Genomic DNA, 137,144 nt, shown 5'->3' with positions numbered 1-137,144 from the left:
GTACATACATACATACAGACAGGCAGGCAGGCAGGCAGGCAGACAGAAATTACGGAAAAGTAAAAAATGCATTTTCTTGTTACTGTGGACATAACCGATACAGAAATACCATTCTTTTCAAATTCTGAGCAATGTACAAGCAAAACTCTTATTTTATAGATCTCCATAGTAACAAGAAAATGCACTTTTCACATTTCCGTAATTTCTGTCTGTCTGTCTGTATGTATGTACACGCATCACGAGAAAACGATTGAAGAGAATTTAATGAAAATCGGTATGTGAAGTCGGGGGATGAGCCTCTACAATCTAGGCTATAAATCATTTTACTCACGCTGAGTGAAATGGTAGTTTAGGGGAAGGCCTAAAATTTAATTCTCAAATATTGTTGTTATTAGTAGTCCTATCTTGATGAAACTCGGTATGCGAAGTCAGGAAATAAGTCGCTATAGTCTAGGCTGTAACTTATTTTATTCACGCTGAGTGAAATGGTAGTTTAGGGGAAGGCCTAAAATGTAATTCTCAAATATTTCTTAATAGAGGTGTAATCGATGAATGCTACATAACTAAGGTTATATAGTATTAAATTTCCTATTATTCATGTCTTATACATTGTTACCGTACTGGCTATGATCACAAAGATATTCATGAATTTGGATTTTTGTTACTAAGTCAATATCAGCGCCGAGTAACGAGAAAATGGGTAAACAGTATTTAATGAAAATCGGTATGTAAAGTCGGAGAATAAGAAACTACAGTTTACGGTATAAAATATTTTACAAATCACAGAGTCGAAAGAAAACTAAATGTGTAGGCCTACAATATAGAAAGCTCATAACATTGATCAACAATAACATTACATTGACCATTGTTTGTCGTGATGTGCTTTGTGTCTTCTGTTGCCCCTCATCTCCAGTAGATAGGATTACTGCTGCGTACAGAATATTTTTTATTTGATTTACGTCGCACCGACATAGATAGGTTTTATGGCGACGATGGGATAGGAAAGGGCTAGGAGTGCCTTAGGCCTTAATTAAGGTACAGGCCCAGCATTTGACTGGTGTGAAAGTGGGAAAGCACGGAATACCACATTCAGCGTTGCCGACAATGGGGTTCGAATCCACTATCTCTCGGATGCAAGCTCACATCTGCGCACCGCTAACCACACGGTCAACTCGCCCAGTCGTACAGAGTGTAACAGCCTGCCTGAATATTGATGGAAAGTAGCTGGGGAGTTAGATAACTTCCTTCTTTAGCATGCCATTCCCCTGGTTCATAAATTTTCTGATACTACTGGTACGTAACACACTGGATCATCATAGCATTGGGGCTATTCAATCCCTACTCTGAGGCACTGATTGGAATGAACAGTGTGCATATTTAGCGAAATAATGGCAGATGAGTGTTCATGGCAATCTGCGGCCTGGTCATCCCAGCTCTGGAACTTTGGACTATTCGATTGGCACCGCAATCTAACCGCAGCACTGTTCGTTAAAAGTGATAAAACGTGCGGCTTTCCATTTGATCGAGTATTTTATATGATAGCATTGCTTTTAATCGCTACATTCATACTTACGATTTTGTAATGATCTATGTTTATTTCAGTTAGGAAAACCACAAAGTCAGTCTTTCTGAGAATCCCGTAGCGAAGCACGGGTACATCAGCTAGTATAGATATATAGATTACATTTCAGGCCTTCCCCTAAACTACGATTTCACTCAGTGCGAATAAGATTATTGATAGCCTAGATCAGTGGTTCCCAACCTTTACCAGCTGACGCCCCCCTTTTCAGATACGGGTGGTCATTGCGCCCCCCTCGCCTGTCGCTTCTATAACCTCTCCGATAAACTGACGTGGAGGATATTAGACCTAACCTAAAGACACGATATAATGAATTATTCCATTACTCAATTATTCATGAAAAAATAATATGAAGTACGCGCTTTATATATATGACGTACTAACTTACTTTTAGCACAATACAAAGACACACTTTTACAATAAATCCTTAAATTAGTCAACAAATGTCAGTGAGAGGGTTGGCACAGTTTTCTCTTGGTAAGATTCGGTACGTTTGGTTTGATATTTGACAGAGCACAGCGGAGATCACTGGCAACATCAAGCCGACAGCGCTGCTTTGTTTTTATGATGCTCAGCGTTGAAAATCCTAACTCGCATAAATATGTCGTTTAAAATAGGACAATGACACGCAATGCTACTTTGGCTATTTCAGGATACACTGCAAGACAGTTTACCCAAATGTTGCCCAATTCTAATATTTTGTAATCATCTTTTAGCTTTGAATCACACTTCAAATCTATGACTTCTTCTTGAAGTTGTGGTGTGGTGGCAGTGCTTCAATGTCAATGGCAAACGGATTTCTTGTTAACCTCTAGGACCATTCATCTGACGAGATAACAGAAAAGTAGAAACTGAATTCTTGTGCCAGGGAATCCAAATGTGACTGAATTTGCACCTTAAGTTTATTACGATCACGTTCATTTTCCGGCAAAATTTCATTAAGGTGGTGAAAGGATGAGAAGTTGTTCAACTGAAGCCGGCGTTTCCATAACTGTATCTTTTGCCAGGAAAGCTCTGATGGCATCATAAGCAAGCATAATATTGGAGTTTTTGCCTTGGAGCTTTAAGTTCAAACTGTTCAAAGCTTCAAAAAATCGCAAAAATATGCCAATGAGATGGTAAAATTCACATCAATAAACACTTCATACAGATAGTTCTTACCTTCACCAAGAAAAAAAATTCAACTTCAGACTTTAATTCAAACAGCTGAGCCAACATGTTCCCTTTTGATAGCCAGCGAACCTCTGTGTGGAAAAGGAGAGTTTTATGATCGGCATGAAGGTCAACTCAAAGGGCTTCAAACAATCTTGTCTGTAAATAACTTGTCTTCACAGAGTTCATAAAACTTATAGCGACTTCTAAAGTGTTATTAAAGTCTCGGGGCAAGGTTTTGGCCGCCAAAGCCTACCTGTGAATTATACAGTGGGTTCCCATGATGTTTGGATATTTATCTTTGGCCAATTTGAGAAACCCAGAACGTGACCCAATCATAGCAGGTGCACCATCCGTACATACACCCACTACATTTTCCCAGGAAAGTCCATGTTCTTGGAAGAAACTATCGATGGCAGAAAACACATCACACGCTTTCGTAGTTGTTTTCAAACATTGGGAGAATAACATTTCTTCTCTTAAAATTCCACTGTCGACAAATCGACAATGTACAATCAGTTGACAACAATGGGCCATATTGGTTATTTCATCACACTGAACTGAAAACACTGGAGATGATTTCACCTTCTCCAGAATTTGTATTTTAATGCCTTCCTACAGTTCTTGAAGTCTGCGCTTCACTGTATTATCAGAAAGAGAAATTTTAGACAATTTCTGCTGACTCCCTTCACCCAAAACTAGGCTATATTTGCTGATAATAACATACATGGCTTTACTAATGTCTCCCCAATTGTGTGTGCTTTTTTGTCTTTGGCAAACAGAAGAGCTAGTTCATGTGATGCTTCCACTGTTTTCTCATTTTCTTGGTTAAAAGTACCCGATGAATCTAATTTCATACGTTTTAGTGAGTTGAGTTTAGTTGCGAAAAATTCTGTGGGTTTGTCTTTTAAGCCTGAATGATTCATGTTTAAATGTCTCTCCAAACGCACAGGCCTCATCGCATCGTTACTCAGAATACAGTGGCAGGTTACGCATTGAGGCTGTTGTATTCCGTTTCGTTCAACGACTGTGAAGCCATAATATTTAATGTAGTCATCATTGTACAGTCTCTTCTTGGACATCGTTATCATTTTTTTTTTAAGTCACAATATTAAATAACACAATTCACACAGTTGCACTGTTACACCAAAGCATACACAACACTCACAATAAACAACTTGACAGAGACGCCCACTGCGAAAGTATACGAGACACGGAATTAACGGTCGAAGGGCCTGGCCACTGATGGTCTATCGGCGATGTGTTGTCATGGCCATTACTGCGCCATCTCTGACAGGACAGGTGTACTATGTTGCTCTCGCCAATTTGACTGCAAGGGAAGAATAAGAATGTGTAGGGGTGGGAACAGAGCATTCAAGGACGAGCTACCCACAAAACGAGCCTATATGCCGCAGAGTGAGAGGGAAGAAGGAACTTCCACTTCATTTGTTGCTTCTGAAACTCCAATATTCTTTGTTCTTCAAAGTTAATGTCGACTCCTGACTGCAGTAACTTATTGCCAGTTAAGATCTTTGGTGAGAAAATGTCACTGTTTCATTCATTGCTGTGGTTAAACATTAATTAGTTATAGATCAAAACATCAGTAGGCCTACATAGAATTTCACGCTAGCCTTGAAAGCCTAACATGTTATATTAAATAAATTTATTATAATTTAGCCTACTATTATTGCCTTATCTCCTGTTGTTCTCGCTACTAGATCAATTTGATATAATACATCGACACGTATACGAGTACCTCCTTCATGTAATATATTTTATGAGAAAAACCTTGTACAGTATGTAACAATAATACTCAAAATGAAAGCAACTACTACATCGTTGATGAGTTGAAACATGTCGCGTATGGTCATAGTTTGCTTTCACGCAAGTATGTCCACAAAGTGTGCAATTAAACGTGCGTTGAGTGGTCTTGTTCCTGCATCTGCTCTCAGGCTTCATTTTGCTCCTCACAACACAGCAAATTCCTTATTTCACCTCCAACCTCGCGACTCTGCAGAGGTTTGTGCCGACAGTTGGCAATTACCAGTACTTTGAATGATTGACTTGGCACGACAATCACTTGGAGAGATTCGAAAAATGTTTATTACATAAAATTGTAATATTCGAGTTAAAAAAATTAATTCGGAAATCACTCACGCCCCCCATGATAAAGCCCCACGCCCCCCAGGTTGGGAACCCCTGGCCTAGATTATAGCGACCTATTCCCCGACTTTGCATACCAATTTTCGTGAAGATACGTCCACTAATAAAATAAATATTTGACAATTAAATTTTAGGCCTTCCCCTAAACTACGATTTTTCTCAGCGTGTATAGCCTATATTGTACCAAATTATTTCCCATCTTTGTCTAGCGATTTTCATTAAGACACCACCACTAATAACATAAATATTTGAGAATTAAATTTCAGGCCTTTCCCTAAACTACCACTTCACTCAGCGTGATTACAATAATTTGTAGCCTAGATTGTAGCGGTTCATCACCCGACTTTACATTCCAATTTTCATTAAATTCTCTTAAGCCGTTTTCTCGTGATGCGTGTACATACATACATACAGACAGAAATTACAGAAAAATTAAAAAAATGCATTTTCTTGTTACTGTGGACATGACCGATACAGAAATACCATTCTTTTCAAATTCTGAGCAATGTACAGACAAAACTGTTATTTTATATATATAGATATGAATTAGAAGGGTAAGCTGTATAGAAAGAGACTGATGCAAAGGAAGCATAAGGACACTTGAGGATGGCTATTGTCAGGTTTTGTGCCAAGGTGTAAATAACTTTAGGAGGTAGAATTGTCTTCACGGGGGTGCCAAAGGAGAGAGGGGGGGGGGAAATAGAAAGGTACAGTGGGCTCAGTTACTGGACAGATTTTGCTGTATGCTTGTTTGATCGTGAATACTCTCAATTCATTATGCCAAAAACGAACAGTTTTATAAGTGAAAAATTGCTAGTATTTGTGCAGGAGTTAGGGGATAATCATTTCAGGACAGATGGCACTATTCTGTTCTGTAAGCTATGCAAAATTAAAATAGAAGCTAAAAAGCGGTTTAGTGTTGAACAACACTGCAGTATAGCAAACCAAAAAACAATTATGCTCGAAATGTTACATCACAGAACTGTCAACAGGTCCTGTTCCAGAGAATTTCGTCACAATCTATGACAAGCAAAACTTCAGATTTTAACAAGGATTTATGTATGATGATGATGTCTGCTGATATACCACTGGAGAAAGTTAATAATCAGCACTTCAGCATTATTTTGAAGAAATACACTAATCAGTACATTCCGAATGCAACAACACTTCGCAAGAACTACGTGACTACCTGTTACGAAGATGTTTTAAATAGAATACAATCCTGCGTCGCTGATAAGATCTGGATTTCTATGGATGAAACCACCGACGCTGAAGGGAGATACGTGGCAAACGTTGTTGTTCTATGGGGAGACCGAGCAAGAGATAAATTTCTCATTTCCTGTGAAGCACTGGACAGAACTAACCACTCAACAATTGCTGTAACCTTCGATAATGCAATGAATCCGTTGTGACTTGAAGGAGTGAAGAGAGAAAATGTTCTACTTCTAGTCACTGATGCAGCTCCCTATATGGTGAAAGCTGGCAAAGGTCTGCAGCTTCTCTACCCTGAAATGTTACATGAAACATGCATTGCACCTGCACTCAATAGAGTTGCGGAAGAAATTCGCGGAAATTTTCCTGATGTGGATAAGTTAATTCCAGTAATGAAGAAAATCTACATCAAAGCTCCACTATGAGTGCAGATATTCAAGGAAATGGTTCCTTCTGTGCCATTGCCTCCCCAACTCATCCTCACACGTTGAGGAATGTGGCTTAACGCTGCAGACTACTACTGTACCAATTACAATTCTGTCGAAGATTTTGTAAACGCACTGAACGAAGGCAAAGCTTCCTCCATCAAAACTGCCAAGACACTGTTTCAAGTACCACACTGATCGGAGATCTCGCTAATATCGAGTGTAACACCATAATATCCACAACAATCATACAGTTAGAAGAAACTGGTGTTCAACTCTGTGATGCCCTTCAACTGGTGAAAATAGTTGAAAGTGAGTTAAAAGCTGTGCGTGGTGAAGTTGAATGTGTAAATGTAAAACTACATTGTGTGCTGGGTCGGAATGAAGGGTATTCTACTCTCTCCTAGATTAGTGTCGGGCCGATGAACTTAGATGTTAGACCCCTTTAAACAACGAGCATCATCATCATCATCATCATCAGATTAGCAACATTCTGAGTGACAAGCCGGCAACATTCCATAAAGGTAAGCTTCAGTTGAACTCTATAATGATTTGACTTATTTCAAATATTCCCCAATAACACCCTGCAATGTTGAGTGGTCTTTTCCCATTACAAGTCAGTTTAGTGTGAAAACACAAGATCGTTCCTATTTAAAAAGTTTAAAATATTGGTCATTTGCTATTGTAATTCTTCGCCCATCAAAATGTGACATTTATTTCATTCGGTGCAGAGTCGAGAGTTACCTCTGGATTGAGTAATTAAATAAATTCAAAATATAACAATAAAAATTAATATTATCACTTATTTATTATTACTATTGAATGTGTTAGATTTTAAGAGTTGTATATTTTCAATATAATTTTAATTTAAGCAGCAGCAAGATTTTGAAGAATTTGAAAATGTGACCAAAATATTTTAAAGTCATACTGCATGTATTGTCATATTTTAATACATTTTTAGGTCATAAATGCTTGCATATTTCTAACAATTTTAGGTAATAAACTTCCAGGTCCTAGTTGTATCTATAGTATTCTCAGTATTTATCTACGGGGCAGAAATATCATGGACTCTTCATGCTACACGTTTGAAGAAAATCAAACTCCTTTGTAATATGGCATTGGACAAGAATGCTCTGTATACCTTGGACAGCATTCCATGCAAATGATTTCATTTTACAGGAGATTAACATCAATAACATGCAAACCAAGGATTCCCCATTTCTTTGGTCATCTCTAGTCCTTACATGGGGAAGACAGCCTAGAGCAGCTCACCATTGCAAGAAACAATTGTGGACATGCTGCTATATGTTCATCAAACACCATATAACAAGGCTTTAGGTCTCGCTCAGAACTGGAAACGATGGGGAAATATGCACAGCAATGTCATGGAGACGAGTATTCAAGAAATGATTACAGAGATGGCAATTCATAAAATTCCAACATAGGACCACACTCAAATATGGAAGGAAAGATTTATATTTACTGCTATACACAACAATAATCAAGGTTAATTTTAATGTTTCTTTAAATTATTTTATATGTATTTTACTTTTTATATATGGTTCATGGTGTGGGTTACTGTAGTCACGTCCTAGTTCGTGAACCATGGGCAACGGCTGAGTGACCTAGTAAGTGGTCCTGAGAGTTGGGATACCAGTTGCTATGGAATGGGAGTGGGCATCTCGGACATATTCTGAGACATGGCCCTCCTTGTGCTCAGGCGGCTAGGACTATACAACCGTTAGAGGAGAGATCCTCACTTGGACAATGTGTAAGTAGGGTAGCATCGTGCTCCATGAATTTACCAAGCTCAGAACATTTTAAGCAAGCCTCAGACCTATGGGAGTAACAGAGTCCCACTCCCATTTGACAGACGAGGGACTCCTTAGAAAGGTCTTGGCGAACGAAATGGAATTCGATGGGGAGCTATCAATATTAATGGGGCTTATGGAAGAAAGAAAGTAGAACTGGCTGAGTCAGCAAAGAGGATGCATCTGGATGTGCTAGGAGTAAGTGATATTCGGATAACTGGAGATAACGTGGAAGAGATAGGAGATTATAAAGTGTACTTGACGGGTGTTAGAAAAGGAAGGGCAGAGTATAGGGTAGGGCTGTTTATCAGGAATATCATTGCACGCAACATAGTTTCCATTAGGCACGTAAATGAGTGAATGATGCGGGTAGATTTGGCAGTTGGAGGAATTGGGATGAGAATAGTCTCAGTGTATTCACCATCTGAGGGTGCAGATGAGGATGAAGTTGACAAGTTTTATGAAGCATTGAGTGACATCGTAGTCAGGGTCAACAGCAAGAATAGAATAGTGCCAATGGGTGATTTCAATGCGAGAGTTGGAAATAAAACTGAAGGATATGAAAGGGTGATTGGTAAATGTGGGGAAGATATGGAAGCTAATTGGAATGTGAAGCGTTTGCTGGACTTCTGTGCCAGTATGTGTTTATCAGTTACGAATACATTCTTCAAGCATAAGGCTATTCACCACTACACATGGGAGGCTTGGGGTACCAGATCCATAAGACTAAATCTTAACCGACTTCAAATTCAGGAAATCTGTTAGGAATGTACGAGTTTTCTGGGGATTTTTCGATGATACAGACCACTATCTGATCTATAGTGAACTAAGTATCTCTAGGCCTAGGGTAGAGAAAGTGAAATCTGTCTGCAAACGAATAAGGGTAGAAAATCTCTGGGACAAGAAAATTAGACAGAAGTACATGATATGATTAGTGAGAAGTTTCGAACAGCAAACATTAAGCAGGATCAGGATATAGAAAGGGAATGGGTGGCATACAGGGATGCTGTAGTAGAAACAGCAAGGGAATGCCTAGGAACAACTGTGTGTAAAGAAGGAAAAAGTAAACATCTTGGTAGAATGATGAAGTGAGAGCAGCTTATAAATGTAAAAAGAAGGCTTATCAGAAATGGCTCCAAACAAGGTCCGAGGCAGACCAGGATTTGTACGTAGATGAAACAGAGTGAAACAAATAGTTGTTGAATCCAAAAAGAAGTCGTGGGAAGATTTTGGCAATTACCTGGAAAGGCTAGGTCAAGCAGCAGGGAAACCTTTCTGGACAGTAATAAAGAATCTTAGGAAGGGAAGGAAAAATGAAATGTTCAGTGTTTTGAGTAATTCAGGTGAACTCACAATAGATCCCAGGGAATCACTGGAGAGATGGAGGGAATATTTTGAACATCTTCTCAACATGAAACGAAATCTTCCTGGTGGTGTTGCAAACAGCCAAGCTCATGGGGAGGAGGACAATGATGTTGGTGAAATTATGCTTGAGGAAGTGGAAAGGATGGTAAATAAACTCCATTGTCATAAAGCAGCAGGAATAGATGAAATTAGACCTGAAATGGTGAAGTATAGTGGAAAGGCAGGGATGAACTAGCTTCATAGAGTAGTAAGATTAGCATGGAGTGTTGGTAAGGTACATTCAGATTGGACAAAAGCAGAAATTGCACCTATCTATAAGCAAGGGAACAGGAAGGATTGCAACAACTATCGAGGTATCTCATTAATTAGTATACCAGGCAAAGTATTCACTGGCATCATGGAAGGGAGGGTGTGATCAGTAGTTGAAAGGAAGTTGGATGAAAACCAGTGTAGTTTCAGACCACAGAGGGGCTGTCAGGATCAGATTTTTAGTATGCGCCAGGTAATTGAAAAATGCTAGTGTTTATGTTTCGTAGATCTAGAGAAAGCACATGACAGGGTGCCGAGGGAAAAGATGTTTGCTATACTGGGGGACTATGGAATTAAAGGTAGATTATTAAAATCAATCAAAAGCATTTATGTTGACAATTGGGCTTCAGTGAGAATTGATAGAATGAGTTCTTGGTTCAGGGTACTTACAAGGCTGTAATCTTTCACCCTTGCTGTTCGTAGTTTACATGGATCATCTGCTGAAAGGTATGAATTGGCAGGGAGGGATTCAGTTAGGTGGAAATGTAGTAAGCAGTCTGGCCTATGCTGACGACTTGGTCTTAATGGCAGATTGTGCCGAAAGCCTTCCGTTTAATGTCTTGGAACTTGAAAATAGGTGCAATGAGTATGGTATGAAAATTAGCCTTTCAAAGACTAAATTGATGTCAGTAGGTAAGAAATTCAACAGAATTGAATGTCAGCTTGGTGATACAAAGCTAGAACAGGTAGATAATTTCAAGTATTTAGGTTGTGTGTTCTCCCAGGATGGTAATATAGTAAGTGAGATTGAATCAAGGTATAGTAAAGCTAATACAGTGAGCTCACAGTTGCAATCAACAGTATTCTGTAAGAAGGAAGTCAGCTCCCTGATGAAACTATCTTTATATCGGTCTGTTTTGAGACCAACTTTGCTTTACGGGAGCGAAAGCTGGGTGGACTCAGGATATCTTATTCCTAAGTTAGAAGTAACAGACATGAAAGTAGCAATAACGATTGCTGGTACAAACAGGTGGGAACAATAGCAGGAGGGTACTTGGAATGAGGAAATAAAGGCTAATTTAGGAATGAACACTATGGATGAAGCTGAACACATAAACCGGCTTCGGTGATGGGGTCATGTGAGGTGAATGGAGGAGGATAGGTTACCTAGGAGAATAATGGACTCTGCAATGGAGGGTAAGAGAAGTAGAGGGAGACCAAGGCCATGATGGTTAGACTCAATTTCTAAGGATTTAAAGATAAGAGGTATAGAACTAAATGAGGCCACAGCACTAGTTGCAAATAGAGGATTGTGGTGACGTTTAGTAAATTCACAGAGGCTTGCAGACTGAATGCTGAAAGGCATAACAGTCTTTAATGATAATGTATGTATTTTATGCAGGTGCTTTTTTTATTTTATGTAATTACAGGCCGCATCAAAAATCTTTATGTGCAACTTTACAACCCGTTTCCCATTTTTGCACCAGACAATTGCTGTGAGTGAATCTTAACTAAGACCAAGGTCTCTTCCTTCCCATTCCTAGGCCTTTCTTATCCCATCATCGCCAAAATAGTAGTGTTGAGTGAAAGAAATGGTCATGATTTATCCCACTCTGTCTATAGAAAACCTGTACACGCAGATCGGTAGTACACCAATCATCATCCCTTATAGAAGCGAGCAATAATTAAGACCCTGTTTGATGCCCAACCTGACCTCCCTCCAGTGGAAAGCATATCTTGGGCTCTTCAAACAAAAAGCTGCAGCAAGGAATACACCTTACACTGCCAAAGAAACATGATCCTCAAGAAAATGCTGTCTTTGTACCTTTCATGGTCTTTATCTCTACACAAGTCTCTCTCTCTCCTGATTCAATGTTTACTGCATTTGTTGTTCCTGCGTGAAGGTGAGTATTGGAAATATCAAGCATAGTATTAACACCAGAATAAAAGAACAAGAGTGTCACTGTAATCTCAAACAAACAGAGAAATCTGCCATAGCCAAGCATGCACCTATGAAATTTTATGTTAGTCCAAACATACCTCTCATCCCATTATCTGATCCTGTAAATGATTGAGAGGGGGGTGGGGAGATCTGCAAGGCAGTATTGTTGGACCTTTCTTTTCTTACATATCGACGGCTCCATGTGTTAACATCATAAGTCCAAAGAGTTACAATCATCACCAAAGCCATTACTTCAGCATTTCCCCCTATATAAAAATCTTACCTCCTGCGTACATTTGCAGATGATGTATCGATCTGGAGTGACTCAGAAGAGGAATTGGGAGAGAAAATGCAAAGCCGGAATGAGGAGTTTAAGAAATATGGTTTAAACATCAGCAAGACCAAAACGGTGGTGATGAAAGTGTATGGGGAAGGAGCAGAACCAATAGTCATGTTAAATGAAGCCCAATTGGACAGCGTTCCAGTTTTCAAATACTTGGGTAGCGTTATATCAAATGACAACCTAGCAAAACATGAGGTGAACAATCGAATCAATAAGGCAACACAATTTTACCACCAGGTAAGACACCTGCTGTGGGATGAGCAAATACCCATGAAAACAAAAATGACTGTACAAGTCCTATTATACACCAATTCTTATATACAGTCTCAAAACCACAACACTGACCAATAGAGATAATTCCAAACTTCAGGCAGCTGAAACGAAATTCCTATGCACTATGATCCAGAAAACCAGGAAAGACAAGATTAGAAATGAGAAAATTAGAGAAGAAGTAGGAATAGATGATTCTCTCCTCAATAAGATTCAGATATCAAGACTGAAGTGGTTTGGTCACATGAAGAGGATGCCAGTAAACAGAACTGCAAGGAAGGAATTTGACAGAAAAGTGGAAGGAAGATGACCCATGGGAAGGTCACGAAGGAAATGGTTAGATTTAGATAGGAATGATTTACTGCTGATAGGTCATGATTGGAACAAGTTGGTGGAGGAAGAATGGTACAAGGACAGGATGAGATGGAGGAGGTTCATATGCCACACCCGGGAAACTGTAGATGGTTTAGGATGATGATGATGAATGGATCTTAATGTATTCCCCTAGGTGTAAGATGGCCCATATTAAAGTGTAACTGTAGTTTCGATATTTGAACAGGGGAAAAGTTACTATGTTAATACTTGGAGCTGTTGATATATAAGTGATGCGAGTAAAGAACTGGAATCACAGATAAGCCTTTCTGTGAATGATGTTATACTGTACAGAGTAACAGGTAAGTTATATAATTGTGAACGACTACAAAAAGACCTAGACAAAATTGTGAGATGGACAGCAGACTATGGTATGACAGTAAACAGTAAAGTCAGGTTGTAAGTTTCACCTAAAAGAAAAATCCTCTCTGTTTTCATTATCGTGTTAATATAAGGAAAGGTCTGCATTGGGGTAATCAGATGAGGTTGTAAATAAAGATTGCAGATATTTTCATATGCTTATGAGGGAAGTTTTGTAGTAAGGATGTGAAGGAGAGAGCGTAGAAGCCTTTAGTTAGACCCAATTACAGTCTGGTTCCAGTGTATGAGACCCTTACCAGGATTATTTTATTCGAGAACTGGAAAAGATCCAAAAGAACGCAGTACGATTCGTTCTGGATGTTTTCCAACATAAGAGCAATGTTACATAAATGTTGCAAATCTTGGGGTGGGAAGACTTGGGAATAAGAAGGATTTCAAGAGGGACAAATTGAGGCAAATATCTATTTATAGGAAGAAGAATTAAGGATTGGAGTAATTTACCAAAGGAGATGTTCAATAAATTTAAAAATTTAAAATCATTTAAGAAAAGACCAGTTAACCTTTTCACTGCTGCGATCAAGTATACTCGAGCAGGACTTTGCGCCGCCATTGCTGCGATTGAATGTACTTAATCCGACTTTTAACTGTGTTATATGCTTTTGCCATCTATTAGCCTTACTTTAAACCAATTAGTTTATATTATTAGTTCTGTAGGAGTACGGTGTTCTTTTTTCACACAGTTGTAAACATCGTGTTGGAATAAATGCTGCTGCGTATGAAAGTAAGATGCATCCGGAGGAAATCTTACACTTTTAGAGGAGATTGAATCCGATGTTGATTTTGATAGTGATATTGAGAATATTAATGAAGTTATGTGGAATGATAATGTTGATAGTGGTAATCATTTGCTGCCAGAGAGAGGAAGAAATGACACTGACCTAGGCCGACCCCCGTGGTCGGATGACGAATTTGTGCCAAGGCGCATGCATTCATGCAGTGAATGATGTAAAACAATCATTTGACTCTTGAGTGCCCCAAAATTGATTATTACGAGGTATTTGTGAATGAAGAGGTGTTGGCAAAGGTAATGGATGAAACAAACAGATTTTATAGACAGACAGTTGATGCTAAAGTTCATGACAAGTTCTGCTCTACTTTTATCAATATTGTGTGTTTAATTTAATCTTTCTGCTGTTAATCGTGTGTATGGATTGATGTTGTGCGTACTGGTGCTTAATTGTTTATCTTATTGCTCGACTAAACCATTGTATTCCCATGTTGATACTACATTTCAACATATGTGGCCAAGTTTAATCAACTCCTGCTGCTTTACAACACTGCAGTCTATTTTCTAATTTCATCACTTCAAGGATAATTCTATACAATCATTGTTCCCATCCCCATTATTTAAAAGGAAAAGAAGCTTCTTTTATAATGAGTTGTTTTTCAAAATACTGTAAAACAGCAATTATATCTGCAATGAATTTATCTGATTTACCCAAACCATTGTTCACTTTCTTGTCAGTGGTTTATTACAGTGGAATCTCCTTTAAAAATAAAGAAACACATTTTGTTTTGTTTTTGGAAAATCCAAATAATGGGGAGTGAACAGGAGTGACAAGGGGGGTGAATTTTTAAAGACTATATCTACATTATATCTCAGAAATGTAACACATTACAGACGTGAAAATTGGTATTTGGAATCTCCTGTAAAAGTAAAGAAACAGATCATTTGTTTTAGGAAAATCCAATTAAGAGGATCTGAAAAAGGGGTGAAATTTGAGAAAGAGCATATCTTCAGAACATCTTAAAAACTTAAAGTTACAGATGTGAAATTTGGTATTTTTAATCTTTTGAAAATAAAGAAATGGGTACTTTTTTCCTTTTTGGAAAACAACTTTGTGTGTGGTGGGGGGGAAGGACTGAACAGGGGGTTGAATAAGTTTTATTAGGATAGTGATATCTTATGTTACCAACATGAAAATTGGTATTTAGAGTTTTCTTTAAAAATAAAGGAATACAAATTTTTTTGTTTTCAGAAAATCCACTTAAAAGAGGGGGTAAAAGAATTGAAAAACATAGTTGAAATATTTTTGTTGTTATTACTAATCTGTTTCCTAGGAGTACCCAATGAGTCGGAAGATCTCAAATCAATACACTGGTGGTGGAAAAATCTCCTCCAAGCCAGAGGAGAAACCCCCTCTTCACTGCTAATTTGGAATAAAATAAATGTAGAATTTAATAAAAGTGAAGATGAAGAAGCTCTTTTCAGGATTGAATTTAGAGTTATTTAGTGAATTGTGGTGCTATAATTTGGAATAGGCCTAAATTGTAATTCTAGCCCAGGTCATACTACTACTACTACTACTACTACTACTACTACTACTACTGAGTCTCTGCCTTAAGTGTGCACACTGCTCATTCAAAGCGCGTCAGAGTGGGGATCGAATAGCTGGAATACTATGATGAACCAGTGTGTTACGTACCAGCAGTTTCAGAAAATGTATGAACCAGAGGAATGGCATGCTAAAGAAGGAAGTTTTCTAATTTCCCGCCAATATTCAGTCAGGCTGTTATACTCGGTACACAGCAGTAATCCCATCTATTGGAGTTGAGCGGCAGCATAAGAGACAAAGAACATCACAACAAACAATGGTCAATGTAATGTTATTGTTGATCAATCTTATGCTTTCGATATTGTAGGCCTTCACATTTATTTTTCTTCCGACCCTGAAATACAACTCTTATCATATTCGGTAGGTAAAAGTCAATAAAACATAAATGATCGGAAATTTTATTCCCTATAACTTTTGTAATGTAGTACTTTTCGTTAGGACCAATAACATAGGTATTTAAAAATTACATTTTAGATGCCTTCCCCTAAACTACAATTTTATCCAGGGTGAATAGAATTTTTTATAACTTAGACCGTAGTTTCTTATTTTATCCAGGGTGAATAGAATTTTTTATAACTTAGACCGTAGTTTCTTATTCCTCAACTGTATATTGTACCGGGAACAGCGGTACGGAACTAAGTCCCTGCAGTTAAAATTTAAAACTTCGCTCTACGCGCTGGCCCAGCAGCAGAAGTCAGCCAGGAACAGTGAGCAACCTGTGTGTGTGACATAGAGTGGGTTGACATCACAGCCTGCCTCCCCATGACACAGAGAGAGCCTACGTCAATATGGAATGTTCCAAGAGTTTCTTCGGCTAATAACTTTCCTCACAGTAATAGCTGGATAAAATCAACTGCATCATTATGTAGATCCATATTTTATCTCTATTCCTACAAGGTTTGGTAAAATTCCGGCAAGAGACTACGAAGTTGTTAAGCGAAATGTGAAGACATATTTTGGCTTGGATCGTGTATAAATTGAAAGCTGGTTCCCTCAGCAGAACAAAGGACGAGCTGACAGTTGTAGCGGAAGGACGTACGTGCCTCTCGCTGCGCTTTCTCTCTCCTTGTCAGGCGCTCTGTACTCTTCAAGTATCAGCCAGGCATTTGTACTTATTGGTACATCTTCGAAGGAGCACTGTCTGAGCTGTAGCACTTCTCAGTGCTCGCTCTTTCTTTTCCTCTGTTTCAGGATTTCTTTCAGGAGGACCAGGATGGAGCAAATAATCAAGAGATACCGGACAACTACGACTACAAGGTAACTGTAGAGGCACACAAGCGGCGCTCCGAACAGTGACTGCCCCCAACGTCAGACTTTCGGCGCTGGTGGTGTTCAACTGGTGGGGGAAGCTCACCTACCAGGAGACGGCTTACGTGGCCCTTACCATCGAGCGCATCGCTTTGTCCATCGAAGAGGAATACTACGAGACCATCAGCGATATAATACCTGGCTGGGCGGTCATCCTCCGCCCCAAGGACGCAGCCTGCTTCCGGATCTACGAGGAGCAGGCGTCCCAGCGTTCCAGGTTACCCGGCTACCAGGACTCAGGGAGCACCTGGACGTCTCAGGCTACCAGGAGGCAGCCACGCAGATGGAGCCGGGGACCGAGGCTGAGGACGACAGTCAAGTCAGAAATCTACTCTGAGCGCCGCGACAGCACGACCCCAGTTGGAAAGCTGTATTTTACGAAGTACACGCAGACCAACAAGGCCGCCAACCTGGATCGTCGACCACCTACCAAGGCGAAGTGGTCGCAGACGCAGGCCTACCAGGAAGAGCCTGTTACCCGGGCGCAAACCAGGAAATTGCCCGTGATGGTGGATGGCAGCACGGCAGTGGGGAAGGATGCCCCCGTGGCATTCTGAGGCCGCTGTTCAGGTCCAGCCTGCCAGCACATCTGTTGAGCTACAGACCTCAATGTGCGCCCCCCAGGACCGGGAACGCAGTCAAGTGCTAGCACCGACCGATGACGACGACGCCAGCCAGGAGAAAGAAGAAGACGGCGACGCAACGGAGCCACCAGCTACCCTGGGGTCATCAGGCCAGGAGGAGGGCCACCAGGACGAGGCCTCTTCGCCAGCCGAGAAGCAACCCCCGGGAAGAAGAAGAAGACGACGCCAGACCAGGAAGCAGAAGGCGACGCTGGCCCATCAGGAGAGGGCTGCCCAGCCGCAACCCAGGACTGCGCCCAGGACAGCAGCTGACCGAGGAGCCAACCAGGAGAGGGCCTCACTGGATAGCGGCAGTCAGGTGAGATTGAAACGTCCCCCTCAGCAGCTCTTGCAGTGTTTCCGCTGTCTGAGGTGGGGCCACTGGCTGGTCAGCTGTGGGCTCCAAGTGAGGTGCAACCTCCCATCGCAGTTGCCCAATCTATCGGGCCATGGCGCGGGCAGCCCTGAAGATGGTTTTCCGTGGTTTCTCATTTTCACACCAGGCAAATGCTGGGGCTGTACCTTAATTAAAGCCACGACCGCTTCCTTCCCAGTCCTAGCCCTTTCCTCTCCCATCGTCACTGTAAGACCTATCTGTGTCGGTGCGACGTATAGCCAATAGCAAAAAATAATTTTTTTTTAAAAAGGATGGTATTTCTCTATCAGTAACAAAGAAATGCACTTTTTAACTTTTCCGTAATTTCTGTCTGTCTGTATTGTTGTATGTATGTATGTATGTATGTATGTATGTATGTATGTATGTATGTATGTATGTATGTATGTGTGTATGTACATGCATCACGAGAAAACGCCTAAAAAGAATGTAATGAAATTCGGTATGCAAAGTCGGGGAATAAGTCGCTGCAATCTAGGCTATAAATAATTTTATTCATGCTGAGTGAAATGGTTCTTTAGGAGAAGGCCTAAAGTATAATTCTCAGATATTTATGTTATTAGTGGTTGTATCTTTATTAAAATTGGTAGACAAAGTTGGAGAATAAGTTGCTACAATCTAGGCTGTAAATAATTGTATTCACACTGGGAAAAATGGCAGTTTAGGGGAAGGCCTAAAATTTTATTGTGAATATTTATGTTACTAGTGCCCTATCATCATGAAAATCGGTATGCAAAGTTGGGAAATAAGTCCCTATAACCTAGGCCATAAATAATGTTATTCACGCTGAGTGAAATGGTAGTTTAGGGGAAGGCCTACAATTTTATTGTCAAATATTTTTTATTAGTGGTCCTATCGATAAATACTACACAACTGAAGTTATATAGTATTAAATTTCTGATCATTTATGTTTTATACATTGTTACCGTACCAGCTATCATAACAGATATTCATGAATTTGGATTTTTGTTACTAAGTACATATCAGCGCCGAATCACGAGAAAATAGGTAAACAGAATTTAATGAAAATCGGTATGTAAAGTCGGAGAATAAGGAACTGCAGTATACGCTATAAATAATTTTATAAGACGCCCTAATATAGCAGATTCCAAAGTAAATTAAATGTGAAGAGCTACAATATAGAAAGCTCATAAAATTGATCAACAATAACATTACATTGACCATTGTTTGTTGTGATGTGCTTTGTCTTTTCTGTTGCCTCTCATCTCTGATAGATAGGATTACTGCTGCGTGCCGAGTATTTTTTTAAATTTGCTTAACGTCGCACCGAAACAGATAGGTCTTATGGTGATGATGGGACAGGAAAGGGCTAGGAGTGTTAAGGAAGCAGCCTTGGCCTTAATTAAGGTACAGCCCCAGCATTTGCTGGTGTGAAAATGGGAAAGCACGGAAAACCATCTTCAGGGCTGGCGACAGTGGGTTGGTTATTATTTTACAAGTTGCTTTACATCGCACCAACACAGATAGGTTTTATGGCAACAATGGGACAGGAAAGGGCTAGGAGTGGGAAGGAAGCAGCCATGGCCTTAATTAAGGTACAGCCCCAGCATTTGCCTGGTGTGAAAATGGGAAAGCACAGGAAACCATCTTCAGGGCTGCCGACGGTGGGATTTGAACCCACTATGTCCCAAATACTGAATACTGGCTGCACTTCCGTGACTGTAGCTATCAAGCTCGGTGACAGTGGGGTTCAAACCCACTATCTCCTGGATGCAAGCTCACAGCTGCGCGCTCTTAACCACACGGTCAACTCGCTATAAATTGCACATAACTACAGATCATTCAGTACAAGCCACATTAGTGCAAATAATGTTCATACTGGAGCACTGAATCTGATATGAAATGAAATAAACATGAAGACCATTGAGATCATCAATCAATCAATCAATCAATCAATCAATCAATCAATCAATCAATCAATCACCACTGATCTGCATTTAGGGCTGTTGTCCAGGTGGCTTTTAAAGAAGTTGACAAATTATTCCTAACCCTAATTCCTCTTCCTTTAAATAAATACAGTATGTACCTATTCTATTCGTACAGGCTGTTAGCTTTAGTATCTCAATGCACTGCCAGAAGATAATTAACTGAAAAGGATTTTATTCACTGAACATGTATTCAACAAAGCCTTCAGGAAATATATATTTACTATATCTGGTTACAACCGTGTTAACAAAACGTACAGCTTCTAATAAAGAAGATGGCAACTACTGTGTGTGAGTCTGTGATATCCGTGGTGGATAATGGTGTAAGATGCAGTGAAAAATGTGGCAAATGCAGAAGAGTAGTTAAAAATGGGATTCTGTGTCGTAAGTGTGATGAATGGTACCATTTTCGTTGTGCAAATATTGTAAATAGGTCTGATATTGAAGAAAGTGTGTGGCTGTGTCCCGAGTGTAAACAAACTGATAGTGAGGTAGAACAACAAGAAAGAGAGACTTACGAATCTATGCTTAAGATTTTAGGAGTGCTACAAGAAGACTTATGTGCTCTGAAACTTGAAAATGAAAGCTTAAAGGACAGAATAAAGAAACTGGAAGATAAAGAAGACAGTGGAGAAGAAAGATCGCCGTGGACGGAAGTGACGCGCAGCCATTTTAGGCCTAATGTTAAACATATGGGAGAAACTACGTACAACTTAAAACCGGGAAAAAACTCTTTGCAGTGCCAAAATAGATTTCAGTCATTGCAACACGTTCCAGAAGAAGACACATCATGTTTTCCGAATAATTTTAAATCCAGTGGAGGTAACCTACAGAAGAAGAAAACCAACCGGAAGTCAAGATCGCCAAAAATTCATCTCTACGCAGACAGTCAAGGGTGGGGTATGGCAGAAGGCATCAAGGATGAGCTACATAATCCAGAAACTGAGGTTTTAGGACTAATAAAACCAGGTGCCAAAACTGAAGACGTCCTTTCAAGTTGTGATCCTGTGTTAGAGAAGGACAACTACGTGGTGATTGTGAGTGGTACAAATGACATTGCTGCAAATGAAGGTGAGGAACTAATTACGACCCTCAGAGGTAAGATTTCGAAACTAACTGGCTCAAAAGTAATTGTAGTTAATGTGCCACCCAGGTATGACCTTATAGAAGACTCGTGTGTGAACAAAGCTGTACATGATGTAAATATAAAAATCAAGAGATTAAGTAAGAGTTTTAGAAATGTCTATGTAGTAGATACTTTAGGTCTTGGCAGGCAAATGTTCACTAGGCATGGGTTACATCTGAATGGTAATGGAAAAGCAACTCTCTATAGACAAATTGCTACAATTATCAACAGGGATTTGCAGACTAATATGCACTTAAGAAAACCCATACCACTAAATTGGCATATACAGGGAAACTTGCCAGAAAACCCAGATCCTTAAATCAAGATCTATGTACAAAGATCTGGGTTCCAGGGACGTTCTCAACTCATGAGTCAAATGTTACCCAATTACAACAGTCAAGTTTTAGGGAGGAAGTGGGTCTGAGATTGCTCTTGGTAAACTGTCAGAGTGTAGTAAATAAACAAATAAAATTCAGTACATTGATGGAATCTTATGAGACTGATGTGGTGGTAGGAGTAGAATCATAGTTGAGAGAAGGGGTGGGTAATAGAGAAGTATTTCCAGAAGGGTATACAGTCTATCGTAGAGACCGAGGAGATAAAAAGGGTGGGTGGGGGGTGTTTATTCTGGTCAAGGAAACTTATTGTTCACATGAATGGTTTACTGATGAAAGGGATGAAATATTAGGGATAAAATTAGTTTGTGATAATATGAAGGAGGTGGGAATTACAGGAACATATAGGCCTGGAAGAGAGGAAAGAGACATGAAAATATTTGAGAAAATAATAGATTATACTCATAAAAACAATAATAATGATGTGGTAATAATTGGGGGAGATCTAAACTTGCCTGAAGTTGAATGGAATGGAGCTGCAAGTGAAGCCCATAAACAGAAACTGACAAATAAGTTAATTTGGGAGGGAGGATTTACACAAGTAGTACAAGAACTGAAGAGCCTCCGTGGCTCAGACGGCAGCCCGTCGGCCTCTCACCGCTGGATACCGTGGTTCAAATCCCGGTCACTCCATGTGAGATTTGTGGTGGACAAAGCGGAGGCGGGACAGGTTTTTCTCCGGGTACTCCGGTTTTCCCTGTCATCTTTCATTCCAGCAACACTCTCCATTCTCATTTCATTGCATCTATCATTCATTAATAAATCACTTTGGGAGTGGTGACCCCATCGTACTAACAGCCTTTATCTGCTTCATTCATTACATCCCTGACCCGGTAAATGACTGGAAAACAGGTTGTAGGTTTTCATTTTCAGTACAAGAACTGACTCGTCTCAACAACTTGCTAGATGTATTCTTGGTTAAACCATGGGAAATTGTTGATAAAACTGAGGTAATTGAAGGAATAGGTGACCATAAGGCTGTAATAATGGATGTAGGACTTGTTCCAAAAATGCTTAATAAGAGGGTCACACAAGACAAGAAATTATACAAAAAAACTAAAGTTGCTGAATTTGGGACTTACCTTAAATCACAATTCAGTTGTTGGATAAGTGAAGGGAGTAATGTGGATACACTTTGGGCTAAATTCAAAGGAATCATTTGGGAAGTAGAGAAGAGATTTGTACCTGTTAAGAAGGGTAAAATGACCTCAGACCCTGTTTATTATACAAGGGAAATAAAGAAATTAAAAAGAAAATGTAGAATAGTAAACAGGAAAATCAAAGAGGGTAGGGAGAATAGAGAAACTAGAAAACAGCTAATGAGGGAACTGAACAGAGTGAAAAAGGAAGCAAAAGAGAAATATATGAATGGCATACTTCACGAGGGTAATGACCACAAAGGGAAATGGAAAAAGATGTATTCATATATTAGGAATCAAAAAGGAAAAGGAATCCAAATTCCTACAATGGTGGGAGAAGGGGGTGAACACTATTCAACAGATACTGAGAAAGCAAATCTATTTAGTAGGGAATTCAGAGATTCAGTAGAAGATTGTCAGGAGTTGGAAACAATAACAGAAGATAGAGAGGGAGAAACACAGAGGGAAACAAGAAGCTTCTCATTCACAAATGAAGATATTTTCAGAGAAATCCAATTGCTTCAGCAAGGAAAAGCAGCAGGAAGTGATCAAATTAATGGGGAGGTATTAAAGACAATGGGGTGGTACATAGTGCTTTATTTAAAATTTCTCTTTGACTATGTCATAAATAATAGTGTATTACCAAAAGAATGGAAGGAATCTATAATAATACCAATTTATAAAGGAAAGGGTGATAAAAGGAAACCAGAGAACTACAGACCAATCAGCCTGACCAGTATAGTTTGTAAAATACTGGAGAGTTTAATAGCAAAGTACATCAGAGGGATATGTGATAATTAAAATTGGTTCATGAGGAGCGAGTATGGATTTAGAAAGAAATTTTCTTGTGAGGCACAACTGGTGGGATTTCAGCAGGACATATCAGATCAGTTGGATTCAGGAGGTCAGTTAGATTGCATAGCCATAGATCTTTCCAAAGCCTTTGATAGAGTGGAACATGGAATATTATTAAAGAAATTGGAGGGAATAGGATTGGACGTAAGGGTTATATGTTGGATAAGAACATTTCTAAATTCAAGGGTTCAGAAAGTCAAAGTAGGAAATAATATATCACAGGAAGAGAAAGTTTGGATGGGAATCGCACAGGGTAGTATAATCGGTCCGTTACTTTTCTTAATATACACAAATGATTTAGGGAACAATATAACATCCAAAATAAGATTGTATGCAGTTGATATAATTGTTTATAGGGAAATAAATAACATTGAGGATTGTTCAGAATTACAAAGGTACCTTGAAAGTATCCAACAGTGGGTTGAAGAAAATAATATGAAGGTTAATGGAGGCAAATCGACTGTTACAAGCAGGAGCTTTAAAACTGAATTTGAATATACTTTGGATGAGGTAGTTATCCCAAAAATGGCAAGTGCAAATACTTAGGTGTGAGATTTGAAAGTAATTTGCACTGGAAGGGTCATGTTGATGACATTGTTGGGAAAGCATACAGATCGTTACATGTCATAATGAGGCTACTTAAAGGATGCAACAAATAATTTTTAAAAAAAAGTTACTTAAGTATGGTTCGTCCATTATTGGAATATGCAAACAGTGTTTGGGATCCTCACCAAGAATACCTAATAAAAGAAATAGATAGTGTGCAGAGGAAAGCAGCAAGATTTGTAACAGGGGATTTCAGGAGAAACAGTAGTGTATCAGAAATGTTAGAGGAACTTGGGTGGGAAACTTTAAGTAAGAGAAGGGAGAAAACTAGACTTATAGGATTATATAGAGCCTATACAGGAGAAGAAGCATGGGGAGAAATACGTGAGAGGCTTCAGTTGGAAAATAATTATATTGGCAGAACTGACCACAAGTATAAAATTAGAAGGAATTTTAGCAGAAGTGACTGGGGTAAATTTTCATTCATTGGGAAGGGCGTGAAAGAGTGGAACAGTTTACCAGGGGTAGTGTTTGATCCTTCCAAAATCTGTACAGGTATTCAAGAAGAGAATAAACAGCAACAGGGGAAATAAATGAAATGTTAGAGGGCATTCAACCAGTGCAGGCTATTGTAAATAAAAAATGTGTGTTAAAAAAAAAAAAAAACATTAATTCCATCCCCTGGTCCATGGAGTTTGGACAGCCAAAGTAGGGGACTGCCTGTAGGGGTGAAGTACAGTGGGGACTTTGAGGGCCCTGGGACCACTACGGTAGCTGTGAAGGCCCTTTAGGAACTCTGAAAAGTGGTGGCAAAAGGAGGCTCTGGTTAAGACGCAGCAGGTCGTTATGCTACTTAGGTTCCAAAATGGGTTAAAAAAAAAAGAAAAAAAGTAAATAAATGCAATGTAAATTTTAATCTTATACCATTTGCATAGTATTATTTGAAGTTATTCCACATACTGTATATGAGTTGACTATGCTTGTAAGTACAGAAGATATTATAAGTAGAATTTTGTAAACAATATAAATTTGTTATGGATGATCTGTTTGTTTAATAGAAAACATTTGTTAGCATAAATTGTATATTATTGTATTCTAGAAACATTTTTTTTTTCTTCTCTTGTTAATTTAAAATTTAGTGCTTGACAATAATGTATTTTAGTGTACCATTTGCCACCGATGTAGACACCTCATTTGCAAATAAAGAGATTTTGATTTGAAGAAAAGTCGAACAACAAACAATTCTTTCCTTGCAGTTAAACACTTTCTCGTGGGTTTCCTTCGCATGTTCTTAGTAGTGCCATTGTATTTAAATTGATCAACCCCCATTAACAATGGCTTGAGGTCGAAAGAGGACTGAAAAACATGCGAAACCGGAGTCCTCGGGCTTTAATGATCTCACCTCAGATATTATAAAGGAAGCTGGAATGATCTGGAAAGAAAATAAAATCCCAGAAAATCAGAGAAAAATAATCATCCCACTGTTTAAACAGAGCAACAGACAGAAATGTGGAAACTATAGGGGCATAACATTGTTGTCACACACCCTGAAGCTGTTGGAAAAGATCACTGAAATGAGACTTAGGAGGAACAACAAAGATTGAAGAAAGATCGAAGTACAATTTTTTTTTTGCTGGTTGTTTTACGTTGCACCGACACAGATAGGTCTTACGGCGACAATGGGACAGGAAAGAGCTAGGAGTGGAAAGGAAGCGGCCATGGCCTTAATTAAGGTACAGTCCCAGCATTTGCCTGGTGTGAAAATGGGAAACCACGGAAAACCATTTTCAGGGCTGCCGACAGTGGGATTCGAACCTACTATCTCCCGAATACTGGATACTGATGATCAAAGTACTATGGATCTCATTTTTGCCTTAAGAATGCTTACAGAAAATATTGGGAACATGGAAAGAATCTTGTGATTACATTTATGGACACTGAAAAGGCCTATGACAGTGTCCCTCAGAGCAAGATCTGGAAATGCCTGGAAGACCTCAAGGTGCCAAAGTACCTGATCAGCAAAGTGAAGATGCTATACCGAAATAGCTACAGCTGTGTTCATATAGGCAATAGAACATCAAAATTGTTAAAGACAAAGAGAGGTGTCCAACCAATCTTGTTCAGAGTAGTAATGGAAAAGATCATAAAGTCTAACAAGAAAATGGTCAGCAGACCAAATGGCCTGGTATTTGCTGCTGATGTGCTGGTATGAGGAGAAACAGAAGCTGAAGTACAGAAAAAAGTTGGCCAAGTGGAACATATTGTTCAAAAAATTTGAGATGAAGATAACCACACCAAAGACTATAGAAATGACCATCAACAAGAAAGGAACAAACTCAAACCTCTGTTTTGGAAGGAGCAAAACTAGAATCAATTTCTCACTTCAAGTACCTCGGAAGCACAATCTCCAAAGATAACACCGTCAAGCAGGAAATACTCAGCAGGACACAGAAAGCATCAAACTTTTACAGTCAAGTCAGAAATCTACTCTGGGACTGCAAAATACCACAAAAAGCAAAAACAACCCTGTATCACACCTACTTCATACTGATTCTCACATGTGGTTTAGAGACATGTACTCTACTAAAGAGTGACTACAGCAGAATTCAGGCAACAGAAATGAGATTCATTAGAACTATGAATCAAACTACTTGAAGGTAGTTGGCATTGAGATCCCTGTTATTACCAATATAATAAAGAAGCATAGACTTCAGTGGTATGGGCACATTATGAGAAAGAAGAGCAAGAGACCTGCCAGAAAATACTTTGACCTTAACAGTCCAAGGAAAAGACCAAGGGGAAGACCAAGGAAATGCTGGATGGACACAGTGAAATCAGCTATGGAGGAGAGAGGTCTCAAATGGGAAGATGACCTGGAACTGAAGATGTATGCAGACTGGAAGAGATGGCAAGCGCTTGTACACTACATCCGTGAAATTGGAGTTGGAAAATAATGATTTGGTAGAGAGTTTTAGAAACTCTCAACAAAGGTAACAGAAGTAAAAACCATGAAACTCAACAAGCAGTTTATTGTCTGCGTTATATATTTACATTACAAGTAATATACAACATTTACGCATCAATTGCGGTAAAGGCGTAGTTGTGTCTCCAACTCCTCCATTGTGCTCACCTGGAACTTTTCTTCCTGCTGCCTCAGGAGCTCGAAGATGGCTGACAGCTGCGCCTTCTCTATCCTGAAACAAAATAAAACCTATTCATTCATACCTGGATGAGCAACAGAGTCACAGATCTGTAAGACTTGGGTATAAGTCAGCTGAAGTTCAGCTAAATCATTTGAACAGTGTTTGTGTTATATTTCTTTGATATTAACATTTCTAGTAGGCATATGATAGCATCCCTAGAGAAATGGTTTGGAACAGAAAGAAAAATACATACTGAATACATGCAAGTAATGTACAACAATTTTTGCAGCAGTGTCCAGACCCATGTGAGTAAAAATGTAACTGGACTATGACAGGGAAGTGTGCTGGCACCACTGCTGTTGATAATAATAATAATAATAATAATAATAATAATAATAATAATAATAATAATAATGAATAAATGAAGTTGTGAAGGAGAAACAGGGAATATTTTGGGGACAAGGAGCTAAAGGTGAGGGTGTTGTGATCAAATGGAGATGAAGTTCAAAGTTAAATAGACCTGCTGATTGAGTAGATTGCTAATTGAAAATGAAAATGAAAATAAGTTTGCAAAAAAGGTAAGACAACGATTGATTACACAAAAAACAGAAGAGAAAGGTACTGTATAAATTGGAGGTAAAAGACCTTGAAATTGTGGAAAGCTTCAAGAGGAAGCAAACTGGTGCAGGATTGGACATGGAAATAAATAAATGGATACAACAGGGAAATTCATTTTATCACAGTGTGAGGAGCTTGATCAGGAAGGGTAAGAAAGTAATGTATAAGATGTATTATTGCCCCATTTACAATCAATCTTAAATGGGTTTGATGTAGGCTATTGTTATACCATCTCTTACATATGGGTGTGAAGCATGGACTACCTTTTGTACAGAAGGCAAAGAGATGATTCTTGGAAGAATATCACATTTGTGGCAGTGTTGGATTTCGGCATCAATATTTGCATTTGCTGAGAGATGGCTACCAAGGTATGGGCAGTGTTCAATGTTCTTCAGAACTTCTCAATGATGATGATGCTTGATGTTTAATGGGGGTCTAACATCAGGGGAGTTCTCAACTCATGAGTCAAACATTACCCAATTGCAACAGTCAAGTTTTAGGGAGGAAGGGGGTCTGAAATTGCTCTTGGTAAACTGTCAGAGTGTAGTAAATAAACAATTAAAATTCGGTACATTGATGGAATCTTATGAGACCGATGTGGTGATAGGAGTGGAATCGTGGTTGAGAGAAGGGGTGGGTAACAGAGAAGTATTTCCAGAAGGGTACACAGTGTATCGTAGAGACCGAGAAGATAAAAAGGGAGGGGGGGGGGGTGTTTATTCTGGTGAAGGAAACTTATTGTTCACATGAATGGTTTACCGATGAAAGGGATGAAATATTAGGGATAAAATGAATTTGTGATAATATGAAGAAGGTAGGAATTATAGGAACATACAGGCCTGGAAGAGAGGAAAGAGACGTGGAAATATTTGAGAAAATAATAGATTATACTCATAAAAACAATAATAATGATGTAATAATTGGGGAGATCTAAACTTGCCTGAAGTTGAATGGAATGGAGCTGCAAGTGAAGCCCATGAACAGAAACTGGCAAATAAGTTAATTTGGGAGGGAGGATTTACACAAGTAGTACAAGAACTGACTCGTCTCAATAATTTACTAGATGTATTCTTGGTTAAGCCATGGGAAATTGTTGATAAAACTGAGGTAATTGAAGGAATAGGTGACCATAAGGCTGTAATAATGGATGTAGGACTGGTACCAAAAAGGCTTAATAAGAGGGTCACACAAGATAAGAAATTGTAAAAACTAAAGTTGATGAATTTGGGACTTACCTTAAATCACAATTCAGTTGTTGGATAAGTGAAGGGAGTAATGTGGATACACTTTGGGCTAAATTTAAAGGAATCATTTGGGAAGGAGAGAAGAGATTTGTACCTGTTAAGAAGGGTAAAATGACCTCAGACCCTGTTTATTATACAAGGGAAATAAGAATATTAAAAAGAAAATGTAGAATAGTAAACAGAAAAATCAAAAGGGTAGGGAGAATAGAGAAACTAGAAAACAGCTAATGAGGGAACTGAATAGAGTGAAAAAAGAAGCAAAAGAGAATTATATGAATGGCTTACTTCAAGAGGGTAATGACCACAAGGGGAAATGGAAAAAGATGTATTCATATATTAGGAATCAAAAAGGGAAAGGAATCCAAATTCCCACAATGGTGGGAGAAGGGGGTGAACACTATTTAACAGATACTGAGAAAGCAAATCTATTTAGTAGGGAATTCAGAGATTCAGTAGAAGATTGTCAGGAGTTGGAAACCATAACAGAAGATAGAGAGGGAGAGACACATAGGGAAACAAGAAGCTTCTCATTCACAAATGAAGATATTTTCAGAGAAATCCAACTGCTTCAGCAAGGAAAAGCAGCAGGAAGTGATCAAATTACTGGGGAGGTATTAAAGACAATGGAGTGGTACATAGTGCTTTATTTAAAATTTCTCTTTGACTATGTCATAAATAATAGTGTAATACCAAAGGAATGGAAGGAATCTATAATAATACCAATTTATAAAGGAAAGGGTGATAAAAGGAAACAAGAGAACTACAGACCAATCAGCCTGACCAGTATAGTTTGTAAAATACTGGAGAGTTTAATAGCAAAGTACATCAGAGGGATATGTGATGATAAAAATTGGTTCATAAGGAGCCAGTATGGATTTAGAAAGAAATTTTCTTGTGAGGCACAACTGGTAGGATTTCAACAGGACTTATCAGAGCAGTTGGATTCAGGAGGCCAGTTAGATTTCATAGCCATAGATCTTTCCAAAGCCTTTGATAGAGTGGAACATGGAATATTATTATAGAAATTGGAGGGAATAGGATTGGACATAAGGGTTATACGTTGGATAAGAACATTTCTAAATTCAAGGGTTCAGAAAGTCAAAGTAGGAAATAATATATTACAGGAAGAGAAAGTTTGGACGGGAATTGCACAGGGTAGTATAATCGGTCCGTTACTTTTCTTAATATACGTAAATGATTTAGAGAACAATATAACATTGAAAATAAGATTGTATGCAGATGACATAATTGTTTATAGGGAAATAAATAACATTGAGGATTGTTCAGAATTACAAAGGGACCTCGAGAGTATCCAGGAATGGGTTGGAGAAAATAATATGAAGGTTAATGGAGGCAAATCAACTGTTACAACATTTACAAACAGGAGCTTTAAAACTGAATTTGAATATACTTTGGATGAGGTAGTTATCCCAAAAGATGGCAAGTGCAAATACTTAGGTGTGAGATTTGAAAGTAATTTGCACTGGAAGGGTCATGTTAATGACATTGTTGGGAATGCACACAGATCGTTACATGTCATAATAAGGATGCAACAAAGAATTGAAAGAAAAAAGTTACTTAAGAATGATTCGTCCATTATTGGAATATGCAAACAGTGTTTGGGATCCTCACCAAGAATACCTAATAAAAGAAATAGATGGTGTGCAGAGGAAAGTAGCAAGATTTGTAACAGGGGATTTCAGGAGAAACAGTAGTGTATCTGAAATGTTAGAGGAACTTGTGTGGGAAACTTTAAGTAAGAGAAGGGAGAAAACTAGACTTATAGGAGCATAGAGAGAAATCCGTGAGAGGCTTCAGTTGGAAAATAATTATATTGGCAGAACTGACCACAAGTACAAAATTAGAAGGAATTTTAGCAGAAGCGATTGGGGTATTCATTCATTGGGAAGGGCGTGAAGGAGTGGAACAGTTTACCAGGGGTAGTGTTTGATCCTTTTCCAAAATCTGTACAGATATTCAAGAGAATAAACAGCAACAGAGAAAATAAATGAAATGTTAGAGGGCATCTGACCAGTGCAGGATATTGTAAATAAAAATGTGTGTGATTAAATTAATTCCATCCCCTGGTCCATGGAGTTTGGACAGCCCAAGTAGGGGACTGCCTGTACGGGTGAAGTACAGTGGGGACTTTGAGGGCCCTGGGACCACTACGGTAGCTGTGAAGGCCCTTCAGGAACTCTGAAAAGTGGTGGCAAAAGGGGCTTTGGTTAAGACGCAGCAGGTCGTTATGCTACTTAGGTTCCAAAATGGGTAAAATATAAATAGTAAATAAATACAATGTTAATTTTAATCTTATACCAATTGTATAGTATTATTTGAGGTAATTTCACGTACTGTATATGAGTTGACTATGTTTGTAAGTACAGGAGATATTATAAGTAGAATTTTGTAAACAATATAAATTTATTAAGGATGATGTGTGTGTTTAATAGAAAAAATTATTAGCATAAATTGTATAATATTGTATTCTAGGAAATTTTTTTTCGTCTCTTGTTAATTTAAAATTTAGTGCTTGACAATAATGTATTTTAGTGTACCATTTGCCACCGAGGTAGACACCTCATTTGCAAATAAAGAGATTTTGATTTGATTTGATCTTGGTCATTGGCCCCTAATGGAACAAATTGAGACAAAATGTAATGACAATTTAAAAGTCCAAAATCATCCACTGACCAGAATTCAAAACGTGAGGATGAAGAATGCATGGATGAATATGAATTTAAGACAATCGGTAGATCCGACCCAATGCCCCACCTTCCCAGAAACTATCTGAAAACAATAGTATTACTGACCAAGAGACTGCTTCTAAAGCACACTCTTGAAACGATTCTTGATATCTAAAGGGGTCCAAAATCCAGGTCATTGGCCCCTTATAATAGCTAGTAAAGTAGAACCATAGTATTTATCATGTTGCGGTACTAATCAAAAGTAGCGTAGACTCACGGTGTTCCACACATTATGGTGCTATTTACAAGTATCGTACGTCGCACAGGTAATGCAGACCTATGGTGTTTCTCACATAATGGCACCACTCATAGGCAACATAAACCAATGGTGTTCCTCACATAGGTGTACTAATCACAGGCGCCGGTATTCCCATGGTGTTCCTCACATAGTGGGTACTAATCACAGGCAATGCAGACCTACGGTGTCGCTCAAATACTGGCACTGATCACAGGTACTGTAAACTGAGAGTGAAGCCACTCTCTTCTGCTACTAATCACAAACCTGTTTTGTACCTAACATAGTTGTACTACTTGCAAGTAAAGGTGACCCATGGTGTTCCTGCATGATGGTACTAATCACAAGTAGTTTCATGGTTCTCATACAATCATCCCTTGGTCATCCCTTTTAGTCACCTCTTACAGCAGGTAGGGGATACCGTGGCTATATTCTCTGTCTGCGTCCCCCACCCACAGGGGGTAGAGAGAAAGAGAGAGAGAGAGAGAAAAAGAAGGGACCCGTCACTTCGAAAAATGAAGTAACGGACGAAGAAAGGCAAGGGCCACGAAGCGCGTGAAAATGAAAGACCTCCTAGGCCTCGAATGCTCTAATACCGTTGGGCTTGGAAAAGAACAAGAGCTGACCAAGGAAGGTCGGACAGGATAGATGAAAGTGAAGAGCCTGGCACAAGTAAGTGGAAGCAGTGCCAAGACTCAGCTAAGTGCCCCACGGGTGCCAACCCACATTCCCAAGTTGAGAGCCCCTGGGCCCCTTTTAGTTACATCTTACGACAGACAGCAGATACCGTGGGTGTATTCTTCATCTGCGTCCCCGAACCATAGGGAGTGCAGAACTTCTCCTCGGACTGTGATTGTACGGCACATGTTGATGGATTTGGGTGCAGGTTGGTGAAGAATCCTGAGAGTGATCGGCGAACTAACATTAGTGTTCTGGAAGAAGCAAACTCCACTAGTATTGAAGCTATGATTATCAGGCACGAACTCTGGTGTACAGGCCATATTGTTAGTATGCCTGAATTCTGTCTGACAAAATGAATTCTGTATTCCCAGCTAAAGGATGGTCAGAGATGACCCGGAGGACCACAGAAGTGGCACAGAGATACACTTGCACCGATCCTCGGGGAATTATTTTTCTGCATCATATCGGGCGATCAGTCAAATGCTCTGGCCATTTCCCCTATTATGTTTGTCATGTCTTCGGATCGAATGAACAGATCAATGCAATAAATATATGATGCTAAAATGTTGGCAGCTATCCAAGTTTGCATACGTCGTGTAGAGTTTAATTTATTATGTCAAAATCATTTCAACCGACGTAGTAATTCCATCTCTTCGACTCATTGCAATCGTCAAATTATTCTCTAAGTTGCTACACGACACCTCTCAGAAATTTTTATTACGCATCACCAACAAAAAGAGTATATATATTTTACGTAGGGTTCAACCGGGAACCCATTTCTTCATACTTAAGATTCACCCACAAATTATTCGTCCGGCAATGTCAATTCTCAATTACTATCTAAAAATCAGTCTTTCAATAGCACGTTAATCATGCAAGTTCAACCTAAACTTATCTGCTAAATCAAATAATTTATCCTCAATAATATCCTTTTTTTTATAAATTTGAATTTTATTCATGATCATGAATTAATAGAAGAAAAGAGAAAAAGAAAAAATATATATATATAACTTTCTATAACAAATATTCATCATGCTTTCCTTGAAATATTATATCGCCTCTTTCAAAATAATTCGATCATTCTTCCTTCAGAATAAATATCTTAATCGCCTCATGAAAAACAAAGAAAAGTTTGCCTACTTCCATAAATTGTAGCTGTTAAATGAATTAAATTACTTAATCAAATCAGATGATTGAATAAATGAAAGCAGTTACATGCATTGAATAAATTAGATAAATCAAACAAAATAAACTTGATTTCAATTCTGAATACACTTATTTTCAGTTCCGATATCAATTTCATCTTCATGTATCTTGTAAAAAAAATATTTATAATATCGGCAATGTCAGCCAAGTTCCAAGAAATTTATATATCAATCATTTTATCATGTCATTAATATGTAAATGTAACCATCTAGTATTCTAATATCTCTGGTAGGTACTATATAATAGCAATGATATACTATCAATCGATGTCACTGACGTGCCTCAAATTCGCATCCGGGTCCGAATAATATTTCATAACATCCCAAGGAATACAGCTGGTGACGTATTTCATTTGCTTATGGCCGAGAATAAAACTTAAGAAGACATTTCTCCCTTTAAATTATGGCTCCATCCATAAATATCAAATAACATTCATTACCCCGTTTGAAATTTTCCAAGAAGACATCAAGTTTTATCCTTACTTATACTTCATTTATAGATTGTATTTTGAAGACAGTTTCGGTTAGCCCACCACTACACTATGTTACGTAACATCATATAATCACATATATCTAACCCAAAAATATCACATTTCATTCTTACAGTCGTGCTGCACATATCAAATAATGTTAATGGTTAGTAACAAGTCATAATTACTACCAACAACTTTCAAATATACATACACCCTTCCATATATCATTTTGAAATATCATAATATCACGCCATACTCAAATTCACATATATCTCAACGAATACTCATATGTATATTCTCCACAACATATATCTCATAACCTTATCTACCAATCACTTTCCCCGCGGCATAACATTTCAACATACCACACTGAAAATACGACGTTGCATAATTGGGTTAGTTTTCAGTCATATCACCAAATATTTGCGTTACTATAAAAAAATAAATACATATTTGAATAACATGAGCTCATATTTACTCACATGTAATTGTGGTAAATCGGCAACCAAGTCTTAATAACACGTAAATTATTATCTTCTTTCTGTTTTACGGTTAAAGTTTACCGTATTAAATACGTCGTTTCATTTTAGCACGAGAAGAAAATCGCCTTAAATCTCTGCATATATGATTGTAAACATTCCTACGTATTGGCATTGATTATACATTATTGAAGAATACCTACGTCCACACGTATCAACGAACCACATTAAACTCTTTGCGAAGATATTGCCGATTGGAATTTTCTCTCGAAGACATGAATAACAACTTTCGCACTACAAATTCACAGCTTAATTTATATATCATTTCTAACATTTCTAACTACTACCAATAAAAAAAAAAAAATCGGAACTTAGCTGTCATTTGCCGATGTTACTAGACTGGGCTAGGTTTCCATGTGATCATCCATGGCCTGCGGGCTGGCACTGGACATCTACTGCGTCATGATTATGCACTGGAATGCATGTTTGGGATAGCAGGCTCGGGGTAGCAGCATCGGCAGGGCGGCTTCTGTCAGGTTGTCAGATCCATCTCTAGTTTAGCTCCTCATGATGACGGCGATGAGTACATGCGACAAAATATTGAACATTGTCATTAGGATCAGGAACATAGTCTTCTGCAATATATTATTCAGGATCTAATTTGTAACTTTTTCTACAAGTAATCCAAATCAGAACTTCAACGATAGAATCTAGTGACAAGACTTTAAGAATATAATCTAGTCAGCTCTCAATTTCACTGTCGTTAATATCTTCAGTGTATATATATATTATTATCTCGTTTAATGCAATACGCGAAGTTTGAATTGGAGTTACGGCTACCGACGAAGTGTTTAAACTTCTTCTCTCTTGATTTTAATTATTTAATCTGTTCGGTAAAACGCTAGATTTTGGTGTGATCCTTTAAGATTCGCTTGAAGTACTAATTCTTTAGCTTAATCTTCCTCCTTCTGTATACGACGGTTTCTTCTGCGTAGAAAATCTCGTCCCGTTGCAGTGAAAATTTTTACTGTCCAACTCGATTTTTTTTAACTCATTGGGCCCGAGCCACGGAACCGTTCCGTGCTTCGTCTCGGTGGACCAAACGCTGGACCACGGAACTGTTCCGTTGTCTCATTTTACTACGTAATTCCACTTTTCCTCAAGAGATGGCAGAGTGAGTTGCATTTGTGATTTGTGTAGGGACTCTTTCTTTGCAATGTTATATGCTCTTTGGTAATATATATCGATAGTGTGCTTGGTAATATTAGTTTGAAGTGGGCTATCTCTACCTTTGAGATTCGCTTGTAAACAAGATGGCTGCCAGTATAGAACTGATATTTACAGATATATAACCAACGACATTAAAGATATGTCGTTGTATATAACCCCTTTTAGGAAGTAATGATGATTAGGAATGTAATTTTTTCAGTGAAATTAGTAGTAATATTAGTACTAGTGTGAGCAATGCTCCTGAATAACAAATAGATGTGGAAATCGAAGAGAAAGTGCAAAGAGAAAACTGGGTTACAGCTCAGCATGCGGACTGAGTAGGCCTACGGTCCCGTGATGCTAATAAAATAAAGTGTTTTACTGTATTCCTTGTTCCGCAGTTTGTGGTATGGAAGCCTTTTGTGTTCATGTATATTTAAATCTTTAATGGTCTTGTAACTAAGAAATTTCTCATGATATGAAGCGACACTATATTTCCTCCAAAATAATCCCAGCGCCAATGCAGTTTCAATCCAACAAATATGCAGGGCTCAATGGGTTAACAATCCCCAAAAAAACATTCTATTTTTTTTTATCACGGCCGCATGGATTCTTCCGGTCCGCACGTCTAACTCCTGAAACCATGGCCTGTCTGCATCGCCAAATTAGTATTTTTCTCAGACATGTTACGGCTTCTTTGACTTTCTGCACCCGTACTTTATTATTTTGATAACCACGGCCCCTTTGATTCATTGTGTCCGTATATATATATATATATATATATTATTATTATTTTTTTTTTATTGTATAGCCCAACCAAGTGAATCTTCTCACGTGCAGGGCAAATTCTAACACCGTATGACCACGTTTATCTCGTTATCAGGACGATGAAAACGGTACACACTAAAGACCTAAAGACCTACATGAAGAAATGTCAAATTAAAACTGACAAGGGAAGCTACTGTACTCGATCGTTCAGTATGGCGAAGTAATGTCTTTGAAGGAACTCAGCGCTTTGAGCAACAACACCGGAAAACAGAAACTGACAAGCGCAAACATTAGGAAACAACAGGAAATTTTGAAGAAAAAACAACACTACACAGCCAGCCCCCACCAGATCAAATATATGCCAACAATGCAGCTCCAAGATTGGTCTTTTATTAGCAAGTGATAGACCATCATTATTGCCCCATTCTGACAAGTCATGCAGCAGAGACCTGAACAGTGACAGAGAGACACAAGAGTAACCTCCAGACTAGCGAGATGAAATTTTAAAGTAGTATGATAGTTTAATCTATACTCTGAGCAGATCTTCTGAGCTGTTCTTCAAGAAATGGAAGATGGAGTAAAAGTTAATGGTAGGCTAATCAACAATCTGAGGTCTGCAGATGACACAGTCATTTTGGCTGAGAATACTGAAGCTCTTCAGCATCTGCTAGACGGAATCGTAGCAGAAGGGAATAAACTTGGTCTCAAAATTAACACTGACAAGATGAACGTGATGGCCATTTCCAGAACTCGTAACACACATTCCCATTTCCCATTTATGGGAAACCAGTTGAACGAGTGCAAAAGTTTAAGTACCTTGGCAGCTGGATTACAGAGGACTTAGACCCAGATTTAGAGATCCGTGTACGAATTGAAATGGCCTCGTACTAGCTTTCTGAAAATCAGGAATCTAGTGTGCGACAGATGCCTCAGCATGGAGACATGTAACAACTTCGTCAGATGCTATGTATATTCAGTGCTTCTGTACAGCGCTGAAACATGAACTCGGAAATGTAACACCATTAAGAGAATAAATACCTTTGATATGTGGGTGTTCTGAAGGATGTCACGGATCTCATGGACTGACCATGTCTCCAATGCTGCCGTACTCAAATGCATGAGGAGGGAACGAATGTTGATGTGTATAATCAAGAAAAGAAAGTCAGCCTACCTTGGGCATATTATGAGGAATGAAAAGTACAACCTACTTAAATTGATCGTGCAGGGTAAAATTAATGAACGTAGGGGTCGTGGTCGAAGGAAACACTCTTGGCTGAGGAACTTATGGGTTTGGACAGGACTAGCTTCTAGGAGACTGATGAGGACAGCCGAACATCGTATAGACTTTGCTGTGATTGTGGCCAACCTTTTGTAATGGAGAAAGCAGTGCAAGGAGGTAGTAAAGACAGACAGGCTAGAGTAAGAAATAAGGAAGGAAGGAAATCAATTGGAGGAGAAAAGCTTTGAGACAGAGTAGAGAGAAATAAACTGAGATGGTCTGGACATGTTCAGAGGATGGATGAGGAAAGGATACTGAAGCAGATAATGGAGGGTAAGATTGAAGAAAGGAGAGTAAGAGATAGACCCACACTGATATGGGTGGTTGGCCATGATCAAGAACAGCATAATAAGTAGGAACCTGGGTTAGAACACAGTGTAGGAGTAGAGCAATGGTGGTTAGACAGCAGAGGATGGAAAGGTGCCATCAACAATCCGACACAGCTGGAGCTGAAAAAGGGAAACTGATGATGATTAAAATTTTTAGTATATTTAGGAGACAGTTTTTACAATTTGCTTTATCTTGCACCAACACAGAGATAGGTCTTATGACAACAATGGGATAGGAAAGGGCTTGGAGTGCAAAGGAAGCAGCCGTGGCCTTAATGGGAAACATAGAAAATCATCTTTAGGGCTGCCGACTGTGGGGTTAGAACCCAATATCTCCAGAATGCAAGCTGACAGCTATGCGAGAAGAAATTAGTTTGTAGCGTTATTTTGTTCTTGAGTAAACCAAAATCATCAGCTTCCTCACTGTTTCTTTGTTCTCTAGGAACCAGCAAGTAAATTGGCATGCCTTGTGACATATCCAATTGAAGCCACTTAATGAGTATGTGCCCTCCTTGTGCTACACAGTGCAATCATTTATTAGGCAGTGTAAATTAGAATTGGTACTGTTTACTGTCCTGGAAGATCTCTGTAGTACGCCTCATTTCTTGCACAGGCTTGGTAAGGTAATTTACTTGGCTTCCTACTTTATTCATGTAAGTTTCAAATTGAACAGTTATTTACTTAGTGTAAAAGAAAAAAAAGAAAAAAAATTTATGCAGGTGTAAGATTATTTCTTTTGAACATTATTAATTAGATATGTAGCAGGCTCAATTTGGACATTAAATACAATTTAGATTCATTAAAACTGTATCAGAAAATCAAAATTAAACAAGGTAAAATACACAGAAACTAACAGCAGGATGTGGACAGTGGAAGGAACCCTACGAGGTAGCGGAAGGAACCCTACGAGGTTGTGGGTCGAAGAACTTTTGTGGCCAAAACTTCGACCAAAGAATAATTTAGTAACATCTACTTATAGTAAATATTTATTATAAAACATCTAAAAAGGAAAATGAACACTACCGTTAACATTAAACACGAAATTAAAAAAAAAACCCTGAAGTTGCAGTTTTACAATCTTAGTGATGCTAGTCTTCATGGAAAATACTTGTAATGTGAAGCGACCGCCTTCACTAAAAAAAAAAACAGGTCGAAGGTTAATAATTCCAAAAGAAGCAGATTTACTGAGGTCAAGCTTAATGAAAAATTAATTTAAGTCATTAAAATATTATAAAAGGCTTGCCTCATGGCAACATGAAGAGGGATGTAAGACCTCTTTACACCATCGTAAATCACAATTGATTTCCTGGTGGAAAAATCGACCGGCAAACTCCTGTGACAAACTAAAACATGAAATAAAATAAAGTTACATTAGGAAATTTAAGATTTGCTTACTCCAAGAGAAGCCAGAGCTCCCATAGAACACAGAGTTCCCGGACAACACATCTGCTCTACATGATGCTGAAGACAGAATTAAGACAACCTGCGACACGCTTCCTAAAGGTAGCTCATGCTAGATGGTGCAAACGGAAGCGGCCCTGCAAAATTTATGACCAATGAGCGCAGTTACCTTTTGATTAATTTAAACCAGTGAAATTTAATTTTTTCTATTAGACACTTGTCTTATCGTTGAAAATTTCTCAAAACTTGTATCTTGTATAAGTCCCCAAAAAAAAAAAAAAAAAAAAAAAAGGACACATGTAATACGGGGTGTACCACAATTTTTGACGATAAAATTTAATAAAATTTTTACTTGAAGAAGGCCAAATATATAAACATATATCTACTCTTGCAGCACGTCACAAGATAAACAAAATAAGATGTAGAGACTGTCCTTGTTTCTTGTTGGTACTGCTCCCTGTTTCCACACAGACCTGTCATTTTGTTAATCTCATTATGTGCTCCTCTCTCTCTCTCTCTCTTCATCCACCTTATACGAAGTCTGTCTCCTCGCATTTTGCCCAATCTTCGGCATCAGTAGAATGAAGACATCTCCTCCCTCTGTCAGTCCATCCACTGCTTTTTAGGTCAGAAAAATAGGAACTTAAAGAGGAACACTTAAAAGGAAAGACACAGTGACAGGGCAGTGCAGGAAGGGGGAGAAAAAGAAAGAAAACTTTAAAGGACAAGGGCAATCTCGACACCTTCATACAGACTGGCAATGCTGATGATGATTTTCCCTGCACCTGTTCAATACCCGGTCAGGCTGTACGCTAGAAATTCCTGTGCATCGAACCGCAACCTACAACAGATCGTTCACGATCACCGCCATGAGCTGGTGAAATGAACTCCCCAATGACATCAGGGAAGCTAAATCTAAGACAAAATTTAAAATCCTTTGCCAGCGTCATCTTTTAAGCACTTCCAGTCTTTCTTGAGTGTGAATGGGATGCATGAATGAGAGTGAATATGGTTGTTTATTGCAATGTGTTCCTGTATATAATTTAGTTATACTTCACTCACCTTAGTTTAGTTAGTGATACTTTAGTTGCTTTAGTTATACTTTAGGTTGTAAGGATTTCATATGTTTAAATTTTATGTAAAATATACATTGTATATACTTGAAGTGGTTAAGTGTAAGAAAGGGCCGGGAGCCCTAACTTCGCCACAATAAAGACGCTTTAATAATAATAATAATAATGTTTGTTGTTTAAAGAGGCCTAACAGCTGGGTCATTGTCACCTAATGATACGAGGTATAACGAAATGAAGCAATAATTAAAACTTTAAAATGTATTCCACTGACTTAAATCTAAAACGAATGATGATGAAACAATTACCATGGATACAAAACAATCAGTTTTGTTCTCAATTTGCTTACCGTCGCACCAACACAGATATAACTTATGGCGACGATGGGATAGGAAAGGGCTAGAAGTGGGATGGAAGCGGCCATGGCCTTAATTAAGGTGCAACCCCAGTATTTGCCTTGTGAGAAAATGGTAAACCATGGAAAACCATCTTCAGGGCTGCCGACAGTGGGGTTCGAACCTACTATCTTCCGAATGCAAGCTCACAGCTGTGCGACTAACTGCACGGCCACTTGCTTGGTCAAAACAATCAGTGGACCCAATTCACTGTCCCTTATTTTCAGAGATGATGCTTGTTGTCTAAAGGGGTCCAAACACTGGCCCCGCCCCTCATAATAGTACCAATTACTGATAAAGCAGATCCATGATGTTTTTCTATAGTAATAATAATCGCAGGTATGAAAACTCATGGTGTTCCTTGCATAGTGGTACTAATCATAGGTAATGTACACAGGGTATGTCATACATAATGGCGCTACTCAAGGCAACTCAGTGTTCCTCACGTAAGGGTACTACTCACAAGCAATGTAGACTCATGGTGTTGCTCACATAGTGGCACATAGTGGTATTAATCACAGGCAATGTAGACCCACAGTGTATCACACATTATGTAATACCTTTTTTTTTTTTTTTTTTTTTGCTAGTGGCTTTACGTCGCACCGACATGACGATGGGATAGGAAAGGCGTAGGAGTTGAGGGAAGCGACCATGGCCTTAATTAAGGTACAGCCCCAGCATTTGCCTGGAATGAAAATGGAAAACCATCTTCAGGACTGCCGACAGTGAGATTCGAACCCACTATCTCCCAGATGCGAGCTCATGGTGTTCCTCATGTTCCTCACATAATGGTACTACCCACAGGGAACACAGAACCTACGGTGTTCATCATATAATGGTACTACTCCCATAAGGATCTTCCCCTGATGATACTAATGACAGACCCAGCTGGAAGCAGTAGCGGTATGAGTTCAAGTAGTAGTGATTATTGCTCTCAGAGGGAGCACAACCAGGCACATGTACAGAGGGGTCCAGAAAAATGTAGACAGTTTTAGATAGCAAATATCGTTGCAATTCTTGTACTGTAGCGTAGTCCATTGTTTTCGTAACAATTTAAGAGAGGTAACTTAGAGGGTCCACCTTTTCAATACAAATAAATGTTATAATGGTTAACAGTTTAATGGTGTGACAATCTTTTTCAGCATATGGCAGTGCAGCAATAAACGAAGTAAGATTGTCATTTGAGCAACGCAAGGCCGTACTGAAGTGGTACAGAAAGTACGAAAACAGTGGCAATGGGGTAATGTGTACGGAACTCAACTACCAACACGTACAACAATTTATTGTATTCAGGATAAATTTGAAGCTGATGAAACTGTTCAAGATGTGCATAAGAAAAGGTCTGGCCAACCATAAACATCAACAAGTCCTGTTTCCAGCGCTGCTGTTTTGCAACATTTTACTAGGTCACCTCAAAAATCTGTGATTCAGGGTGCATGTGAAAGCGGGGTAAGCCGATCAACTCGAAAGCATGCTTTGCGAGGATGAACGGTTTGCAAGGATGGTTATCTGGTCTAACGAAGCACAATTCAAATTGAATGGTACTGTAAACCTCCATAACTGCATGTACTGGACTCCTGAAAATACTCACGTTCACATGGACAAACATGTTAATCTACCCAGTTTTGACGTGTGGTATGGTATGTCATCGCGCGGTTTGATCGGCCCATTCTTCTTCAAAGGTACCGTCCATCCGAGACATGTTTAGAAATGAAGGATTTCACCTACAACAAGATGGTGCTCTGCTCCACTATCACAGAGTTGTCAGAGCCTACTTGGATGAAAATGTACCTGGACGATGGATAAGGTCGAAGAGGAGCTGTTGAGTACCCACCGCGGTGTCCAGACTTTACAACTCTTGACTTCTACCTATGGAGGACCGTGAAAAATGAAGTTTATCGACAGAAGCCAGCTACACTGAACGAGCTACAAAAAACCAACAAGGCGTCCTGTGCGGCTATCACGCCGGCAACACTCACAGCCGTATTTCGGTCAGCAGTTCAGCAGCATCGACGTTGTTTGCATGCTAATGAGGATCGCTTTGAACACACAAAAATAACCTCCCACCGTGCAAGAATTGTAACGGTATGTCATTTTGTTCCACTAATATTGACTATCAGAGAGTGTCTACATTTTTCTGGACCCCTCTGTAGTAGTACTAATCACGAGATGTTCGACCTATGGTGTTCATCGCGTAATGGTACTAATCACGGATGGTCTCATTTCGTCGCCTCTTACGACAGGCAGGGGATACCGTCTCCCACCCACGGGGGGTATACAGATTGGCTCTCTCATCAATCCCAGTTCTACATCCATCTCTTCTCAGCCCCAACAAGTTCGCTTCTGCTTTTAACCTTCATCAGGAGACAGGTTTCAGTCTTAACTGATCTTCAGTCTTGATTTGGTAAGTGTAGGATAAAAAGAAAGCCAAATAAAGACAGGAAAATGGAAGAAATAAAAAGATAAATACATGTGCTATTACTTACACTGACCTGATGGATTCCTTTTCTCATTTTGTGTTTGTCCTAGCTAATTCAGTCTTAGTCTTGAATATTCATTTGCACAGTACAGTTGTCCAAGGTCATTATAGGAGTACATATACGAGTTTGGCCTAGTCTTTTTTTGAGATGGCGCTTTGCATAAAGATCTCGAAGACGCATCTGTTTTTCTTTTCTTTTTTTTTTTTTGCTAGTGGCTTTATGTCGCACCGACATAGACAGGTCTTATGGTGACGATGGAATAGGAAAGGGCTAGAAGTGCGATGGAAGCGGCCATGGCCTCAATTAAGGCGCCTGGTGAGAAAATGGTAAACCACGGAAAACCATTTTCAGGGCTGCCGACAATGGGATCCGAACCCACTATCTCCTGGATGCAAGCTTACAGCTGCGCACCCCTAGCCGCACGGCCAACTCGCCTGATGACGCATCTGTTAATGGTAATGATGTTTGTTCTTTAAAGGGGTCTAATAGCTAGGTCATCAGCCCCTAATGGTACGAGGTGCAAGAAAATGACACTCCCTTACCCTTGGATGGTAATGTGCACCAAATGCTAAAGGAATCTTCGCGGAGTCCTTTTCGGATGAGCTTGGGAAGAGGGTTTTCGAGATGTTCAACTTCTTCCTTGCTAAGCAGCAAGTGTTCGAAGGAATGGCGATTTCAGTACGGTGCTTTCTAGTGGCTTTGATGTATGGGCTTCTCAAATGCATCAGTCTTTTGCAAATATTTATATGTGGAATGAAAGCCTCTCATTGAGCTTCAAAAATTCCAAGTCATTGTTAGATTTTTCAGAGGTGCATACTGGAATGGGTGGATAAACTGTGGCCACACATATTGGTCAAGTATATTTAGAAGGGGTGAACTAACCAACTGGTTCAAATTTCTTGAGAGCTGATTGATTACTGCAGAAGGATTTAGTCTTGATATGTTACCCCAAGGTACCATATTGTTTCATTCGATGAAATGCACTCTATTGTATTCCCATCCACTGTTGTGAGAGCAGAGGTGATCAGCTGACTTTTATGCATAAATATGACCTTACTCTTTGTAGTACTGGGCCGATGACCTTCAATGTTAGGCCCCTTTAAACAACAATCATCATCATCATCATCAAAAATAAGCGCCGTCATATTTGCCATACCCGGGATTAAGTTGTACCCACATTGCTCGGCTATTTCTCTTTCACTTAGTTCTCTCAGAACATGATCGACTGCTAAATTGAATAGTATATGACAGAGGGGAGCACCCTGAGCAATGCGTTTTTTGATCGGGATATGACTTGTTCTAATTGTTCCATTAATTTGTATGCTGGTTGAATTTTCCTTAAGGAGATTAATAATTAGTGTTCTAAGTTTTTGTGAAACAGGAATGGTGCTTAAAGTTACATTATCAAATGCTTTAGAGATGTGTAGGAATACAATGCAGCAATCCCTCCTTTTAAGTTTTGAGTCTTTCATGCACCTCTCTACAATAGATGAATTAATAAAAGTTCCCATCAAGATACAGAACCATTCTGATTAGGACTGAGTAGGACATTTTTCTGAGCATTTTATCTATTGCTCTTTCAACACTTCTCCATAATATGGAGTAGATTGTTATAGGGTGCCAGTTCTGGACATTTTCTCGATCTCCACCTTTATAAAGTAATGTTGTTCTAACTTGGCCTTAAGATGTATTTGGTCTTTAGATGTATACCATATGATTTCCAAACTTGTTGATTGGGCTTACCAATGGCAGTAGAAGCAACAGCTTTGGAGATATGTGCAGCAATCTCTGTTTCCAGCAAGTTATCGCTGCAAATCATACTTCCAAAGTATCAAAAGTATCTTCAATTTGCTTTCCAGTTAATTGTAAAGGAGTGTTGTTTACAGATGCACCTCTAGCAGGTTGTTTCAGTACGTGGGTCTTGGACACACTGATTATCAAGTTAAATTTATGACATGAAATTTCTAGTTCATCAGAGATATTACACTAAATTTTCCATTATATCAGCCATGAAGCATACACTGTCAGCACACAGAATCTTGAGATATGTGCTCAGCGGACTTCAGACGTAACAACACGAGAAATAATAAGGGACATGTCATTATTTAGAAACTTTTAAATATCTCCAGAAAAGTTAATTCTATCTCAAACGTGTATATCTATACTATTAATAAAAATGAGGTTGTGTTTGTTCCGGATAGGCTCAGAAACTACTGGATCAATACGCTGAAATTAGGTAAGGATATACTCGTAGCTTGGAATAGTGAGTCACACAAGGGACATTTTTTAAAATTTTGATATATTTCACTGTTTCAAACTAATTGTTCTTTTTTACAGGGGCATGTCCCAAATTTAGGCAATTAATGGGCAAATGGTAGGCCCTATTGAAAAATGTTCACTAGGCGGCCTTGAAATTAAAATTTTCTACAGGAAACGTTGCATGCATTTTCTTCGTAATTCTGATAGTTTAATATACATAAAAACCGCACGGAGGAAGCTGATTCAATACTGAATTACTAATCACAATTACTTTTAACTCTGATGGTTTTCGAGAAAATTCAGCTTTCTTGTGTTTGCTGTGGTCGCCTATACTAATGAATACGCTACCAGAACTCATTTTGTGTTTGTCATCATTCTTGTAAAGTACTTGTTCATTTGTTAACAGGCCAGCTGAAGAATGAGCTGCGGAAAGCATTTGGAGGCTACAGTTGTATTGTTGAGAGTGTTATGTCATTTTCATTTCCCCTTGTCCAGCTCCTGCCAGGTCGGGGTGTTATGGCACTTCTCTCCACTGTTACCTCTCCTTCCACCACTCTTCTTCAGTAATTGTATTCCAGTCCAGTCTTCTTATTCTTATATTACTGATGATGATGCTTGTTGTTTAAAGGGGCCTAACATTTAGGTCATCGGCCCGTAATGTTAAGAAATGTGATGAAATGTAATGACAATTTAAAAGTTCAAAATCATCCACTGACCAGAATAAAAATTGTGATGATGAAGGATGGATGGATATTAATTTAAAACTATCAGTGGATCCGACCCAGAAACTATCGTAAAACAATAGTATTACTGACCAAGGGACTGCTTCTGAAGCACAAACCTGAATCGATAATGCTTGTTGTCTAAAGGGGTCCAAAATCCAGGTTAACGGCCCCTCATAATTGTACTTATCGGTAGTAAAGTAGAACCATGATATTTGTTATGTTGCAGTACTAATCAAAAGTAGCACAGACTCACGGTGTTCCACACATTATGGTACTACTCACAAGTATTGCACATCGCACTGGTAACGCAGACCTATGGTGTTTCACATAATGGCGCAACTCATAGGCAACACAAACCCATGATGTTACTCACCTAGGTTTACTAATCACGGGCGCCGGTATTCCCGTGGTGTTTCTCACGATGGTACTAACCTCAGGTACTGGAAAACCCATACAGGCTCACCTTCTGTTGCTACTAATCACAAACCTATTGTGTACCTAACATAGTGGTACTACTCGCAAGTAAAGGTGACTCATGGCGTTCCCGGCGTGATGGTACTAATCACAAGTACTTTCATGGTTCTAATACAATCATCCCCTGGTCGCTTCTTACAACAGTCAGGCGATACCGTGGGTGAATTCTTCATCTGTGTCCCCCATCCACAAGGGTTTCTTATACTGTTCTTGACAGAGTCCATCCATCTTGCTCTGGGCCTCGCCGTAGTGTTTTATTCTCCGAGTAAATTAACCGTAAAATGTGACGAAAAGTGCGGAAAATGTCGAAAATTAGTGAAAAATGGAATGTTGTGTGATTCATGTGATCGATGGTGGCATTATAAGTGCGGAAATTGCCCTAGAGACGTAAAAACTAATGAAAATGTTGACTGGATTTGTGAGCAGTGTGTTCGGAATGTTGTTGTTGGGGACGGCGTTGACGAAGCACCGAAAACAGTCGATGAGGAATATAAAAGTGCATTAGAAATTATAAACATTCTAAAAAAGGACAATGAGACTCTTAAAGTTGAAAATCAAGAATTAAAAGAAAGACTGCGATCGCTAGAATTTGGGACTGACCATTCTTTGAGTGATATACCGGTACAAGTAACAAACTCGAGCACGTGGTGTCAAGTAGTTCGTGGATGGCCGGCTAAGAAGAAATCTACAACTGAATTGCCGGAAATAAACATCAGAAATAGGTTTTCTGCCCTAAATAATTTAATTCTGGAAGAAAGTGATCGCGCGTGTGAAACCAAATCATCGCGATCCGTTGCCGTGCCGAGTTTAAAATTTAGGCCTAGAATTCAGATTCAAGACCCAGGTAGGCCTAAATCAGCGAAGGTAGCTGTGTTTGGTGATAGCCAAGGAAGGGGAATTGCGGGAGTGATAAACGACGAGAATATAGCAGCAACTGGAGAAATATATCCAGGAGCTTCTATCAGCAGTGTTGTGGAAAACGTAGAAGCAGCAACTAGGAACTTCGGGAGCGGCGATGCAGTGCTTATCATCGGTGGGACGAACGACGTAGCTCGCGACGACGCCAAGAATGTAAGATCACAACTTAAACATACACTAGGGAAGCTGACCCACACTAACGTTTTTCTAGTGAACGTGCCCCACAGGCATGATTTGAGTAGAGACTCGTGTGTGAACATTGAAGTGGACAAGGTCAATACAGATATTGTTAAAATTTGTAAACATTTTCGGAATACTCAGGTTATTGAATGCAGCAGTTTTGAGAGATACTGTTATACAAAACATGGCCTCCATCTAAACAATTCAGGTAAATGAAAGATAGCAAATATTGTTCTAGATTTTATTAATCTTAAGATATGTACTGTAAAACAGACAACTCCCTTGAGTTATAATACTGACCAGGAAAACTAGTAGAAAGAGCCAGCTGTACTTCAAGCTGGCTCAGTCAACTAGAAAAAGAAACTCAGGATAGTAAGGAATTTCAAGTTACCCAATTGCAACAGTCAAGTTTTAGGGAGGAAGGGAGTCTGAGATTGCTCTTGGTAAACTGTCAAAGTGTAGTAAATAAACAATTAAAATTCAGTACTTGATGGAATCTTATGAGACTGATGTGGTGATAGGAGTGGAATCGTGGTTGAAAGAAGGGGTGGGTAATAGAGAAGTATTTCCAGAAGGGTACACAGTCTATCGTAGAGACCGAGGAGATAAAAAGGGAGGGGGGGTGTTTATTCTGGTGAAGGAAACTTACTGTTCACATGAATGGTTTACCGATGAAAGGGATGAAATATTAGGGATAAAATTAGTTTGTGATAATATGAAGGAGGTGGGAATTATAGGAACATACAGGCCTGGAAGAGAGGAAAGAGACATGGAAATCTTTGAAAAAATAATAGATTATACTCGTAAAAACAATAATAATTATATGGTAATAATTGGGGGAGATCTAAATTTGCCTGAAGTTGAATGGAAAGGAGCTGCAAGTGAAGCCCATGAACAGAAACTGGCAAATAAGTTAATTTGGGAGGGAGGATTTACACAAGTAGTACAAGAACCGACTCGTCTCAATAACTTACTAGATGTATTCTTGGTTAAACCATGGGAAATTGTTGATAAAACTGAGGTAATTGAAGGAATAGGAGACCATAAGGCTGTAATAAAGGATGTAGGACTCGTACCAAAAAGGCTTAATAAGAGGGTTACACAAGACAAGAAATTGTACAAAAAAACTAAAGTTGATGAATTTGAGACTTACCTTAAATCACAATTCAGTTGTTGGATAAGTGAAGGGAGTAACGTGGATACACTTTGGGCTAAATTTAAAGGAATTATCTGGGAAGGAGAGAAGAGATTTGTACCTGTTAAGAACGGTAAAATGACCTCAGACCCTGTTTATTATACAAGGGAAATAAGAAAATTAAAAAGAAAATGTAGAATAGTAAACAGGAAAATCAAAGAGGGTAGGGAGAGTAGAGAAACTAGAAAACAGCTAATGAGGGAACTGAATAGAGTGAAAAAGGAAGCAAAAGAGAATTATATGAATGGCATACTTCAAGAAGGTAATGACCACAAAGGGAAATGGAAAAAGCTGTATTCATATATCAGGAATCAAAAAGGAAAAGGAATCCAAATTCCTACAATGGTGGGAGAAGGGGGTGAACACTATTTAACAGATACTGAGAAAACAAACCTATTTAGTAGGGAATTTAGAGATTCAGTAGATGATTGTCAAGAGTTGGAAACCGAAACAGAAGATGGAGAGAGACAGAGGGAAGGAAGAAGCTTCTCATTCACAAACGAAGATATTTTCAGAGAAATCCAACTGCTTCAGCAAGGAAAAGCAGCAGGAAGTCATCAAATTACTGGGGAGGTATTAAAGACAATGGGGTGGTACATAGCGCCTTATTTAAAATTTCTCTTTGACTATGTCATAAATAATAGTGTAATACCAAAGGAATGGAAGGAATCTATAATAATACCAATTTATAAAGGAAAGGGTGATAAAAGGAAACCAGAGAACTACAGACCAATCAGCCTGACCAGTATAGTTTGTAAAATTCTGGAGAGTTTAATATCGAAGTACATCAGAGGGATATGTGATGATAAAAATTGGTTCATGAGGAGCCAGTATGGATTTAGAAAGAAATTTTCTTGTGAGGCACAACTGGTGGGATTTCAGCAGGACATATCAGATCAGTTGGATTCAGGAGGTCAGTTAGATTTCATAGCCATAGATCTTTCCAAAGCCTTTGATAGAGTGGAACATGGAATATTATTATAGAAATTGGAGGGAATAGGATTGGACGTAAGGGTTATACGTTGGATAAGAACATTTCTAAATTCAAGGGTTCAGAAAATCAAAGTAGGAAATAATGTATCTCAGGAAGAGAAAGTTTGGAAGGGAATTGCACAGGTTACTTTGAGAAAGCCAGGCCACTAGAGAGGACAACCACCTACTGCACACCATTAGAACTTCATTGACGGTTTCCACTAGATTACTACAATTTACTATGCATCTGTCTTCTACCTAACACAGCTTCTCATATTTTTATATGCGGCCCTTCCGACCCCTCTATAATAAGGCAAAACACCAGCCAACATTATGAAACAATAATGAAGAAAGGGACCGCTAGATTGAGAAGATATTAAGAATGCTGCTATTTCTGAAGCCTTAAATTTAAGGTGTTCTTTCTCCTTATCACAGGCTTTTCACCTGCAGGTTAATTCAGGCTTGGTTTCTCTCAAAATGTTTGCTCCCGCTCTCCTCCTGACCAATTTTATGTGATGGGTTTCCACTAGGATTTTGACAGCGATTTCAAACTGTTTTGTCGTTTTTATAAACTAATAATTTGTAAACTATGAGGTCCACAACCTCACCATGTGCTACTATTATTCATTTCCATCTGCATCATTTGTTTTTCTCATTCCCTTGTTTCTTAGGTTAACGCAGTTTTTAGTATCAATTATTATTTCAAATTAACACCTGTTTCACTGAATTTTGTCGCAATAAGTTGTTTTTTGCTCTGCATATTGATGTAAATATTGTATATTTGTGCTATTTTGTTTCCGTCTAGGCTCTCTTTTGTTTGTTTTTTCATTTGCGCTTTCATTATGTTTTTTAGCATTTTTTCAACTGATAGTATGTAAATTATTCCAACCCCCCTAATTTTTTCACTGAAGATGGCTCAAACGAGCCGAAACATGTCTGAACTTGTCTCCGTCTAATGACGGAATATATGATGTATTGAATAGGAGGATACTTTCATTTTTCGCCATTGTAAAGCAGGGTAGTATAATCGGTCCGTTACTTTTCTTAATATACGCAAATGATTTAGGGAACAATATAACATCAAAAATAAGATTGTATGCAGATGACGTAATTGTTTATAGGGAAATAAACAACATTGAGGATTGTTCAGAATTACAAAGGGACCTTGAAAGTATCCAACAATGGGTTGAAGAAAATAATATGAAGGTTAATGGAGGCAAATCAACTGTTACAACTTTTACAAACAGGAGCTTTAAAACTGAATTTGAATATACTTTGGATGAGGTAGTTATCCCAAAAGATGGCAAGTGCAAATACTTAGGTGTGAGATTTGAAAGTAATTTGCACTGGAAGGGTCATATTGATGACACTGTTGGGAAAGCATACAGATCATTACATGTTATAATGAGGCTACTTAAAGAATGCAACAAAGAATTAAAAGAAAAAAGTTACTTGAGTATGGTTCGTCCATTATTGGAATATGCAAACAGTGTTTGGGATCCTCACCAAGAATACCTAATAAAAGAAATAGATACTGTGCAGAGGAAAGCAGCAAGATTTGTAACAGGGGATTTCAGGAGAAAGAGTAGTGTATCAGAAATGTTAAAGGAACTTGGGTGGGAAACTTTAAGTAAGAGAAGGGAGAAAACTAGACTTATAGGATTATATAGAGTCTATACAGGAGAAGAAGCATGGGGAGATATACGTGAGAGGCTTCAGTTGGAAAGTAATTATATCGGCAGGACTGACCACAAATATAAAATTAGAAGGTATTTTAGCAGAAGCGACTGGGGTAAATTTTCATTCATTGGGAAGGGTGTGAAGGAGTGGAACAGTTTACCAGGGGTAGTGTTTGATCCTTTTCCAAAATCTGTACAGATATTCAAGAAGAGAATAAACAGCAACAGAGAAAATAAATTAAGTGTTAGAGGGCATTCGACCAGTGCAGGTTATTGTAAATAAAAAAATGTGTGTGAATAAATTAATTCCATCCCCTGGTCTAAGGAGTTTGGACAGCCAAAGTAGGGGACTGCCTGTAGGGGTGAAGTACAGTGGGGACTTCGAGGGCCCTGGGACCGCTACGGTAGCTGTGAAGGCCCTTCAGGAACTCTGAAAAGTGGTGGCAAAAGGGGCTTTGGTTAAGACGCAGCAGGTCGTTATGCTACTTAGGATCCAGAACGGGTAAAAAAAAAAAAAAAAAAATAGTAAATAAATAAATGCAATGTAAATATTAATGTTATACCAGTTGTGTAGTATCATTTGAAGTAATTCCACATACTGTATATCAGTTGACTATATTTGTAAGTAGTACAGGAGATATTATAAGTAGAATTTTGTAAACAATATAAATTTATTAAGGACGAGCTGTGTGTTTAATAGAAAACATTGTTAGCGTAAATTGTATAATATTGTATTATAGGAAAAATTTTCTTCTCTTGTTAATTTAATATTTAGTGCTTGACAATAATGTATTTTAGTGTACCATTTGCCACCGAGGTAGACACCTCATTTGCAAATAAAGAGATTTTGATTTGATTTGATTTGATTTTGCCCTCTTTCCTTCTATCAGCCTCCAACACTTCTTTTGGTTTCCTTCCCTCCTCTGTGTTCATAACATGTCCAAACAATCTCAATTTATTCTTCTTCATCCTATCACTCAGTTTTTCTAACCCTATCTCTATTCTGACCTCAACATTTCTTACTCTGTCTTTCCTCGTCTTCCATACCATACTCCTCAGGAACTTCATCTCACTGGCCTGAATTTTACTCTCATTTCTGTTGTCAAAGTCCAAGTCTCTGATGCATATGTTAGGGGTATAGGACATTTTGTACATTATCTCTTTACATTTCATAGGAACTTCTCTGTTCCACACCACGTTCCTTATATTCTGGTAGAACATATTTCCTGCTTGTACCCTTCTGCTGATCTCCTTATCCAACCTTGTATTATTTCATTTCCCAAAGATCTGAAGTATTCAACAACCTCAAGGTTTTGTCTGCTCATACTAACCATTCCTTTTCTTTCACCTCTTGTCATCACCACTGTTTTGCTCTTCCTCACACTGATTTTCATACCATATTTCTCAATATTGTCATTTAAAGCCTCTATTTGGATTTACACTTCTGTATGATGACTCCCATGATCACTATGTCATCTGCAAACAACAATATTTTCATATCCCTTCTATACTGTGATAGACTATCACACCCTCACACTACATGTAGAAGTGAGAGATATTATTGTCAGTATTCGATTTATTATTATATTTATTATTATTATTATTATTATTGTCAGTATTTCAGTTGTATATTTTGTCATTAATATTTGTAAGCTGGGGGGTCTCCATATATGTAGTATGTAATTTGTTTTGTACAATGGCTGGGAAACATTGCTATATTGAACTTGGAAACTTTGCATGAGTCCTATATATCCTAGTCTGATGAGATGAGTTTGTTGTTGTACTCGGAAAGTTATATGACTCATGTGAAACACCCCAGAGTTTGTTATTTTCTTGGGAGCAAGTAGTAGTCCAGGGTGTGCTTGACTGGCTGGCCAGGATCAATCTCGGCGTATCATGTGAGAGCTGAGGTCTTTATATACAGTAGAAGTCCGCTATAGCGAGTACGGCATATAAGGAGAACCCCATTATACCGACAATATTTTGCTGTCCCTTCAAAATTCCTATATTAAACTATGTATTATCCTTCAGTTACAGCGAGAGCCCTATCACTGACGCATCCGTTATTACGAGCGATTAAGCGCGCGCGATTTTTTCCGTTATCGATATACTATATACACCCCAGCGATTATGTTGCATGCAATCAATTATCTTCAGTACCATTTCCTCGCTATGTCCCTAGCAAATTCTCTTGTGGACATTCGAAGGCAATAATAATACCAATATGAATGGTCTGTTTTTGGACATTATAAATTTTCCAGCTAACTCATTCTTGTTGCCAGCGTTTCGCCCCCATGTGCTAGGCTGGGCTCATCAGTTGGTACCTAGCACACCTATATTGGTATTATAAATTTACTCATTCGGAACAAATGTTTCAGATTCCCTATGGGAATCCACATCTATATCAATCGAAGGCAATGTCGGAGTCTATTAGTAATACCCATCGACTGCTGTTCCGTAAAGAAAATTCAAAATGAAAGAGAACATATTTTCCTAAAAATGCATAAATAACATGTCCGATAACAGCTCTTAACGACCATTTATATTGGTATTATAACAGCTCTTAACTCGTTAAAAATAAAGGCTGACTAAACGATCGCTTAATTTTAATGCTAAATACTGCAATTAAGTAAAAATGGGATACACCTCGAGATATGGCAGAATGCATACCGGTAATTGATTTCACAGGTTAGTTAATATTTTCTTGCGCCTGGTTAAATTACGGAAAGGCTATTATTTAAATTTATAGCGAGTAGGTTATCATTTCTCTAGTGGCACTTGAAGTATGTTTTTATCATATTTATAGTTGGTTAAGTTAGGATAGGTGATGCTGTTTGAATAAGGAAACTGAAACATTTGCCACAAACTGCGATCGATCATCTTTGGTACGGTATAGTTTTCTCACTATGTGCATGTGTGAGCTCTCTCGTCAACATTCGAAGGCGATGTTGGAGTCGATTATTAATATCCAATGACTGCTATTCTCTAAAGAAAATTCGAAATAAAAGAGGATAACAAGTTTTCGTAATAAATGCGTAAATAACGTGGGATAGCAGTTGTTAACTCGTTAAAAATAACGGCTGAAGTAAACGATCTCTTAATTTTAATGTTATTTACTTTAAGTCAGAATGTGATACACCTCAAGATATGGCAGAGTACATCATTGATTTCAGAGGATAGTTCATAGTTTCTTGCGTCTAGTTATATTTCGGAAAGGCTAGTCACATGTAAATTTTTAGTGAGGATAACTCATTTCTCTGCATACGTTTCATGACATATATACGATTAGGTTAGGTGTCGCCATTTGAAGAAGAATAGCTCTGGAGTGATACTACCATATTTTTCCGAATCAAAGACGGTTTTTTTCCCCTCAGAATCTCATGCGAAAAATCAAGGATCGTCTTGCATTCGCGGCCTAACAGTAATGAATACCATGGCAACTCTCGCGGTAACCACACTGCTTCTTTTCACCCCCGCACGCGCACGCACACACAAAATTCGTTGACAAACGACCGCCTCTTTATTATACATCGCTAGCCATGACAACCAGTTGTACAGTGCCTGTGTGTAATGTCACCAGATCTCGGGAAATAGTGAAGAGAGAATAACATTCTATTAGCCTCTACAAAAACATTTCTCTAATCTGCAGAATAGAATCAAAACATGCGAGCCTTCAAATTCTTAGAAACGCCAAGGTTACTCAGTGCCAGAATTATAACGCGTCTACTGTACCTGACTCTTAGTAAAATTAAGTTTTATAGACAGCAAGAATATTTTCGTGATGGATAGTCATAAAGATACGTGGAACAGGTATTGCCGGCAAATTTTCAACGAGTTCTCGTCGATATTATGATGCCAATTTTAAGTTAGTGGTTATTAAACACTCGGAAATGTAGAATAATTATGCACCCGCAAGAAAATATGGCATAGGCCTAACTAAAGCCAATATCTGGCATCAGCGTGAAGACAAAGATACAAAAAATGCATTCAGTAGTCCGCAACAAGGACGCTTTACAGAAGTCGAAAATGAAATTGTGAGGTATGTGCACATAAAACGCAAGGGCGTAGAGGCCATACCGTGGCACAATAAACTCGTTCGTTGACTTTCAACGTCTGCGATTAGGCCTATACATCACTAGCCGCTGAAGTTGGCCGAACCCGGCAAGCGAGACGTGCGTGTAGCAGTAGCTGGTTATACAGGGTTATTCACCTAACATGTTACACGGAAATAACTTCTAAACCGTTATCGATATTAGCATTCTGTTTTCATATTCATAAAAGGTACCCATAGTCTTGTAAAACAACGTGCCACTTAGTCTCATGGGGTAATTAATAACCGAGATATTGATACTAATGGAAAGGCACAAATTCATACAGCTGGACTAAAAGTTCACCTGCGTGCAAGTTCAAATATGTAAGTATTTTCAATATCGGACAAGTACTTTTTGAGATATAAATAAGAACAGCATGCGCGGTTTTGTATGCCGCATCAGATGGCGTGAAGTCAGGCAAGCCCTCATACTGACGCACAAGCAGTTTCCTGGGAGTGAGTTCAGCCACAGAATGGATACCAGGCATGTAAGCACCTCGTACACGCACGCACATTAATGGTGTCCCGACATAAACAATCAACACTACCCCACTCCAGTACTGAAAAGGAGGGGAGAGAGTAAAGGGATAGTGTTGAAGGCCACTCCAGTATTGAAAAGCAGGGGAAGGGAGTGAACAGGTAGTGCTGAACACACAGTCTGTGTATTCCGGCGTTATACTGTAACATTGTAATAAGATGGCTCCTATCCTATCGCAGGTGAATCGAGGCCGTATTATTGGCATGTGGGAGGCTCACATGGTCCCCATAGCAGAAGCAATACCATGCAGTCTTAAAACAGTTTGGAAATGGATAGAAATATGGCAAGAACGAGGTAAAGAAGGATAGGTAGACCCCATATAACGCAGCTACAAAATATTCCTAACTACTGTAGTATAAAATACTTTTTGGTTTACCTCTTAATACTGTAATTATCAGAGTAGGTTACTTTTTAATTGTTTATGTTAAAATGCTATTTGTTCAGGGCGTCGACCTATAGAGTTCTTTTGCCCCTACTTGCACAATATATGAACCTGCATGTAATTGGAATTGCGGAAGTGTTGAGTGTTGAATGTGAGGAACGTTAAGGACGACACAAACACGCAGTCCGCAGGCCAGGGATATTAATCATTTACAATTAAAATCCCGACCCGGCCGGGAATCGAACTCGGGGCGGCCGGACGCGTTGCCCCGTACACCGAGGGGCCGGACGAGTAGGTAACCTAATGCTGTACTTCAATACATCCATCACTGTGCCCATTTCGATAACAACAAAGTCTTGTAGCGGGCTGTCTGCAAGCAGTCCATGCAGCAATGCGTTAAGCGAGAAGGTGAGTCATTGTGCCTTCGACACTACCCCTTCACTCTCTTCGCCCATGTTTTGTGCTGGGTTGGCCTTCAACACTACCCCTTCACTCTCTCCCCTTCTTTTCAGTACTGGAGTGGGGCAGTGTTGATTGTTTATGTCGGGACACCATTAATGTGCACGTCTGTACACATGTGATGGGTTTGTAAAGTGTGTATGACAAGCGAAGTCATGACAGGACACGGAGGGTAGATGTTTTTAAAAGGATTAAAGTAAGTACTTTGCCTTGAAAGGAGCATAACGAAAGCTATAATTGTCACTGGTTTTAGTGTACAGTACATATTACTGTATCAGTTGAGAAATAAGCATAACACAAAACACCCGAAGAGCTCCTTCTAGAAAAGCAAATGAATAATGTCCGAGGTAGACTTCATTGGAAATGATCCTAAGGGCGTAGGAATGGGAACATAACAAGGTCTCATCAGTGTAATTGTTATGAGGCAGGCATTTTGGGATTTTATATGTAGAGACCGTGTTGGCAATGAGTTCAGTACTTTATGTGGCAAAGCCATTCGTGGCCAATCGTTGATTGGCTGGAGGCTGAATTATCACAACAATAAAGATACGAGGTGGGTGATGTTTGAATACGTGCGTCTCGGTAAAAAATGAAATGGCGTATGGCTTTTAGTGCCGGGAGTGTCCGAGGACAAGTTCGGCTCGCCAGGTGCAGGTCTCTTGATTTGATTTGACGCCCTACGTGACCTGCGCGTGGTGATGAGGATGAAATGATGATGAAGACGACACATACACCCAGACCCCGTGCCAGCGAAATTAACCAATTATGGTTCAAATTCCCGACCCTGCCGCGAATCGAACCCGGGACCCCTGTGACTAAAGGCCAGCACGCTCACCATTTAGCCATGGAGCCAGACTGCATCTCAGTGATCTGCATACACATTGTGTCTATTTAATTATGTGCTCGAAATATTGACCATCAACGGCAATGCACATTTGCAGTCGTGTCGTGAGGGATGATGTCACAGACCGAAGAGTTTCCCTCGACAATGCAGCACATGTTGTGATGATATGTCGCTTGAGATCCTGTGGGGCCTCCACGTCTAATCCATCGACCGGGGAATATCTCGTTTAAGACTTGCCGGGCCACAATTGAATAGTGGGCAGAAGAACCGTCGTGCTGGAACCACATATCCTGTCGTATGTTAAGGGGTACGTTTTCCAAGAGAACAGGGTGGACAAGATCTTCCCCTCCTATGCCCTCTAATAGCAGCTACACTACCTTATCTTACTATTTCCATTTGTTTGCAGGACGTGTGTCATTCACACTGCGATTGCATGGCAAAATCCACATTTTCAAACACAAAGTCTACTCCAGAACAGTAATGCTTATATGGTCGCACTTTCAGTAATGCATCTTATTGTTCGGGTTCCTCTCCAGATGAACGTGATTAAGACTCGGAGGGGTACAGAGAATAGTTGTTGTTATTTCATCTCTGGGGCTTGGTCATCGTGGTCGTGTAGCCCCATGTGCTTGGGTGTGTGTGTGTGTGTGTACTGTATGTGTGTTAGAATGTGTCTGATAACCTGTGTTATTGTGGTGTCTGTAGTAGTGTACTGTATTTGTAATTCAGGTGAGGAATTGGGACGGAGGCGGCCGTTGTAGTAAGTAAGGAACCATCCCGACATTTGCCTGGAGTAGCGGTGGAAAACCACGGAAACACTTCCAGGATAGGTGAGATGGGTACCGAATCCACCTCTTCTCTGTTTTGCCTCACGGAGCTGAGTGTACCCCGTTCCAGCCCTCCAACCAGAATTAAATGGCTTATAAGAGCCGGGAATTTAACCCGAACCACCGCGGTGACAGCTATGAATGCTAGCCACTACACGTGATTAAAAAACTCGACAGACTGCTCTGCATTCGGGAGAGCGCAGGTTCGAGTCCTGCCTCGTTCAACATGGAAGTGATTTGCATGGAGTCCCATGTTCAACACCAGGCAAATACCGGATAAGTACCTTTGGGATAGGCCACGTCCGACGTCCTTTCCAAATCCTTCCCATTCCCATCCATAGGAAAAGACGCTAAACTGAGCGCAGCCTATTACACATGGATGTCAAAACGAAACAAAACAAAACAAAAAAATAATAATCTCCATTCCCTGTTGTGCGTTTGCCAGTCATACAATAACATTGCACACCCAGGGTAAGCTACGGTATCAATCAATCAATCAATCAATCAATCAATCAATCAATCAATCCTGATATGCATTTAGGGCAGTCGTCCAGGTGGCAGATTCCCTATCTGTTGTTTTCCTAGCCTCGGTACATCACATTATGTTTACAATACATGCCTGGTATCCGTTCTGAGGCTTGCGCGTCAGTATGTTCTTGCCCGACTGCACGCCGTCTAATGCGGCATGTGAAACAGCGCATGCTGTTCTTATTTATATCTCAAAAAGTACTTGTCCGATTTTGAAAATACTTACATATTTGAACTTGTACGCAGTAGAACTTTTAGGCCAGATGTATAAATTTGTGACGTTCCATTTAAAAATATGGAGTTAGTATCAATATTTCGGTTATTAATCACCCCATGAGACTAAGTAGCACGTTATTTTACAAGACCCTGATTACCATTTACGAATATGAAAACAGAATGCCGATATCTTTAACGGTTTAGAAGTTATTTCCGTGTAACATGTTAGGTGAATAACCCTGTATATGACGCTGAGTAAAAGTACTGTAACAATTTTACAGACAGCAAGAATGTTTTCCTGACGGATCGCCGTATTGTAGAGACGCGTGTAATAACCATTGCCGGCAAATTTTCAACGGGTTCTCTTTTCGGGATTATGATGCCAATTTTAAGTGAATGGTCATTAAACCCGCGGAAATAAAAAATAATATTGTGCAGTCGCAAAAAAAAAAATGCGGCATAAAAAATAGTATTAAAATGCGTACTGTACAAGAAAAGCATTCATATGATTTTACAAAGCACTTTTTGAGCTTGAATTGAATTTTTTTAAAGGAAAAAATGGGGTTTGTCTTGGATTTGAAGAAATACGGAACAGTAATTTTTTTCAGAATGAAATTAAAACACTTTCACGTTGTATTGGATTTTGAAAAATAACAAACAAGTCGTAGTGTGGATATCATCCGCGGAAACGCAAGTTTTGAACAAAATGATTGCCATTTCATACCGATTATAATGTGCATGGGGGTTTTCCGACTTTTATACAAAAATCGGATATAACAACAATCCACTATAGCGAGTAAAATTTCTGCTGTTGTGAATTCTCACTATTACGGACTTCTACTGTACTTCGACATCACAGCGGCAATCAACTGATACACACTGTACGGGGATGAAGTAGTGCGGACACACGATACGGGAGTGAAACTGGATAAACGGTACTGGAGTGACACTGTTGCACTATACTGGACTGGACTTCCAACGTTTGTGGAACGTAGTCTTTTTATGTTTGTGAAAAGTGACTGACATACAACGAAGTATTGTATCATTTTGTGGCAGCCTGGTATTACATGTAGCTGAAAGCTGGGAGGTGCTATATCTCAGACTTACCATAATTTATGTTCAGGAACGAAAAGCGTGTGTTGATCAAATGTATATATCTTTACAACAAGTGTTAAAATCAGTGAACACAGTATTACGAGGTACAGTATCTGTGTGATATTATAAGTGCCGATTATAAGAATAGGCAAGTCGTGTTGATACAGAGACAGTGAAAGGTACTTATCTACATATATGTACATTGTTCAACGGACTAACCGCAAATGGTGGCTTAGTTCTCGCTTTCGTTTTCCCACTGTTTTCTTTGTTGTTGTAAATATGAAGTCTTCCAGTAATATTTTGTTTGTGTATTATAAGTGTATTTTGGTGTGTTGATGAGGTGCTCATGTACGGATTTTATTGAGAATATAGTTAGATGTTTTAGAATCAGTGGAGTTATTGATGAACCTAGGTGCAGTTCCTACCTATTTAGTCGTTTTCAGAAGATTATGTAAGGCCTGAAACAGATGTACCAGTACGCAGCTTTTATATACATGCCCTGGGATATAAAGAATTATCATGCTCTATCTAAATTCAAAGGATCCATTCTGGTCAACTTTGGCGCCCATACTACGGACATTTTGATTAATTATGTTTATTAATTTAATTTATTTCAAGTATTTTATTTATTTATATAATTTTATTTATTCAGTCATTTATATTATTATTATTATTATTATTATTATTTATCAAACAATTACAATACTTTGCCTTTGTTTCCTTTAGAATTTCATCCATAACCATTATAAACAAAAGTGGAGATAATACACTTCTCTGTCTTACTCCAGTTTGGTTTCTAAATCAATCTGTTCTGCCTCACTGGAATCTGGACACAACTGAAATAATTCTTATACATTGCTTTCATTTGTTCCCTTGATTGCCTTCCACACCCTTTTCCTTCCAGTGTTTCCCACACCTTTTCTCTATTAACACTATTGTATGCCTCCTCTAGATCAAGGAATACCATCACCAGATTTTTTCCATATGACCACTGTTTTTCTATCAATAATCACTGTAGTGTAATTATTCAGCCATTTTCATTATCATTGTCAATATATTATATTCACATGTGTCTATCTTTATAATATTGTATAGGTATAGGATTCATATTTAGTGAGTTTATAATTCACAATTAATTTTGTGCCATTAACCATTTAAATCCTTGCTCATAAACCCACACGAAGAGCACGTACTTCCAGTAACATATTCATTGTATCTGTCCAAAGTATTGCAGCTACTGTATAACCTGGTAATAAATGCTTCAAAACACATCTGGATTGAACTTCTGAATTACACATTTGTTTGCCTTTTCAGCCTTCCAAGGAATTCTTCACCAGTAACATAGCTCAAACGAATCAATGTTTGTTCCACTTCGCTGATTTATGGTCCAGCTTTCACAGCCATACATAGCTATGAGAAACTACAAATCTACATGGTCATAAAAGTCATAATAGGAATGGCTGGTTAAAAACCAAGGCCCCAAATGCCCAAATACCACTAAGCCAGAATAAAACAATGATTATTATAAACATTAAACTTTCTATTCTTCTTTTTCTTTTCCTTCTTTTGGTCTACTTTAGCCCTCAGGAGACAACTGATTTGGTCGAGCTATGATTGATAAATCCAAGGGGTTTCAGGAAAACCCTTTTCATTCTGCTTTTCCTGAAACCCCTTGAATTTATCAATCGTAGCTAGACACACATCTCCATTACACTCTTGCTCTTTTCTGACCCCGATGGCATTAGGTTGCAAGGCCTAGGGAGTCTTTCATTTTCACGCCATTCATGACTCTTATCTTCCTTTGGCTGATACCTTCATTTTTCAAAGTGTCAGTTCCCTTCCATTTTTCCTCTCTGATTAGTGTTGTATAGATTATGGTTGCCCAGTTGTACTTCCTCTTAAAACAATAATTGCCAACACCACTTCTTTTCTTCATCAGTAGATTCTCGTTCATTCTCGTGAGGTGCCAATAAAACTTCAGTCTCCTCTTATGTACGGTACCTGTGATCTTCTCTGACTGTTTGTATAGATTTTCTCCAAGCACCATCAATTTTTTTTTCCTAAGATCTTTCTCAAGACTTCTATTTATTTCTTCTCTAGCTCCTCCATTTCCTTTCTTGTTCAGTATCAGACATTCTGAACTGTAGAATCCCTCTGGTTTGACAACCGTGGTATAGTGTAGAATCTTTGCCCTGTAAGATATTGTTCTTTTGTTGTATCTATTCTGCACTGATCTATAGGCTAGCTCCTTCTTTCTGGCATCCTTTACTTGATTCTTTATCAAGCCCATTTGGCTGGATCCCTTCACCAAGATACCAACGTCTTGATTTCCCCCATACTTAGTTTCCAGATGCTCTTCTTTTATCAAGTTTGTATTCCATGTGCTTTGTTTTCTTGTATGAGATCCTAGTCCTGTGTTTTCTGCGATTTCATGTAATTTTTCAAGCCTTGTTAGGGCTTCTTCTTTATCCTATGCTAGTAATGCCATGTCATCAGCGAACTCTAAGCTGGCTGATTCTTCTGCAGCCAGTCATCCCTGGTCTTTTGAAAGTGTAGAAATGCTGTAGATAAGCACTTGCTGATGTGTAGCTTCTTTAGAGGGAAAAACACCTTTCTTCAAGATGAAATTCATTAAAGTCACTCCAAACAAACGCAGCTACCCCTAAAAATCAAGCTATACAAAATTTTCATTAAGTTTAAGTAAAGAGAAACTTATGTCCTCATGTGGTAATTGTCGTGAATGTTTATTAAACAACACGTTATACATAGATAATGACAGTATTTACAGAAATAGCTTCTCTTTTGGCAGAGAAAAAGAATCTGAAGTGGTAGGCTTTGTACTGCCTTGCTCCATTTGAGACTTACTCCCTCTCCTCCTGTAGTTGCTCCTCCGTCATATTCTTTAAAATGGCCTCCTGCTGAGCTCTCTTTATCTGTGTGAGTACTCCTTCACGTTCGGTGTTGCTGTCCCCCTGTAACATAATACATTCAACATGTCTTAAGCTGTATTAAAAGTATCAGAGTTAGGGACAGGCAAAATGTGAAATTTCATATTGTAAGCCATTTGAAATCCACATTGGACTTTGACAGGGAGATGGACTCTTGCTATTATTAACTGTGCCCTGAAGAAAGTCATGCGAGAATGGGTACAGAAATGTCATGCAAACATCAACACAGGCAAAAATATTACATTTAATTGCCTAGCATTTGCAGAAGATCTTGCATTACTAGTAAGTAGCGTGGAAGAAGCTAATTTTCATATTCAAGAACTAGAGAAAATTGCTGCAAAAATTGGACTGCAAATCTTGTTTGAAAAGACTGAAACGATGCTGGCCTTCAGAACTGAAACTCCAGCCATTCACCTCGACAAAGGCAAACAAATTAAGATTGTGAATACGTTCCAATATCTTGACGAAATTATAACCTGGAACACAAAAGAGAAAACGTCAATCAACAGCAGAACATCTAAACTGAAAACAGCACAGTGAATCACCTAGCCAACTTATTTTTTTAAAAATCCCTCTCCATGAATGCTAAATTTCAACATTACAATACAGTTGTAAAACACAAAGCAACTTTATGTTAGTGAAACACTCTTCAAGTTGAACACTAAATCACAACTGATAAACTGCAGACAGTAGATAGATGAATCAAAAGGATATTCATCAATAACAAACATCAAGTTGATGGCCAATGGAGATTATATCGTACATCGTGAAAGCGAATCAATAATAGATACAATGCGGAAAAGGAGACTTGCTCTTTCTTTTTGTCATGTATTTAGACTGCCAGAAACCTGACTAGTGATGCAGTTATTCAGTTACTTCTGGAAAAATAAAACAAAGAACACTTGGTTCACAGAGATCATGAATGATTTAGAATTATATTTATCAATGATCCAAATTGAAGGCAGAGAAGAGGATTCTAAGGAATAAACACTTATGATTCAAACTCCTAACATTTGAACGAAGGAAGTACACCATTACTGACAACCAAAGGGCAGCCAGGTCCGACAGGATGAAGAAGTTGTGGAAGTGGAAGAAGAAGCTGAAAAGCTAACTCTGTTTAATACTATTAGACTTTAATGTATACGACTGAATAAAGTAAAAATAAAGTAAAAAAAAACCAGTGGTTCAGAAATGTTTTATGTCTTATCAATTTTTCAGAACTCCTTTATTCTTCATTCACACTACTCATACTTTGCATAAAAAGAACAGCTCACAAGATGATCTCTTTGAGCCTACTTAATAATAATAATAATAATAATAATAATAATAATAATAATAATAATAATAATAATAATAATAATAATAATAATATAATGGGAGGCATGGTAGTACACTGGCTTTGTTACTTGTATTTGACTACAAAATGTGAATTGAAATCATCTTCTATCGCTGTTTTCAGGATTTGTCAAGCACCGGCCTCAATTTCCCGACCGAACAAGGGTGGCTGTATCGGCCGAATAATGCAGAATAAATTACTTTTTTCTACGTCGCACCGACACAGATAGGTCTTATGGCGACGATGGGACAGGAAAGACCTGGGAATGGGAAGGAAGCGGCCGTGGCCTTAATTAAGGTACAGCCCCAGCATTTGCATGGTGTGAAAATGGGAAACCACGGAAAACCATCTTCAGGGCTGCCGACATTCGGGTTTGAACCCACTATCTCCCGGATGCAAGCTCTCAGCTGCGCGCTCCTAACCGCACGGCCAACTCGCCCGGTCAGAATAAATGAGACAGTTTAAACATTCACAAGAGTACAGGAAAAGTATGGTACAGAAAACAAGGAGGAATAGAGTGAGAAATGAAGACATACGAAAAAGAGCTAAATATGCAGAAACTAAATGAAAAACAGGAACAAAACAGATTGAGATGATCTAGGCATGTCAAGCAGATGAAAGAAGAAAGACTGCTAAGACAAACACTAGAAAGGCATGTGACAAGAAACAGAGGACGAGGAAGACCAAGATTACGATGGACAGACTCTGTGAAGAACAGCAAACGACAACAGAACCTGGACAGGAACACAGAGTTGGACGAGATATGGTGGAGAGACAGGACGAAGTAGAGAGTAACTGTATTTACCCCCACCCTGTATCACGGGAAATCATGATGATGATAATGATGATTATGAAGACGAATACAGTAACTAATTTTAACAAAAACTAGGATGTGCAGCAGAACAGAATTGGAGCACCAAACCAACACTTTATATTGAAACTTGGGATGTGGAATCTTATCAATCTTTCCTCATATGACATGTAGGAGAGAGACAAGTGTTCACTGCCACTGATGGGAATCCACCACCCTAAACTAAATGGTTACTCAACTTTTGTAGTAAAATATGATAAAACTAAGACATTTTGAAAAGTAGACAGGAAACTGAATGCTATAATTGTTGGCTGAATTCTTCAATATGGCAACACTCTCATAATTCAATACAGATACAAAGATGCCTGTCATGGCTAACAACGGAAAAATAGAAACTTCTAAACCAATCATGGTAGGGGTTGTGCTCCCAGGGAATACTAGAGGCATGTATGTTATTTCAAAACTGCTAACCTGCGGACTTATGCCCTCAGACCCTCCTTGCTTGCTGTGCAAGTATGGGACCTAACCTAACCAACGCACACCAATTGTCTAGTCACTTGCCGGATCTAACCAAACCAATGGTCTTCTCACTCAGTGGACCTAATCAAACCAGACCATTGGTCTTAACACTCAGTGGACCTAATCAAACCAGACCATTGGTCTTCTCACTCAGTAGACACAATCAAACCAGACCACTGGTCTTCTCACTCAGTGGATCTAATCAAACCAGACCATTGGTCTAGTCACACATTGTACCCAATCAAACCAGACCATTGGTCTTGTCACACATCGGACTAAATCAAACCAGACCACTGGTCTTGTCTCACATTCGACCCAATCAAACCAGACCAATGGTGTTCTAACTCAGTGGACCTAATCAAACCAGTCCATTACTCTCGTCACACATTGGACCCAATCAAACCAGAGCATTGGTCTCGTCACACATTGGACCTAGTTAAACCAGACCATTGGTCACATCACACATTGGAGCTAATCAAACCAGACCATTGGTCTTGTCACACATTTGACCTAATCCAACCAGACCATTGGTCTCGTCACACATCGGACCTAATCAAACCAACCATTGGTCTTGTCACACATTGGACCTAATCAAACCAGACCATTGGTCTTCTCACACAGTGGACCCAATTAGACCAGACCATTGGTCTTCTCACTCAGTGGACCTAATCAAACCACACCATTGGTCTTCTCACACATCAGATCCAATCAAACCAGATCATTGGTCTTCTCACACACTGGACCTAATGAAATCAGAGCAATGATCTTGTCACTGTCACTTTGTAGGAGGGTCCAGGACAATCCCTATCTGTATGACGAAGACATTTATAATTGCCGAAATCTACAGGAGCTCTAAGATGATGGTAAGGATAGATTATGTTGTTAAGGTTAATTCTCTATGCTACATAAAATTAATACACAGTATCTAAAGGAGACTGGTAGCACTGGTGCAGTGCTTATGTGTTTGAGGGTGAGAGGACATCTCAAATAAGTGCAGGAGTTTCTTGGTTAAGTCCCAAGATTTACAGGCAGAGATGGTGGAATATGAGCTTCCACACGAGTTATAGACTTAGGTCATCACGGAAGTCTAGCATTCCATACAAAACAAGGATGGTTTCTCAATTATCATATGGCCATATGAACACATAGTAAGATAAATACAATGACAGATCCATGTAGCAAAAGTGAGCAACAATGAGAAAACAAGGACTAACAAGAAAACTAGAAAGGACAAGGACTATCTCCACATCTTCAAACACTGCCATCTTCCAATAGATGGCCGACCTGCGTTTCTGGGTGTGTGACGATTATGATCAGGTGAAACCCAGTGTCTGCACATAGCTACTCCTGTCGATTTACTCCAAGGTGTCTGCTCAAGGCGTAACGTCCCTCACCAACGGACAAATCACACGAACAGCATCATATGCGATCACTTCATATGAACACTGCAAAGAGGTTTGGAAATGAACCAAAGCATGCTATGTCATTATCATCATCAGTGTACAGTCCTAAGACAGATCAGGTGCCATAAAACATCTCCCAGCCTACTCTATGTGGAATCCAACTACTGCCTTTTTACTCCATCATGCTGCACGGTATTCACATTATGGACAATCTAAAATGGAATAAGCACATGGAGGAAATAAGGTGTAAGGCATACAGAGAGCTAGGTTTTGTCCGCAGATGTCTTTTGGGAGGAACAAGTAAAGCCCGACAAACGGCTTATATTTCCCTGGCACCGAACGACAACAGAAAATATAAGGAAACTAGAAGGTATCCAACAACGAGCAGAACATGTAATTAACAAACACATCCTTTTAAACACAGCCAGGTCATTGCCACCAGTGAACTCGTTATGTAAACAAGTAGACATATCCACCCTTAAGAAATTCCTGATCGACAACACACACCTCTCCCCTTTACAATGCCTGCAGCTTAATTAGCGTTCTGTTACGAGAGTCCAAGGAGTTACTCTTGTTCCTCCCATCACCAGAAAAATCTCATATTAAAATGCATTTTATGCAAGGTCTGTTCGTACCTGGAATCTTCTACCATCTGAGGTAAAACTGCTTCCTCTTCCTCACTTCCTCCATGCAGTAAAGAAAATGTATATGCAAATAGAAACCCATATGCGATGTATATAACTTGTATAAATTAGAATTGGAAGAAAGGTGTGTGCAGGTACAGTTAAATGCGGATGAATGTGTATGTGTGCGCGTGTGGGAGTGGTTGTGAATGAGTGTGTATATAGGGGTATGAGTGAGGATACAAAATGGCTGGGTCTTCTTGCTCTAATATGTATAGAATAAATCAAGATAATTATCATTCTAAAAGTACAGTGTTTGAAATGTAAATATGTAAATTCAAAATTGTCTACATATAGGCCTATGTAAATATTCAGTAGAGATTATGTACACATATATGTAGGGATGGAGGCACTTTCATGTCTGTGGGGCTCCATCTACCACCCCTACATGTACAATTTAAGGAAAATTAATAATAATAATAAAAAGGGCGAGCACGAAAATATCCTAAAGGAAGAGTGAAAAATCATGAGGAAATCTACAGAAAAATAATCTAATACTGCGGCAGACCTCAGGAAAAGGTTGCTAAAATTTTATGGACATGTTAAGAGGCTTCCAGAAACCAGACTAAACCATCAAATTCTTGAAAGAGTTGATAACCCTTGGACACAACAAACAAAAGCAGACAGGAAGAATGCACAAATTTAACATGAAGAAATTTTGAATCAAAATACATACAGAAAGAAAACTGACAAGTGGGAAATTACTTCAGAGAATGAAGTACCAAAAAGAACAAGTACCAAGTGGACGGAAGAAAGGAAGAGGATCTTTAGAGAACAGATGAAAGCATCCTGGATCCTCCGCAAACTAAATCATAAATACAGCTTCGTGTGTTCCGAAAGGGACCATTCACGAATAATAATAATAATAATAATAATAATAATAATAATAATAATAATAATAATAATAACAACAACATACGGTCAATTTCCACTTCCTTCATTGAAAGATAATTCTGTGCCTGGATGTCAATTAGAATTTGTTTAAGGGAGGTATTTTTAGGTCTTCCTCATGGATATTTTCCTTCTGACACAGTTCTCATTAAGTTGGAATGGTACATTGTGTGACCCCACCATGCTAGAAGATGCAAAGGATTAATCTCCATTGCTGTTTGACATCTTATCTCTCTACGTCACATTTATCATCTTACCACAGCACCACATCTCAAAGGCTTCAAGACGGTTTTTTCATCTTTATTTAGTGTCCATATTTTGGAAACATACAATACAACTGTCCATACAAATGCAAGTAGAGTTCTCATTCGGAGTGGAAGACTGAGTTGACTGATAAACAGTAATCTCTTCTGCATAAAAGCTGTTTTATGCCTGAGCAATATGGCATTTAACATCAGTGGTGCTCCTTCCATCCTTTGTAATCTTCTGACCAAGGTAAGTAAAAGGACTTGTTCTACAATATGTCACTTTCTTATTCATACAGTTTTGTACTGTGAAAAGAGCAGTATATTTTGGACATTCAAATGGATGTTATAGTAATTATCTTTTAAGACATGCATTTCTGGTAGATTTCTTTACAGTGCCATACAAAAATAATATTTATAACAACTTAGTACAACATACTCGAGAATATAACAAAACATGACCTTTTCCCACGTCACATTGTTATTCATACAGATGCCAGTTCTTCAACTAAACATATGAATGAAATGAACCATAACACCAATCCTAGTACTTTGTGGAGGAACCCTTGGCTTTAACGACAGCTTGACACCTACACTGCATGGAATGTAATAGCCTCGCACATGTTTCACGGCGGGACTGTACCATTCTTGGGTCAGCACTCGTTTTAACTCATCTTTGGATGAAACCTTTCTACTGTGAACCCTAGACTTCAAAAACGCCCATAAATGTTCAATAGGGTTTAAGTCAGCAGACAGGGGAGGTGTGTTTAATTGTTTGGAATGTTCCAAATTAACCACTCCTCGTTCAAAGCAGCAGTATGTTTAGAGTCGTTATCCTGTTGAAACACGTAGGTCGGTAGTATTCCCCATTTTTCAGCACTTTAACATTGTTCTTCAAAATATTATTGTACACAACTTTGTCCATCATGCCTTCAATAAACTGAATATTTCCTCCACCTTGTGCTGACATACACCCCCACATCATAACCGATCTACTTCCGTGTTTCACTATGGGAATTATATTGGTCAAATCGTTGCCCGTATTGGTCTTTCTCCACACCCTGCAGGCACCATCGAAACCAAACCTGTCAATTTTGGTTTCATCAGACCAGATGACATTATTCCAAAACTCCTGGCCCTTGTTTATGTGTTCTTTCGCAAAGAGCATTCTTGCAGCATGATTCTTCTTACTAACATAGGGCCTCTTCCTTGGTACACAGCCATGGTAACCGTGCCGATGTAAAACTCACCGGACCGTCTGAGTACATATTTTCTTCCCAGTAGCAGCTTCCAGCTCCACCCGCAGCTTTGGAGCACTTATGAGAGGGTTGGATTTCACTCGCCTTACAATAAGTCTTTCTGCTTGTAGACTTAGTTTCTTTTGCCCTTGAACCATCCGTGTACAGGACGACTGAATCCGGATACCGGCCAACAAGGGACAGGAAGAGCCCCCGATAAATCGAGTGGTCCGTGTTTTTCCTTCTTATAATTATTCTTACTCTTTTCTGTATAGTACATATCTCTGTCAGCATTTTTATATTGTGGTTTCCTTTCAATCGTTTATTTCTATTTCATTTTGTAAATTATGTGTTCTTTCTTCCTCAATTATTCTTTGGAAAGAGTTTTAATATTGTTGCTAAAAATGACATTAAAATTTACTGCTAAGATATAAGGGTATTTCATCAATACATTGTCAAAAATACTTTGACCTTATAGATATCCACTTAAAATCGTATCAACTAGTCCAATTACTGCTGCTTGCAATCAAGTGAACATTACTCAAATGAAATCATCATAAAATAGTACGCTCAACACTACACATAGGAGATCAATTACTATTTCATTATGACTGCAATCCAATCAACATGTATTATAAATTGCATGTTATATGTCAATAGTGACATGAGACCAACAAGGTCGTACCATTTGAGAAGACAGCCTTTTAACAAGCAAGTTGATTGAGCCTTTTATATTCATGCAAAATTTCTTGTTTTCTTTTTTTTGTTTTTTTTTTTCCATCCATCCATTCATTCTCTTTTTTTTTCCCATTACAGGTGATACACACTTATTATTCCCTTTATTGACGGTCCCACTACGCTGCGTAATTCAGTGTTCCACTTTTTAAAAGAATTAGCAAGTTTGATGTCACCCAAACGACTTTTTAGACGAGAGGATTTTTCTACCTCAACATGTTTTTAATATATCAATCATGATCATTGTATTTTAATTCCACACACTTCATCAGTGTTTTTATTTGTTTACATAAATGTAATATTTGAGCTTCTACTGAGGATGGCCTTTAGATAGGCTGAAACATTTATAGATACTGTCCCATCTAATGTAGATGGTTGTTTTGTATTGAAAAGGAGGATTATATAAGACTTTTTATTTGTAAAGTGATATATTATAAATGCTACCAATTTCTTTGGAAATTTTATATTATTTCTTTAGTGTGTGAAGAGTTCTTTGACTGGTCTGATGCTGTGCTCTTACATACTCATCTTCCCAATACAGTCCAGCTCCATGGCTAAATGGTTACCGTGCTGGCCTTTGGTCACAGGGGTCCCGGGTTCGATTCCCGGCAGGGTCGGGAATTTTAACCATCATTGGTTAATTTCGCTGGCACAGGGGTTGGGTGTATGTGTTGTCTTCATCGCCATTTCATCCTCATCACGACGTGCAGGTCGCCCACGGGTGTCAAATCGAAAGACCTGCACCTGACGAGTGGAATATGTCGTCGGACACTCCCGGCACTAACAGCCATACGCCATTTCATTTCATTTCCCAATACAGACCAACCGGCTGGTCTCTCAGAGGGAATCCGGCAGTCTCTGAATGCTCATCAAGGTCATCATGCATATCACCTCACCAATCCTAGGTAAACACCACATATGTCGCTGCAGAGGAGATACCATGAGCGTTAAGATATTGGCCTGTTGGTGTAGTTGACACAATACTCCACACCACACCATTCTAGGCAAACCTCTTCATCGCTAAATAACTAGCTATCCTACATCCTTTCTGATCTGTTTGTCATACTGATCCCTTGGTACCCCTCAGCCATTTTTTAATCTCATACTCCTCCCTACAAAAACCTGCATGTTTTAGAATATGACCACACAAGCTGCCTCTCCATTGAGCCCAATATTGCCAAACCGCTTTCTTCACACCATTCAATACCACTTCATTTGCGATCTTTTCAACCCATCTCACCTTAAGTATTCCTCTATAATGCTATATTTCAAATACCTCTATTCTCTTTCTTTCTTTCCTTCTGTAGCAGTTATCCCCATGTTTCACTCCCATATACACTATAGGGTATAATGATAAGGTACGGCCAAACTTTCAGGACACATTCCTCACACATAGAAGAAGAAAATGTTATATGACATGGGTCCGGGAACGATTTACACTGACTGACAGAGCAAATGCAACACCAAGAAGGAGTGGTCAGAACTTTATGCCAATTGCAGGGTAGACTGACATCACTGAGGTATGCTCATGATGTGAAATGCGCCGCTGTGCTGCGCACGTAGCGAACGATAAATGGGACACGGCGTTGGCGAATGGCCCACTTCATACCATGATTTCTCAGCCGACAGTCATTGTAGAACGTGTTGTCGTGTGCCACAGGACACGTGTATAGCTAAGAATGCCAGGCCGCCGTCAACGGAGGCATTTCCAGCAGACAGGCGACTTTACGAGGGGTATGGTGATCGGGCTGAGAAGGGCAGGTTGGTCGCTTCGTCAAATCGCAGCCGATACCCATAGGGATGTGTCCACGGTGCAGCGCCTGTGGCGAAGATGGTTGGCGCAGGGACATGTGGCACGTGCGAGGGGTCCAGGCGCAGCCCGAGTGACGTCAGGACGCGAGGATCGGCGCATCCGCCGCCAAGCGGTGGCAGCCCCGCACGTCACGTCAACCGCCATTCTTCAGCATGTGCAAAACACCCTGGCTGTTCCAATATCGACCAGAACAATTTCCCTCGATTGGTTGAAGGAGGCCTGCACTCCCGGCGTCCGCTCAGAAAACTACCATTGACTCCACAGCATAGACGTGCACGCCTGGCATGGTGCCGGGCTAGAGCGACTTGGATGAGGGAATGGCGGAACGTCGTGTTCTCCGATGAGTCACGCTTCTGTTCTGTCAGTGATAGTCACCGCAGACGAGTGTGGCATTGGCGTGGAGAAAGGTCAAATCCGGCAGTAACTGTGGAGCGCCCTACCGCTAGACAACGCGGCATCATGGTTTGGGGCGCTATTGCGTATGATTCCACGTCACCTCTAGTGCGTATTCAAGGCACGTTAAATGCCCACCGCTACGTGCAGCATGTGCTGCGGCCGGTGGCACTCCCGTACCTTCAGGGGCTGCCCAATGCTCTGTTTCAGCAGGATAATGCCCGCCCACACACTGCTCGCATCTCCCAACAGGCTCTACGAGGTGTACAGATGCTTCCGTGGCCAGTGTACTCTCCGGATCTCTCACCAATCGAACACGTGTGGGATCTCATTGGACGCCGTTTGCAAACTCTGCCCCAGCCTCGTACGGACGACCAACTGTGGCAAATGGTTGACAGAGAATGGAGAACCATCCCTCAGGACACCATCCGCACTCTTATTGACTCTGTACCTCGACGTGTTTCTGCGTGCATCGCCGCTCGCGGGGGTCCTACATCCTACTGAGTCGATGCCGTGCGCATTGTGTAACCTGCATATCGGTTTGAAATAAACATCAATTATTCGTCCGTGCCGTCTCTGTTTTTTCCCCAACTTTCATCCCTTTCGAACCACTCCTCCTTGGTGTTGCATTGTCACTGTCAGTCAGTGTATTTCCATGTAAAAACTCATCTATATATATATATATATATATATATAAAATAAGAGTTTTGTCTGTACATTGCTCAGAATTTAAAAAGAATGGTATTTCTGTATCAGTCGTGTCCACAGTCAAGGAAATGCACGTTTTACTTTTCCATAATTTCTGTCTGTCTGTACGTGCTTCACAAGAAAACTGCTGAAGAGAATTTAATGAAAATCGGTATGTAAAGTCAGGCAATGTTGCACTGCAATCTAGGCTATAAATCATTTTATTCATGCTGAGTGAAATGGTAGTTTAGGGAAAGGCCTAAAATGTAATTCTCAAATATTTATGTTATTAGTGGTCCTCTCGATAAATACTACATAACTAAAGTTATATTGAATTAAATTTCCAATCATTTATGTCTTATACATTTTTACTGTACCGGCTATGATAACAGAGATATTCAGGTATTTGTATTTTTGCTGCTAAGTCCATATCAACGCCGAACCATGAGAAAATGGGTAAACAGAATTTATTGAGGAGGCTAAACATCTGTCCCCGGCGGATGCAGAACACCTAGATTATATGCACTGACTAAGATCCATAAAAAAGATGTTCCCCTCAGACCTACTGTTAGTGCGATAGGTTCTCCTATGTATGCTCTGACTAAATACCTAAGCAAATTGCTTCAGCCACACATAGGAGGTACTGAATCATACATCAGGGACTCTCAGTATTTTGTCAACAAGCTGTCAACCATAACCCTTCAACCTAATGCACTTCTGGTGAGTTTTGATATGGAGTCCTTGTTCACTGAAGTGCCGATTGCCACGGTCATGTCTCTCATTGAACACCCTGAGAACATTACTAAGCTATTTTACCACTGCATGACTTCCAGCTATTTCTTGTGGGGTGGGAATTTTTACAAACAGACGGACAGAGTGGCTATGGGAAGTCCACTTTTGCCCGTAGTGGCTAATTTCTTTATGAAGCATTTTGAGGAGGAGGCTATTGCTTCATCATCATCTACGTATTCTGCCTTATGGCAGGTCTTGTCATGGGATGAACCTCTTCCACAGTTGCCTGTCCTGCGCCAAGTTTTTCATGTTCGAATATTTATTTCCTTGGATATTGTCCAACATTTGATATTTTTTCCTTCCTCTTCCTCATTTGCCTTTCACCATTCCTTCTATTCCTTCTTTCAGTAAACAGTCCCTCCTCAAACAATGCTCGATCCAGTTCATTTTTCTCCTTCTAATGATTTGCAACATACTTCGTTCTTCTCCAACTCTTCGTAATACCTTGTCATTCCTTACCCGGTCTTCCTATTTCACTCGTTCTATTCTCCTCCATACCCACATCTCTAGTGCCTCCAATCTTCTCTCATCTTCCTTTCTCAATGTCCAAGTCTCTGCGCCATACAGCGCTATGCTCCGAATATAACACCTAGCAAGTCTTTTCTTCAATTCTTTGTTTAGTGGTCCACAAAGTAATTTTGATTTTTCTTCTTAAAACCTTCTTTTGCTATGGCAATTCTTTTCTTAATTTTTAATCTCATACTCCTCTCTCCAAAAACTGCATGTTTCAGAATGTGACCACTCAAGCTGCCTCTCCTTTGAGCCCAATATTGCCAAACCCCTTTCTTCACACCATTCAATACCACTTCATTTGCGATCTTATCAACCCATCTCACCTTAAGTATTCCTCTATAATGCCATATTTGAAATGCCTCTATTCTCTTTCTTTCCTTTTGTATATTTCACTCCCATATACAGTATAGGGTATAACAATAAGGTATGGCCAAACTTTCAGGACACATTCCTCACACATAGAAGAAGAAAATGTTATATGATATGGGTCCGGGAACGATTTATTTCCATAACTCATCTATATATATATATAAAATAAGAGTTTTGTCTGTACATTGCTCAGAATTTAAAAAGAATGGTATTTCTGTATCAGTCGTGTCCACAGTAACCTATGATATGGTGGAGGTATGTTGATGATACATTTGTGGTCTGAACAGAAGGTCCTGAGAAACTTCATCTATTTCTAAACCACCTAAATCAGCAACATCCTTCAATAAAATTCACTGTGGAGATGGAGTCAGACAGATGCTTTCCTTTCTTGGATATTTTAGTAAGAAAGAAACCGGACGGCTCCTTAGGACATACCGTCTATCGTAAGCCTACCCACACAAATCGCTATCTTCATGCAGATTCTCACCACCATCCAGCACAAAAACAAAGCATTCTCACGACACTCACCAAGAGGGCGAGACGAATTTGTGAGCCATCAAATATTCGGGTGGAGATGGACAAGCTCAAAGTCACGTTCAAGGGTAATGGTTACAGCGATTTGCAGATTCATTGAGCCCTGCATCCCAGAGAAACGATGAAGCAAACCTTACAGAAGGAAGAAGTGAAGGGAACTGCCTACTTGCCTTACATTCACAATACCACAGATCAAATTGCCAAACACAAACACAATAAAAACAATACAAATACAATATAAAAACCGTGCTTGGCACAGTCATTAAAATTGCTCACAATCTGGGTAAAACCAAGGACAAATTGTCCCCACTTTTACAGCCTGGGTTATATGAAATTCCCTGCACTTGCGGTAAGATGTACATTACACGTGATTAATCTCATAATGTGACCGTATTGAAGTTAGTATAATAAAAGTTATATTACAATTTTATTTGTAACCACCTATTCAATACAATATACTCTTTGCAATTAGGGTATAATCATTACACCATATTAATTATGGGACATGATTCGCTCGACATAGCGAGCATCATCAGCCATTAATACTCAAATATTAGGTCAGGGCCCTGAGCCAGAATTGAACCTAAGACAGTCTCTTCATATTTGCTATAATACAATAAAAGAATGATCATTGGTTACAATAAGTTGTAAAATAAAACACAAAAGTATTTTAAGAATACTATAATACAGAATGGGCAGCAGGTTAAAAAAAATTCCTTTTTTTAGCTTACAGCATCATAAAATTACAAAGAAGTGATTCTATGGTTGAGAAACCAGTCATAAAGAGCAACAATGTTTTACAATGGTTATAACATTATAAAATACATAAGTATATGAAGTGTGGATTAATTAAACTTATCATTGTTAAAATTCTTTACCGTGGAATAAAATATTGAGTGTCATAGAAATTATAAGCTGAACCATAACACATCCATGTTGTACTAGTCAAATGACTGAAGATGTAAAAAGGCAGGTGGAGAGTGTCTACCATTATAATTACAACTCCCGAACTTGATTGTGACTGATAGTAGGCAAGAGGGCCTATCATTACAATGAAAATTCCCTAACCCAATCTTCGCATAAGGAGAGACGTTTGGTGACTTCCCTGTCGCGTTTCTAGGGTAATGTTAAGTGCTATGCAATATAATACAATCTTACAACGTGTACACTACCTAACCTAGAATTCTGTATCTTCTTCTTCATTCTCTTTTCCAGATTCTCTCTGGGTAGAGTAGTGTATCAAAGCCCTCCACCTTAATCGATTTTTCCACCATTCCTTTTCTAGTACTTTATTGCTACTGACTCCTCTGTTTGTAATACAATCCACAACAGAGCACCTCCATCTCGTTCTAGGCTGTCCCCTAGGCCTCTTTACAGTCTCTGTATCCATGAATGTTCTTTTTGATATTCTCTCTCCTGGCATTCTCATAATGTGTCCAAACCATTTTAGCTTTGCTATATCAATCTCTCCTTGAAGTTTACACACTCCCATGCTTCTCCTTATTTCTTCATTTCGTATTCTATCTCATTTTGTCTTTCCCTGTAGGCTCCTCAAGAACCTCATTTCAGCTGCTTTTATCTTACTTAGGTTCCGCTTAGTCAACATCCAGGCTGCTGAAGCATAGGTCAGAATAGGTTTGTAATAGGACGAGTATAAAACATTCTTGCACTTCATTGGCACATCTTTGTTCCATACGATGTCTCTCACACACTGGTAGAAACTTGCAGACTGCTATATTCTTAAATCAATTTCTCCATCCAAATTTCCATCTTGTGATATCATGCTGCCCAAATATTTTAAAATGTTCTCTACTTCAAGGAGATCATTTCCTATTTTTATCACTCCCCTGGATTTTCTGTTACCTCTCGTCATGATCAAAGTCTTGCTTTTTGCAGTACTAATCTTCATTCCAAAATTTCATATCTCCTCATTCCATAAATCAACTTATGTCTGTACTTCATTATCTCGCCAAACTATGATGTCACCAGCAAAAGGCATAGACTTTACTTGCTCGCCCATCATCATCTTGATATTATGTAGAATTCTATCCATGATGATAATGAAGAGTAAGGGAGACAATACACTTTCCTCTTAAGTCTGAACCATTCAATTTGACCCACTTTGGTTCTAACACAGCTTTTGCAATTTTGATACAATGCTATTACCATCTGCATTGTTTCATTCCCAATCTGTGCCTCTGTCAATGTTTTCCATACCAAATTCCTTGGGACACTGTCATATGCCTTTTCAATATCTAGAAACGTTACTACCATGTCCTTTCCATATTCCCAATACCTTTCCATCATTTGATGCAATGTAAATATTGGGTCAAATGTGGACCTGTCTCTTCTGAATCCATACCGGTGTTCTGCCAATTTTCCCTCCACTCTGTCTCTTAATAGTTTATCCAAGATTCTTTCAAGGATCTTAGCTGTATGAGGTATCAGTGTCACTCCTCTGTAATTTTCACATTGCTTCCTGTCTCCTTTCTTTAAAATTGGTATAACAACCCCTTTCGTCCACTCTTTTCTCTCCATATCACACTGAAGAGTCTATACACAACCATTGCAGACCAATTGCTTCTGCTTCTCTTATCATTAATTGTATGGTGACCTCGTCAATTCCAGCTGCCTTGCCTCGTTTCATTCTTTTAGTGGCCCAATCAATCTCTGCCATGGACACCTCGTTTTCCTTCCATCTGCACTAAATCTGGTTCTTCGATTTCTCCTTGTACCAAAGTATTTTGCACGTTGTAAAGCTATTCAAAGTATTTTCCTCACCTCTGCAATATATCCTGCTTCTGTGTCATCACTTCCTCCTGTTCATTTTTAAAGAAGTTAGCACCTTCACCTTGGTTTTTCTTCTTTTTTACCCACTGGAATAAGATCTTTTTTCTTCTAATTGTATCTTCTTGGAGAGATTCAGTGAATTTTTGCCAGCATTTCTTTTTCTCTTCTTGAACCACCTTGGAGCACTACTTCTTGCAGTGCCTGTATTCTGTTTTGCATTCTGTTGTTGTTCTGTTTCTCAGCCATCTTTTCCAAGCTTGTTTCTTCTGTTTAACTACCTATATCTTCTACCCTATCATTCCACCAGGGCGTTTCTTGATCTTTCTTCTTTCCTGATACTCTTCTTCCACAGATCTTTTCTGCAGACTCCACCATGACTGTTTTAAAGGTTTTTTTTTTTTCAGTTTGCTTAATGTCGCACAGACACAGATGGGTCTTATGGCGACGATGGTGCTAGGAGTGGGAAGGAAGTGAAGTGGCCTTAATTAAGGTACAGCCCCAGCATTTGCCTGGTGTGAAAATGGGAAACCATGGAAAACCATCTTCAGGGCTGCCGACAGTGGGGTTCGAACCCACTATCTCCCAAATACTGGATACTGGCCGCACTTAAACTACTGCAGCTATCGAGCTCGGTGTTTTAAAGTAAGCCCATTCTTCTTCGATCCTTCCGATGTCTTCCTTAGGTATACTTGTTTTAATGTGTGTCTGGAACTCTTCATTTATTTCCTTCTCCTGCAATTTCCACACCCTTAGTTTTCTCTGCCTAATCTGTCATCTTTTACATCTTTAACTTAGCTATCACAACTCTGTGATCTCCTTCAAAAGATTCACTTGGGAGGGCTGTTACATTTACCAACATTTTCCTGTTACTTTTCTCGAGCAAAATGTTATCTATCAGAGTTTTGATTTTGTTATCCCAACTATATCTTGTTATCTTCTGACTGTTTTTCTTTCAAAACCGTGTGTTACCAATGATCAGCTCATTTTTTCTACTAAAGTCTACCGAAATATCTCCATCCTTTTTTCTCTTCCCATATCCAAATGGTCCTATAATCTCATCTCATCTGTTCTTTCCTGACCTACTTGGGCATTCATGTCTCCTATGGTAACAACTTGTTTGTCCTGTATATGGCCTTCCAAATATTCATAGTATTCCTCTAGATCCGTATCTGTAGTTCATGTTTGTGGAGCATACCCTTGAATTATATCTGTAACACCAGTTTCAAGTCTCAATCTGACCTTAATCAACCTGTCATTTATGTTTTCCACCAAGTCTAGGTATTCCTTTACGTCTTTTCTAATTATGAGACCTACACCATTTTTGGCTTCTCTTCCTCTACTATAGTATAAGGTGTACCCTTTCCTCTCACCTTTTGCTTTCCATTTGGTCTCACTGATTCCCAGCAATGCTATATCTTTGTCAACCATAAAATCTACAATTTCTTCCACTTTCCCTGTTAGTGTCACTACAGTGATGGCTGCTATCTTGATGTATCTGGTTGCTGGTCACCTATTTCTCACATTTCTCCCAACATCACAAGAACTGGACGTCACTTGTGGGGAACGCCCTAGCATTCTGCACGTCATTTGCGGGGATCGCCCTAGCATTCTGTATACAATGTAGAATTCTGTAGCGAAGCACAGGTACATCAGCTAGTTTTCTACAAACTTTATCTAGTATGTTAATCATGGGAAATGCACAGGAACAGAACATTCCAGCATATCACATGAAACCCTTTGTTACATGAAATGTTCAAAATGTCCTCCATTAGTAGGGATGCCATATTAGCAACCTAAGAAAAGTGAGCTGACAACCTGGAAAAAGAGGACACAGTCTACTGCACATTAATCACTTTTATCAGCTTCACTTTCATCATAGACCATCTGCATATTACCTTTGTCATTAATGTTTTTTTTTTTTTTCTGTGCCATTCAAACTTTTCTGAAGATGAAATCTTCTGTAAAAGTATTTTGTTCTCCAACAAATAGTGGTGAAACTGCATGCAACTGAAATGTTTGAAGTGATACTGCAAACACACTACACCTTTCACAGTCTCAATTGTGAACCTCTTTCTGTCCTTGGTCCATTGTGAACTAAGCAATGTTTGCATTATGACTTGGAATACAAAAGAAAACTGTATTCATGCCAAAGTATTACTTGATAAGATGTCCAGAACTCAACTTATGCACAGACACAACCTCTAAACAACGCTGAGCTAGAAAGGAAATGGAAGCAAACAATAGTAGCAAACAAAAAGCGCTGCAGATTTAAAAGTGGCGGTAAAGATGATAACTAAACATTGCGTGAAGTTTAAATAAATTTTTTTTTAAAACCACCCCAAAAAGAGGACATTTGTCAAGTTATTTGAAAATCCAGCCGGACGCTTTTCGTGCTGTTGAATCCATTAGCATTAATACAGTTACTCCAGGGATACACCAGAGCATCAGAGATTCAATGTGACGGGGGATGATGCATGTATCAACGCTAACACAGCTATCTTTTTCTTATACCCTGTAGAGCTGTGATTCAGACAAATATTTTTTAGAAACAACAACCTAACCTGCATGTTCGTGGTGAGCAGACTTTTTTTTATTTCTTTTATTTCTCTCCATGAAGGCTTTCTTTGCTAATGTTAACCTAGATTTTATGTTCTGTTTGCTTCTTCCGCCACTGATTATTTTGCTTCCTAGGTAGCAAAATTTCTCTCCTTCCCAAATGATGTAATTTCCTGGTCTTACATTACATGCTAAATGGGTTAAGCAGGGTGAATTCAGGATATTTTGTTAAAAGACAGGTAAAATATACAGGGTGGTTTAGTAACATGTGTATTTATGTATAATCAAGAGATACATGCCAATTAGCAATTGATTGATGCTGAAGATGACTAAGTTATAAGAAATGTTTCAGATGATAGGGTTAGGCCTATGTGACATGAACTGAGAACAGGTTATTTATGAATTAGGCCTTGGAGGGTGCAAGAAACAAAATTTCAGTATAATGGAGAAAGTCTGGTGTTGACCACTCCTATCGAGAAAGGGTGTTTTAAGAAGCAGAAATAACAAGCACAAGACCCAGAAGAAGATGGCTGGAGAAGGTTAAGGCACATTTGGAAAGAAGAGTGAAAGATGTGGAAGACTTGTTTCAACAGGAGAGATGGAAGCATAAAAGCAGATGAAAGTCACTGATCCACAACTTGACCAGCAATTAATTGAAAAAAATTACTAGCTGGTGAAAAATAGATTATGGAAGCTCATTGTTCATTCACACAGATTTGCAGGATTAACACTGAAAAGTACAACAGTACACTCAAAATGAATAACTGTCTGCGTGAACACGTCCTTCACAGCCTAAGGTTGTCTATGTGTATAACAGTATGGATACGGCCAATCCTCGGTACCGTATACAATTCTTTTGAAAATAACGTGTAGGCTACCGGTATGTTTGGTCTTCTAAATTTGGCCTTTAAAAAAAAAAAAAAGTCTTATTCAGGCCTACATCATCTTACAAAGTTGCTTGATGATGCTTGTTGTTTAAAGGGACCTAATTCTTACAAAGTAATATGAACTACAAGACTCTGCAAAAAAATGTGAATACCTACTGGAGCTATATCAACTTAATGGAGAAAGTCATACTCATTGTATGTTCTGACCATATCTACAAAGAAATTGATTAAGAGGATGCCATAAACACCTGATGTAGGAAAGAGAAGTAATCTAGGGCCTACAATAAATAACCATAATTCCCTACTGTTGATTAACTCACAGTTCTTACTAGCCATTATAAAATTGTGACTGAGGAATGGCTACATGCTTAATTTTATATGAGCAACTGTGAGCAAATATAAAATGCACTAAACACAAGGGAATAATAAAGCCTTGCGACTCTTTGTTCCTAAGGACTAGAAAGGGACTCAGAAGGCCCATAGACCAATTGATATGAAGATCAAATTATACAACATATTACAGCACCTACATCATTAAAAGTATTTTTTAAAATACAACACACTGCAAAGATGTTTCTTAAGAGGCAATCTCCACAGAAGAAATTATATTTACGGAGTTACTAGTCTGTTCTTATGATCATTTATGTAAATTCTCTACGCTGTCAGTGCAAACTGCCTGGCTGCAATGAGTTAAAAAAGTTATTTTAGTAATTAATACCTGTGTTGAAGAAAGGAGGTAAATGACCCCATCCCTTTTTCCAGATGTTAAATTACCGAAAAAAGATTGAATATTTGAACTCAGTATGAACTCGTAAAAAACAGCATATTAAAAAAAACAACATTAAACTCACAGAACTACTATACTGTTTAGGTGCTCTTCATATTACTTCCCTGACATTTCCAAGTAACCAACAAAATCTGAAAGACATGAGGACACCCACAGAGTGAGTCCCTTCCAGGAATCATTAATGAACAAGGGGAGTGTGTATGCGAGGATCTTCAAAAGGCAGAAGTATTCAGTCAGCAGTACGTAAAGGTGTCCAGATAAGGGATGTGAGTAACACTAAAGAAGTATTAAAATTAACCTATGATAACAATGACATTTACAGAAAGATACAAAAGTTGAAAACTAGAAAAGCAGCTGGAATTGATAAGATTTCTGGGGATATACTAAAGACAATGGGTTGGGATATAGTACTATATCTGAAATACTTATTTGATTATTGTTTGGTTGAAGGAGCTATACCAAATGAATGGAGAGTTGCTATAGTAGCCCCTGTGTATAAAGGAAAGGGTGACAGACAAAGCTGAAAATTACAGGCCAGTCAGTTTGACATGCATTGTATGTAAGCTATGGGAAAGCATTCTTTTTGATTATATTAGACATGTTTGCAAAATTAATAACTGGTTTGACAGAAGGCAGTTTGGGTTTAGGAAAGGTTATTCGACTGAAGCTCAGCTTGTAGGATTTCAGCAAGATATAGCAGATATCCTGGATTCAGGAGGCCAAATGGACTGTCTCGCGGTTGACCTATCTAAGGCATTTGATAGGGTAGATCATGGAAGACTACTGGCAAAAATGAGTGCAATTGGACTACAAAAAAGAGTGACTGAATGGGTGGCTATATTTCTAGAAAATAGAATTCAGAGAATTAGAGTAGGTGAAACTTTATCTGACCCTGTAATAATTAAGAGGGGAATTCCTCAAGGCAGTGTTATTGGACCTTTATGTTTTCTTATATATATATATATCAATGATATATGTAAAGAAGTGGAATTAGAGATAAGGCTGTTTGCAGATGATGTTATTCTGTACAGAGTAATAAATAAGTTGCAAGATTGTGAGCGGCTGCAGGGTGACCTCAATAGTGTTGTGAGATGGATGGTGGACAATGGTATGATGATAAACGGGGTTAAAAGTCAGGTTGCGAGTTTCACAGATAGGAAAAGTCCTCTCAGTTTTAATTACTGCGTTGATGGGGTGAAAGTTCCTTTTGGGAATCATTGTAAGTACGGTACCTAGGTGTTAATATAAGAAAAGACCATCATTGGGGTAATCACATAAACATGATTGTTAATAAAGGGTACAGATCTCTGCACATGGTTATGAGGGTATTTAGGTGTTGTAGTAAGGATGTAAAGGAGAGGGCATATAAGTCTCTGGTAAGACCCCAACTAGAGTATGGTTCCAGTGTATGGGACCCTCACCAGGATTACTTCATTCAAGAACTGGAAAAAATCCAAAGAAAAGCAGCTCGATTTGTCCTGGGTGATTTCCGAGAAAAGAGTAGCGTTACAAAAATGTTGCAAAGTTTGGGCTGGGAAAATTTGGGAGAAAGGAGAAGAGCTGCTCAATTAAATGGTATGTTCCGAGCTGTCAGAGGAGAGATGGCGTGGGAGGAGATCAGTAGACGAATAAGTTTAAGTGGTGTCTTAAAAAGTAGGAAAGATCACAATATGAAGATAAAGTTGTAATTCAAGAGGACAAATTGGGGCAAATATTCGTTTATAGGAAGGGGAGTTAGGGATTGGAATAACTTACCAAGGGAAATGTTCAATAATTTTCCAATGTCTTTGCGATCATTTAAGAAAAGGCTAGGAAAACAACAGATAGGGGATCTGCCACCTGGGCGACTGCCCTAAATGCAGATCAGTAATGATTGATTGTTAGATCATGTACACAACGCTCATAAGAAGACTGCTTACTGAACTATCCTCACCGAAACTGATGCACGAGTAACCTACCTGGGCTAAATCAGGTTTCACAACAATCTCAGGTTCATGTAACCACCAGGTTACAAATACCGCCGTACAAGACAATATGACACTAAAAACGTAGTAAAAGGATAAATTTTCACAGTAAATACACAAGTTGCTAAACCATGACGGATACATCTTTCATCATTAATGTCATCATACTGACATTAACCTAGTTTATCTGGCGTGTTCTGTACGAGACGTTCCTTCAAACGATCTCTCTACCCACAAGGGAAACAGAGATTTAATCATGCCGTTACCAACTAAGGGTTCGGAATCAATAAAAGACTATTTTATTGTGAGTTGGGCCTCAAGTACATATCCATACACATATTTCAACTCTCCGAGTGTAAATTTTAATCAAATCTGAGTCATTAAAAATCAGCTGAGCTTATTCTTCTTCTCCTTGAGAATTTCTTGAGCCGTTGCGTACTAACCACCGCCGTCTTAATCTCTATATAGATACTGCCTGCTCTATGCTATGCGGTTGACATGCTTCTCAGCGTGAGCTCTTAGTGTCACAAATCTCAGCTAGGGGCGCTAGCTAACGCACCCACCTATCTCCGTTCCCACGTTGTTGCGTTCCAGTGCGTTTGCATCGAGCATTTATGTGTGTGTGGATGTAAAATGATTAATTGTTGTGTTCCTCTCTGTATACCAAAGCAGGAATTCCAAATTCTTCAGGTGCGAGGATTCCTGTTATCCCCCCAAGTAAAGAACATTGGGAAAATTGGCTTACCGCTATATCAAAGCAAGGATCAACCGAGGGTAATCAGTGGATTCCATCGGATTATTCTCTTGTTTGTAGCCTGATTTTTAGAGATGGAGATAAAAGATAAAACTAAAAGAAAAATATATTGAAGTGAGAGCGTGCCTAGTCGGTCTTCGAATTATCCCCATTACCTTCAAACCAGAAAAAAAGCTCCACGAAAGACCAGATAGCGACAAAATATTTCTTCGGAAGAAATCTATGATGAAACAAGCTCTTCAACCGCAGGAAATATATTGGATGACGAGTACGAAATTAATTTGAACAACGATGTATCAATCCGATTAAGAATGACAGCAGTGGTTATAAAATCAGACATTAGAGGCTCCGATCAAGAATTCTGAGACTGCGATAACAGCTGATGACAAACCATAATGAAGTTGTACGACTACGGAGGAAATTCGAAGACAACCCAGAAATTGATCGTCTGAATAAAGTAAAGGAAGCAGCCAAATATAAAGGGAAAACGGCCTTTTTAAAAATCAAATCCATACTTTTCGCAAGACAAAATCCAGGCAGTCAGAGCAAATTATGCGGTACTATGTGGCGTGGGGAATAGTATCCCAAATGGTTACGAATATGGCAGGAGTCTTGGTCTGGTGTCAGCTCCGTCACAAAGTATTCTGGACAGGTATCCTAAATGGAAAATGTTGATAGTGTTTGTCGGGATTTCCCAATTAGTGAAGGACAGACTTAGAGCTGAATGTAAAACGCTCAGACCAACAGAAAGGAGTGTACAAATGATTGCCGATTAAATGGCTAATTAGGTACGGCTCCTCTACGACCGAACCAGTGACGAGTTCGTTTCCGTGGTCAGTGTTGAAGGTGTATGCGGCACAGATAATTAAAAATCTCCTGCTCTCGCGAATAAACTGTTGTGTTTTCTTGTAAACGGACTTTCCTCATTAAAGATTTAGAAGTCTCCGATCCCTTTTTGCTCAAAAATGATTAATGCCGTTGACTGACAATCATAGAGCCAACGTTTAAATATTTTGTAGAGGGAAAAGTGAGAACGTGTGTAATCATCCATTCTATCCTAGTCGTAAGCTTCTTTTCAGTTTTCACTATTACCATCTGATAAATGTGAGGTCCCAGTTCTAAGACAGTGAAATGACAGCAATGGCATCATCACCTCCAAATATGTGAAAGAAGTTCATCGCCTCCAGAGAGACTTGACATCCAAGCCTGTTCGGTATTACGAATAAATAGAGGAATTAGGAAAAGATGAATGTTCTGCTGTACAAATATTTCTCTAGCAGTCACTGCTGCTATTCGCTTCATGAAAGAAAACGCTGCCCGTTTATAAATACATGTTTAGAGTTTTCATTCGTGGAATCGACGGTGCGCTTCTTGGAAGGAATTTACAAATTTTTCACATTTCACGACGTCATTGACAGAACTCAGCACATTCGGCAAAACAATCCAGATTCTGTGCATTTCTATTCACCAGCAGATAAAATACTTACAATTGTTGAATGCTGATTTCTTTCTTTGCTATTTGCTTTACGTCGGACCGACACAGATAGGTTTTGTGGCGACGATGGGATAGGAAAGGCCTAGGAATGGGAAGGAAGCGGCCGTGGCCTTAATTAAGGTACAGCCCCAGCATTTTCCTGGTGTGAAAATGGGAAACCACGGAAAACTTCAGGACTGCCGACAGTGGGGTTCGAACCCACTACTTCCCGATTACTAGATACTGGCCGCACTTAAGCGACTGCAGCTATCGATCTCGGTGAATGCTGATTTCATCGAGTACGTTAAAATAATTCAGTTGGAATCGAAACGTGAAAAACTGAAGTGTCTGACTAATGAGACGGTAGATGCTGTCTCACTAACTGTCAAATCTATAGTGGAATGTGTCTCTTATCTGTTACGAAATCGGTTATTTTATGTTCTCATTACATGACTATCTGGAGACGCAATACAAGCTCTATTTAGTGCTGTGAGATTGGGTGGTGGATATAATGGCATGACATACGCACGCACTGCATTATGTGATATAAAACGTATCCTGAAATCTGGTCATGAAAAAAGGGTCAGTGAAAGAGTGATAGATTTTTTTGCGTCCACTGCTGGTAAATAACAGTAAGAAAAGGACTGAAAAGGTGCTCCATTATTCGTGTCGAGAAAATTCTGAAATTTTTATGTACCATGCAGTAGTGGGGTGAGCCTAATATAACTACCGGTACTGTAACTGGTAAGATTGTATACATTTTACGTATCTATAAGCCAAGCTCAAATGTGAAATGTTAGTTTCTGTATGTGCATTATCTTCTCAATTAGTAACGTGTTAAGGATTATTTTTCCTTTTTTATTGGTGTTGCGGACGAACACTCATTTAACCAACATGTGCTCTGGGTGCAGTAAGTGCTGCCATCTGCAATGTCGCCGTAAACGCAATTCTCGCGGCACAGAGCAGGCAGTATATAGAGACTGAGACGGCGGTGCTACGAGCAAATACAGTCTCTACAGTCTCTATTCCATCCTCTTTGGTCTCTACTGTACCACAGTCAAGACCAACTACCGTACGCGCACCTTTTAGTGACACATGCACACCGTAGTGCTGAATCGGTCGACCTTGGTTATCTTCGAGATTCGTTTGGCAACCTTTGAAACACAAACTATGAATCGCTTATGCATCGCTGTGCGACATCTGGCGTACACATTACGTACTAGTACTGTTGTTGTTTACACAACAAAGCCAAACTATAGAATTCATGCTAGGAACACGATTCGCATCGAGAATTTTATATAATGTTAAATAATGTATGTGTGACACTGTTGTTGGCGTAAGATAATAAATGTTTAGAAAATTCATATCGATCGATCATATTATCGATTCAATTCAGATTTCATATCCATTCAGTTGGCAGTATAACCGGAACTGGAGACATTCCTCCTTACTTCTCACCACAGTACAAAGTAATATCCCTAAAAGCCCAGTGACTGGACGTAGTGCGCTGCGCAGAGTCCAAGAACAAACAAAGAAGAAGAAAAGAAGAATTTCCCTAAAAGGTGCGCGGACTATACCAAGACCAACTACAAATACATCAGACCGTAACACAGAAAACACATATCGTACATCGGTGGGCGACGTGAGAGGTTGAGGAGTAGGTCAGGCGTGTTCATTCCTAGCTAACTAAACGAAACATCACAAGTCGAACCTCATGAAATGCAAGTAAATAACTCAAAATATGAATAATTATACAGCAAAAGTAGCGTTATGGCGTAATTCTATTTTAATCCTATTGTAATTTCATTGGGAGAATTATTTTATAAACGTCAGGTTGAAACAGACACATTATAAAATATTTTCACGTATGAAACTTCGGACATCAAATAAGATAAATAGGTCAACAAATAGCATTATTAACTTTACATTAAATACCATGCAACATCACAAGTACCCACAGCCCTTTATGTAAAAAAATAAACATGCAAGCAAATGCATTTCTCCTACAAATTTTCAATAATAATAATAATAATAATAATAATAATAATAATAATAATAATAATAATAAAACACAGAAAAATAGAGATAACCTAATATTTACCTTATTACTGGAACATGCAACTACTTGCTGCTTAGTTTCATCTGTTTGCGTATCTGCAGTTTCAGTTCATTAGGGTCATCAACTTTCCTTTTCGATTTTTTTGCTTATTAGTTTCCTGGCTATGTCTTTTGAAGTACTGTTTTCTTCTAAGACTTGAATATAATTGTTTATAAAAATGTTCGAGATAATTGTGATGCATTTCTTAATAAGATACTTTAATAGGGTACCACATCTGCAGACATCATCCCAGTTACTAATTATGCATTCACTTAGCTGCATGCCTAAGGTTAACCATCCATACTGCTGACTGTCTAATTTTAAAAAGTCCAGTTCATAAACTTCACTCATCAGAACCTGGAACAGTCTGAACATCTGAGTACACAGAAAGACAAGAACGGGTGAGGGGCACTTCAGTTCACCACGGTTTACCAGAGTAAAGTAGGAATATAAATCTTCATCACAAAGTTCACTCATTTCTTCTTCTCACTGCAGCGCTTGCAAACAGTCAGAACATTTACTACCTAATCTTTCAGTAACTTTAAAAGTAGTGTAGCTTGCAATACAAACCAAAATGTGCGGGTCTCTGGAGTAATTACAATACAGTCCAAATCTCCTAGGGCTGTTTCCAAAGTTTCTAAGTTTTCAATGTTGTTTTCTACCTTTGTACCTTTATTAATGGCAATGAGAAATCTTTTAAAGAAAACTCTCCAAGTTGTGCAGACTTAAGTTTCAGTATACCCAGTACTTTCAGTTTCCTCTCAGATTCTAAAATCTGCCCTACTGATACATTGTAGGTACATTCACTTAGCCGTCTGTAGGCACTAAACCTTCCTTCCAATCCATCATTTTGCAATTTGGCAGTAAGTACGTATGAAAAATCATATGTACTAGAAAGGTACCTGCACAACCCAACCATTGCTGCAAGTGTATGGGCCAAGGCAATATAAGTTTCCTGGGTCAGTTTGCCATCGGTGACTGATATGTGATAGATATCAAGAAAAATTTTAAAACTCTCTAGAAATGAAATCTTCGGATCATCAAGGGCACTGATAGGATGGGCATCATCAATTCGAGTATATTTCCCTTCCATTGGGTGCTGCACATTGCAAATATTCCACCACTTACAAATGACTTTCAAAAACTGTACAGTCCCAATTGAAATCTCCACCCCTTGATTTTTTTGCATTTCCAGTGCAGCGATATTCTTTAGATTGAAAATATTAACTGCTAGTGTAACATTCTTCCTCTCTATGGAAGATAGATATAGGGCTTTCCTGCATAAATTTGCTGCCAACATCAGTAATATTTTTTCAGAATGAAATAAGTCTTTTAATCGGAAAACTTGGCTGCAACAGTGGTATATTCACAGTTAACTGCACAGTCAGTAATACTCGACATGCCAGCAATCGCATCAAATATTTCCTGAACATTAGGATGTTAAAGGTCCCATCAAGTCTGTTTAACCAATTGTTCCTAATACACGTTAGTAAATGTACATTGTCAAACAAAAGAAATATGCTCTTTTATGAATCGAACGGGTTAGGTATACACGGTTTTAAGGAACCACCACATAAAAGTTCAAACATTTTCCTGTTGGTCCTATGATTGTCACATATTAAGCAAACAACATGAAGTCCTACTTCATGCATCACTTTTATAACTTCATTAGTTAGATTTAAAATGTTGTCAGCATTCATGTTGTTCACAGGGAAAAGTCTTATCACATCTTTTACATCAGAAGATAAGGAAGAGTACATGAAAACCTGCATGGTACTTGCTGGGTCTACTTCCGAACAGTTTTCAGCCACTCCATAAATCCTACCTGCCTTGTACGAGAATTTAGAATTTACATAAATCTCATCCAACTTCACTGTTACTACTTTTTCATGTTCCTTAAGAAGTTTTACTTTTTCTTGCAAGAATGCTTTCTGTGAAGGCCCAATGCCTGGACAGTTCGGACCTATTTTAGTCAAAAATTTTCTCAAGTACACAGGGTGAGGCAAAGTCATCTCATTTGTAAATCTGAGGAAATGATATGCACCAGGGAATGAAAATGAAATGGTTGCAGCCCATACTAATAATTCTGCGGAATAACGCACCTGATTTGTTTCACACAATTCCAATTGCTCTAGTGCAAATTTTATTTTATTAACCTTCAGTTTGTTGGAGTCACTGTCCACTCAGAGAGCATCTTTTACAAAATTTATTAACATAATTAGTCTTTCACTAACTGTAACACTAGAATCTGAAAAATTTCCAAGGTGACTTACCAATGAATCAAACTTGCTCCATCTGCTGCATTTCAAGCCTTCCTGTCCTTCACTCTCCAAAATCCATCTGAAATGTTGAGTAGGTATAGTGATATTCCTATAGTACACTTGAACATCTAAAGAACTCGTCACGTTAAAACTCACCGGAAATGATGGCACATCATCCTCTTGTAATTTATAAAAGAGAACATAATCCTCATTTTCACTTACAAGAAATGGGGTTAGGTTTCGTTTACGCACCTCAGTTGTAAAACACTGGAAATTATCAATTATATAATTTTTGCACCACTGTTGAAAATTATTTTCATCTCTCAATCGTACCTCTTGCTTACGAATTTTTGGATCTTTCCGGGACTGGCTTACTTTTGTAGTCAGGTATGTCGGCTGATTGGAGAAAATACTAGGATAGGCATCAGTAGTTAACTTTGGAACTTTGCGTGGCACTCGAACTGGATCACCACCTTCTATGGGTATAAGGTCTTCCCTAACAATACATTTAGGATCAAAATGATTAATACACACAACACTATTATCATTTGGTTCGAAGTTTTCCCTGTGAATGCACTTAACCCATTTTTCCTTAATACTGGGTCTTTCGGAAATCTGAACACTGAAACTTGTTCACTACCCCTATAATTGGACTTACATCCAGGCACACAACACATACGACCCATCGTATTAAACTATACACATACTTCACAGTTAACTGAAAATATAGAAAAAACACTTTTAGTGAAGAACACTAAAACAATAACCTAATCACCACGAATATTGCTTAAATAAATAAGCTTTTTAGGAATGAACAGCTTCTTACGGCACTGAAAGAGGCTCCATAGCTTCTTTAAGGCTATAAATATATAAAATTTACGATTAATAATATTCAAATTCCACGTAATTATTGAGTAACAACACAACTTCCGCAATCAAAACAAACTCATGCTAGCACGCCGATATCCGCCATACTGGACAGCTTCGATAGGTCGGTTAAGGTCTGAGATATTGTAGTTGGTCTTGACTATACAATATCTCAGACCTTAACCGACCTATCAAAACTGCCCATAATGGCGGCAGCTGGAGTGCTAGCATGCGTTTGTTTTGATTTGTGTAAACCGTGTTGTTACCAAATATTTACGGAAATTTGAATATTGTTAATCGTACATTATATTTATTTATAGTCTTAAGAAGGTTACAGATCATCTTTCAGTGCCGTAAGAAGCTATTTTTTCTCAAAGAGCTTATTTATTCCAACAATATCGGTGGTGATGCGGTTAATGTTGATTCTCGTGTTCTTCTCCGAAAGTTTTTCTTCATTTTTAGTTACGTATGTAATATGTTTATAGTTTAATGTGCTGTGTGCCCGGATGTAAGCAAGAGATTCAGTGTTACCGTTTCCAAAAGACCTAGTATTAAGACAAAATTGGGTTAAGAGCATTCGTAAGGAAATCTTCGAACCGAATCATAGGACTAATAATGTTGTGTGGATTAATCATTTTATCATTTTTGAATTCAAATGTATTGTCAGGGAAGACATTATATACCCATAGAAGTTGGTAATATAATTCGAGTGCCGCGCAAACTTCCGAAGTTTAAACTAATGATGCCTATCCTAGCATTTGCCTTATCAGCCAACGTACCTTACTACAACATTAAATCAGTCCCAGAAATCATGACTAAAATTTATGATTTAGTGACTAAATTATCCTTAAACGGTGGTGCAAGAATTATGTAATTAATTTTCAACGTTTTACAATGAACATACGTAAACTAAACCTAACCCCATTTCCCGTGGAGTGAACATGAGGGTTATGTTTTTTATATATAAAATACAATAATGCCATCAATTCTGGTGAGTTTTAAGCTGATGAGTGCTTTAGATGGTCAAGTGTATCATACAAATATCGCTTGTACCTACTCAACAATACAGGTGGATTTTGGAGGGTTGAAATTCTGTTGGAGAAATTAGTTTGCGTGTTTTACATAATGGGCTGTGCTTAATAGTGGTGTTACGTAGTATTTCATGTAAGGTTAATAATGTTCTTTGTTGACATCTATATATCTATTTGCTGACCGGAGATTCATATGTGAAATAATTTTATACTCTGTGTCTGTTTCAACCTGACGTTGATACAATAATTCTCCCTTCATAATTTTCCACACTGAAATTTCATTTAGACGTACAATACGCTATAACGCTACTTTTGGTGTTTAATTATTCATATTTTGAATTAGTGAGTTGCATTTCATGACGTTCGACTTGTGATATTTTCTTTAGGTGACTCGAAATAAACATGCATAACCTTTCCCTCAACCTCTCATATCGCACACCGATGTCCGCCATGTTTATTCTGGATTACGGTCTGATGTAATTGTAGTTGGTCTTGCCACAGTCTAATATCAACGAGCTAGAAAGAGGACTATAGAGTGACTATTGGACCACCATATTTGAATCTACTTGAAAGCCACGTCCGCCATATTGTAAGCGATCAAATCGAGTGGGCTTGTGATGAAGCAAGTACAGAGGCTGCGGGAATAAATACCGTTTCACAGTTTTCTTTATTAGGGAAGCACTCAAAGATGCGCAATGTCTGTTTAAAAGGACATTAAAAATACAAGATACAGGCTACGTACTTACATATTGTATAAAGAAAGAAAATTAGCGCATTTCCAGTAGTCCGAATTACAAAACAAATCACAAGACATTGCCAAAAATGTAGACCCACTTACAGGGAATGAAAATATAGAACAGAAAACCTTGAGCAAAGTAATATAACATCGAGAAATAATTCATATAACTTTAATAATAATAATAATAATAATAATAATAATAATAATAATAATAATAATAATAATAATAATAATAATAATCAATCCTAGTATCTTTGCATTTACCTGGAATTGGAATTTTGTATGGATTTAGCCTAATTTTACGATCGGATGCCCTTCCTGACGACGCCAACCCTAGGTGGAATGATGTATTTACTATTGCGTGTTTCTATAGTGGTTTGTAGTATGTTCTGCTGTGTGTAGATGAAGAAGGTTATCCAGTCCCGGATCCAGAGTAATTAACTGTCGACTACCCGGTTAAAATCCTCAACCCGGTCGAATCCGGTGTCCTCTGACCAGCACGCTGATCATTCAGCCAAGGAGCCGACACTAAACAACTGGCAGGTTCGATCCTGGCTCAGTACGATAGTATTTAAAGGTGCTCATATCCCTCAGAACTCCTGTGGGACAACATTCCGGCACCTCGGCTTATCCGAAAAAGTAGTACTAGGACGTAAAACTAATAATAATTTACAAAAAATATGTATTCTAGAGCCGTGGGGTACAAGGTTTGAAGTGAACAATGATGTAATAAAGTATCCCTTAATAATAATAATAATAATATAACAAGAATTTGTAGGATAAACAATTTGAAATAATTGTTGAAAAAGAGAACAGTTCTTCTTGTGATAATGATCTTAAATCACATAAGTTAACTTTCCTGAATAATTCACTTCGATTATCTTTGGAAGAAGATTATGGTAACGCCGATTTTTATTTGCCTTATGTAGCACCCTCTCAGACACGCCTTATAGCTACGATGGGATAGGGAAATGCTAGGACTGCGAAGGAAGTGTCAGTGGCATTAAGGCACAGCAGCCCCCGTATTTGCCTGATGTGAAAATGGGAACCACCGAAAACCAGCTATCAGTGCTGACGGCAGTGGAATTAGAACTCACTATATCCCGAATGCAAGCCAAGAGCTATATACCGCGAAGCACGTAGCCAACTCGCTCAGTAGTAGTGGTGATGTAGGACTGAAAGTCCTCATATTACTCCGTATCGTTGGATGAGGGGATGGGGTGACTAGGAAATTCTAAATATTGTAGGTGTGGCGTTGGACAGCAGGCGTCTTGTAACACCGTTGTTCACTTTATATTTATTTTCAAAATTCTGGGGAAATGTGCTCAGTAGGATACAATGTAATAATAAATAGTGGTCTTGGTTTTTTGTCCTACCGACTACTTAGTACGGTTTTCGGAGAAGCTGAGGTGCCGGAGTTTTGCCCCGGCGGAGATCCCTTACGGGCCGGTAAATCTACTGACACAAATGTGACCTATCTGAGCACCTTCAAATACCAAATATGGCAACTTGGGCTGAGAAAGCTAGCGCTCTACCGTCTGAGCCAGTTAGTCAGGCAGGATACATTTTTATCGTGTTTGGCTGCCAGTTGCTACAAGAAAATAAAAGTAGGCCTAATGTACACGTGCTGGATTGTGCTACACAGACAACGTAATTCTGCTAATCGCCCAAAACTGTGTACTTTAGTAAAAGAAAAGAAAATCTTATCTGAAATATGATATTTATTCTTCGTGTTTTCTCTACAATTTATGCAGTTGCATGCCACACACATAGAGAGCATAATTTCTTCGATCTAATCTGTTAAAAGTATCGCACCGTATGCGGAAGAAATTATATGAATGGCGCTTAAACTATGGAGTCGCTATTTCGTCTTGGCACCACCCAGAGCGCTGTAGCAGCCATGTTAGCCACTCTATAGTCCTCTTTCTAGCTCGTTGTCTAATATATACAGTCGCGAAGCTCTGGTGATATTTTTCATCCGGGGCGACTACAGCGCTCAAAGTGGCGAGGTAGAGGCAACTTGCTAGCAGACAACAGGGAACGAATTACTACTACAGTCTAAAATGGTGATAACTTCTAACGATTCATGCAAGTAATGTCCTGACAAGGTTATTGTAATCCTTATGAAATAGTGGAGGAGGTCAAACAACTTATTTCGATGAGGAGTTCGAGAATAATATCGAAATATTTATTTAATCTTAGGGAGTTATTTTTCTTTACCGCGGACTATAACATCGCTTCTAGAGGGCAACCGGTTCGAAATAGGTGTATACCATCGCGGACTTTTTTGTAGAGGTTTTTATGCTCTACAATTCGTACGCTTACACTTGGGGTCTGTCGTTGACGGTTCAGGCAGCGTAAGCCAAGAAAGCAAGTGACCGTCCATGCTAGAGCGCTGGCCTTCTTAGTCCAACTTGGCAGGTTCGATGTCGGTGCGGCCTGAACCGTTAACGATAGAGGCGAAGTGTAAGCGTTCGAATTGTAGAGCAAAGAAACTTCTACAAAAAAGTCCGCGATAGTATATACCTATTTCGAACCGGTTGCCACTAGAAGCGATTTTAAGTTATAGTTCGCGGTAAAAAACGTAACTCCTTAAGATTAAATAAATATTTCGATATTATCCTCGAACTCCTCATCGAAATAAATTGTTTGACCTCCACCACTATTTCATAAGGATTACAACAACCTTGTCAGGATAGTATTTGCATGAATGGTTCAGAAGTTATGACCACTTTAGACTGTAGTGGTAATTCGTTTCCTGTTGTCTCCTAGCAAGTTGTCTCTACATTGCCGCTAGAGGTGCTAGTGTCGCTCCAGCTGTCAAGTGGATGAACCTTCCTCTTATTAGAGCTTCGCGACTGTATATATTAGACTGTGACTATACTGTATTTGCTACGAGATATACAAGGCCGGGACATAGCTACTAATTTGTCGCTGAAAAAGTGGCCCGACCGTGTTCACGGTTTGGCCGCTAGATGTCAGGTTTCCGTTCTGTTCTTGGCGGACTTTTAACATTGTGATATGCGGAGTAATTGTGATGCTGTGTTGATTTTGTGCAATTTATTGTGAATATTGTTTCTGTCGGTGAGTGTCTGTGAGGTTGAGAAGAAGGATGATACTGAAAAGCATGAAAATTGACGTTCCATAGCTTCCCTTCCGAGTGCGGTTTAAGGGAGAAATGGAAGCAAACTATTTCTAGGCAAGGTGATATAGTAGGATCTCTGTAGGTACCTAGCAATTCTTCTCATAAAAGAGATTTCAGTGTAAGCACATCAATCAAATTTCCTTCTGTTTTCATTGTGTATCCTGTTCACAAACAGGAAAATGTCAAACGCAGGAAGCTTCCAGCTCCCAAAAATGATGTATTGCCATGAAAATATAGTAAAAGTTCCGATTCAGATAACGATGAACATACCATATCTTCATACGTCAGCCACAAACGGAAAAGGAGTACAAGTCTTGTTTCTATATCAAGGAAAGTCAAGAGTATCTCTGTTAAATCTAAAAGAAATATACGGATGAGGAAACTAAATACCAGATTACAGAAAATAATCTGTAAATTGAGAAGTAGGACACGGGTAATGAAATCAGAAAAAAGTTTTACGGTTTCTGAACTAGACAAAAAGCAAAACAAATTGAAAAGCATGCTAAAATTGGTCATTCAGGAGCTTTATTCCTGTTAGAAAAAATTTTCTTCTTCTTTCTTCATCCGTTTACCCTCCAGGGTCGGTTTTTCCCTCGGAATCAATGAGTTATCCCACCTCTACCATTCAAGGTTAGTGTCCTGGAGCACCAGACTTTGGGCCGGGGATACAGCTGGGGAGGATGACCAGTACCTCGCCCAGGCAGCCTCACCTGCTATGCTGAATAGGAGCCTTGTGGAGGGATGGGAAGATTGGAAAAGACAGGCAGGGAAGAGGGAAGGAAGCGGCCGTGGCCTTAAGTTAGGAACTATCCTGGTATTTGCCTGGAGGAGAAGTGGGAAACCACGGAAAACCACTTCGAGGATGGCTGAGGTGGGAATCGAACCCACCTCTACTCAGTTGACTTCCCGAGGCTGAGTGGACCACGTTCCAGCCCTCGTACCACTTATAAAATTTCGTGGCAGGACCGGGAATCGAACCTGGACCTCCGGGGGCTGACAGCTAATCACACTAACCAGTACACCACAGAGGCGAACACAGATTTAATATTACGGGAAGAAAAAAAGAAATACGGTGAAACGACGCTAAATATTTTCGTAAAGGGCATAACATCGCTCACCAAACAGCGGCTTCAATACGAATGTCAAAATATCAGATGTGCGGAGGAAAAGATTGGATCGCTGATAATTGGTGAAAGGGCGATTAGACCCATAGTTATTTATGACCGCAATCTCGATCAGCTTATCGGATACTCTGAGGCACAATTAAAGGAATCGGTAAGAAGTGACAAACTCGCTATGAGATTTCTCTGCTTCTTTCGTGAATTATTTAGTTTAAGCATATTGTAAGAAATACGTTGTAGAAAATAAGTCAAACGATTGCTCTTGGTCTATCTTTGATTTCATATCTGTTTGCTGCCTTCTGAAATTACTAGTTTTAATGTATTTTTATAGTTTTTCAAATTCGAACGTGTTGTAATGAGCGGGCGAGACAGATCAGTAAATAGAACTCTAGCGGCACTTGCCGCAAGTATCTCGAGAACGAGTCTAGTGTGCTGTATTTTCGGCCTTGTGTATCTCGAGGGCAACGCTTGAGCGCTGTTGATTAGCCGTTACTACAGTGACTCTATATGTACAGTGTGGCCAATGCTAGTCCAGCCACCACGTTTTAGCCAAGTGCTCAATCAGCTGATAGATGAAGCAGAGTGATATTATTTTTATTATTATTATTATTATTATTATTATTATTATTATTATTATTATTATTATTATTATTATTATTATTATTATTATTATTATTATTATTATTTCAATAAAGAATAGAGTAGGTTAATGTTTTAAGATGTTGTTTATTTTGCTTATGCTGTATGTGCGGCCTATCAGTATTTGTTATATTCAGAGTCTGACTACCTGACGTAAGACTTCCAAATTTAGAGTTATACGAGGTTTAGGCCTACAAGTCACAATTATTGAAGAGGTTAGAAATTCTGTGTTGGTAGCTAGGCCTATCATAACATTTATATTATAATACACGTGGCATAAAATAGTATAGTCATTGTCATAATAATGTATGTGATGACTGTATAGTTACATTTTTTCTATTTGCTTTACGTCGCACCGACACAGATAGGTCTTATGACGACGATGGGACGGGAAAGGCCTAGGAATGAGAAGCAAGCGGCCGCTGCCTTAATTAAGGTACAGCGTCAGCATTTGCCTGGTGTGAAAATGGGAAACCACGGAAAACCATCTTAGGGCTGCCGACAGTAGGGTTCGAACCCACTATCTCCCGGATGCAAGCTCACATCTGCGCGCCCCTAACTGCACGGCCAACCTCGCCTGGTCATTCAAATTTTTAAAAAAATATAACTTTACCATATTTTAGGTTACATGGTTTTACATATCAGAATAGACAACGCAGTATCATAAAACTATACATATAAATGTACTTTTTTTATATATGACTTATCGGTATGTATATAATCTGAACACGCGCAGAAGAGAGAAAATAATATGACTAGTTAACCGATGGGTAGACAAAATTGTATTACCTTGCTCCATATTTATGTTAACGTAATATAAGTTAACGTAATATAGTGTATCATTTAACTCGTGGTACTAATAGAAATAATAGCGAAAACCTGCTACTCTTTAGTGACGTAAACAAGCAACTGCCAAGGTCCCCGGGTTGTGTATAGTGCTCCTTTAATGATGGCTACGGTTTGTTCCCCGCAACGAGGAATTAAATATTAGTATCACTATTCAACATACCTATCGTGAAAACAAGCAGTTTTCCTGGTCCCGGTGTACTTGTCTTCAGGACTCAATTATCGACCACCTGCTATTTGATTTCCGTGATGTGCGACTAATTCTGTGCCCCGGTTCGGTTAGTATTGGTAGATATCTGCTGTATTTCAAACATTCTATTTGCTACTATCGGTTTTGCTAATGCATTGTTATCACTGTTATCAATATCTTCTTCTTTTTCTACCGCTCTTCCCACAACTGTGGGGTTGTGGGTGGGAACTGCGTCACACATGTGGATTTGGTCCTGTTTAACGGCCGGATGCTATTCCTGACGCAAATCGTACACGGAGGGATGTAATCACCATTGCGTGTTTCTGTGGTGATTTGCAGTGTGGTATGTTGTCTGAGTATGAAGAGGAGAGCCCGAGCTATTCAAATGCCCCACCCGACCGGGAATCGAACCCGGGACATCCTGAACCGAAGGGCAGTACGCTGACCATTCAACCACGGAGTCAGACTATTACTGTTATCATTATAATGTATGAGAAAACTCAACTTGATGCTAGGCGGCACTTATGACCACGTCCTTTAATAGATGAATAGTCATAAAAGGTTTGAATTCGAGAATATATCCATCGTAATACCTCATACGGTGAAAATGAATGAGACTTACAGTGAATGATCGGGAGTGACCTTTGCTGTAAGTTTTGTTAAGTACAGTTTTCAGTTAAATGTAACAAAGGCTTTTCAGTCTGTGTTTGACAGACTGAAAAGCCTTTGTTCCATTTAACTAAGTCAACACTGAAAAACATGGCTTCATTTTTAACAAAAAAAAAGTTTTCAGTTAAAACAAATATTTTCGGGGATACTTGAAAATTTGTGAAAAATAATATAATCTTGAAAATCTCTGTTATTTTCCTTACAAGATAAAATCATACAAAATGTAAAATGTCGGAAATTATACTCTAAACGAGTTTCGTTATGCACAGGTATTTGATACGGCGAATATTAACAGAGAAATCTGACATTTAGTGTCTTGGCCTCTATAAAATTACTAACACATTTTGTTATTATTGTTACCATTATAATGCATGAACCAACTCTTCTAGTTGTTGGGAGCGTCTTATAACGTTCTGAAAACAAGCAATTGCCTAATTTCATTTAAAAAACCTTTCCTGAACTGTTTCTGCAACCATAAGCATAACAGCCTGGCGTAATTTTCTTCAAAACTCAGACCTCAGAAATACGTAAATTCACACACATTTCTTAATTAATAATACTAAATAATCTTCCATGTTTAATAAGAACATATTTTTGGTGTATTGAGGTCAAAACAGGTAGCCTGTACTTCGCTGAAATTGCATAAAGATTGATCTTACCCTGTGCTGAATACATACATTTAAATCAGCTGACGGGACATTTGGCTAAAACATGGCGGAGCCAATCAGAATGAAGCACACGTAGTAGCGTAAACGAGTCCAACACTTGGCCACCTGGATTCCTCGCTGCACGTCTGAACAACTTGTCAGCAAAGAGAATGCTTGTAAAGAGCGGTAAGGAGTCTCGATTTCAGTAATAGCCGCGTGAGCGCTAAAGGTGTGTTTTGTATGTGCCATCTGTCATGATTCAACTAAATTATTAGAATGGCGGTATTAGCCGGCGATTTGAATTTCTGTCGCGTACTCCTTCCCAGCGAATTTGGATTTTACCGCTTTCTACTTCCTAGCGTTTGGCGGCATGGATCGATGATTTGAGTGTTTAGAGGGACGTACTTCGTAGCGTTGCGAAATAACCTTCCAGAACAGACTTCCAAAGTGAATTCATGTATATATCAATCGGTAAAACTTTCAGTACCTACTGGCCGAAACTTAGGTTAGAGATCGAACATACCGTGGACGCCACGTTTAAATCAATATAAAATATTATTCAAGTATACTATTTTTTAAAATTTACTTCAACAGATTCTTTTTACACCGCAGATAGATCCTACATGGATATTTCCTTCCTGTCAACATCATTAGGAATTATGTATATACCTAACCTCAAATTGTATTGACAATAACTTTATTAATTAGAAATACGTTCAGCAAGTAGCCTATATAATCAGTACTATCGATTAACATGAGCGTACGAGTTCGGTAAAATATATATGGTAATAATAAGACAGAGGAGAAAAGAACATAAATAGGGGCATTATATTAATCGTATTCTTACAATTGGACTGGATAACATAATACGTATATGGTATTCTTTTACCGGTTATTGCAGCCATTCCAATAGTTTAGTTGAATACTGAACCGACAGATGGCACATACAAACCACACATTTAGCGTTCACACGGCTATTACTGAAATCGAGACTCCTTACCGCTCCTTACAAACATTCTCTTTGCGTACAAGTTGTGCAGAAAAGAGGGTGTGCAGCGAGGAATCCAGGTTGCCGGGTGTTGGACTCGTTGTTGTTGTTGTTGTTGTTGTTGTTGTTGGAGTGGTTATGGGCTCTGTTAGTTCACCCAGGCACTACACTTATTATCGTGATATTACACTTAATATGCGAAATCACACGCAAGTATCCATACTACGAAGGTCACACGCAATGAGTCTCACTACAAAGGTTACAAGAACAAAGTTGAGCATCAGTTTATGTACACATCTTAAATAGCGCGTAACATAACAAGGGAAGTGCATATAAGTAAAAAACAGTGGAAGCAGGAGTATGTAACCAAGCGAACAATAAAAAGACAGTAATTTACAAATGAATATGAGAGTCATCCAAATATCGATTGATAGCATGTATTATAGCAGAAGACATATCGGTAAGCAAACAGGAGACATTGGTGGGGAGAGCTTTCTGAAGACTGATACGACGAGAAATAAAAGCCGGACGAAAAGAATCATACACAGGGCATTGGAAAAATAAATGATTTACATCAGCATTCGGAGTACCACATAGACAGGAGGAGTGGGGGAGGGGTTGAAACGATGTTTATACAGAGGAGTAAGGGCATGATTAAAGCGAAGACGAATAATGTTGGTAATGTGACGGCGAGTATAGTTACCCTTCAAATACCAAGGATAGGGAGGAATACAAGGCTGAATATTACAAGAATAGCGACTTTTATAAGAAGCTGATCGAGCCCAATCTTCTTGCCACTGACGCTAAGCGGAATGTTTAATAACAGGGTAAAAATCGTGTAGAGGAACTGCAAGTTTCAGTAGGAATTTTCCATCACGAGCAGCTCGCTTAGCAAATAAATCCGCCTGTTCATTCCCATAGATACCTATATGACTAGGGATCCAGACAAAAGTGAGAACCACCCCAGATTGATGCAAGGAATAAATTAGACTTTTGACATGATACAAATACCGGTTAAAAGAAAGATGAGAGGAAATGATCGATTGAACGGCACTGAGAGAATCCGTATACATAGCTGCTTTAGGTATAGAATGATGCTTAATGTACATGAGAGCTTGACGAATAGCAAAAATTTCCGCAGTGTAGATAGAAAAGTCACTGGGTAAACAATAGAGTTCAGAAACATTGGTATTGACAATATAGAACGCTGCTCCAACACCAAAAGAGTTTTTTGAGCCGTCTGTATATATGTTGACACCTGAATCTCTTAGAGCAACACGTAGTTTTTTAAAAGGAGGGCCAGTCAACGAAGAACCAGGAATAGAAGAGGAAAAAAGATGTTGGGGAGATAATGATGGAAGGGACAAAAAATAAACAGTCAAAATGTACCGAATAAAAGGAGAAGAAGCAGTGCGTAAGATAGTATTTTTAAAGGAGAGAAGAAATTGATATGCATACAACAAAGCAGGCATCTTACGACGGCGAGCCTGTGAAAGAAGGGAGTATTCATCTAATAACTGCAATTTAGGAAGCAATGGGTGTTGAGCCAGGGCAAATCTTTTAAGTAAATATTTAGATGTTATCATTTTACGGCGAATTGGAAGAGAGCTCACCGGTCTCGACAAGGAGAGCATTAGTAGGGGTAGACAACAATGCTCCAACACAAGTTCTCAGGGCTTTAAATTGTAAAGTATAACATGCGCACAGTAGTCGAGTCTAGAGCGAATAGTAGCGGAATATAACAACTGAGCTGTGCCAGGGTCAGCACCCCATGATCGCCTAGTAACCGCTTGGAGAATTTTAATATGCGTATCAGAAGAACTACGTGACTGAGTAATATGATGTTTCCAAGATAACGAGCGGTCTAGCATGACACCAAGGTATTTATGGGAGGAACAAAAAGGAATGACATGAGAATCGAAAACAAGTGGCTCAGAGTTAAACCTACGCTTAGAGGTAAAAAACATTGCACAGCATTTGGAGGTGGAAAGTTGAAGACCATGAAAAGTAAGCCATGTAATGACTTGCTCCATTAGCTGATATATATGGTGACGACACACATCGACATTACTATGAGAATAATAAATAACTATACAATCAGCATAAATGAGAATGCGAGCTTTTTGTGTAACCAATTTTTTAAGATTACTCATGTACAGGGCGAACAGCAGACCACTTAAAATGTCCCCCTGAGAAACACCGACGGATGGCAGACGACAAGGAAGAGAAGAATAAGTGGATTTAAGTGAAAGTTTCCGATACGTAAACAAATTACGCAAGATGTGGAGAAAATGAGCAGGAAAACCTTTCTGTGAGAGATTAGTCCAAAGAAGATGAAGTGGTATGGAGTCAAAAGCTCCTCGTATGTCCAAAAAATAGCAATAATACAATCCTTACGAATTTGCGCTAATAATATATCTATAATTAAATGTTAATAGCATCTTGAGCACAACGACCTTTAAAGTAGGGGAATTGATATTTGGGAACCAAATTATAATATTCAAGAGTCCACAGGATTCATTGAAGGAGAATTTTAAAAAACGTGTTGCGGATACACGAACCAAGGACAATCCCTCGAAAGCTGTTAGCGTCAGTGTGAAGTTGACCAGGTTTGGGGATAGGCACCAAAAAGAAAAATCATTCCAAGAGGTAGGAACAGAAGTAGTGAGAAGTATATTATTATAGAGAGCTAATAAAGCTTGTTTAGCACGTAGAGGGATGATCCGGAGCATATCATATGATATATAATCAGGGCCTGGAGACGAACTCTTAGCGTTACACAAAGTGACCTCAAGTTCAGAAAGGTGTATAGGTTGGAGTAATACAGAAAAACGGGAAGAGCATGGAGACGGGGAGATAGTAAAGTCGGGCACAACATAATCAGGAGTGAGTGAGTTAAGAAAGATAGAATCTGTGGAGGGGTGACAGAGGGTGGAATGTATTGAGAAGCTCGGGTAAGTGAGCGAGTTGCACTCCATAAATGAGAAGACGAAGTACGAGCGTTTAGGGAGGAAATAAACTATCGCCAGGCAGCACGGCGTTTAGAAAGAAAAACTCGTCTAGCGTAAGCAATATGTTGTTTAAGACGGAAATAAAGATGGGGGCTAGTGCTTTCCTATATATCCGGAATACTCGACGTCGTTTAAAACCAGATTATGGCACTCTGAGTCCCACCATCGTAAAAAGGAATAGGGACGAGAAGATTGAGGAGAAATACGTTTATAGGGATGGTAAAGATCGAGATAATCTTGTATAAATTGAAAGAGAGTAGAAAAGGACAAAGTATCCGAAATAAGCTCAATACGATGGGTAACATAAGAAATAAAAGATACTCTATCAAAGTGACGGAGGGAGCGAACATTACTGATACAAGTAGGAGTGGAAGAAGAACTAGGAAACCTACCAAGACCATACTGTACCCTTTTCATCGTCCTGATAACGGAATAAAGGTTGTCATACGACATTAAAAGTTTGCCATGCACGGTAATAAGATCGCGAAGATTACGTAATTGGGCCATACATCTGAAAAGAACGCATATATTAAGTGAAATAGGCCGTGATTTCGGAATATATATATATAATACGAACGTATAAAATCAAGGAGGCCATGCACGTGGCGGCAAAGATGTTTATTTGGCGAATTAAATATGCCTAGATCACGGAGTGAGACGGAAAGTTATAAAGGATCCATGCGGCCGTGATAAAATAATAGAAGGTTTTCAAAATTGTTAAAAAAGAAGAAGTAGGTGAACAATAAAAAATCTGTTTCGCAAAACTACGTAAATTTATCCACGAGAAAAAATAATCCTCGCATAAAGAAGAAGGGAGATATTGCAGTCATTACGGGCTGAAGAACCTGCAAAGCGAAGAAATATTTGAATCACACCTATATTTGAACAAATATCGTGACGGAAAATCAGAGCAAGTTGAAAAATATCCGAACAGTAGTCGGAGTATAGACCGAAGGCCGTTACGAGAAATCAAGTCGAGTTTAACGCATTATAGGTTGATTAGCTGGACAAAAGAAATTTTTAGAAAGCTAACTTGATGATTTTTACCTGTTAAACTGCCGAAAGAAATTAACATTGAATTACTGTTTTAATAACCTGTATCAGAGATATAAACTAGATTATCATTCTCAAGAGTATGGACGTGAAATTAATTCCCATTTTGGAAATGTTTCTTTCGCATATGACTGACGGCTACAACATGAGAGGCTAAATCGGAGATGGAGCCGACTTTCCGACGGAAACCGCCCAGCTGTTGCTACTATCCCGGGTCCCAAAACTTCAACCTGATGGTGACGTAACGGAGGAGGGAGTCGATCTACGCAGTCCTAAGATGACAACATCGAAGCCAAAGCCAGCCATCTAACGTCAGTGATCGCAAGATAAGTTCCAAAGAATTACTTTATTATCTTGAAATTAATATGCAGTAAATATATTATTCATACATCTGTAGTGAACATTGATATGTTGTTTTTACGTAGTTCTTCGTGATAAAATCTAAGTCGATGCCATCTTTGCAATGAGATTGTCCTTGTTGACTTATTATTATGGGAATAGGTATATCTTCCAGAGTTTACAATCAATGTCATAATATAGTGCCCCCATTTTTCCCGAGCTAAGCCCAGCCATCGAGCGAGGAATCCCAAGGTGGACCGTTCGATCGTTGGCTATCACTTTCTAGAGGCATTTAAGGGTTGTTAAGGATTGATGACCAAGCAGGATAAAAAGAAATATTAAAACAACACTCTGACATTTATTCACATAAGCAGACAAATAACAAAATATTCTTGCTAATATTTCCTTTTAACATAACAGAGCTTTCATAATATCGGATTTCTTCCTCGATTTAGAATGACACGTGTTCATATCTCCAGCTCTACTGTGCTGTAAATGAAACCAAAGAAGTAATTAGGCCACTTGCCTTTTTAAACCAAACATTTGACCGTAAGAACTAAATAAACATGTGTTCAAAGTTTCACCAATTTAAAGTCGTCTCAACACGTGGTTTTTCTTACGACGTACACAACTGAATTAGTCATTTACAGTATTTAATGTTGATCAATGACACCAACATGAACTTCAGTAGCAAAGAAAAACTGTTTCCAAAATTCTCAAAATTAATTAATTATTATCTTGATTATTATTATTATTATTTTATCATTCGATTAACCTGTTTTATTGTCACACGATCGTGTTCTTATTAATTCTCCACCGCATCATTTACCTAATGATCATCATTAGCATTTCAGAGTAATGATTTTTAATTGATTATTAATGACTTATTTTCACAATATTTCAAAGCAATCATGCGGCTGACAAATTTCTACCTTTGATCTTTGCATTTCATTTCTGTTCAAATTAATCTTAAAGTATTTCAGATTTTTAGAAATTTACATTACCAACGTGTGAGCTAGTTAAATAAATTTGTTTACAAATCGAGTGCCTTCACAAAGTAACGAGATGATCTTTCCTTTTAAATCTCGCTAATTAAAAAAATAAATTAAATTCCTTCCTAGTCTTCCTTGACTTAATTTAATTAAACTTTCCCTTAAGGGCATGAAATTATTTCTTAAGGCAACACACAACGATGAATGTGATCCGCGTCACAGCGAGTGCGCGACCAGATCAAAATTAAATGAAATCAACATGGCACAAGAGAAATATACACATTTACACACACACATTCACACTAGGGAAACACGCTTTTATGTACACTATTTACATCGAATCCTGATTTGGCAATTTTATTTATGATTTTTATCGATGGTCGGGACGCGTAATGTCTCGCAGAAATAATCCGTGTACAGAAATTCTCCTACATTTATGGTGGCTAGTGATCGAAGTCATGAGTATCACTTGGTAGAAACACATTTCACATATCAGCGCAGGTTCGTCTAATTTATGAGATTATAATGGAAGATTCTAGTAAAATCCATAAGCACTACCATCATGTGAGCTACAGGTTGAATTTACCGTAAGCGTGAGCCTTACTCGCATTATTTTTACTTCCTACCTGTGAAATACACTCGCAAACACGTGCTCCACTAATTATCATCTATCTTGCGCTCCAAATACACAAGAATAAATCAATATCACCACTAATTCATCATTTACTCAATTATGCAACAAATATCCCTCAGGATAGGCCATATTCCAGACCCTTCATGAACAGAGCACATTCCATCTCACATTTAGGAACTCTACAGTAGTTTTATGGCTCACGAGCGTTTACATCTGTTTTACCCGATCTTTAGTCAATATTATTATTATTTAAGTGATTATTACATCTACTGATTCTCCTGGAATGTCGTAAAATTAGATGACTTCATCATAAAAACAACAAGTGATTTTAAAAGACACTACGTTCGACCCTATTCACTCAAAATGTACACGCAAGTTTTCCGTCCGGTAACTTTCAATATTACAAAGAAAGTAGATTTATCGTGTGGTCAGTGATTATTAAACTTAAGCTCCTTAAGCATGGGAAGTCATTCAAAGACAACCTACATGTCTACTCTAATAGATTCCAAAATTTCATTCACACGTACCTAGTCTACCACGACACCTTAAGAAGTAGGAAAATGAAATATTTCTAACTACAGCAAACTGATAGATCTACGACTTAAGAAGAAAGACCTCTAGTTGTACAAAAGATAAGGCAGATAAATGAAATTAAAAAGGTACTCAAGTTTTTGTAGAGTTCGATTCCCGTCGACAGTCAGTTATTTCAGCATACTCCGGCCAGTCTCCTTCCCATTACCAGAGACGCCTTACATTTTTACAGCTCCATGGAGGCTCTACGATGGATGTCCCTCGATGAAATGATGTTGGTAATTGCGGAATTCTTCATCTTGAGATGTTCAATTCCAAGACGTCTTCCGTTGATTGCTGGTCACAAGCTGTAACTGAGATGACAAAATTAAGTATCTTGCACAAGCACACGCAGAATATAAACAGCTCGTCTACACTGTCACACTTAACTTGGCTCCTAGGTGTTTTTATTCCACAGAATTCACTAATTATCAGACTAAATTCTGGTAGAACGGACGTCGACTTGACTTGAAAATTTTCCTTCCACGTGGTCCGGTAATGTGATGTCTCACGCAGCGAACAAGCATTAAGAAGAGCATAAAGAGCATTAAGCATTAAGAGAGCGATTCACCCGAAGCAAAGCCTTTTATCTAATTAGCCCAGGGAGGTGTGTTCTTCAGCGAGAACGGTAATTGGCTGATGATCTCCTTTAATTTGCGCAGACTATTCCAGAAACAAGCTGGGTCGCGCGTGCGAAGGCAGTCACGTGGTTTGCTATAACCTTGGCACAGTCTCGCCGATGACGTATCGCACCCCTCTGAACGACAAAAAAAACTCGTTCTCGGCTCTCCACGACTTCCCAAGTGATGTGTTGCGGCTTCAAGCAGACAATAAAATTTTTGCTTTCCACTTGTTAAAATATTAGTAAGATCGCCAATTTTCACGGGGACATCTCTCCCTTGGTTGGAATATAATTTCGTTTGTAGATGAAATTATAACATAACAGTGTCCATTACTATTGTTCCGGAAAATTGGCTGTTGAATCACCTGGTAATAACTTAATTGAGCTCGCGACAGGTGTGAGACTCGGAGTTCTTCGTTCCGCTCCTGGCATCCAGTAGCCTAGTCTCTCCATACAGGGTGTTCCTCAAGTTTTATTTCCATCTTCAGTAACTTATTTTTCCCTTTTAACAGATGGTTACACGGTGTCAGCTAGTGGTGTAGGTGTTCGGTAGAGTCTTAAATTAGCGGCATTGTGGACAGCTTCGTAAGATTTATCCAGACTTTGTATTTTATAGGAGTTGTTGCCAAAGACTTTAATGATCTTGTAGGGTCCCACAAACAAGGGTGCAAATTTAGCATAAAATTTGCTCGTAGGCTCGGACACAGCAGGTCTCCTCAATAATACATATTCGTTTAATCGGAGAGGTCGGTGAAATTTTCTCCCTTGAACCCTTCGGTTACGTCTCTCAGCGTGGCGTCTCAGTGATTCCGTTGCCTTCTCAATGTTTTCCTGGGGAGTAGGTCTTACGGTTCCAGGACACTGAATGATGTGATCCCAAGATCTCACAGGGTAATTATTAAAATGAAGCACTGATGGAATTTGGGAGGTTGCTTCATGAACAGTGCCATTAGAACATTCCATAATAATTGGAAGTACATCTACCCATTTCCAATGAGCATTCCCGCAGAATATTCTACAGAACTTGGCCAGCTCTTGCATTACACGTTCCGCTGGATTACTAGACGGATGTCTCACGGAATTTAGTACATGTTTGATGCCCAGTTGGGTCATGGCTTGCTTGAATTCGGCCGAGGTGAATTGCGGTCCGTGGTCTGTTAGAATGGCCTGAGGCTTTCCCATGTGAGGAATTATATTCCGGGTAATTCTCCACAGAACGGCTTTAGTAGTGGCCTTCTGGATTGGATATAACGTCACGTACTTGGAAAACACATCGATGGTCACAACCACATGACGGTTCCCTCGCTTAGAAGTTGGAATCTGACCGAACAAGTCCATTGCGTAGAGTTCTTTCGGAGCAGATGGCAAAATAGGAATGGGACTTTGCTGTAATAAATGAGAGCTTGGTTTGACTCTCTGACAAGTGTCACATGTCCTGATGACATCATTTACAAAGGTTCTCAATCCTTCCCATGTGAATGATTCTAATATCGTGGCAACAGTCTTATCTACTCCACCATGACCTGTAATTCTATGGACGTGCCAAGTAAGAAGTTCCCGTAGCTTCGGCGGTATAACAGCTCGTAGTTTCGTCCTAGCAGAGTCAATGAACTTATACAGGATTCCATTGATATAGCGGAAATTTCTGGCTTGTCTCCTTATTTTCCGAAATCCTGGCTCGTTTGGGGTAAGCTTGTCTTCAAGACAGTCAATGATGGGCCGTAGCTTAGGGTCCCGCTTCTGTGCCTGTCGAAGGTAACCAAGTTTGCGTAGGAACTCGTGGTCTTCCTGTATTAACGTTATCTGATGTATCTCTGCGACTTCAGAATTAGGGTTTCGACTCAGGCAGTCGGCTAACAGGTTGTTCTTCCCGGAGCAATGTTCTAACTGGAGGTTAAATTGTTGTACAAAGAGTGTCCATCTGAAAACTCGTTCGGAAGCCATAGTTGTTTTTAACATGAAGGTTAATGCTCGATGGTCAGTCCTGACAATGATGGGAAATCCGTAAATTAATTTCTGCCAGTATTTGAGAGCGTAGACTATGGATAACATTTCCAGTTCAGTTACGGAGTAATGTTTTTCGTGTTTCCTTATCTTCCTGCTGACGAAAGCCAAGTATGTCCTGTTTTCAGGGTTCTCCTTATCTTCTTGGAAAAGAACGGCTCCTATCCCAATGTTTGAGGCATCAGTTTGTAGAATAAAAGGCCTAGTAAAGTCAGGGTATCCCAGCTTAACGTTGTTTACGAGCATTTCTTTCGTCTTAGCGAAGGCTTTGTCACATTCGGCGCTCCACTTCCATCTATTGCCCTTCTTTAGGAGATCCTGCAATGGAGCAACTGTCTGAGTGTAGTTAGGACAGTGGTTCGAAAAGAACTGGGCCATTCCCAAGAATTGCCGGACCTGTTTCACTCTCACAGGCTTAGGAAAATTACTAATGGCTTCGATCTTGACTGGGTTGGGTTTCACGCCATCTCCGTCTATGATGTGTCCCAGAAATAGGATCTCGGACTTGCAAAAGTGAGACTTCTTCAGGTTCACGTGGAAGCCAGCGTCGGATAAATTCTTAAGGAGTTTCTCCAATTTAACGAGGTGTTCCTCTAATGTCTCACTCGCTAGGAGAAGATCATCAATATACCTCGTTGTAAAGGCTTTGACCTCGTCGGTTAGGCATCTTTCGAGTGCTCGGATAAGCGCGCAGCCAGCGTTACGGATTCCAAAGGGTAGCCTGCAGAAAACATAGGTTTCTTGGTCGTATATGAAACCTGTCAATAGCCTGGATTTTTCTTCAAGCAGAATATGGAAGTAGGATGACGTAAAATCAACAGAAGAGAAGTATCTCATACCCCTGAATTTTCTAATGACGTCTTTGATCGTCGGAGGCTGATCATTCTCCGGAATTAGCTTTTCGTTCACAGATCGAGCGTCTAAACACACGCGCAGCGATCCGTCTGGCTTAGATACGACTACTAAAGGGTTAATGAATGGACTGCTAGCTTTCATTACGATTCCATCCCTCTCCATTTCTTCAATAATCTTGCCGACTCTGGAGTAAAATTTTTCCGGTATCGGATACGGCTTCTTCTTGAAGGGTAGCCAGTCTGTCACAAGAAGTGAGTATTGAAAGTTGGGAATAAGACCTGGTTTGGAATCGAACAAGTTCTTATATTTCAATAGCAAATTCTGCAGCTGAATCTGTTCTTCTTCCGTCCCCATGGCTTGCCTTGACTTCTCAGAAATGAGATCGAAGGGGTGTACGTCGTTATCGCCTTCTTCTAATACTTTATCCATGGCCATTAAAATTTCCTCAGAGGCCTCATGGTCTTCGGTTTCCCTCGGAGATAAGGCGTCTGTTTCCCCGCAATAAGCAGATGGATCGTTTACATCTGAAGGGTTTAACATAGCAGTCTCGGAAAAATCCGCCTTCCTGAATTGAATGGAGTTTGACTGCATGTCAATCATGGCTTGGTAAGACATTAGGAAGTCTGCACCCAAAATAATATTAAATTTAATGTTGGACATGGCTAAGAATACTTGAGGAAATATCGTCCGTCCAATCTCGACATCCAACAATGTCTGTTGTTTACACATGACAGACTTGTCCGGTATTATGCCCTTAATTTTTACGTGAGATACCGGTATGACAGGTATATCATTTCTGTCCCTCAGGTCTCTCAAAAATGCCGTCGAAATGACGCTAATCGTCGATCCAGTATCTATGAGACATTTTACGTGAACGTTGCAGATCCGTGCTGAAATGATGGGTAACGTCGATGGTATTTCGCTGTTACGCTGACCAACTTCGTCCAACAAGTCTTCGGGCTTGGTAGTCCATGAGTCAACCTGTACCACAATCCATTCTTGAAGTTTAGTGATCTTGCCTTCAGGATTCAGGCTATCTCCTCTCACTGGAGATGGAGTTTTTTTTTGTCGGCACCTTGGCTGTGCTCCTGACTCGAGTTGTTATGTTGGCTTCCCCGAGCCTTGGCCTCTTGATATTGAAGGCTTTCCGCCCCCACGATATCAGGGTTGGTATCCTGGGTTTGGATTGCTCTTCGCCATCGTTCGTTTTCTTGTGTCGAGTTTTGAAGGTCCTTTAGATATTTCTCCTTTTCTTCTTCTCGCCAGTCTCTCCTTCCTCTTGAGTGGCGGAAGTCCTGGTTTCGCTTCCAGCTCCTTCGATAATCTGAGTATGGACGCTTCCTCTCGTTGCGTCTGGAATATTCCCAGTTTCTAATGGGTCTATTTCTGCGTACGGGCGATCGATCACGAGGTGAATCTTGCCCTCCAGGGTTACGTTTCCACGTTCTCCCTTGGTTGACTGATTTCGATTCTTCCTCCTTATTCGTTGTTACCTGATGGATCTGAGGTTCAGAGTTTCGTCCCTGACGAACTGGTTCCTTGGACGTCATGTCTAATTGTCTTAATAACGCCTCAGCCTGGATTGCAGATTGTGTATTTGAGGCTATCATGATCCTCTGCACATCTGGTGGTAACTGACGTGTGATCAACTTAACCAACTCCGGTTCTGATGGTGGTGAGTCTAGTTCCCTTAATTTTCTTAATTGACTGGATAGGAAGTCCGCATATCTCGTGGGCGTAGGTGATGCATATTTCCTGGCGTATAACTCCGTCCTAAGGTTGTATTGGACGTCGCTATTCCAGTACTTCTCCAGGAATGCTTTTTTGAAGCTTTCGAAATCGTCAAACGAAAATCGAAATGCGACAAACCAGGTATGAACTGAGTCTTCCAGGAATTTTTCGGTGACTCTTAGCTGCCTTTCTGGTGGAATTTTCGCATCGCGAAAGTAATCCTGCAGTTCCCGAATGAAGCCTTTCGGAGTCACGTTTCCTCTAACGTTATTGAATTTCTTGGGCTGGTCTTCGTGAAGACGAATTATATTTACTATTTGCGTCTGGCCAGTTGTATTCATTTGAGACGCGTTTACTGTCGGCTCTGAAGAAATGTCAATTGTATTCGCAGCGCCTGTCCCTGCAGTTGCAAGTGGAGTTGACGTCTGACACGTGCCGGTTACACGTTGCTCCAGTAACGCCTGCTTCTCTAGCAATGAGTTGGTGACCTTGCTAGTGTTCTCGTTCTGGATTTTCAGGAGATGCATTTCATGTACAAGCTCCTTAATTCCATCCGTGTACTCCTTTCGAATCCCTTCGGTTTCAGTTTTTGACTCGGTCGTGACCTTGTGTATGGCATTCATCAGGGTGGTTTTGATCGTTTTTATTTCGCCCCAACTATCCTCAAGCGACTCGTGGATATAATCCATCCGTTCTGAGCTATCGACTTGGGATGTCTCGATTTTGTCGAGAATGCCCTTTTCGACTTGTTGTAGCTTTTCGTTTAATCCAATGAATTTCTTCGCCCAAGCCGTTTTCGTAACCTTAAGGTCCTCTGAATTTGTGTCAATCTTTTCCTCAATATTCAGGAATGATTGTTCAACTTCGCCCTTGTATTTGTCGATTCCAGTTAATATGTCCTGCTGAACGTTCGCCAGTCGTTCACTGAATTCATTGGACATGCCCGCCATAGACTTGGCAATATTTTCGTTTACCTCCTTTTTCATGGTAGCGAAATCATTTTTGACTATTACGAGCTCGCTCTGCATTGAGGCTAGCTTGCCGTTAAAGAGTTTAATGTCTGAACATATTTTTCCTAAACCCTCTTCAGTTTGGTTTTTAATGTCCGTCAACTTTTCTTCAATAGCTTCCCCGAGAGATTTTTCGAGGTTTATTTGTGCGTCACTGAGATCACTGAGTCCTTTTTCTAAGTGTACCTGAGTGTCACTAAGTTTTCTCTCTAAGTGTAATTGATTTTCACTAAGTTTTTTCTCTAAGTTCACCTGATTTTCACTAAGTTTTTTCTCTAAGTTTGCCTGATTTCCACTAAGTTTTTCCTCTAAGCTTTTCTCTAAGTTAGCTTGGCTAACATTCAAATTGGCATTAATCCTCTCCTCCATAGCCAACAACATCTGCCTTAAGTCCTCCATAGTTACAATTATTCATTAAATGGCTATTCTGGTATTGGAAGGATTCTGATCGGAATACTGAAATATTGGGAATCGAACTCCATCAAATTTATGAAGGCACCGATTTGTCGATATCATGAAAGTTCCAAATTTTCACCAATATCGGTCGCAATTATGAATCTAACTTTAATTAATTATCATCGCAGCAAATTCAAATTTCTAATTACCAGCAAGAATTTGTTTTTTTAACAATATTCATACAAGTTACATTTAACATGTGCTTATGTTAGCCACAAGAATTTGGGCGAATAAATGTGTCAGAGTCAGCCTAATTTACTTGGTCATCTGATCTTGTCAATGTCATAAACACTGGACAGCACAAGATCATTTTCGAGCTTGGATAAGCCAATCTCGAGCCCCACGCTTGGATTAAGCCATCTTAAATGCCCCCATTTTTCCCGAGCTAAGCCCAGCCATCGAGCGAGGAATCCCAAGGTGGACCGTTCGATCGTTGGCTATCACTTTCTAGAGGCATTTAAGGGTTGTTAAGGATTGATGACCAAGCAGGATAAAAAGAAATATTAAAACAACACTCTGACATTTATTCACATAAGCAGACAAATAACAAAATATTCTTGCTAATATTTCCTTTTAACATAACAGAGCTTTCATAATATCGGATTTCTTCCTCGATTTAGAATGACACGTGTTCATATCTCCAGCTCTACTGTGCTGTAAATGAAACCAAAGAAGTAATTAGGCCACTTGCCTTTTTAAACCAAACATTTGACCGTAAGAACTAAATAAACATGTGTTCAAAGTTTCACCAATTTAAAGTCGTCTCAACACGTGGTTTTTCTTACGACGTACACAACTGAATTAGTCATTTACAGTATTTAATGTTGATCAATGACACCAACATGAACTTCAGTAGCAAAGAAAAACTGTTTCCAAAATTCTCAAAATTAATTAATTATTATCTTGATTATTATTATTATTATTTTATCATTCGATTAACCTGTTTTATTGTCACACGATCGTGTTCTTATTAATTCTCCACCGCATCATTTACCTAATGATCATCATTAGCATTTCAGAGTAATGATTTTTAATTGATTATTAATGACTTATTTTCACAATATTTCAAAGCAATCATGCGGCTGACAAATTTCTACCTTTGATCTTTGCATTTCATTTCTGTTCAAATTAATCTTAAAGTATTTCAGATTTTTAGAAATTTACATTACCAACGTGTGAGCTAGTTAAATAAATTTGTTTACAAATCGAGTGCCTTCACAAAGTAACGAGATGATCTTTCCTTTTAAATCTCGCTAATTAAAAAAATAAATTAAATTCCTTCCTAGTCTTCCTTGACTTAATTTAATTAAACTTTCCCTTAAGGGCATGAAATTATTTCTTAAGGCAACACACAACGATGAATGTGATCCGCGTCACAGCGAGTGCGCGACCAGATCAAAATTAAATGAAATCAACATGGCACAAGAGAAATATACACATTTACACACACACATTCACACTAGGGAAACACGCTTTTATGTACACTATTTACATCGAATCCTGATTTGGCAATTTTATTTATGATTTTTATCGATGGTCGGGACGCGTAATGTCTCGCAGAAATAATCCGTGTACAGAAATTCTCCTACATTTATGGTGGCTAGTGATCGAAGTCATGAGTATCACTTGGTAGAAACACATTTCACATATCAGCGCAGGTTCGTCTAATTTATGAGATTATAATGGAAGATTCTAGTAAAATCCATAAGCACTACCATCATGTGAGCTACAGGTTGAATTTACCGTAAGCGTGAGCCTTACTCGCATTATTTTTACTTCCTACCTGTGAAATACACTCGCAAACACGTGCTCCACTAATTATAATCTATCTTGCGCTCCAAATACACAAGAATAAATCAATATCACCACTAATTCATCATTTACTCAATTATGCAACAAATATCCCTCAGGATAGGCCATATTCCAGACCCTTCATGAACAGAGCACATTCCATCTCACATTTAGGAACTCTACAGTAGTTTTATGGCTCACGAGCGTTTACATCTGTTTTACCCGATCTTTAGTCAATATTATTATTATTATTTAAGTGATTATTACATCTACTGATTCTCCTGGAATGTCGTAAAATTAGATGACTTCATCATAAAAACAACAAGTGATTTTAAAAGACACTAGGTTCGACCCTATTCACTCAAAATGTACACGCAAGTTTTCCGTCCGGTAACTTTCAATATTACAAAGAAAGTAGATTTATCGTGTGGTCAGTGATTATTAAACTTAAGCTCCTTAAGCATGGGAAGTCATTCAAAGACAACCTACATGTCTACTCTAATAGATTCCAAAATTTCATTCACACGTACCTAGTCTACCACGACACCTTAAGAAGTAGGAAAATGAAATATTTCTAACTACAGCAAACTGATAGATCTACGACTTAAGAAGAAAGACCTCTAGTTGTACAAAAGATAAGGCAGATAAATGAAATTAAAAAGGTACTCAAGTTTTTGTAGAGTTCGATTCCCGTCGACAGTCAGTTATTTCAGCATACTCCGGCCAGTCTCCTTCCCATTACCAGAGACGCCTTACATTTTTACAGCTCCATGGAGGCTCTACGATGGATGTCCCTCGATGAAATGATGTTGGTAATTGCGGAATTCTTCATCTTGAGATGTTCAATTCCAAGACGTCTTCCGTTGATTGCTGGTCACAAGCTGTAACTGAGATGACAAAATTAAGTATCTTGCACAAGCACACGCAGAATATAAACAGCTCGTCTACACTGTCACACTTAACTTGGCTCCTAGGTGTTTTTATTCCACAGAATTCACTAATTATCAGACTAAATTCTGGTAGAACGGACGTCGACTTGACTTGAAAATTTTCCTTCCACGTGGTCCGGTAATGTGATGTCTCACGCAGCGAACAAGCATTAAGAAGAGCATAAAGAGCATTAAGCATTAAGAGAGCGATTCACCCGAAGCAAAGCCTTTTATCTAATTAGCCCAGGGAGGTGTGTTCTTCAGCGAGAACGGTAATTGGCTGATGATCTCCTTTAATTTGCGCAGACTATTCCAGAAACAAGCTGGGTCGCGCGTGCGAAGGCAGTCACGTGGTTTGCTATAACCTTGGCACAGTCTCGCCGATGACGTATCGCACCCCTCTGAACGACAAAAAAAACTCGTTCTCGGCTCTCCACGACTTCCCAAGTGATGTGTTGCGGCTTCAAGCAGACAATAAAATTTTTGCTTTCCACTTGTTAAAATATTAGTAAGATCGCCAATTTTCACGGGGACAATAGGAATGTTTATAATTGAACAAGGAGAGATTTAGAATGTGATTTTCAACCATTATGGGATTGAAACATCGTATACAAAGAGACGTATCCCTAATTTAATATTTTAAAAGAAGATAGTTGATTTCTGAGTAAATAATATCTGGTTGCTGTTACGACGCGATGACATGTGAGTAAATATTAACTTGTTTGGTTTATATATGTGCTTCATTTTCAGGATAACGTGTTTTTGTGTATTATATATGAAATCTAACCCAAAAGTGTACCGTTGCAGTACATTAATGAGATGTTAAGATGATTTGCCGCCGTGTAGGAAATGATAACTGTTTACGTAGGGAAGTTATGATTTGAGTGGCATGTTGATGAAGATTTACGAGTAATTATTCGCTGAGATATGTTTGTGGGAATGAATAATGATATATTATGGGAATAAATATTGGTAAATGGAGAGATAGTTATGCTTATGGATAATTTTGGCGGTAAATACGGCGTATTACTGGCCAATGGTGATGTTTGACATATGCGGCAAGATATTAGTATGGTAATGCGAGATATACTGGGTTAGTGGTACACGAATACAATGAAATACATCGCAGATTTCGTATATGGGTTACCGTAAACTGTCTTCATATTAAAAATCCAAATAAGAAATAAAAGAAGGGAAACTTGTTGTCTTCATAGATAATATATCACGTTGAACTGAATATTATTTGAAGTTTGGTGTCGAGAATGTATTTAATTCATAGAACAATTCCATAATTCAAATCTCTACCACAATTAGATAAAATAGGTTACCAAATGCATTCCTACGGAATTTTTGATATCTGATTGAATATTGGTAAAACCATAAATCATGTTAGGTATAATTTCTATTTGAACTACAATTATAATTATTCTTTACACGATACCTACATTTAATTTTAATGTGTTATTTGAATATATTAACCAAATGACATGGTCAAGGTGACCAGTATTTCTCATTTAATGAACGATATATATTTGAAATAGCTATTTTGAGCTGATATATATTTGGAACTTACTTGCGATTGCTAACGTTATAACATCGAAAGAAACGCATGATAGTGACAGAATATCAATTTGATAATGATGAAAATAAGCATTTAAAAAAAAAGAAAGAAACAAGAACTGATGGACTCAGATTATACATATTTATTATGAAGTTTAATAAGGCTTAGGGACTTAGATTTATTTTTAACCCAAAAATGTTATACAACGTTTTCAACAGTTAGAATATGTACTTTCAATGTATGTAATTAAGAGAATTAATCTTTTACTTTTGCGATGCGCATAATGGATGCAAGAAGAATAGTTGAATCAGATCGAAGATAGATTAAATTTAATTTATTATTTTTTTGGAGAGGAGGAAGATAATTGATATTGATAAATATTATCGGATTTTCTTTTATGATTCTAGAATCATGAAATAAATGATAGATTATCCAATTTAGATGTTATTATTTTAGGAGATAGGCTAATATCATTATGATATAAATGATTTTGAATTTGTTCATATTTAAAAAAAATATTTATTTTCTTTTCTTTTCTTCGAATGATTGGACTTGGAAAACTTGATATTGATTCTGGACGATGAATGGTATCGATGGTAATTTGTTAAAAAGAAATGTGGTGTCTCAGTTGATCTCACGTAAAAATAGTACGGTTCGCATATGCAATTTAATTATCCCTGAGAGGTGTCGCGTGGCAGTTTAAGGATTATCATATCAATAAATGTGATAGGAAAAATGAAGGTTACGACATCGCTTAAATTCTATGATGCGGTAACTGTTTATTCAATGAATAGTAGAAGCGAGTATAGCTACCGACACATAGCATCATTTTTATTATATGCATTGATCCATTTAACGATCTGTAGAAGTGATGGATGGTTGAGGGGAAAATAGCCGGAGCAATTGATTGGTCGCCCAATATGGTGCAAGAAAGAAACCCCCTCAGGATGGTGCAATACGTAAGAATAGTAGGGAAATGGTCGCTAGAATGTGTATCAGAAACACGATACCAAGTTACAACCGAAGCCATCGCAGGACGACATAATGGTTTATCCACAGCACTGGGAGGAGAGCCGGGGGGAGTGAGGCGCGTGGGAGAACCATCGTTTAAGATGACTAAGTTTTGCGATTGGGAAGCAGTAAGGAAATAAGAACCCAGGGAAGTATCACTACTGCTTCCCCACATAGAATGATGAAGATTGAAGTCCCCTAAGAGGAGAAGCTCGTTATGAGAAGAAAATTGCTGCAAGAATCGACACCACTGAATATGAGAAATAGAAAGATTTGGAGGGCAGTAAAGGTTAATAATGGAAAGGCGATTATATGAGATACCGATATCAAACGTATGGGGTAGACAATACGTGATATGAAGACGTTGATAGGATAAACTGTCGTGAATAAATAAAGCAACACCACCATAACCAATACCATCACAACGCTCAACATTAAAGCCATTTAAATAAAACTCAGAGGATGGGGAAAACCAAGTCTCCTCTAATGCTATAATGAAAGGGAAAATTTCGTTTATCAAAAATTGTAACTCATACCGTTTAGAAGGAATACTCCTAGCATTCCACTGCAGGATACGTAGCATCTAAAGAGAACATAGTGTGCACACAGTCACGAAGCTTATAAAGTGTATGTGCAACATGTGGCTGGTCCCCTAATAATTGAATAAGTTGTAGAAATAGTTGATGAATACCACTTTGGAGATGCGCCTTTTGGCGTAGCACAGGGGAACTAGATGATTGAGAAGAAGCTGAAGGCAAACACTGAGAATTACGGGACGTAGACGGAATTGGGGACGGGGAGGATGAAGATGAGGTGAATGGAAAGACCGAGGTATGTGAAGACACTGGAGTGGGTCTGATGAGATTAAGATACCCAGACTTATCAAAACCAGGTTTTGGAATGGGACGGGACTCTTTCATAACCACCTTAGTAAATTTACGTTTCCTGGGAGTTTCCACAGGTGAAGAGGAACTAGTAGAAGGAAGAGGTGGAAAATGATGGATATTATTGGACACGTCAAATTGGGTCGAGTGTTTTCTAGCAGACGCCTCGGAAAAGGAGAGATTTTCTGTAAACATAAGCTTTTTAAGAGCAGTTTGCTATTGATGAGTAGGGAAGTTTGATGAGCCAGTATAATGTTCCTGCTGACAGTGAACACATCGGCGAATATTTTCCTGACACTCAGATGTAAGGTGATGTAACGCACAATGCCCACATCGGGGTAACTTAGCCTGACAGTTTTCGATCGTGTGTCCATATCGCTGACATTTTGAACATATAATCGGAGAGAATATGAAAGGGTGAACCTCTAAATGCACTTGACACAAAGAGACGTATTGAGGAAGTGTCTGGGAGCGAAAAACAATTTTAACTGTTCCAGTAGGAACGTACGTCACTCCACTGGGCTCCACAACCTTACGGTTAAGCCGCTTGACCGATTTGACCCGAACATCAGATTTGAGGTATTTAAGAATGTCAGAATCAGAAATATTCTTTCCCACACCACGTATAAGTCCAAAACGAAAGATATTGGAACTGGGAATATATGCTTTCAAAGAGTGAGTTGCAAGTATTGAATGACGTAGAAAGGAATTAGCTTGGATCTGGATCGCAGAACTAAATTCCACCAATGATCTATTTCGTCCTTTGGGCGTTATACCTTTCACAAAAATATCATTATCGTAAAACAAACGCCCAAGCGCCATGGGATGTAGCCCACCAATATTTTTCGACTTAGTTGATTCAACAAAGACAATAAATGGACCAAAATGAGCCTGTTGATAAACCTCCAACTCTTCAGGAGGTGGAGGAGGTGGCTGAGCGTCATTAGACTGTTGAAGTTGTAAAGGCTGCTGTAATGAACTCATATGTGAAGTGAGATTAATCAAATTGGTTTGCATCGGCACAGTTTCTTCACGACCAACATTGGCATTGGATGAGGGATCCGGTGCCTCATCTCCTCCACTATCAGTATCCATCGCCAAAGCTTACACATACACACACTCACCAAACGTTCACACACTACTTATCACCGCAGGCAAACACCAGACTGCAACCAAAGAACGATCCGCACCGTACAAGACACACGGACGGACTTTTCTTGTATGTTGTTGGGCTTAGTTACTATTATTTGTGATTTATTTGGGAGAATACATTTTCGCGAATGTGTTGGACTCGTATACGCTACTATAGAGTCACTGTAGCCGTTACCAACGAGCTAGATAAACATAGAGGGGCTCCTGTATGCCTGACATCAGCGCTCCCCGCGGAAGCAAGTTGATAAGGGGCAGCCATGTTATCGGTTGTCAAAACAAAGCTAATTGGCGCGAGAATATTATGTTGTGGTGACAGGGAGATAGTGCATCTCAATTTCATTTCCTAAGCTTTCGTAAGTTTTAAAAAGTGAAAAGATAGATTCTCGCTTTCAAAAATGCCACCCGTATACTCAGCATACGGATGCAAGTGTTATTGAATGATAGCCGAGGTTCATTTTAGTTAAATCTGTTTGTAATTAAACCCATTTTATTGTTTACAAAGCGAAAGTACGGATAGCCACAGTAATTATTTGTCGAATTATGTTTCAAATTACCTTTAAAGGACAAGGAATTAACGTAACATTACGTTGTGAGGAGGAAAAGAGGTAAATGGTATCCCACTCAATACATTCGCTTGTGCTCTGTACATTTCGAAGATAAGTACCGTACGCGCACCTTTTAGCGATACATGAACACCCTAGTGCTGAATAGGTCGACCTAGGGTATCTTCGAGATTCGTATTGGCAACCTTTGAAACACAAACTAAGAATCGCTTATGCATCGCTGTGTGACATCTGGCGTACACTTTACGTACAAGTACTGTTGTTGTTTACACAGCAAAGCCAAACTATAGAATTCATGCTGGGAACAAGATTCGCATCGAGAAATGTTATACAATGATATCTAAAGTGTGTATGACACAGATGTTGGCTTAAGATAATAAAGGTTTAGAAAATTCATATCGATCGATCATATTATCGATTCAATTCAGATTTCATTTTCATTCAGTTGGCAGTATTATCGTAACCGTGAGAGTCCCCTCCTTACTCCACCCCCCGTACAAAGAAATATCGCGATTACTGGAAAATGCCGTTCCCACCCTATTCAATTTTCATTTACATTTGCAAACAAGGATAATGGAGCGTCCAGCACCAAGGAAACGTAACCACGTAAAGTCACCTATTTCGGTCAAACGTACACCAAGTATGGTAAATACAGTATTTTACTGCTATTTGTGAATTTTATTCAGCCTTTGTTGTAGGTGTCAGTTGCATTAGTATTTAAAACTAGGCTTCACTTCATAATGGACAACTTTAAATGTTACGTTTCAGCTAGTAATCCCAGTATGATATGGTAATGGGGAAAACATGATATGCCCCCTATATTATAATAAATAATTACATTAAACAATTGTAGTGGTACAGAACTCTATGGTGTAGTGGTTAGCGTGAGTAGCTGCCACCCCGAAAGCCAGGGTTCGATTGCCGGCTCTGCCACGAAATTTGAAAAGGGTTACGATGGCTGGAACGGGGTCCACTCACCCTCGGGAGGTCAACTGAATAGATGTATGTTCGACTCCCACCTCAGCCATCCTCGAAGAAGTGGTTTTCTGTGCTTTCCCCACTTCTTCTCGAGGCAAACGTCGGGATGGTACTTAATTTAAGGCCACGGCCGCTTCTTTCTCTCTTCCTTCTAATCTTCTCATCCCCCACAAGCCTCCTGTCCAGCATAGCAGGTGGGGCCGCCTGGGCGAGGTACTGTCCTTGAGGTGGTAGAGGTAGGATCCCTCTGAGTCCGTGGCAAAAACCTACCCTGGGTGTTAAACAGATTAAGAAAGAAAGACATTACTCATGGGGATGCAATACTTTTAAAAATATGATCAGAATGAGTTTGTAATCTATTGTAGGTCCCTATTTTTTAAGGCTTTCTGTCACAAATACTTATGTCCACGGTTTTTGTTGTAATTTGCGCATAACCAACCCAGCCAAGCAGGGTAACGCTCTTGTTCCGATTTCGAGGCCTATTCGTATGCCACTGTGCGATGATTTCGAACTACCCTACAATCAACTGATCGTGATGTTGGCCTCGTGCCGCAATATTATGAAGTAGCGGTATTCGCAATTTATGTAGTTCTCCCCCAGTGATTATAAAATGTGTATTTTATACACTTTTCGTAATTCAAGGGCCATGCTCCCTTGATTGTGTGACCACAGGAAACATGGCGGTGTCCATTCTATTAGCTTCAAACAGGCAGCGCTTCCGCCTCTCTATGTTATTCTAGCTCTTTGGCCGTTACCCAGTCAATACACTTGTTCCTTTGTCCCAATACGAATTCTACTACTGTATTACCTTCTCTTCCTTGACCTAACACTGCATTCCAGTCTCCCATTACAATTAGTTTCCCGTCACCTTTTACATATTGTATTAAAACTTCTATCTCTTCATATACCGTATTCTTTCCATTTCCTCATCATCAGCAGAACTAGTAGGCATATAGACCTTCACTATTGTGGTGGGCATTGGTTTGGTGTCGATCTTGACTACAATAATTCTTTCACTATGCTTGTCGTAGTAGTTTACCCACTGCCCTGTTTTCTTATTCATTATTAAACCAACTACTGCATTTCCCCTGTCTGATTTTGTGTTGATAATTCGGTAGTCGCCTGACTAAAAACCCTGTTCTTCCTGCCAACGTACTTCACTTATAACAACTACATCTGACTTCACCCATTTCAGATTCTCTAACCTACCACAACGATTCAAACTTCTTACATTCCACGCTCCGACTCGCAGAATGTCAGTATCCATCTTCCTGGTGATCGCCCCCTCTCGTGTAGTCCCCACCCGGAGATCCGAATGGGGGACTAGGTTACCTCCGGAATATTTTACCCGGGAGGAAGGCATCATCAGTGCATCATTCATACAGAGAGAGCTGCATGTCCTCGGGAGTTAGTTACGGCTGTAGTTTCCCGTTGCTTTCATCCGTTAATGTATAATTCGGAATTCCCTAACAAATACGAGGAGCACCAGTCTATTATAGCTGCTATGGAGCTGAATCACTGTTACTTCAAAATAGCAATTGTGGCAGCACCAGCGTGAATCACAGAACTTTAATTGTACTTCTTGGACCTCTTTGGAAGGAGCTAGTGTGTTTTGTTTCTGTGTGTAATCTCCTTTATAATAAAAAGCTGTATATTTTGAAGATCTGTTCACATAGTATGGGACGGAATAATAAAGTATAGTTTATAGAAAAAAGGATAAAGGGGATATCTGATAACTGCTTAATCGTAGGATATATGACATTTGGCGACCGTGACAGGACCTGTCTGTTGTATTGGCGTTGATGTTTTCACTGAACCTTGTTTGTGCTATCAGGTTCGGTTGTTATTGAATATCGTCTATTCTTCCGGAGTAGTTTTTATTTTATTTTGCGACCATCGCGATGACGACTGTGGAAAAAGAAGACATTTGGAAATCGGCCTTGAAGAAGCGTAAAATTTTAAGGTCAGTATTCACGAAGCACTATAACGCCGTCATAGAAATGATTAGTAAGAAAGTCGCTGTAGACGAAGTTGTCTCTAAGTTTTCTGTACTTGAGATCAGGTATGACGATATTGTGGCTCTCGATAATGATATACAGGATTTACTTTATTTAAGTGAGTGTACCGACGAGGAAATCTTACAAGAGTTTGAGACAGTTGATGAGTACAAAGAGAAGTATTGTACACTGAAAGGCAAGGTTGATGAACTGAAGAAGTCCCAAGTAAATGTGGCACGATCTCTTTCCGAGTCATGTGATTCGGGAAGAAATCGGCTTAGGTTACCGAAGTTGGAATTGGCTAGATACGGTGGCGAGATCTCCCTGTGGATTGGATTCTGGCCACAGTTTTCCCATATTGATAGCGACCCGGAACTTAGTAACGAGGAAAAATTAGAATACCTGTTGCAGGCTACAGTACCTAAATCTAGGGCCAGGTCCATTGTAGAAAGTTTTCCGCCTTCAGGCGAGAATTATGAGAAAGCGATTTAATCATTGAAGGAGAGGTTCGGTCGTAAGGATATTTTGGTACAACATTACGTTAGGGAATTGTTAAAACTAGTTACTGATCATAGGAACATGAAACTGTCAGTACTTTATGACAGATTAGAAACACAATTACGTGCATTACAATCGTTGCAGATAAAATCCGATAATTACGCTGCCATTCTCTTCCCGTTAGTCTACCGCCGTCTCGATCCTCTTATACTGCCTGCTCTATGCCAGCCTTTTTGCGACTACGCTGGACAAAATTTCTCCGCTAGATGGCAGACATAGACGCACAATGGTCTAAACTTATTCTAATGACGACAGCCTACAAAACACTATGCAGTATGGCCATATGTTCACTGAAGCTCGTAAAATACATCAGTAATAATAAATATCGGCAATATTACCTGCACGAAGACGCAGTTGGCCTCTTCATGCACAATTTAAAGATTTTCCTGGACGAAGGCTTGGAGTGGTACAGTACTTCTTGTGTTCTTGCCAACGCAATATCAAATAATAGAGGTCTTACGAACTTGGTTAGGATAATATCACTAACATTTTGCTGATGTTCTTTGACCTCACACTGTAACAAAACACATTCTGCAAGATTTTTAATGTTTGTTTTAAGTCGCACCGATACAGATGGGTCTTATGGGCAATGATGGGATAGTAAAGGCCTAGGAATGGGAAGGAAGCGGCCGTGGCCTTAATTAAGGTACAGCCCAGAATTTGCCTGGTGTGAAAATGGGAAACCACGGAAAACCAACTTCTGGACTGCCGACCGTGGGGTTCGAACCCACTATCTCCCGGATGTAAGCTCATAGCTGCGCGCTCCTAACCGCACGGCCAACTCGCCCGGTATTCTGAAAGGGAAGACGTCGCAAGTCCTCGTATTACGCTCATACGCTTGAAGGACTTCGACAATATGGCACATCAGTTTAAACGAACTCCTGGAGATGCTTCACCAGAGCAACAAAACTAGGTTTTGGGTATCGAACTCCTCCTCTGTCCTGATGTATAATCAGTTCCATTTAGAGGTGTCGAAACTCTAGGCAGTGAGATGTTGCTGACACAAATGTCACACTCCACCCTCTCTTCAACAACACGAACCTAGTACGCGCAAGCTAGGATTTGATTTCCTGTTTCTAGTTTGATTGGAATATTATCGTCTGGATATCTGAGGTTGTCCAAAATGTCTAAACATGAAGGCGTTTAGTGATTGTCCGTCACAATTTTTATCGCAAGGAATCCACTATCCTCCACGGCTTTAATCACCTTCTGGAAAAAATCCGCAGCCTCTTTCCAGTCATTCGACCGGGGCAGGAATGGAATGAATGAAGCCCCCATCTAGCAGGGAAGATAGGAATTGTGCCGGCTGGCGAAGCCAGTCGCACCCCTCCGGGGCAATGATTAATGAATGACAGATGAAATAAAATGATATTCGAGAGTGTTTCTGGAATTAAATATCACAGGGAAAATCGGAGTATCCGGAGAAAAACCTGTCCCGCCTCCGCTTTGTCCAGCACAAATCTCACATGAAATGACCAGGATATGAACCACAGAACGCAGCGGTGAGAGGCCGGCGTCTACCGCCTGAGCCGCGGAGGCTCCATCAAATTCTGAAATAAGGTGTAAAGGCACAGATGCGAGAGTAATCTGAGGATATCCAATTACTTCCTTCATTAGGTCTTTGCCTAGATAAAGCCGACAGCCGCTTTTCTCTCAATTCTCTTCTAGACTGTATTTTATGGAGTCGTATATTTTCTGGCTGCGAACAACCTTGCTGAGATTGGCAACATGGTATACAACAGTTGAATATTTCGGGAAAGAATCTGAAGTTTCAGTTCTACGAAAAATAAACCTTGCACGAACGGAAAGAAACAAGTACCAACACCTTAACATCACTTTTGAAATATCTATAAACATAACATGATTAATTCATTTCACAGTTCTATTCAAAATATATCTTGTTCGAACGAAAGTGACCAGACATGTTTACTCATTGTACAAAATAACTAAGGTTTTCACACACATTCATGCACCAATAATACAGTGCTACACCCACACTGACAGCGAAGATTGTGCGTCTACTGCTACACTCTTACGGCGATTTGGAGAACTATTGGTAGTCGCGCCTTCCTGTGTTAAACTAGTGGCATAGAGCAGGCAGTATAAGAGGATCGAGACGGCGGTGCGTTAGTCGAGTCATGTTTGCCACTGGAAACGTTCAAGCAGTGGCAGCGTACCAATGGAGATTGTGATAGGACCTTAGAGCAACAGATGGATAATTTAATTACTTTTTTCGAGAGAGAAGTACAGGCGGAAGAGCGTGTGGCCATTGCTAATACTCGTTTCGGTACTTCTAATTAACAACCGATGGATAGAGGAAATTATTCTTGTGAGACTCAGCTATGTGCTACCGTAGCTGACTTAGCCAATCTCAGTCTTACAAATCAGTGCCTATTTTGTGAAGGCAAACACAGTACCACTGACTGCCAGAAGGCCGTGACCATGTCTATTGATGAGAAAAGGAAGCTTCTGGCTCAGGCTGGTTGTTTCGCCTGCACTTGCAAATCGATGTCGGGCGAGGTGTAGTTCTTGTAGAGGCCGACACATTCTGGTGATGTGTAGCAAAGTCACGGCCAGTTCAGAGGTAGAAAAGGGAAACGTTGTGGCACATCCTTCTTCGAAATTAGATCTCCTTGCTACTAATCATAACTTGATGTTTGGTGTCTCAAATGAAGTGTTCTTGCAGTCCTTCGCTGCTATTCTGTACAATGGTGATATGCAGCGAAGGGTTCGTGTTTTAATAGACAGCGGATCACAACGCTCCTATATCATAAGTAGTTTGGCGAGAGAAATGAAGTATAATGTCATTGGTGAAGAAAGTCTGATTCATTCTCTGTTTGGAGGCTGTAACCTCGGATTGGTGAGGCACCGATGTTACAAAGCTCATCTACGAGGGTTAGATAGAGACTTCACCTGTAGGTTTTCAGTACTGGACCAAGCCAGCATCGCTTCGTTTATCCCGTTGGTTAGTCCCAGCACGGAAATGAAGGAAGAGCTTCAACAATTAGGTTTCAAGCTCATTGAAGACATGCTTGGGCCCATAGATGTACTGATAGGAGTTGATATAGCGGGCAAGATCTGGTCAGGCAACAGAGTAATTCTTTCTTCTGGTGTTGTGGCTGTTGAAACTTTATTTGGCTGGACTCTAACGGGCAGTGAGAAGAAGACACCCATTGCCAGCTGCTGTACCAATCTTGCCACAACCTACACTATGACAACTGTAGTTGATGGGGACATTGCTGATCCGTGGAAACTTGAGGCTATTGGTATCTGTGACCCAGCTGAAAAGCAAGATCGAAAAGCTAAGCGATTAACTGTTTTGGAACATTTTAAGAGTACTGTTGAATATGTGGACGGTCGATACCAGGTTCGACTTCCGTGGTCCCTTGTTTCAGAATTGCCTTCTAATCTTCAAGTGGCAGAGGGTCGGCTGGTGAGAACAACAAGAATGATGCGCCGTTCCAACAATTTATTTGCAGATTACGATTCATTATTTCGTGAAAGGTTGAAGCTTAACAACTTTGAAAAGGCGAAGCAGAATGGTAAGGGACACTACTTGCCCCATCGTCCAGTGATAAAAGAGACTAGCAATACCACAAAGGTGCGCCCCGTCTTTGACGCCTCTGCAAAAATTCCTAGTTTTCCTTCTCTTAATGAATACTTGGAACAAGGACCGAATCTCACTGAACTGTTACCCGACATTTTGATGAGATTTCGAAAGAAAACCGTAGTTGTCTCAGCGGACCTAGAGAAAGACTTTCTAGAGATTGCGATTCATCCTGATGATAGAGACTATCTCAAGTTCCTGTGGTGGGACAGTGACAGCAGGTTAATGACATTGAGACACTCCCGCGTGGTTTTCGGGGTGACCTGTAGCCCTTTCATCTTAGCCGCAGATCTCGATCACCATCTCAGTAAATGTGTTGAGAGTTATCCTGTAGAAGATGGTGCAGTTTTGAACAAGCTGAAGACCAGACTATGTCGATAACAGCTATGAGTGTAGACAGTCCTCCAGAGGCTGAATATCTGCCGACTCTTGCTACATGTGTTATGGCTAAAGCAGGATTTAATCTCGGAGGGTGGGAGCTCTTAGGTGACTCTTCTGAAGAGTCGGCTCCTATGCGAGGACTGAAATGGGATCGTAAGAGTGACAAGCTCAGTCTAAACATCAGTTGGTGGGAGAAAGCTACTCAGATAGGCTGTCTTACAAAGAAGAACGTTATCTCCACGACACAGAGAATATTCGACCCAATTGGCTTTAGTGGACCTGCAACTTTGAGTTTGAAGCTGATGTTACAGAACCTATGGGAGAAGAAATTGGACAGGGATGACCCTATAGATGATGAAAACGAAAATATTTTTAAAGCTTGGCTTCAACGAGTTCCTCTACTCAAAGAAATAAACATCCCTCGAAATATTGGGACTTCTCACAATCGTTCACTGCACCTTTCCGTTGAGGCAAGTTACAAGGCGTATGCTGCGTGCGTATTTTTGCGCAGTGAAGATGAAAGGGGAGATGTAAAGGTCAATATGGTGCTGTCTAAGTCGAGGGTTGCGCCATCCTTGAAACTTACGATGCCACGATTAGAGTTGATGGCAGCTACCATCGGGGCGAAATTGCTGAATTCTGTTCGAGATGCCATTGGTTGGACCACCGAACCTATTCATGCATAGAGTGATTCGAGCACGGTGCTTGCCTGGATCCGAAGAGAAGAAGAGTGGCCAGTCTTTGTCATGAATCGTGTTAAGGAGATACGAAAATTAACTCAGGAGGTTGAGTGGAAGCACATTCCTGGACCTTTGAATCCCGCTGACCTCCCTTCTAGAGGATGTACAATTGAGCATCTCGTCGCTTCACATTGGTGGGATTGGCCCCCATGGTTGAGACAACATCACGATTCTTGGCCTCTGTCATCTTGTACATATGTTGCGGAAGAAGGCCAGTCTAACAAGAATAGTGAAGAGGTGTTGGATCCTGTTGCGGCTTCTAGTTCAGATTCTTGTGATCATACTGAGTCACCAGTGTCGTTTAGATACCACCAGGTCTTAGTATTGACCCTCAAGTTACTCGATCTGGAAGGCCGCATCGTTTAGACTTGCAGAAAAGGAAGATACCTTCTCACTATGTTTAGTAATTTTCATTTCAGAAAATTAGGTGGGAGGATGTGGCAGCACCAGCGTGAATCACGGAACTTTAATTGTACTTCTTGGACCTCTTTGGGAGGAGCTAGTGTGTTTTGTTTCTGTGTGTAATCTTCTTTATAATAAAAAACTGTATATTTTGAAGATCTGTTCACATAGTATGGGACGGAATAATAAAGTATAGTTTATAGAAAAAGGATAAAGGGGGATATCTGATAACTGCTTAATCGTAGGATATACGACAGCAATCACAGTTTTACCTGTGAGTGTAAAATCACTGCTAGTCACACCAATACTTGTGATCACTTATCTTCGAGAAAGGTACTTTGAGTGTTACTTGAGATGGATGGATTTGCGCAACACTTGTAGCTTAGCCTACAAGGAATACAAAGCCTGCTCATTCGCAGTGCACTCTTCAGAAACAATGTCCGCCTGGCAGTGCGCGTCTTGACCACTGCAGCGCTAGTATACCACCTCACATCAGCACTCACTAGCATTGATAACGCGAGTTGAAACTAGCACAAATTTACCTCTACACTACACTTCCTGTATATTATATACGTTACTGAGCAGAATGAAGTAGAAAATACCTTTTACTCCTAGCTGTGGATTTTCATTTCAGATAACACACATAACTGTCGAAATTTGTGTCTGGCATTTAAAAGGACATAAGGTCTACACTAGATATTTTTACTACCGAACAGTAGATTTTCAGTGAAAATGAACGACTTTAACCATTTTCCTTGATATTTTCTCCTCATAAATCGTTTTTCTCCTCAAGAAGTATTCTCGGCGATACTCATCTGTGATGCCATTAGCATAGTTAGTGACAGAGGGGCGTAGATACTTCTGCAGTATTATTCTGCTTAGTTCCTCAGGATGATCACTTTTCCCACACAGCAGAATAGGATTTTTAGCAACACGTGGTATCGGTATTTCGGTTAATGTTTGTGCTATTTTTGGACTGTCCAGCGTTGCCGATAACATTTCGTCCCTTATTTGCCTCAGTTTCATCAGCAGTGAAACAAAACCTGGCTTTGGATACCTGAGACCACCTCTGTCTTTGATTTTTATTAATGACGTTAGTGGAGATGGACTCTGGATACTACTAATTTTATCAACACACTCTTGACATTGCATGTGGTCTTCGACAACTCTTACCATGTACCCTCCAATATATGCCATTGCAGCACTCGACGGAGCGGTCACTAGTGTTCCATAACTTATCCTTGGTACTTGGTACCACCTACACAACAGAATAAGGACATTATTATTATTATCATCAGAACAGGTGCAATAATAATAATAAGTAACCTAATTTTTGCCGTCACAGGGTCTGCGTATTTTCTGTACCATACACTGTCTGTTTATTGCTTTAATCCACAATTCCCTAATTGGCTCTTGGCAAGGGAATTCATGGAAAAACTTTATTTCTAGAGCCTTGTTTAAAAAACGGTACACAGCAGTGCACCATTGTAATGTAACTGACGTATTTTAACAATACATTTTTCCCGTTTGGTCAGTGTGTGAATTAAGCCGAAAGTGTCAGGTTCCAAGTCGTCCTCAATTTACAAGAGATTCCCCATTTCACATTGGATGGTAAAATTATATTCTGTGACGTTTGCAGCAAAGAGGAGAGGGAAACTTGTTTTATATTTCCCCGTAACGAATTATAATCAATTTAGCAACATCAGCATGGTATTTTAAATAATGCATATTAAATGTCCGAGGTCTAGTAATCATTATATCAAGTTCCTGTACTGGTTGGAAGTGTAGTGTGTTGTCTGAATATGAAAGGAGAAGTGTTGGAACAGGCACAAACACCAGTCCCCGAGCCAGAAGAATTAATTAGACGTGATTATAATCACCCATTTGGCCGGCAATCGAATCCGGGACCTTCTGAACCGAAGGCCTCAATGCTGACCATTCTGCCAAGGATTCGAACTAAACAAAATCATTATTGAGTTTTATTACTTCTATCAGTATTAACATTCAACTTTCGTAGTAAACGTCACCAGTAAGCATACAACGTGTAGAAATACCGGCAACCGAGGTGTTCATGTGAGGTTGAATTGCAGCGCCTCTAGCGGCAAATATAGCATCCACAGGGCGGACAGCTATGAGTGGCTATTGGGCAGGCTTTGTATTCATTGTAGGCTAAGCTTGTAGTAACACTAAGGGTACCTGACGAGAACTTGATGACGTCTTAGTGTACAGGAGTACAGTTGTATAGAGGAGGATGAGAGTTGAATAAGCGCATAATACACACTAGTCAAACGAAGTTAGAGATTAAGATTACAGTTATCGAATAATTGTGGAATAGCAATAACCATTGAAGGTGTAAGGTGTTGAACGAGGCGAGCTACTGTTTTTGGAACTTGGATATTTTTGCGAGAGTAAATTGTGAAAAAAATCGTTTTCTATGTATGTTGTAGTGTGAAATGGAAACATGAAAGAAAATATGATTGACGTCAGCTGAGCAGATCGCATAGAGTAAAGAAGAAATTAGGAGCAAATTATAAATGCCCATCCTACACGTTACCAACGTACGATCCCGTGAGAAATTTCCCTACTTAAGTTCTTTTGAACTCGACGGTATCCAGAGAGAAATCGTTTGGTGCCGGTTAACAAATGAATTACGTGCTATTGATGGGCCCAAAGAGTTAAGTCTGACATTTGAGCGACGAAAGCGTAACTACGAGGTACGCTGCATTGTCATAGTTTCCTAAATCCGCGGCATATCAGCCTTTCTTACAGGTTGAATATTTAATCAACTATGTTCTAATGTAATTCAATAAACTTTGACCCGTTCCTAAGCTCGTGCTAATTATTCCGGCATTTAAGACCGAACACGTCATTGCCGATAAATGCGAGATTTCATAATCACTAACCTGACAATAACCTCAACAGATGCACATGTTAAATAGAGAATAGAACTGTACAACTAGCCACTGATTAGCTTACAAAAAACTAAAAACGAAAATAATATTCGGGAAACAAACACTTAAATTATTACATAAAGCACCTCCTATATAAGCCGAATAAACACCTAATATGTTCACCAATATACTTACACTAGTCGAAGGGAACGGCTCAGATGCTCAGAAAAGAATGGATTGTCCTATCTTCTAAAGATCACTGATCTAAATACATTAAACTATAGTTGGGCCCACGAGGTTGGAAGGAAGTAGAGTTAGAAATGGCTGTGAAAATAAGGAGAAATTGAAGGAACTTACTAGGAAATTGAATCTAGCAAAGAAGTCATTTAAGGATAACATGATGGCAAACATAATTGGTGATCATACAAATTTTAGTGAAAAATGGAAGGGTATTTATAGGTACTTTAAGGCAGAAACAGGTTCCAAGAAGGACATTCCAGGAATCATTAATGAACCAGGTGAGTGTGTAAGCGAGGATCTTCAAAAGGCAGAAGTATTCAGTCAGCAGTATGTAAAGATTGTTGGTTAAAAGGAAAATGTCCAGATAGAGGAGGTAACTAATACTAATACTAAAGAAGTATTAAAATTTACCTATGACAACAAATACTTTTACAGTTACATACAAAAGTTGAAAACTGGCAAAGCGGCTGGAATTTGAATAGATTTCTGGGGATATATTAAAGGCAATCGGTTGGGATATAGTACCATATCTGAAGTACTTATTTGATTATTGTTTGCATGAAGGAGCTATACCAAATGAATGGAGATTTACTATAGTAGCCCCTGTGTATAAAGGAAAGGGTAATAGACATAAAGTTGAAAATTACAGGCCAGTCAGTTTGACATTCATTGCACGTCAGCTTTGGGAAAGCATTCTTTCTGATTATGTTAGACATGTCTTAGAAATTAATAACTGGTTTGACAGAAGGC

The 137,144-nt window shown here is 39.2% G+C and overlaps 1 protein-coding gene across 1 annotated transcript; it reads right to left on the bottom strand.

Moving 5' to 3' along the window:
• Nucleotides 1-26,943: 26,943 nt before the first annotated feature.
• On the bottom strand, nucleotides 26,944-86,416 carry LOC136857380 (uncharacterized). The gene is made up of 3 exons (XM_067136014.2): nucleotides 85,958-86,416; nucleotides 63,935-64,041; nucleotides 26,944-27,126 (listed from the first exon to the last, which is right to left on the bottom strand). Exons 1-3 carry the CDS (start codon nucleotides 86,105-86,107, stop codon nucleotides 27,012-27,014), a joined length of 372 nt encoding a protein of 123 aa, XP_066992115.1. The 5' UTR covers nucleotides 86,108-86,416; the 3' UTR covers nucleotides 26,944-27,011.
• Between the last annotated feature and the right edge of the window lie 50,728 nt (nucleotides 86,417-137,144).

Source organism: Anabrus simplex, chromosome 1 (assembly GCF_040414725.1).
Source record: "Anabrus simplex isolate iqAnaSimp1 chromosome 1, ASM4041472v1, whole genome shotgun sequence".
Classification (NCBI taxonomy): Eukaryota; Metazoa; Arthropoda; class Insecta; order Orthoptera; family Tettigoniidae; genus Anabrus; species Anabrus simplex.
Note: the sequence above shows the minus strand (reverse complement) of the source record. Positions and strands in the feature narration are given on the sequence as shown.

What these genes read in the sequence shown, in the direction of transcription:
- LOC136857380 (XM_067136014.2), bottom strand. Translation starts at nt 86,107, where the DNA reads ATGTATCCGTCATGGTTTAGCAACTTGTGTATTTACTGTGAAAATTTA. An exon ending in TGAAACCTGATTTAGCCCAG is followed by an intron (nt 64,042 to 85,957) that starts GTAGGTTACTCG and finishes ATTATGTTACAG; the next exon opens with GGGGACAGCAACACCGAACG. An exon ending in CAACTACAGGAGGAGAGGGA is followed by an intron (nt 27,127 to 63,934) that starts GTAAGTCTCAAA and finishes ATTTTGTTTCAG; the next exon opens with GATAGAGAAGGCGCAGCTGT.